The following is a 129,606-nucleotide window of genomic DNA, read 5'->3' as shown; positions in this document are numbered from 1 at the left end:
AATCCTCTCCTGTTCTTAACTTTCCCTGCATCATTGATAGCACCACTATCCTGCCCTTCTCTCAAGCCCACAACCTCGGATTACTTATAATGCCCTTCTCTTTCAGCCCCACCAAATCCTATTAGTTCTTTTTTCAAAGCTTCTCCCGAATCAGCCCCTTTCTCTACATCCAAATTGTCACCAAGAAAGTCCAAGCATTTGACATAGCCCATCTAGACTACTGCTTCAATTTCCTCACAGACCTCCCTGCCTCCAGTCTTTCAGTCTTTCTCTCTCCAGGCCACATTTCATTCTGCTGCCAGAATAATTTTTTCTAAAAAATAAATCTGCACCCATTTCCCCGTTCCTCAAAAACTTCCAATGCTTGCCCAACCCTGTCCACATCAAGTAGAAACTCCTGACCGTTGTCTTTAAAGTAATAATAATAATAACAGTAATGCATAATTATGGTATTTGTTAAGCACTTACTATGTGCCAAGCACTGTTCTAAGCACTGGGGTAGATATAAGGTAATCAGGTTGTCCCATATGGGGCTCACAGTCTTAATCCCCATTTTACAGATGAGGTAACTGAGGCATGGAGAAGCAGACAAGTGACAGAGCTGGGATTAGAACCCCTGTCCTCTGACTCCCAAGCCCATGGTCTTTCCACTAAGCCAAGCTGCTTCTCAACTCAACCATCTCTCTCTCTACTACTTATCCTCATTCCTCTCCCACTACAACCCAGCTCACATGCTTTGTTCCTCTCAAGCCAACCTACTCACCTTTTTAATGGTATTTATTAAGAACTTACTATGTGCCAGGCACTGTTCTAAGCGCTGGGTTAGATACAAGATAATCAGGTTGCACATAGTCCATGTCCTTCATGGGGCTCAGAGTCTTAATCTCAATTTTACAGAGGAGGCAACTGAGGCACAGAGAAGTGAAATGACCTGCCCAAGTGGCAGAGCTGGGATTAGAACCCAGGTCTTTCTGACTTCCAGGCTTGTGCTCTATCCACTAGGCATGCTGCTTCCATATGCCACATTCTCGTCTCTCTCACCGCCCATCTCCTTGCTCACACTTCCCCTGGAACTTCTTCCCCCTTCACATCTAGCAGACCACAGCTCTTCCCATCTTCAAGCCCTTCTGAAATCACAAGCCCTCCAGGATGCTTTCCCTGATTAGTCTCTCCTCTGAGAAGCAGATGAGAGAATCAGGTTGGTCACAGTTCCTATCCCATTTCCAAGAGCAGCGTCGGTAGCAGTAGCAGTCTCCTTCTTAGATGCCATCAAGTTGTTTCCAAATCAGAGCGACCCTATGGATTTTTTTTCCACAGAGTTTTCTTGGTAAGAATACAGAAGTGGTATACCAGTGCCTTTTTCTGCGCAGTAAAAACTTAAGTCTCTGCCACTGTCTTTGATCAACATTTTGATCACTTGACCAACCATCTTCGACTCCTTCACATGCCGCTGCTTCCCAGCACAAGTGAATCAACTTTGATGCTTTGGTTTAGACAATTCCATTATGGGTAGCCCTGGTGAGAGAGCATCTATCAGTGGCATAGCTCTAAGCTTCAGTAGCATATGCAAACTCTCCTGCCAAGATAAGGTGTTGATTCATAGTCGAGAGCAATAGCGGTACCATTTCCAAAATCAGTATCAATATCGGTACCAGGACCGTTTTCAGAATCAGTGTCAACAAAAGTATCAGTACCATTTCCAGAAGCAGTGTCAGTAGCAGTAGTGGCACCGTTTCCAAAATCAGTATTAATATTGGTCCCAGATACCATTTCCAGATGCAGTGTCAAGATCTGCCTCCATATCAGAGCGAGTTTTAGTACCTGTAGCAGTAGCAGATTAGATTGAGGTCTGTTAACCCCCCTCTAGACGGTGAGCTCATTGTGGCCAGGGAATGTCACTGTTTACTGTCATATTGTACTTTCCCAAGCACTTAGTACAGTGCTCTGCACACAGCAAGCGCTCAGTAAATATGATTGAATGAATGAATCAGAACACGTACTTGGGGGGATAAAAATTGTGAGCACCTTAAGAGAAGGGATCACATCTTCCACTTCTGTCCTACTTTCCTGAATACTTTTTTTAAATCAGTGCTCAGGGACTCGGTAAATAATTGTAATTGATTGATTGATTTATTGACACAGAAGTAGAAGTTTGGCTCCCTGTCCTTGAAGAAGGAACAGTCCAATGGGGGTGACAGAAGACATGAATTGACAAACGTACCATAGATAAGAATAAGGGAGTAGATGGCAATAATAAACCCAATGGCTAATTGAATCAGTAACCAGTGAATAAACAGATATGTCCATGAGAGGGGCTGGAGGCTGAAAGGATGGATACTGATGGGAAGATGAAGGGTCATTCTGTTCTGTCCTTGGGTCCCCTTCACTCTTCCCAGTCCGGGCTGGGTGATTCCTCTGTCCTGACCCCTGGGGTGGGGGGGCCTTCCAGGAAGGATGCAAATTTGTTAAACTAAAGAATAACCAAAAGCAGGCAAGAGTGGCAGCCATGTGAATTTGCATGTCTCCGGGGGCTCAGGGCCTCAGGGAAATCAGCCATCTGGACAGGAGAAAGAACAGTGATCCCTGATTCTCCAGAGCACCTAGTGAGGGTCCCCTGGGAACTCTCCCACCCAAGGCTGGACTGGAGGTTTCTGGCTCCAGTTCACTGTGACCTTGGGGAGGGGGCAGGGAAGGGAGGTGCTGATGGTCCTCCTTAGTCCCCCTACTTGCATTGAGCCATCCTGCCCTGGCCCAGCCTGCCCCTCCCTGGTGTTTTTCCGCACCCTGCTGCTCTGCTGGATGGCAGGACAGAGTGGAGGGTTTCTACTCCCTGAGGCTTCTGGCGCTGAAGGTGAAGACCCTATCCCGAATATGACTTCCAAGTCAGAGGCCCTCCTGGGGTTCCCCCCAGCTGTGGGGGGCTATCCCTTGGGTTTTAAGGTCTTTTCTGCAGGCAGCAGGTAGGCACTGGTAGTCTCCTACTCTGGAAGGAAAGGGGGCCCCAAGGAGACAGGAAATGTGGATGAGACAATGGAGTTGGGAAGAGGAGGTAGGGCAGGACATTCTTGGAAGTCACCTGCAGGTCAGGGAAAGACCCTTCCCTCGCCCGGTGGTCACATTGAGAGATCAGTCTAAGACTGCAGGGGAAACAGGCAGTGGGGTTATCTCCTTTCCTTCGGCTGCCTTCACCCCAGTCTTGGATCTCCCTGCCTCCTCCCCATCATTACCATCAACAAGAACTGGATGCAAATTGCTGTGCTAGACACTGGGGGAACCCACAGCAGCATAAGCCCTCTCCTCTCCAGTGTCATCAGTGCTACCACACTTCTAGACTGTGAGCCCGTTGTTGGGTAGGGACCATCTCTATATGTCGCCAACTTGTACTTCCCAAGCGCTTACTACAGTGCTCTGCACACAGTAAGCGCTCAATAAATATGATTGAATGAATGAATGAATGAATGATCAAAACACCTATTCCTTCCCACCGCCTGTCTCTTCCAACTCTAGGCCATATTTCACTCTGCTGCTTGGATCATTTTCTAAAAAAGCTCAGTCCTTGTCTCCCCAGTCCTCAAGAACCTCCTCATCAAATAGAAACTCCTAGTGGGCAGGGAATGGGTCTGTTTATTGTACTCTCCCAAGCATTTAGTACTGTGCACTACACACAGTAAGCTCTCACTACATACGATTCACTGACTGACTGACTTACCATTGGCTTTAAAGCCCTCAATCACCTTGCCCTCTCCTCTCTTACCTCACTGCAACCTAGCCTGCTCATTTTATTCCTCTTGCTCCAGGTTGCTAACTGTGTGATCCGATCTCATCTATCTAGCTGCTGACCCATTTCCTGGATCCTCCCCCTAGCCTGGAACTCCCTCCCCCTAAATATATGCCAGACCACCACTTTCCCCACCTTCAAAGCACTGTCAGGATCATGTCTCCTCCAAGAGGCCTTCCGGATTAAGTCCTCTTTTCCTCGGCTCCCTCTCCTTTCAGTGTCATCTGTACACTTGAATCTATGACCTTTGGGCATTTGATAGTCACCCCATCTTCAACCCCACAGCACTTAGGTACATATCAGTATTATATAGTACAAATGATTTATTTATATCAATGTCCGACTCCCCCTCTAGCCTATTCAGCACTTAGAACAGTGCTTCGTACATAGTAAGCACTTAACAAATTCCATCATTATTATAAACTCACTGTGGGCGGGGATTGTGTTAACTGACTCTGTTGTATGGTACTCTCCCAAGTGCTTAGTTCAGTTCTCTGCACATAATAAGTGCTCAGTAAATACAACTGTTGATGATGATGATAAGATGCGATGCCTGCCCTGGAGGAGCTGAACTCCAAACTCCAGCAAAGTTCCCCCTCTTAAAAGGAAAGAATGAAAACAACTTGGCTGATACCTTCCACCAGCAGAGCCCCTTTTCATTTCCCCCAAATGCTCCCATATCAGTGATCTCATTTTATTATCACAAAGTCCCAGTGAGGTTGGGAGTGGCGGGGGTTATTATCCCATTTTGCAGATAAGAAAACTGAGGCTCAGAGAGGTGCAACAACTTGCCCAAGGTCAGCCAGCAGGCTATAAGCTGAGCCAAAACTTGAGTTCAGGCCTCCTGACTCCCCACATTTCGGCTCTGCCCGGGATGGCCAAAGCCAAGATGGTTCAAGGAAAATCTAGGAAGGTAAAGAGGCTTAAATGGGGCAAGAATGGGAAAAATGATGATGTGGGGAGAGGAAGAGGGAAGAGTCTTCCAGGTGTGGTAGGCAGGTTGGTGAAAAGCTCAGGTGTGAGAAAGGAAGCCTCAAATGTGGATAATGGGAAACAGGTTTGCCTGGCTGAAGTAGAGGGTGTGGGTAGGAGAGGAGAGCGAGAGGGCAGGTAGAGAGGGAGGGCCAGGTGGCCAAGAGCCTTTAAGCCTATGGATAAGAGCTTGTGCTTAATCCAGGAAGTGATGAGAGGTCTTTGAGGAAGAGTGATCCCTAATAGGTGACTTTCTGTCCCTGCCTGTACCACACATGTGTAGGCAGAGAAGGAAGCCAAAGGGTAGGGGGATGGGAGCAGGGGGAGAAGCATAGACCAGCCCGGACTAGGGCAGGGCTTGGGGCTGGGGTAGGCCAAGGGGTGGGGCCCTCTCATCCCTTCACCATCAACCCTTTGCTCAGAGCTTCCCTCCTGCTGGAACTCCCTCCTCCTTCATAGCCAAAAGACCATCACTCTCCCATTTTCAGAGTGCTACTAAAATCACACCTCCTCCAGGAAGCCTTCCCTGAATACCCTCTCATCTCCCCACCTTATTTCCACCCCACTAAATCACTTATGAACTTTAGTTCATACTCCTTAGGTACTCATTTCACCTCCCTCCCAATAATATGTATATACATCAATCAATGTATTAATTGAGGACTTACCATGTGCAGAGCATGGTACTAAACACTTAGGAGAGTACAACATGTTGCTAAACACATTCCCTGCCTACAAGGAGCTCAGTTGGTTGCTTCCCACACCTGTAATTAATTTTAATGTCCTAACTGCTACTATACTGATTGAAGCACTTATATTCCAATTTGACTACCGCATTAACTGACTTCCTTGCCTCCCCCCCGGCCTCATTCCACTCCATACTTGGTTCTGCTTCCCAGATCATTTTTCTTTAAAAAGTTCAGTCCAGGTTTCCTCACTTCTCATGAAGCTCCAGTGGTTGCCCATCCACCTCTGCATCAAACAGAAACACTTTACCATAGACTTGAGAGCACTCAATCACTGTACCCCCTCCTACCTCATCTCGCTGATAATACTAATAATGGTACTCATTAAGTGCTTACTATATGTCAAGCACTGTTTTAAGTGCTGAGGGTGATACAAGCTAATTAGGTTGGACACAGTTCCTGCCCCACATGAGGCTCACAGTATTAATACCCATTTTACCCAGATCATCTCTGTGCAGAAACACTCTGGGCATGTTACTCCCTTCCTCAAAAATCTCCAATGGCTGCCAGTCAACCTATGCATCAAGCAAAAACTCCTCACTCTCGGCTTCAAGGCTCCCGATCACCTCACCCCCTTCTACCTCACCTCCCTTCTCTCCTTCTACAGCCCAGCCTGCACCCTCTGCTCCTCTGCCGCTAACCTCCTCACTGTACCTCGTTCTCACCTGTCTCACCATCAACCCCCGGCCCACATCCTCCCCCTGGCCTGGAATGCCCTCCCTCTGCACATCCGTCAAGCTAGCTCTCTTCCTCCCTTCAAAGCCCTACTGAGAGTTCACCTCCTCCAGGAGGCCTTCCCAGACTGAGCCCCCTTTTTCCTCTCCTCCTCCACATCCCCCCCACCCTACCTTCTTCCCCTCCCCACAGCACCTGTATATATGCTTGTACAGATTTATTACTCTATTTATTTTACTTGTACATATTTACTATTCTATTTATTTTGTTAATGATGGGCATCTGGTTTTACTCCTATTTATTCTGTTGACTTGACACCTGTCCACATGTTTTGTTTTGTTCTCTGTCTCCCCCTTCTAGACTGTAAGCCCGTTGTTGGGTAGGGACTGTCTCTATATGTTGCCCACTTGTACTTTCCAAGTGCTTAGTACAGTGCTCTGCACGCAGTAAGCACTCAATAAATATGATTGAATGAATGAATTTTACAGATGAGGTAACTGAGATACAGAGAAGTGAAGTGACTTGCCCAAGGTCACACGGGAGAGAAGGGAGGGAAGACTGGGTGTTCGGGTCCCAGAACGCAGCAATCTGAGTTGAAATGGAGACTGTGAAGTGGGCACCGGACAGGTATGGTGGGAGCCAACTGGTGACAAAAATAGTCATCAGCAGCATTTATTGAGTGCCAACTATGTGCAGAGCAACCAATGTTTGGCCGCTTAAGGATTAATCCTACCACAACCCAGCCCACACAGTTTGCTCCTCTAATACCAAACTATTCATGGTACTTCAGACTCTTCTCTCTCCCCACCAACCCCTTGCCCACACCCCTCCTGACCTGTAACTTCCTCCCTCTTCAAAACTGACAGACCACCACTCTCCCCATCTTCAAAGCCTTATTAAAATCACATCTCCCCCAAGAAATCTTCCAGACTAAGCCCTCATTTCCCCTGCTCTCTTCTGTATCCCCTATTCTTTTGGATCTGTACCCTTTAAATACTTGATATGCATTTTACTTTCAGCCCCACAGCTCTTATTTTTTAATAGCATTTTTTAATGGCATCTGTTAAGTACTTACTATGTGCCTGGCCCTGTACTAAGCTCTGGAGTAAATACATAATATAAAGTGACCTAGTAGACAGAGTACAGGACTGGGAAACAGAAGGCCCTGAGTTTTAATCCTGGCTCTGCCACTATGCTGTATGACCTTCTGAAAGTCACTTAACTTCTCTGTACCTCAGTTAACCTCATCTGTAAAATAGATATCAATACTGTGAGCCCCATGTGCGATATGGTCTGTGCCAACCTGATTATTCTGTGTCTATCCCAGCGCTTAGTACAGTGCCTGGCACAAAGATGTATTTATTTTAATGCCTGTCTCACCTTCTAGACTGTAAGCTGCTTGTGAGCAGGGAATGTCTACCAATTGTCTATATGATACTCTCCCAAGTACTAAATACAGTGCTCTGCATACAGTAAGCACTCAATAAATACCATTTATTGATTTAAAATAAAGGTAAGTCTTCAGGGAACCTATTTCTCTTCTTCCTCCCCCCTGATATTCTACCCTCACTCCTCTCTGCTAGGGCTTTGGATCCTGCTCTTGGCTTCACTGCCCTGCCCTGCCTTGCCACACTCTCCCTCTCCCCCACCATTGGTTCCCGGAAGGATTATCTGTATCAATCCCTTCAACTGGGCGAGGTGCCATCAGAGAAGGGTGCCCAGTGATGCCCGTAATCCAATGAAACATATCTTCACCAAAGCACACCTGTAGGGTGTGCTGGGAAATAGGGTCAGGGCTAGAGATGGCTTTCGGTGTCAGAGGGAGAAGGTTTGGAGGAGAATGAGAGAGTGGAGGGAACAGGAGGGACCCATACGTGCTCAGAAGAGGATAGGGGAGTGGGAGAAGAGGGGAGGTGGGGGTGGGGAGAGAGAAAGGGTCAAGCAGAATGACCAGAATCTTAGGGAGTGAAGAAAACAAAAATCTCATTAATTTACCCTGGTCTCAGCTGGTCTGTTCTGTTTCTGTTTCTGAAGCCCTTTCAAGGAACAACCTCTGCAGCCACAGACTGCAATATTTGACTCCCCAGCAGCAAACAACGTTTCTGGACTGAGTGCCAAAAAAATCCCATAAAAACACTTTATATCTTGGAGTGCCAATCTCTGGGGGAGGGGAGGAATGCGAGGGTTGATTCCTGGGTCTCCTTCCAGTCCAAAACCACATGGCTCACTCAGGGATGTGGTTCTGGGTTCTGTGGCTCTTTCCTATCCGAGTTGGTTCAATGGGTACTTGCATCCCCAAGTCATTCATTCATTCACTCATTCATTCATTCATTCAATCATATTTATTGAGTGCTTACTGTGTGCAGAGCACTGTACTAAGCGCTTGGGAAGTACAAGTTGGCAACATATAGAAATGGTCCCTACCCAACAGTGGGCTCACAGTCTAGAAGGGGGAGACAGAGAAAAAAACAAAACATATTAACAAAATAAAATAAATAGAATAAATATGTACAAATAAAATAAATAAATAAATAGAGTAATAAATACATACAAACATATATACATATATACAGGTGCTGTGGGGAGGGGAAGGACGTAAGGTGGGGGGGATGGGGAGGAGGAGGAGGGGTAAATGGGGCTCAGTCTGGGAAGGCCTCCTGGGGGAGGTGAGCTCTCAGTAGGGCCTTGAAGGGAGGAAGAGAGCTAGCTTGGCGGATGTGCGGAGGGAGGGCATTCCAGGCCAGGGGGATGACGTGGGCTGGGGGTCGACGGCGGGACAGGCGAGAACAAGGCATGGTGAGGAGATTAGCGGCAGAGGAGCAGAGGATGTGGGCTGGGCTGTAGAAGGAGAGAAGGGAGGTGAGGTAGGAGGGGGCGAGGTGTTGGAGAGCCTTGAGGCCGAGGGTGAGGAGTTTTTGCCTGATGCGTAGGTTGATTGGTAGCCACTGGAGATTTTTGAGGAGGGGAGTATCATGCCCAGAGCATTTCTGGACAAAGACAATCCGGGCAGTGGTGTGAAGTATGGATTGAAGTGGGGAGAGACAGGAGGATGGGAGATCAGAAAGGAGGCTGATACAGTAATCCAGATGGGATAGGATGTGAGCTTGAACGAGCAGGGTAGCTGTTTGGATGGAGAGGAAAGGGTGGATCTTGGCAATGTTGCGGAGCTGAGACCGGCAGGTTTTGGTGATGGGTTGGATGTGAGGGGTGAATGAGAGAGTGGAGTCGAGGATGACACCAAGGTTGCGGACTTGTGAGACGGGAAGGATGGTAGTGCCATCAACAGTGATGGGAAAGTCCGGGAGAGGGCAGGGTTTGGGAGGGAAGATAAGGAGTTCAGTCTTGGACATGTTGAGTTTTTGGTGGCGGGCAGACATCCAGATGGAGATGTTCTGAAGGCAGGAGGGGATGCGAGCCCAGAGGGAGGGAGAGAGAGCAGGGGCAGAGATGTAGATTTGGGTGTCATCAGCGTAGAGATGATAGTTGAAGCCATGGGAGCGAATGAGGTCACCAAGGGAGTGAGTGTAGATCGAGAACAGAAGGCGACCAAGAACTGAACCTTGAGGAACCCCTACAGTAAGGGGATGGGAGGGGGAGGAAGAGCCCGCAAAAGAGACTGAGAATGAATGGCCGGAGAGATAAGAGGAGAACCAGGAGAGGACAGAGTCTCTGAAGCCAAGGTTGGATAGCGTGTTGAGGAGAAGGGGGTGGTCCACAGTGTCAAAGGCAGCTGAGAGGTCGAGGAGGATCAGGATAGAGTATGAGCTGTTGGATTTGGCAAGTAGGAGGTCACTGGTGACTTTTGAGAGGGCAGTTTCCGTGGAATGTAGGGGACGGAAGCCAGACTGGAGGGGGTCGAGGAGAGAGTTGTCGTTGAGGAATTTGAGGCAGCGCGTGTAGACGATTCGTTCAAGGAGTTTGGAAAGGAATGGTAGGAGGGAGATAGGGCGATAACTAAAAGGTGAGGTGGGGTCAAGAGAGGGTTTTTTTAGGATGGGAGAGATGTGGGCATGTTTGAAGGCAGAGGGGAAGGAACCAGTGGAGAGTGGAAGATGGAAGTTAAGGAGGGGAGAAGGGGTGGAGCGAGAGATTTCATAAGATGAGAGTGCTGAATGTGTGCAGAGCACTGTACTAAGCGCTTGGGAGAGTACAATATAACAATCAACAGGCACATTCCCAGCCCACAATGAGTTCATTCAGAACAGTCTTACATGGGATTTGTAGAGAGTCAGAGAGCACCTCTGAAGGCTGGATTTGATTAGGGAATGATTCCGGGGTTGGCTGAGTCATGTCTGGAACCTCATCTGTAACAGGAATGAGCTCACTCCCCCCTCTGAGGAAACCCTACTCACCCCTTCTCTTTCTAATGGGGGAACCCCCCTAGCCAACCCGCCACAACTCCCATCATGATCCTTACTACAAACTAAGTCTCTGTCCCTCATCTCTGTTCTGCCTCTCTGTCGGTCTGCCTCTAGGGAAGCTGCGTGGCCTAGTGCAAAGACCTGGGGCAAGTCACTTCACTTTTCTCTGCATTAGATACCTCATTGGAAAATTGGGGATTGAAACTGTGAACCCCACATGGGACAGGGACTGTGTCCAGCCTGATTTGCTTGTATCCACCCCAGAGCTTAGTACAGTGCCTGGTACTTAGTAAGCACTTAACAAATACCATTATTATTAATATTATTATTATTAGGAAGCTGAGGCAAGAGAATTGAAGTGACATGCCCAAATTCCCTCAGCAGGTAAGTGGCGGAGCTGGAATTAGAACTCTGGTCCTCTGACTCCCAGGCCTGGCTAATAATAATAATAATAATAATAATAATAATAATAATAATAATAATAATGGCATTTGTTAAGTTATTACTATGTGTCAAGCACTGGAGTGTATACAAGCTATTCAGGATGGACACAGTCCCTGTCCCTCATGGAACTCACAGTCTTAATCCCCATTTTACACATGAGGTAACTGAAGCACAGAGAAGTGAAGTGACTTGCCCATGGTCACACAGCAGACAAGTGACAGAGAACCCTGGTTCTCCTGACTCCTAGGCCCGTGTTCTATCTACTAGGCCAGTACGGTGCTCGACCCAGGGTGTGGGTGCAAGATGCAAGCCACATAGCAAAGTACCCGAACCCCAGTGGATGCGAGATGTAAGGCACATAGACCCAGACTGGGTTCTACAGGGATGTGGGGAGACAATAAATTGCTCAAAACCCCACAGAGAGGCTTGCCCATGGCTGCACCGCCTTCCTTTGGGTGTGAGCAGGTTGAGGTGGCAAGGGTTGAGGGTGGCACCCTGTCTGTCCATCAGTGGTCATGCGGACATCTGGGTCCTCGGATGAGGCTCGGAGGGTGCGACTGGTTATAGGATCGGTAAATGATTTATTTATATTAATATCTGTCTCTCCCTCTGGAATGTAAGCTTGTTGCGGGCAGGGATCATCTCTGCCAAATGTTACTGCACACACTGAGCACTAAGTAAATACTACTGATTGATTGTACGAGACCACAAACATGAATCCTGTCTTTATATGACAATCTACTACCATGAGGATGGCTCTTTAGACTGTAAATTCCTGTGGACAGGGAAAGTATCTACCAACTCTCTTGCATTGTACTTTTCCAACTGTTTAGTACGGTGTTCTGTATACAGTAAGTGATCAATAAATACCATTGATTGATTAATGAAAAATAGCCCTCCTGGAAAATTCCTCTCATTCAATCAACTGATGGTATTTATTGAGCATTCGCTGTGTGCAGAGCACTGTCCTAAGCATTTGGGCAGCCCCAAGCAAATACGACCATTTTCTGGCTCCCAGTCTGTTCTTTCTGGGGAGGACTAGAAAAAGAGAATCTCCCACCCCGCCCCACCCGATCCAGCCAGTCCCTGCTCTAGGTGAAACCAACTGACCTTTCCAAAGAGAAAACACACAGCAGGAGAAAACCAGATGAGTTCAATCAACTGGCATGTCCCACCCCAAACAAAAACATATTTCCTGAGACAGCAGGAGATAGAAGGAATAACATTTGGGTGCTGTTAAGCCATTTATCACTCTCGACCAGTGGGATTGTGCTCCAGGATGGGAAGAGTGAGGAGGCATTGGGCCACTACCAGATCTCAGGGAACAGAAGGTCAAGGTGGATGACCCCAGTTAGCCGGTCCAGAGGTGGATTTTGGGTGGCTGACCTAAGCGATTATTAAAAAATGTGCCATCATCCCGAACTTGGACTTTTTTGGCAAAACTTCTCAATCAAGCAGTAGCATTTTTGAGCTCTTACTCTGTGCTAAGCACGGTAATAATAATAACTGTGGCATTTGTTAAGTGCCTACTATGTGCCAAAGCACTGCACTAAGTACTGGGAAGACAATATCATCAAGTTCCACAGGGGCTCACAGTCTAAGTAGGAGGGAAAAAGGGTATTAAATTCCCATTTTGCAGATGAGAACTGAGCCACAGAGAAGTGAAGTGACTTGCTCAAGGTCACACAGCAGGCAAGTGGTGGAGCCAGGATTAGAACCCAAGTCCTCTTGACTCCCAGGTCTGTGCTTTTCCCACTAGGTCATGCTATTTCTCTAAGTACTAAACTTTGAACTAAGTACTTAGCACAGTACTAAATACTAAGCACTAAGCACTGTACAAAGTACAGTACTAAGTGCTTGGGAGTGTACTATTGAGTTAATAGATGCAAGCCCTAGACCACAAGAAGTTTGCTCTATGGCAGGGAAGAGAAACACTATTTAAAGATCTATAGGTAAGTGTTGCCAGGGCCGGGGGTAGTACCTAAGTGCTTAAGGATTGAGTACCCTAGTGTGTAGGTGACACAGAAGAATTGTGGTATTTGTTAAAGTGCTTACTACATGCCAAGCACTGTACTAAGTGCTATGGTAGGTATAAGATAACCACGTCCCACCTGGGGCTCACAATCCAAGTAGGAGGGATTACAGGTATTGAATCCAAATTTTACAGAAGAGGGCCCTGAGACCAAAAAGTGAAGTGACTTGCTCAAGGTCACACAATAGGCAAGTGGTGGAGCCGGAATTAGAACCCAATTCCTCTGACTCTCAGGTGCATGCTCTTTCCACTAGGCCAGAAGTGCCAAAGTGGCAGTAGGGAGTGGAGAAATGGAGTTAAATAAGGAAGGTCTCTTGGAGGAAATAATTTTAGAAGTGCTTGGAAATGGTGAGATGTTCAATCTACATTGTTCAGTGTACCTTACACTGACTCTTGTTCACTTGAAATGCTCAGACATCTTTGTCTGGGCTGGAGCATGTTCAGTGTGTGGCCAGCGCATGTTCCCAAACACTTTGGGATTGGTAGTAGAGATATCCTAGGGAATTTCAGTAGAAGTCTGCTAGACTGTGAGCTCCTTGAGAGCAGGTATCATGTCTACCGACTGTATTATACCTCAGAGTTCTTAGTACAGTGCTCTGCACAGAGTAAGCACTCAATAAATACCATTACTTGATTGACTGATAGGAAGTGCTTAGTACAGTGCTCTGCACACAGTAAGCGCTCAGTAAATACGATTGAATGAATGAATAGCAGTAAGATTCATTGAGCATCCACTGGAGGTTAGACCAAACTTCCTCCCTTTCCTCACTCAAGTCCAGGGAAGCTATGGACAGTGTCCTGAGGTTCCAATTTCCAATGAAAAAATATGTTTCTCTAATCCAGAGGCAACTTCAAATGCAATGATTGGACATCCAGGAAAGTAACCATGGAAATGGTTCTACCAAGCAGGTCACCAGGCTGACTGGATCACAGGTCTGACCCAAAGATAGTATCCCAGAGGAAGAATGTTTTGCCCAATCCTTTTCCAATCCCAAGATCAGGTAATAACAACCTCATTTTTATTTTTTTATGGCATTTGTTAGTTGCTTACTATATGCCAGGAACTGTAGGTTGATACTACTGGGGTAGATGCAAGATATGGGACAGTTTCTGTCCCATAAAGGGCTCACAGCCTTAATCCCCATTTTACAGAAGTGGTAACTGAGGCACAGAGAAGTTAAGTGAGTTGCTCAAGGTCACACAACAGACAAGTTGCAGAGCAGGGAACCCAGGTCCTCTGACTCCCAGACCTGTATTCTTTCCAATAGGCCATATTGCTTCTCTTATTGATGCCTAAACTGTAAGCTCATTGAGGGCAGAGAACATGTATACCAACAAGCGCTTAGTACAGTGCTCTGCACACAGTAAGTGCTCAATAAATACGATTGAATGAATGAACTCTGTTGCACTGAACTCTCCCAAGCACTTAGTATAGTGCTCTGCATACAGCAAGTGCTCAGTAAATGCCACCGATCAATCTAGGGCAACTCTCCAGATTCTGATTTCAATCTTAAAACCCCTTAAGGGTGCTTATGGGACACAGATCTCAAATTCCAAAGTCTTAATTTTCACAGGGAGTCTTGAAAAGATCGTTCTGCTCTTTTGCACTAGGGGCGGTGGTTAACTAAACATCAATATATTGAAGTGTAGATTTCTCTGAAGGGAGGATGACCTCTGGCTCATAGAAATCAGGAACCAAGATGGTCCGGGAAGCAGAGACACACATAGGGGGATACATGATATCCCAAGGAACTGATTCCAGGCAAGAATGGCAAAGCACCATCACAATGCATCTCTTGGTGGAAATTCCCTCTCAAGGAGGAAGCCCAGCTAGGGGCAGTGACCAGCTGGTGAAAAACCAATGAGGCTGCCTTGAGCCAGGGAAAAGGAAGGAAGAATTCATTTCACAAAGAGCTCAGACAGTTCCAACTCATTCTCCCCTGCCTTTTTCTCCTCCCCATCCCTGGATCAACTGAGAATCAGCTCTGAATATCAGACTGAGGAATCAAGGCTTTAGGGCTTCTTTTCTCAAAACCCTCCAGTGGTTCTTCAGTCTCTTTTAGAGAAGCAGCATGGCCTAGTGGAAAGAGTACTGGCCTGGGAGTCAGAGGACCTGGGTTCAAATGCCAGTTCTTGTGGACAAGTTACTACAATTTTTTGTGGCTCAGTTCCTTGTTTTGCAAAATGGGGAATAAATACCTGTTGTCCCTCCTACTTAGACTGTAAGCCCCACGTGGGACCTGATTATCTGGTATCCACCGCAGTGCTTAATACAGTGATTGGCACATAGTACATGCTTTAACCATTGTTATTATTATTCAAATGAAACAAAACCCCTTGATCACCTGCTTTAAGACTTTCCATCACCAATCTTCCTCTTACCTATCCACTACCTTCTCCCACCATGCTCTACCTCGCACTCTACACTCCTCACCATGCTAATCTTCTAACTGTTCATCACCATCCACTGACCTTTAGTCACACCTTGACTCACAGTCTCTCCCCTCGCCAAACCTCCAAACCCCTCTAATTTTCAAAGCCCTCTTCAAAAGTTAATGTCCGTCTCCCCCTCTAGACTGTAAGCTCATTGTGGGCAGGGAATGTGTCTGTTACATTGTTATATTGTATCTTCCAAGTGCTTAGTACGGTGCTCTGCACACAGTAAGCACTCAATAAATATGATTGATTGATTGATTGATGAAGTTAAAGCCTCCCCTGATTAATTCACCCATGGCCTAGTGGAAATCCAAGCAGTTGTCAAATCCTGACTCTATTACTGCATCAGCCTCCCTGCTGACCTCCCTGCATCCAGTCTTTCTTCTGCTCGTTGTTGGGTAGGGACCATCTCTATATATTGCTGATTTGTACTTCCCAAGTGCTTAGTATAGTGCTCTGCACACAGTAAGTGCTCAATAAATACGATTGAATGAATGAATGCTCAGATCATTTTCCTAAAATGCAGTATTGCTCACATTTCCCCACTCCTCCAAACTTTCTCTGCATCAAGCAGAAACTGTGGCTTCGAGGTACTTAATCAGCTCTTTCCCTGCTGCTTATCCTTATTCCTCTCCTACTTACAACCCAGTCAGCACAATTGGTTCATCTAACGCACACTGTGCCTCAATCTTGTCACTCTGGCCCGCTCATGCCTGCCCTTCTGACTAGAACTCCCTCCCTACTCACACTCAGCAGACTTGTCTGCCAAATCCACTCCTCTTCCCATCTTCAAGGCCCTACCACAATCATACCTCCTCAAGGAGGCCTTCCCTGATTCATTTTTCATCTCCCCAACCTATATAACACCCTCTCAACTGCCACTTTGGCATTTCCAAGTCCCCCAAGCCCCCTCCGCCCCTGATGTGCTTGCCCACAGGTAGACACACACACACACACACACACACACACACACACACACACACATGCCCACAGACACACAAGCCCACACACTCGTTCTCTCCTTATACTCTTTTCCTTCCTCCTCCCTGTCATTTATTTTAGTATGTATCACTCCCACTAGATTGTAAGCTTCTGGAGAGCAAGGATAATGTCTACTAACTCTATTGTACTCTCCCAAGCACATTATAGAGTGTGCTGAAAAAAAAATTGCTCAATGATTGATCGTTTGATTGGAAAAAGCCTGGGATTGGGAGTCAGGAGACTGCTCTGAAACCCTAGGCAAGACACTTAATTGCTCTGTGCTAACCCTGTGTGGGGGGCAGAGTCTGTTTCTAATCTTATTATCTCTGATCTAGCATAATGTTTTGGCATGTAGAAATATCGTAATTATGATCATTATCATTACTTCCTTGGTCGTTTCACCCCTTAGTCCTTAGTTTAGCTTACTCAGCTTTTTTCACTTCTATCTATGCTCTTTCTCTTTTACCCATCATACATTTAGCAATGTGGGGTCACCAGGCACAGAGACTGCCTCCTACTTCTGGTCTAGGTTTCCAACTACCCAATATAGTGCTCTAAACCCAACTGGCTCAAAAAATGTGATGATGGCAATGGGCCTGCTGATGTCTCCTCTCAGCTGGAAGATTTGGTGACAGAAGAATGATCTTGTAAAATTTACAGAAAAGAGAAGTGGCATGGCTTAGTGTACAGATCATGGGCCTTGGTATCAGAAGGACCTGGGTTCTAATCCAGGCTCTGCCACTTGCCTGCTACGTGACCTTGAGAAAGTCACTTCACTTCTCTGCACCTCAGTAACCTCATCTGTAAAATGGGGATTAAGTCTGTGAGCCCCCACGTGGGACATGGACTGTGTACAAATTGATTAGCTTGTATCTACCCCAGTACTAAGAATAGTGACCCGGCACATAGTAAGTGCTTAACAAATACCATTTTTTTTAAGAAAAAAGGAAAGGAAGGGGAAGTACTTGATTACCACATCAGCCACTCAATCACCTTGCTTATCTTACCTCTCTGCTCTACTACAACAACTCAGCCCTCACACTCAACTCTTCTTATGCCAACCTACTCACTGTACCTCGATCTTGTCCATCTCACCGCTGACCTTTTGCCCACATCTTTCCTCTGGCCTGGAACTCCCTCCCTCTTCATATACGATGAACCACCACCCTCCCCACCTTCAAAGCTTGATTAAAATGATACCTCCTCCAAGAGGCTTTCCCCAACTAAGCCCTCATTTCTTCCACTCCTTCTCCTTTCTTGTCACCCTTACACTTAGATTTGAACACTTTAACCACTTGACATTTGCCTCATCCTCAGGCACTCAGAATTTAGATGGAACTATGGAATAAACATCCATAGTTTATTTTAATGTCTGTCTCCCCCCTAGACTGTAAGCTTTCCGGGGGCAGAGAACTTGTCTATCATCTCTATGGTACTGTACTTTCCCACGAGGTTAGTACAGTGCTCTGCACACAGTAAACACTTAATAAATACCATTGATTGATTAAAAGAGAAAGAAAAGGGACAGAATGGAAGAGAGTGGAGTAGAGTGGGAGAGAAGAGGAGGGGAGAGCAGGAAGGGAATGAAAGAAAGGAGAGAGGCAGGAGAGAAAGGAGAAAGGAGAGGGAAAAGGGAGAAAAGCGGACAAGAGAAAGGATATTGGCATTCCATTTACTCCTCAAGACCTCTTGCAGAAGGAAGACTCGTCAATTACTAACCTGATGAAATCAGCTGGAGCCCAGCAACTCTGGGAGAAATTGAGGTGGAAACTAGAAAAGTTAATAAAAACCCTGGGGCCACTGAAGTAAGACCCAGTTCCTTCAAGGCTTGCAGTGCGGGAGGACACGTGTGTAACTGGTGTTCTCCAGGAGAGCTGAGTTTCAGCCAGGGAACTTCCAAGGAATAATGTCTAGCTGATATGCCCACAGGGGAACTGCTAAGGGAAGAATAACAGTAGGAAAAGTATTCCAGTGGAATCGAAAACCTCTGGATTTAGGCTAAGGACAAGCTGAACGTCAGGGTTAGTACATTTAATCCTCTACGTGTTGTACAATGACTGTTCCTGTTGAAATCTTCTAAGTAAATGCTGGCTCTCTGTTTATAACCAAGGAAGTATCTGACTTGCTCATATGGGGTGAACACCCGAATTCAGAGAGACTTACTATAATGGAGAGGGGGCTGGGAGTGCGGTATAATCCTCTCCAATTGCAGCCACATGCCCTCCCAAACCCCAAATGTTTCCTGGGCCTTTCATGGAGGGGGCAGGGTGGGGTGGGTACAATGTGAGAGTTGCAAAATGGAGGTACCAAAGTATGAAGGTAATCTCAGGGTACATTAGCATAGAACCCCCATCTCCACCCGTACAAGAGTGTCTCTACCATGAGAAGCAATGCATCCTGGGAGACAGGAGCCCTGCTTTCTAGTCTTGACTGCCTCCAGCTTGCCATGTGACCTGAGAAAGTCACTTCACTTCTATATGCCTCAGTGCCCTGATCTGTAAAATGGGATAAAATACCTGTGCTCCCTCCCCCTTAGAGAGTGAGTTCCATGTGGGACGGGGCTGTGTCTGATCTGCTAGCACTGGGCCTACCCAAGCGCTTAGCACATAGTAAGTGCTTAACAACTACCACAGTTGTTATTACTGTCACAAGCCATGGGCACTAGGATCCTGGTTTTATTATCCTGTTGTATTGTACTTTCCCAAGGGCTTAGTAAAGTGCTCTGCACACACTAAACCCTCAATAAATACCATTGATGATGATGATGATGATGATGATGATGATGATGATGATAAAACTGGACTTCTGCACTTAGAAAGGGACATCACTGGTCTTCTACTTACCTCACTGATCTACTTACCTCACAGATCTCTCACTACCCAGTCCATATTTCACTCTTCTAGCACCAGCCCCACCGTGCCTCAATCTCATCTATCTCACCACTAACCCCTTCCTCATGTCCTCCCTCTGGCCTGGAACTCCCTCCCTATATATGCCAGACTTCATTCATTCAGTCGTATTTATTGAGCACTTACTGTGTGCACAGCACTAAGCACTTGGGAGAGTACATTATAGTAATAAACAGATGCATTTCCTGCTCACAGTGAGCTTACAGTCTGGAGAGGGAGACGGACACTAATATAAATAAATAAATTACAGATATATACAGAAGTGCTGTGGGGCTGGGAGGGGGGATGAATAAAGGGATTGGGAGAAGAGAAACTACCACTCTCCCCACCTTCAAAGCCTTATGAAGGTCACATCTCCTCCAAGAGGCCTTCCCTGATTATGCTTTCTTTTCCCCGATTCCCTTCCCCTTGGCATATTGTCTATGCACTTGGATCTGTACCCTTTGGGAACTTGGTATTCACTCAACTCTCAGCTCCACAACACATAATATCTGTAATGTATTTATTTATATTAACGTCTGTCTCCCCCTCTAGACTGTAAACTCCTTGTGGGCCGGGAATGTGTCTACCAACTCTGTTGTTATTTATATTTATGCCTGTCTCCCCCTCTAGACTGTAAGCTCTTTGTGGGCAGAGACCATGTCTGCCAACTCTATTATATTGTACTCTCCCAAGCGCTTAGTGCAGTGCTCTGCACATAATAAATAATAAATACCATAGATGATGATGACAATGATGATATTGTTGTTGTACTCTCCAAGGTAAAAAAAAATAATAATAATGGCATTTATTAAGTGCTTACTATGTGCAAAGCACTGTTCTAAGCGCTGGGGACGGTACAAGGTGATCAGGTCGTCCCACGGGAGGGCTCACAGTCTTCATCCCCATTTTACAGATGAGATAACTGAGGCACAGAGAAGTTCAGTGACTTGCCCAAAGTCACATAGCTGACAGTTGGTGGAGCCGGGATTTGAACCCATGACCTCTGACTCCAGAGCCCGTGCTCTTTCCATTGAGCCACACTGCTTCTGTAAGTGCTCTGCACAGAGTAAATAAATCCTGAACCCTCTCTCTGCCAACGGCGCCAACCCCCTCTCTCTAGGGCTCCTTTCTGTGAAGAATGTGGGGCAGGTCGTTCAGCCTGGGCTGACACTTGGTTCAAAGGTCGTGGAGTCCCTTACCTGGCTGCAGGCCAGGAGGATGAGGGAGCTGGGGCAGAGGGGCAACTGCCCCTGGTCCCAAGCCACAGGGGGCTTGGCTGTAATTGAGGCCCCTCCCCTAATCCCACCACTCCAAGTCTAGTGAGGATTCCTACCAGCCCCTATCAGAGAGAGGCCCCATCACCTCTCTACTCTGGCTGGGATTTATCAATAATAATAATGACGATGATGCTGCTGATGATAACATTTATGGTGGTGTTTGATAGGCACTTACTTTGCGCCAAGCACTGGGTGGAGCACCCATGTCCTGCTTCTGGCCTGGAATGTCCTCCCTTCTCAAATCTGACAGACAATCACTCTCACCCTCTTCAAAGCCTGGCACATAGTAGGCACTTAACAAATACCACAATTTTTATTTTTAATATTCAAGCACCATGCATGGCAGGTGCCAGTGGCCTGGAGCCAAGGACTGGAGCCCCCCTGCTCCACAATCCCGGGGACCCTGGAGGCCCCTTCACAGCCAACTTGACTGGGTGGCTCTCTTGCTGATCCCCTTCCCCGCTGGGGCCCAGAATGGCAGTGAAAAGGTGAGTCTGAGCAGGCTCAAGGAAGGAGACTAGAGAAAGACTACAGGCTGCTTCAACCAGGTTGGCTCCTCGCCACAGTTGGTTCTTTGAGCCTCTCCACTTCATGTCGAAGAGCTCTTATCACTTCCTGGAATAACCCAAGCAAATCCAGGGGCAGGCTGACCTGAGCCAGAGTCCTCCAGTCCTGCTCCCTGCTGCAAGCCAGAAACCCCACACCTGGAGTCAGGCCTCGCCCAGCTGCAGAAAGGTGGTGTCTCTGCAGGCCGCTCCCATGGGAAGGTGAGAAACTGCATCTCCCTTCTCTTCAGATCAAAGATCTCCATCCCCCTACTTCAACCCACGAGGACAAATGAACGGAAGCATCTATCAGCCCCCTTCCGCCCTGGAGGCACTTGGGGTGAGCCAAGTGAAATCGGCATCCTTGGCCCCCCGCCCAGGAAAAATTGCCACTTTTCTTCGGCCAGTGGGCGAAAGGGTCCATTTGCCAGACCGACCTGGGCCACTGGAGACAGATAGAAATCTATTCCATTTTTCAAAGCCTCCTCAGAGGGTTAATATCAACAGAGAGTTAATATAAGGAGAATGCTGCATGGGGCATATTTCACGGCCTGGCCCTGCCCTGCCCCGGAGAGCTGTTGGAGACAATACCCACCCGCTTCCATGATTAACACAGTCTGTGGCTTCTCTTTGTTATTCTCCAGTGATGTAGGTTCCACCTGGATGTGGGTTGCTGATGGGCACGTTGCCTGCTCTGAGACGTCTCAGCGTGTTCCCCTGGCACCCTGATGCCCACATGGGCTGCTGGTGACTCTGCATTAGATAACTTCCTCCTCAGAGGTTAAGGATGGTTCACTTAAGGGTCAGGGAGGCAGATTAGGGGGGATGGCTGCTCCCTGCTACTCATGTGCCCAAGAGGCTGCCAACAGGTCCCATTCTCTTCCTCAGGAAAAAAGTCAGTTCCACGCTGCGTGGGACCTTTCCGAGCATGCTGATCAGCGGACCCTTCTGCAGGTCACCCTCAAGTTTGGTGCCAACCCCAATGGCAGAATCGACTGAGCTTGGACCCTGGGGAGCCCAGCTTCAGAGTGACGAGTACAGACTGGACTGTGTAGGACCACATTGGGCCAGGCTGGATAATAATACTAATAATTATGGTATTTGTTCAGCGCCTTCTATGTGCCAGGCATGGTACTAAGCGCTGGAGTGGATACAAGCAAATCGGGTCGGACACAGTCCCTGTCCCACGTGGAGCTCACAATCTCGATCTCTATTTTACAGATGTGGTAACTGAGGCACAGATGAGTTAAGTGACTTGCCCAAGGTCACACAGCAGACAAGTGGTGGATCTAGGATTAGAACCCATGACCTTCTGACTCCCTGGCCTGTGCTCTATCCACTATGCCTTGCTGTTTCTAGGATAATTCCAAACGGGGCTGGTTACTGTGGAAAGAGTTCAGGGATGGGCTGGATAGGACAATACGGAGGCCTGGTTACTGTGAGGCAGTGAGGGGCTGAGCTGGATAGGATCAAGTATTCATTCAATTATATTTATTGAGTGCTTACTGTGTGCAGAGCATCGTACTAAGCACTTGGGAGAGTACAATACAACAATAAACAGACAGGGTCCCCACCCACAATAAGCTCACAGGCTAGAAGCCAGGGAGATAGACAGCAATACAAATAAATAAATGACAGATACATACATAAGTGCTGTGGGGTTGGAGAGGGGAGAACGAAGGAAGCGAGTCAGGATGATGCAGAAGGGAATGGGCGAAGAGGAAAGGGGGGCTTAGTTAGGGAAGGCCTCTTGGAGGAGATGTGCCTTCGACAAGGCTTTGAAGGAGGGGAGAGTTACTGCCTTGTTGGGCAGAGCAGGGCCGAGCTGGAAAAGACCACATAATAATAAGGATGGCATTTGTTAAGCGCTTACTATGTGTCAAGCACTGTTCTAAGTGCTGGATAATTGTGGTACTTGTTTAGTGCTTACTATGTGCCAGGCATGCAAGGATACAAGTTCATCTGGTTGGATAGAGTCCCTGTTCCACATGGGGCTCACAGCTTCAACCCCCCATTTTACAGAGGATGTAAGCGAGGCCCAGAGGAGTGAAGTGACTTGCCCAAGGTCACACAGCAGAAAAGTGGCAGAGCCGGCATTAGAACCCATGACCTTCTGACTCCAAGGCCTGTGCTGTAGCCACTACACCATGGAGGCCTGGTTACTGTAGGACAGTCTACTTGTAGTTACTGTGCCTGACTACTTGTTTTGCTTTGTTATCTTTTCTGTCTCCCCACTTCTAGGTCTTGAGCCCGTTGTTGGGTAAGGATTGTCTCTGTTACCAAATTGTACTTGCCAAGTGCTTAGCACAGTGCTCTGCACACAGTAAGCGCTCAATAAATATGATTGATTGAATGAATGAATGACAGGGTGGGGCCGGGCTGGATAGGACCAGATGGAGATGGGTTATTGAGGGGTCAGGGAACGTGTCTACCAACGCTGTGGTATTAAGAGAAGCAGAGTGGCTCAGTGGAAAGAGCATGGGCTTTGGAGTCGGAGGTCATGGGTTCAAATCTCAGCTCCGCCAACTGTCAGCTGTTTGACTTTGGGCAAGTCACTTCACTTCTCTGGGCCTCAGTTCCTTCATCTGTAAAATGGGGATTAAAACTGTGAGCCCCCCGTGGGACAACCTGATCACCTTGTAACCTCCCCAGTGCTTAGAACAGTGCTTTGCACATAGTAAGCGCTTATCAAATACCATCATTATTATTATTAAACTCTCACAAGCACTTAGTACAGTACTCTACACACAGTAAGTGCTCAATAAATACCAGGGATGATAAGCGCTTAATTAATGCCATCATTATTATTATTATTATTATGACAGTGCGGGGCTGAGCTGCTACAGAACAATGCAGGGCCAAGCTGTGCAGGACAGGGTGGGGCGGGTTGTTATGAGGAACTTTGGGGTCAAACTGCCAAAGGACAGTGATAATGACATTTGCGGGATTTTTAAAGTGCTTACCAAGCATTGTTCTAAATGCTGGGTAGATACAAGGTAATCGGATCAGACACAGTACCACAGAGAGCTCATAGTCGAAGAGGGAGAGAGAGTATTAAAATTTATTTTAATGTCTGTCCCTCTCTCTAGTCTGTAAGCTTCTCATGGGCAGTAATGACAGCAATCTGTTATATTGTTCTCTCCCAAGTGTTTAGTACAGTGCCTTGCACACAGTAAACGCTTAATAAATACCATCGATTGATTGAAAAGCTATTTAATCTCCATTTTCCAGAGGAGGTAACTGAGGCACAGAGAAGTGAAGGGGTTTGCCCATGGTCACATAGCAGGCAGAGCCAAGGTCTCTTGACTTCTGGTCCTGTGCGATTTCCACTGGCCCACCCTAAGGGTGAGAGGCCAGGAGGATGTGGGCCAGTGCGGGGCCTGGCTGCTGTAGGACAGCCCTCAGACATTTGGTTCTGCTTGCTCCCCATGCCTGACCGGAAGCAGAATACAGAGCCACGGCCATCACTCTCTTGCTGGTTACCATCTCTGGGTTTGGGCTGAGAACAGTCAGGCCTGGGACTCCCCTGGTACCCCCACCGCCTCCCCGCCCCTGCTTTGTCCCAGGGGGTCTCCTCATCTGAGAGGCCCCCGAAAACATAGGCTCCGTCCGTCTGCCCCCCGTCCCCTTTGCCAACATCACTTTCCTGTACACTATGTTGTGCACACTATAAGTGTTCAGTATCACCAATGACGATGGGGATGACCGGGACCCTTGCATCAATCAATCAGTTGTATTTACTGCATGCCTACAGTGTGCAGAGCACTGTACTAATCACTTGTGTGAACACAATATAACAGAGTTGGTAGGCATGTTCCCTGCCTACAAGGAGCTCACAGTTTAGAGGGGGAGACAGACATTAATAGAAATAAATAACTTAGTTGTTCGTTCAATCGTATTTATTGAGAGCTTACTGTGGGCAGAGCACTATACTAAGCACTTGGAGGAATACAATACAACAATAAACAGACACATTCCCTGTCCACAATGAGCTCACAGTCTAGAGACCAGCTTACGGCCTAGAGGTGAGCTTAAGACCTGGAGAGGAGCTTACATGTGGGGATGAATATTTTATGGAATGGGTCAGACCCAATCTAACCAGGACCCTTGGGCCAGGGCTGACCCTGGGAGTGAGAAAAGACTGTCCCGAGGCATCAGGAATCCTCTGGCCCAACCAGCCATGTGTCTCATCAAACCGGTGCGATTGAGCACCGAGCATCAAAAAATCAGCTCTTCCTCAAGGCTGCAGGGAACCGGGAAGTGACTGAAACTTCTGGTCTTTTTTTTTAAAATGGCTTTTGTTAAGTGCTTACTATGTGACGGGCACTGTACTAAGCACTGGAGTAGATACAAGATAATCAGGTTGGACACAGTCCATGAAGGGGCTCATGGTCTGAATCCCCATTCTTTACAGATGAGGTAACTGAGAGACAGAGAAGTGACGTGATTTGCCCATGGTCCCACAGGGGACAAGTGACAGAGCCAGGATTAGAACCCAGGTCCTTCTGACTCCCAGGCCCTTGCTCTGTCTACTAGGCAACACTGCTTCTTCTCCTGCTTCTTCTGCTTGTACATGGTGTTCCTTGACTCATGTAGCCCCATCTTGAGCTCCAGGGCCTGCCCCATCAGCCCGCCCTCAGAGAGGCACTGATAAGCACAAAATGAGTTAAACACTGATGATTGTCACTCTTATTACTGTCTTTATTTTTTAATCGTGTTAATAGCAGTAATGACAGTAATCAAAGAGGGATGGGGAGATGGAAGGATGAAGACAGCTTGGGCCTGGGGGAATGACCAAGGCATTGCCGCTCAGGGGATTGAGCATCTTGTGAACCCCTGGTCAACCCAGCTGTCCCTTCCCCTACCCCCAGGCGGGCACCTGGAAAATGCACAGGTACCATCCTAGCACAGGGCCAGGCCCCAGTTCCTGCCAATGCTGGCGAGGCCGCTCGGGGCGGACTGGGGCTGCTGTCTTGTGTTTCCGCCCCGGTTGACTGTGTCCATAGGAGCTGAGGGACAAGGTTTGGGAGGGGGCTTCTGGCCCACTGGGAGCCTCTCAAGCGCCCTCGGTTGGGCCTACGAAACTTCATTCAAGGTCATGGGTTCTAATCTTGGCTCTGCCACTTGTCTGCTGTGTGACGATGGGCAAACAACTTAATTTATCTGGGCCTCAGTTCCCTCATCTGTAAAATAGGGACTAAGACTGTGAGCCCTATGTGGGACAGGGCCTATGTACAACCCATCTTGTATCTACCCCAGAGCTTAGAACAGTGCCTGGCATATAGTAAGTGCTTAATAAATACCATAATAATAATACTTATTATTATTATTAATAGTAATAGCAGTAATAGTAGGGAAGCAGCATGGCGTAGTGGATAGAGGACAGGCCTGGGAGTCAGAAGGTCATGGATTCTAATCCTGGCTCCGCCACTTGTCTGCTGTGTAACCTTGAGCAACTCACTTCACTTCTCTGTGCCTCAGTTACCTCATCTGTAAAATGGGAATTGATACTGTGAGCACCACGTGGGACAGGAACTGTGTCCAGCCCAGTTTGCTTGTAACCACCCAACGCTTAGTACAGTGCCTGGTAAATAGTAAGCACTTAACAAATACCATGATTATTATTATCAGTAGTAGTAGTAATAGTATTAGTGGCCTAGTGGATAGAGCATGGGCCTAGGAGTCAGAAGGACCTGGGTTCTAGTCCCGGCTCTTCCACTTGCCTGCTGTGTGACCTTAGGCAAGTGACTAAATTTCTCTATGCTGTAGTTACCTCATCTGTAAAATTGATATGAAGACTTTGAGCCCCATATGAGACATGGACTGAGTCCAACCTTGTATGTACCCCAGAGCTTAGTACAGTACCTGGCACATATTAAGGGCTTAAGAAATACCATAAAAAAACTATCTTGTGTTAATATCTTTGATGACAGCCCCTACGATATAGCAATGTTTTATGAGAAGCAGCGTGGCTCAGGGGAAAGAGCACAGGCTTTGGGGTCAGAGGTCATGGGTGGAAGTCCCAGCTCCGCCAATTGTCAGCTGTGTGACTTTGGGCAAGTCACTTAACTTCTCTGTGCCTCAGTTACCTCATCTCAGTTACCTAATCCTCAGTAAAATGGGGATTACAACTGTGAGCCCCCCGTGGGACAACCTGATCACCTTGTAACCTCCCCAGTGCTTAGAACAGTGCTTTGCACATAGTAAGCACTTAATAAATGCCATTATTATTATTACAAAACAACAATAAGCAGACATATTTCCTGCCCACAGTGAGCTTATAGTCTAGAAGGGGAGACACATTAATATAAGTAAATAAATAAATTCTGGATCTCTAAATCAGTGATGAAGGGTGGGAGAGGGATGAAGGAATGAAGGGAGCATGTCAGGGGGATGCAGAAGGGTGTGGGAGAAGAGAAAAGGAGGGCTTAGTCAAGGAAGGCCTCGTGGAGGAGATGTGATTTCAGTTAAGCTTTGAAGTGGGCGGAGAGTCATGGTCTGTAGGATTTGAGGAGGGAGAGCATTCCATGCCAGAGGCAGGATGGAAAACAAACAAGAGGCCCTCTACAACCCTGGTCTGCCTGAACCTGGGATTCTGAGGGCAGTTCTGGTTGCTGCAGCTCAGAACGGAGCATGTGGAGCTGGTCCAGAGCAGGCCCTCTGAGATAGGCCAGAAAAGGTAGCCACTTCTTTGTAAGGGAAAAGGGAAGGGGTCTGGCCTGGGGGTCAGAAGGACCCAAGTTCTAATCCCAGCTTTGTCACTTGTTTGCTGTGTGATCTTGTGGCAAGTCACTTCATTTCTCTGGGCCTCAGTTCCCTCATCTGTAAAATGGGATTGAGACTGTGAGGCCCACATGGGACAGGGACTATGTCCAACCCGATTTGCTTGTACCTACCCCAGTGCTTAGAACATTGTCTGGCACGTAGAAAGTACTTAACAAAAAACCATAAAAATGGTGGGGGTGGCGGGGTGGGGGGGAGGGGAGGGCAGAACTCCACATTGTGAATGCGAGCCAGGGTGAAGTGTAGACTTGAGGGAGAAGTAGGAGGAAGGCAGTTCAAAGAAGAGAGTGAAAGCCTGTTGTGGGGTGGAAATGTGCCTACCAACTGTATTGCATTGTACTTCCCCAGGTGCTCTGTATACAGCAAGTGCTCAATAAATAACATTGAGAAAGTATCCAAGTGGGGCTGTGACATTGGCTTTAAAGCACTCAATCAGTTTGGCCCCTCCTACCTCACCTCACTGATCTCCTACTAAAGCCCAGCCTGCACATTTCTCTCCTCTCATGTTTACTGTGCCCTGATCTTATCTATCTCATCACCACCTCTTTTCCCACATCTGCCCCTGCTCAATATACGCCAGACCACCACTGTCTCCACCGTCAGAGCATTATTAAGGTAACATCTCCTCCAAGAGGCCTTCCCCAATTAAGTCCCCTTTTCCCTGGCTTCCTCTCCCTTCTGCGTTGTCTATGCACTTGTATCTGTGATCTTTGGGCATTTGATATTTGCCCCACCTTCAACCCTGTAGCACTTACGTACCTATTTATATATTATATCATTCATTCAATCAATCAATCAATCGTATTTATTGAGCGCTTACTGTGTGCAGAGCACTGTACTAAGCACTTGGAAAGTACAAATTGGCAACATATAGAGACAGTCCCTTCCCAACAACAGGCTCACCAACTGCCAATGGCTGCCAATGGGCTGCCAACTCTGTTGTATTGCACTCTCCTAAATGCTTAGTACAGTGCTCTGCATACCGTAAGCACTCATTCATTCATTCATTCGATCGTATTTATTCAATTGTATTTATTGAGCGCTTACTGTGCGCAAAGCATTCAATGAATACTTTAAACGGTAATGCTTGATGGTATGACTGATTGGTGGCAGTTTGGATGGAGAGGAAGGAACAGGAAATGTTTTGGAATTGTGTTTAGGTTGGATGTGAAAGCTAAATGAGAGCAACGAGTTGAGGACAATGCCAAAGTCCCTCCACCTCAGACTTTGAGCCCCAGGTGGGACAGGGATTCTGTCCAACCTTTGCTGACTTGTACTTCCCAAGCACTTAGTACAGTGCTCTGCACACAGTAAGCACTCAATAAATACGATTGAATGAGTGAATGAATCTTGTATCTACCCCAGTGTTTAGTACAGTGCTCAGAGTAAGAACTTAATAAATGCCCCAATTATTATTAAGGACTCCTCAAAAATCTCCAGTGGCTACCAATCAATCTGCGCATCAGGCAGAAACTCCTCACCCTCGGCTTCCAGGCTGTCCATCACCTCGCCCCCTCCTACCTCACCCCCCTTCTCTCCTTCCCTCCGCTCTTCTGCCGCTAATCTCCTCACCGTGCCTCGTTCTTGCCTGTCCCGCCGTTGACCCCCGGCCCACGTCATCCCCCGGGCCTGGAATGCCCTCCCTGCCCATCCGCCAAGCTAGCTCTCTTCCTCCCTTCAAGGCCCTACTGAGAGCTCACCTCCTCCAGGAGGCCTTCCCAGACTGAGCCCCTTCCTTCCTCTCCCCCTCGTCCCCCTCTCCATCCCCTGTCTTACCTCCTTCCCTTCCTCACAGCACCTGTATATATGTATATATGTTTGTACATATTTATTACTCTATTTATTTATTTATTTATTTATTTTACTTGTACATATCTATTCTATTTATTTTATTTTGTTAGTATGTTTGGTTTTGTTCTCTGTCTCCCCCTTCTAGACTGTGAGCCCACTGTTGGGTAGGGACTGTCTCTATATGTTGCCAACTTGTACTTCCCAAGCGTTTAGTACGTTGCTCTGCACACAGTAAGCGCTCAATAAATATGATTGATTGATTGATTGATTGGAGACTATTGTAATGGGACAGTTAGGTGAAGAAAGGAATTTGGAAGGAAAAATAAGTTACTCAATTTGGGATATATTGCGTTTCAGGGGCCCACTGGAAAGGAGGAGGAGCATGGTCTGTTGGAAAGAGCACAGGCCTGGGAGTCAGAGGAACTGACTTTTAATCCTAGTTCCACCGCCTGCCTCCTGCGTTACCCTGGTAAGTCATTTAGCATCTCTGTGCCTCAGTTACCACATCTGTAAAATGGGGATTCAATACCTCTTCTCCATCCTACTTAGATTGGGAGCTCTGTTTCTGATCTGAGTAGCTAGCATCTTCCCCAGTGCTTAGAACAGTTGCTTGGCACATAATAAGTGCTTAACAGACACCCCAATTATTATTATTATCCTATGGGAAGGAAACCTGAGGTTGCACAGAGGTGAGTGTATCCCGATCCAGGTTCAGCTGTACCTCGAGGGAGCACGGAAGTCTTTGGCACATCAAAGCAACCTCATTGTGACTTCACGGTAATGCCACTCTCCCAAGCACTTAGTACCGTGCTCAGTACAGAGTAAGCGCTCAGTAAATACCATTGATGGTGATGATGCTATCACTTCTCTGGTATTCAATTACCTCATCAGTAAAATAGGGATCAAGAGTAAAATAGCGATCAAAATAGTGATCAATAGTGATCAAGTGATCAGTGAGCCCCGTGTACTCTCCCAGGTGCTTAGTATAGTGCTGTGCATGCAGTAAGCACTCAATGAATACGATAGACTGACTGATTGACAAGGAGTGTGTCCAACTTGAGTGCTCAATAAGTACAACTGAATGAATGAATTGACGGATCTCAGCAAAGCACTCTGCACATAGTAAGCACTTAACAAATACCATAAATAATAATAATTTTTGTATTTGTTAAGCGCTTACTATGTGCAAAGCACTGTTCTAAGCGCTGGGGAGGATACAAGGTGATTAGGTTGTCCCCATGTGGGGCTCACAATCTTAATCCCCATTTTACAGATGAGGTAACTGAGGCAGAGAAGTTGTGACTTGCCCAAAGTCACACAGCTGACAAGTGGCAGAGCTGGGATTTGAACCCATGACCTTTGACTCCAAAGCCCGGGCTCTTTCCACTGAGCCACTCTGCTTCTCTATAAAGAGAGAGAAGAGCATGAGAGCATGAGCCTGGGAGTCAGAGGACCTGGGTCCTAATCCTGGCTCCTCCTCCTCTTGTCTGCTGCGTGACCTTGGGTGGGTCACTTAACTTCTCCGGGAAGCAGCATGGCGTACTGGACAGAGCACGGGCCTGGGAATCAGAAAGTCATGGGTTCTCATCCCAGCTCTGCCGCTTGTCTGCTGTGTGGCCTTGGGCAAGTCACTTCACTTCTCTGGACCTCGGCGACCTAATCTGTAAAATGGGGGTTAGGACTGTGAGCCCTATGTAGGACAGGGACTGAGTACAACCTGATTTCCTTGTACCCAACCCACCTCTCAGTACAGTGCCTGGCACATAGTAAACGTTTAATAAATACCAGAATTCTTCTTCTTCTTCTCTGTGCCCCTCATCCACGACCGAGGCTGCATGCCCCCTGTGGGACACGGACGGTGTCCAACCTGGTTATCTTGTATTTATCCCAGCGCTTAGTATGGTGCCTGGCGCCTAATAAGTACTTAGCCAATGCCATAGATATATTTGAAACGATATAGTATAGATTTATTTTTAAAGCGTGTGGGTGCATGTGTGTTGGAGGGGGCGGGGGGAGGTCCAGACAGTGCCAACTTGTACTTCCCAAGCGCTTAGTACAGTGCTCTGCACACAGTAAGCGCTCAATAAATACAACTGAATGAATGAATGAATGCCCCGAGGCTTGCGTGGCTCAGTGGAAAGAGCCCGGGCTTGGGAGTCAAAGGTCTCGGGTTCTAATCCCATCAATGTCGTTTGTCAGCTGTGTGACTTTGGGCCAGTCACTTAACTTCTCCGTGCCTCAGTTACCTCATTTGTAAAATGGGGATGAAGAGACGCAGCGTGGCTTAGTGGAAAGAGCCCGGGCTTGGGAGTCAGAGAACGTGGGTTCTAATCCCACCTCCGCCACTTGTTTGCTGTGTGACCTTGGGCAAATCACTTAACTTCTCTGGGCCTCAGTTACCTCATCTGTAAAAGGTGAAAAAGTGTGAGCCCCACATGGGACAATCTGATATTACCTGTATCTACCCCAGTGCTTAGAACAGTGTTTACCACATAGTAAACACTTAGCAAATACCATAATAATAATAATAATAACAACAACAATTATTATTATTAAGACCGTGAGCCCCACCTGGGACAATCTGATCACCTTGTATCCACCCCAGTGCTTAGAACAGTGCTTGGTACATAGTAAGCGCTTAACAACTACTACAATTATTATTAAGACTGTGAGCCCCACGTGAGACAACCTGACCACCTTGTATCCACCCCAAGCGCTTAGAACAGTGCTTCGAACATAGTAAGCACTTAATACAATTATTATTATTATTATTTATTATTGTTATTATTGTTATTATGACTGTAGGCCCCACGTGGGACAACATATTTGTATTCAACCCAGCGCTTAAAACGGTGCTTGGCACATAGTAAGTGCTTAACAAATACGATAATAATAATAATTATTAAGACTGTGAGCCCCACGTGGGACAACCTGTTCACCTCTGTATCCACCACAGCGCTTAAAACAGTGCTTGGCACCTAATAATAATACTGATGGCATTTATTAAGCGTGCAAAGCACTGTTCTGAGCGCTGGGGAGGTTACAAGGTGGTCAGGTTGTCCTACGGGGTGCTCACAATCTCAATCCCCATTTTACAGATGAGGTAACTGAGGCGCAGAGAAGTTAAATGACTTGCCCAAAGTCACACAGCTGACACTTGGCGGAGTCGGCATTTGAACCCGTGACCTGACTCTGACTCCAAAGCCCGGGCTGTTTCAACTGGGCCACGCTGCTTCTCCAAGCACATGGTAAGCGCTTGATAAATACCGTTATTATTATTAGTAATAATGAAATCGAAAACCAGGGCCGGGAGGGCGGAGCGTCGACGGAGCGGCCCCGCCCCTCCGGGCGCGTCCTCGCTCTCCCTGCCCGCCCCCCTTGCGCCCCGCCGCCCAATCGGCTCTCGTCTCCGTCAGGCCGAGCCAATGAGCCGCGAGGACGCGCGGCGCGATGACGTCGGGGGCCGGGGCTGGCGCCAATGGGCGCCGTCCGTGCGGAGCGCGGGAGCGGTTTGAGCGGAGCGGCGGACTGCGGTCCGGCGGGCCGGAGAGGCGGTTGTCTCTCTCTCGCGCGCGCGCGCGGACGGTGTCCCCGAGGGGCGGCGGGGGCTGGTTGTGAGGAGGCCGGCCCGGCTGCCCCCCCACCGGAAGTGACGCCATGTCGGGCGGCAGCCCCCAGGCGCTGCTGCTGCTGCTGCTGGACGCGGCGGGGCCGGGGGTCGGTCCCGCGGGGCGGCGGGCCGCCCTGCGCCTCCTCAGCGGGCTGGGCTGCCGGCTGGGCCCCGCCCGGCTCCGCTGGGCCTTCAAGCTGTTCGACTCCCGGGGGTCCCGGGGCCGCCCGCCCCGCCGCGCGCCCGACTTCCGGGAGCTGGGCCCGCGCGCCTGGGCCGCGCTGGACGACGAGCTGTCCGGGGAGCGGGCCGGGGAGAGGGGCCCGCCCGGCCGCCCGGCCCCCGGGGCCGCCGCCGCCGCCGCCGCCGCCGCCGCCGTCACCCGCCGAGCCCTCACCGAGGCCCTGCTGGACTACCACTGGGACCGGCCCGACCTCGCGTCCCCCGCTAAGCCGGGCCCCGGGCCCGCCTCCCCGCCGCGGCCCGGACCCCGGGCCTTCGCCAACGCCCTCTTCCTCTTCGCCCCCTGTCCCCGCTCCCAGGCGGAGCTGCTCCGCTTCGTGGCGGGCGGCGACGGCCCGGCCGGGCCCGGCCTGCCCACCCCGCGGCAGGTGATGGACAGCCTCCTGCCCGCCAGCGTCCGGGACCTCATGGCCGCGCGGACCGTCACCCTCTATTGGGTCGACACCGCCCGGGGGGACCAGGTGAGCCCGCCCCGACGACCTAAGGGACCGGCTTTGGGCCGCGCTGCCGACGGGCCGTGCACCGTCATTGGAGCAATTACCGTTATTTGCGCAGGGCCGACGAGGGCCCACGCACCGTCCTTATAGTGATTACGGTACTTGTCAAGCGCGGGCTACGGGCCGCGCACCGCGCACCGGTACCCGCTAAGCGCTCGCTCTGGGCCGCGCACCGTCGTTAGAATCATTACGGTATCTGTTAAGCGCTTACTCCGGCCTGCTCACCGTAATTAGAATAATTGCCGTCATTTGTTAAGCGACTACTACGTGCCTTGTACCGTAATAATAATCATGACGGTATTCAAGCGCATACTATTGGGTCACCCACCGTAATAGTAATCATGACGGTATTTGTTAAGTGCTTACTACGTGCCACGTACCGTAATCATAATAATTATGGTTTTTGCTAAGCTCTTACTATGGGCAACGCACCGTAATTATAATAATTACGGTATTTGTTAAGCGCCTACTGTGGGTCGTGCACCCTAATAATAATCACGACGGTGTTTGTTAAGCACTTACTGTGGGCCGCGTACCGTAATAATAATCATGGCGCTTCCTATGGGCCGCGCGCCATAATAATAATAATTACGGTATTTGTTAAGCGCTTAATATGTGCCACGCGCCATAATAATAATCATGAGGGTATTTGTTAAGCGCGTACTATGGGCCGCACATCATAATCATAATAATTACGGTATTTGTTAAGCGCTTAGTATGTGACACACACCGTAATTATAATAATTACGGTATCTGTTAAGCACCTGCTATGGGCTGCGTACCATAATAATAATCATGACGGTATTTGTTAAGCGCTTACTACGGGCCACATACCATAATAACAATAATTACGGTGTTTGTTAAGCGCTTACGATGTGGCAAGCACTGTTTGAAGCACTGGGGGTGATACAAGGTCATCAGGTTGTCCCCTGTGAGGCTCACAGTCTTCATCCCCATTGTACAGGTGAGGTCACTGAGGCACAGAGAAGTTAAGTGGCTGGCCTAAGGTCACGCAGCAGACAGGGGGCCGTGCCGGGATTACAACCCTCGTCCTCTGACTCCCAAGCTCGGACTCTTTCCACTGAGCCACGCTGCACTGGAGTAGGGATAAGATAATCGGGTGGGACACCTGGAGTAGGGATAAATAGGGACACAGTCCCTGTCCCACGTGGGACTCATAGTCTCAATCCCCGTTTTACAGGACAGGGACTGCATCCCACCTGATTTGCTTGTATCCACCCCAGTGCTTAGTATAATGCCTGGTACATAGTAAATGCTTAACAAATACTATAATAATTATTATTGTTATAGGTCACTGAGGCACAGAGAAGTGATGTGACTTGCCCCAAGCGAGAAGCAGCGTGGCCTATTGGGAAGAGCAAGGGCTTGGGAGTCAGAGGATGTGGTTCTAATCCCAGCTCTGCACTCATTTGCTTGTGTGACCTTGGGCAAATCACTTCACTTTTTTGTGCCGCAGTGACCTCATCTGTCAAAGAAGGATTAAGACTGAGGCCCACGTGGGACAACCTGATTACCTTCTATCTATCCCAGAGCTTAGAGCAGTGCTTGGCACATAGTAGGTGCTTAACAAATACAATAATAATAATAATAATAACGGCAGAGCGAGGAGTAGAACCCATGACCTTTTGATTCCCAGGCCCATGCTCTGTCCACTATGCTGTGCTGCTTCTCTAACTCTCCAGGTTCTCAGGGATTCGGGCATTGAGTTTGGGGATTTAGGTGCAACCCTGTACTTGTTCACCAGGGCAGATGTGGTGTTCTGTGCTCATTCTGGGTTATTCAGTCAGTCATGTTTATTGAGCATTTACTGTTTGCAGAGCACTGTCCTAAGCGCTGGGATAGTTGCAAGTTCATCAGGCCAGATACAGTCCCTGTCCCACATGGGGCTTGCAGGATCCCCATTTTGCAGTTGAGGAAATTGAGGCACAGGAGAGTGAAGTGATTTGCCCAGGGACACACGGCAGGCAAAGGGCAATTGCCCATGTCTTCCCTTTGGAAGGAAATGTCCAGTTACAGAGTGACAGAGGCATGTGGACTCTCTGGGCCAGAGGCCCACGATCAAACCCAAATAGAACTTGGAGGGGTGGCAGTATTAAATGTGATGACCTGTGGGGGCCTCATTTTCCCCAGCTTTCTGTCTGATTCTCTCACTCTACCAATGGTATCTACGGAGCGCTTACTATGTGCAGAGCACCATACTAAACACTTGGGAGAGTCTAATACAACAGAGTTGGTGGACATGTTCCCTGCCCACTTAACCTATAACCAACTAATGTGGGAACCCTCTCTACTGGGAGTGGACACTGAGGACGTTAATTGGAGTCTACATTCTTAGTTCTTTACTTGTGTTGGTGGGGGTAAAAAGGTTCATTTCATAAGGAAATTCAACTTTCCTTGACAGTTCTACAGAGAAGCAGTGCTGGAATATTCTGCACAACTACATTTGGAGACAGACTTGAATAGAAAAGTATCTTAGTCCAGTGCCGAACAGATTTTTAAAAAAAAGATTAAAGAGCCATTGGGAAATTGGGACGCGGTGGGGGCAGGGGGGGGGGGGGGGGGGGGAGTGGGGGGAGGAGATCACCAAAAGAAAAGAATGGGAATCGAAAACAGACTTGAAGAAGTTGGAATCATCGTAAGTAAAATTAATCCTGCTCAGCAAGGCATTCTTTTTTATTTTTTTTGTTTCTTTTAATTTCTTAAATAATATTTGCTAAACACTATGTACCAGGCATTACTGAGCACCGGGGTAAATACAAGGTTATCATGTCAGACACAGTCTCCCTGTTCCATATAGGGCTCACAGCCTCAGTCTTTACAGATGAAGTAATTGAGGCACAGAGAAGTGAAGTGGCTTGACCAAGGTCACAGGTGGCAGAGTCAGGATTAGAACCCGGGTCCTCTGACTCCTGGGCCTGTGCTTTCTCCCCTAGGCCATGCTGCTTCGCTTACGCTTTCAACGCACGTCTCAGTATTGTTGGTATGCTGGTGACCTTTGACTCTTTATGCTTTAATTTCAGGTTTGGGAATCACCAGATCACCTAGGGTACTGGATGCTGTATGAGCTTCTTCGTCTTGTAGGAGGCACCATCGTGCCCTCGGAACTTGTGAGTCAATTTTGGAGTCACGATGGAGGAAAACCGCGGGATTTTGGAAAGGAGAGTACAGCCGAGCCTCAGTTCTCTCCGTGGACGTCAATCTTGCCATTCGAATCCACTCTGAACTGCTTGCTGAACAGTGCATCTGAGTATCAGGCATCTTTTCCTCATCTCGAAGGAACCTTATTCCTTCCTCAGGAAGGTAAGAGAATAAGGGAGGAGAGCCTCTGACCAGGGTTTTGAGCCTGAGAAGTCTGACCGCAAGTCTGACTGCATGAGCAAAATGCTCATGTTTTAATACTGAGAAGCAGCGTGGCCTAATGGAAAGAGCATGGGCTTGGGAGTCAGAGGACCTGGGTTCTAACCCCAACTCTGCCAGTTGCTTTCTCTGTGACGTTGGGCAAGTTAAGACTGAACTTCTCTGTGCTTCAGTTCCCTCAATGGTAAAATAAGGATTCAATCCCTGTTCTCCCTCCCATTTAGACTTGGAGCCCCAGGCGGGACAGGGACTGTGCCTGATCTAATTAACGTGTACCCAGCGCTTTGAACAGTGTCTGATACTTAGAAAGTGCTTAAGAAATACCATAAAAAATGATTGTCATGTTAAAAGAAGGAAGCAATGCCAGAGAGGCCAAGGAAGACTTTTTCAAGCGTCCTTGAGAAAAACCGATGGCTGCCTGGATTTGGGAGCCATTCATTCATTCGTTCAATCGTATTTATTGAGCGCTTACTGTGTGCAGAGCACTGTACTAAGCACTTGGGAAGTACAAGTTGGCAACATATAGAGACGGTCCCTACCCAACAACGGGCTCACAGTCTGGATGGGGGAGACAGACAACAAAACAAAACATGTGGACAGGTGTCAAGCCATCAGAACAAATAGAACATGTGTGGAGGGAGGACATTCCAGGCAATGGGGAGGACGTGGGCCAGGGGTCGACGGCGGGACAGGCGAGAACGAGGTACAGTGAGGAGGTTAGCGGCAGAGGAGCGGAGGGTGCGGGCTGGGCTGTAGAAGGAGAGAAGTGAGGTGAGGAGGGGGTGAGGTGATGGAGAGCTTTGAAGCCGAGAATGAGGAGTTTTTGCTTGATGCATAGGTTGACAGGCAGCCACTGGAGATTTTTGAGGAGGGGAGTAACATGCCAAGAGCGTTTCTGCACAGAGATGATCCAGGCAGCAGCGTGAAGTATCGACTGAAGTAGGGAGAGACCAGAGGATGGAAGATCAGAGAGGGGGCTGATGCAGTAATCCAGTAGGGATAGGATGAGAGATTGAACAGCAAGGTAGCGGTTTGGATGGAGAGGAAAGGGTGGATCTTGGCAAATGTTGCGGAGGTGAGACCGGCAGGTTTTGGTGACGGATTGGATGTGAGGGGTGAACGAGAGAGTGGAGTCGAGAATGACACCAAGGTTGCGGGCTTGTGAGACGGGAAGGGTGGTAGTGTTGTCTACAGTGACGGGAAAGGCAGGGAAATGGCAGGGTTTGGGAGGGAAGATAAGGAGTTCAGTCTTGGACGTATTGACTTTTAGATGGCGGGCAGACATCCAGGTAGAGATGTCCTGAAGGCAGGAGGAGACCCGAGCCTGAAGGGAGGGAGAGGGGGCAGAGATGTAGATTTGGTTGTCATCAGCGTAGAGATGATAGTTGAAGCCGTGAGAGTGAATGAGTTCACCAAGGTGTAGAGTGTAGATAGAGTGTAGATAGAGAACAGAAGGGGACCAAGAATTGACCCTTAAGGAACCCCTACAGTAAGGGGATGGGTTTGGGGGCGGGAAGGGGGGGGAGCCCGCAAAGGAGACTGAGAATGAATGGCCGGAGAGATAAGAGGAGAACCAGAAGAGGGCAGAGTCTGTGAAGCCAAGGTTGGAGAGTGTGCTGAGGAGAAGGGGGTGGTCCACAGTGTCGAAGGCAGCTGAGAGGTCGAGGAGGATTAGGATAGAGTAGGAGCTGTTGGATTTGGCAAGAAGGAGGTCATTGGTGACCTTTGAGAGGGCAGTTTCGGTGGAGTGTAGGGGGCTGAAGCCAGATTGGAGGGGGTCAAGGAGGGAGTTGGTGTTGAGGAATTCAAGGCAGCGGGTATAGATGACTCGTTCTAGGAGTTTGGAAAGGAAGAGTAGGAGGGAGATAGGGTGATAACTAGAAGGGGAGGTGGGGTCAAGAGAGGGGTTTTTTTGAGGGATGGGGAGATGTGGGCATGTTTGAAGGCAGAGGGGAAGGAACCAGTGGAGAGTGAGCGGTTAAAGATGGAAGTTAAGGAGGGGAGGAGGGAAGGGGCGAGAGATTTCATAAGATGAGAGGGAATGGGGTCTGAAGCATAGGTGGATGGAGTAGCACTTGAGAGGAGGGAGGAGATCTCATCTGAAGATACTGCTGGGAAGGATGGGAGAGTAGCAGAGAGGGTTAAGAGCAGGGGTGTTGGAGAAGCGGGAGGAGTGACTTTGGGGATGTAAGGAGTTCCCTGTCAGGACTAATTAAATCCTTACAATGTGGGGAGAAATCATTCTCCTCTCCTCAAACGCTTTCCGTTTGGGTGTAAACTTCAAGAGCCCTTGGCCAAATTGTATTCTTTGAAGCCGTACCACCTGGAGAAGAGAGGTTTTAGGGGAAGTTTCTGGTAGGGCATGAGGGTGGAGAGTTCAACCAGTCAACGACTGTATTGTGCACTTACCATGTCCAACGCACCTGGGAGAGTGCAGTATTTATTCGTTCATTGTTGTCTTTATTGAGCGCTTACTGTGTGCAGAGCACTGTACCAAGCGCTTGGAAAGTACAACTCATCCAGCAACGGGCTCACAGTCTAGAAGCGGGGAAGAGTTAGCTCTGCCTCAGCTGCTTCCAATTGGTCTGGTTGCTAGGGGATTCTGGGTCAGATCCAGAACAGATTACTAATAGTGGAGCCACTATCCATCAGGGGTATTTATTGAGCGCTTACTGTGTGTGGAGCACTAGACTAAGCGCTTGGGAGAGGACAACATAGAAGCAGCAGGGCCTAGCGGATAGAGCCCGGGCCTTGGAGCCAGAAGGACCTGGGTTCTAATCCCGGCTCTGCCACTTGTCTGCTCTGTGACCTTGGGCTAGTCACTTCACTTCTCTGTCTCTGTTACCACATCTGTAAAATGGGGATTAAAACTGTGAGCTCCACGTGGGATACGGACTGTGTCCAAGCTGATTATTTTGTATCTACCCCAGCACTTAAAACATAGACCCTAGTAAGCGCTTAGCAAATACTAGAAAGGAAAGAAAAAACAAAAGTAAGGTAGACCCATTCCCTGCCAATAACAAGCTTACTGTCTGGAATGGGAGACAGACGTTAATCCTCAAAAATCTCCAGTGGCTACCAATCAATCTGCGCATCAGGCAGAAACTCCTCACCCTGGGCTTCAAGGCTCTCCATCACCTCGCCCCCTCCTACCTCACCTCCCTTCTCTCCTTCTACAGCCCACCCCGCACCCTCCGCTCCTCCGCCGCTAATCTCCTCACCATACCTCGTTCTCGCCTGTCCCGCCATCGACCCCCGGCCCACGTCATCCCCCGGGCCTGGAATGCCCTCCCTCTGCCCATCCGCCAAGCTAGCTCTCTTCCTCCCTTCAAGGCCCTACTGAGAGCTCACCTCCTCCAGGAGGCCTTCCCAGACTGAGCCCCTTCCTTCCTCTCCCCCTCGTCCCCCTCTCCATCCCCCCATCTTACCTCCTTCCCTTCCCCACAGCACCTGTATATATGTATATATGTTTGTACATATTTATTACTCTATTTATTTATTTATTTTACTTGTACATATCTATTCTATTTATTTTATTTTGTTAGTATGTTTGGTTTTGTTCTCTGCCTCCCCCTTTTAGACTGTGAGCCCACTGTTGGGTAGGGACTGTCTCTACATGTTGACAATTTGTACTTCCCAAGCGCTTAGTACAGTGCTTTGCACATAGTAAGCGCTCAATATAATACGATTGATGATGATGATGATGATAATACAAATAAATAAATTGCAGAGAGGTGCATAAAGTCTGTTCTCCTGCTCTAGACTGGCAGTTTGTGGGCATGGAGCATATCTACCCACTCTGCTACATTATACTCTCCCAAGCACTTAGTACAGTGCGCTGCCCGCAGTAAGTGCTCAATACATATGATAGATTGAATGTGTAAGACTTTGAAGTAGGGGAGAGTGATTGTCTATTGGTTATGAAGAGAGAGGGTGTTCCAGGCCAGAGGCAGGATGTGGGTGAGAGGTCGGCGGTGAGATAGACGAGATTACTGTACAGCAAGTAGGTTGGCATTAGAGGAGCAAAGTATGCAGGCCAGATTGTAATAGGAAATCAGCTGGCAAACTGGCATTTTTTTCTCCTGCTGAAGCTTTCATAAATTTAATTATTCATATTAATGTTGGTCTTCCCTGTAGAGTGTAACTCACTGTGGGCAGGGAATGTATCTGTTTATTATTATATTGTACTCTTCCAAGCGCTTAGTCCAGTCTTTGCACACAGTGAGCACTCAATAAGTACAGTTGAATGAATGAAGCTTCTGTTTGTTCCTCCCTTTTAAATACGTGGTTATTTCTTTTTTAGGTCCACCAGGGGTGACTCTCCAGGGACCATGGGCAGTCACCCTGGAGCCTCTGACCATGCACCAGAGCCCCTTTCCGGGTCCCGTTTCCATCTTCCTGAAAGGCACTGTGACCCACTGGACTTGGCCAGTGGGCAGCGGCTTTGGCACCGAGAGTTGGGTGTTGAGGAGTTCCGAGGGCGACAGTTCGTCAGAGCAAGGGATTTTATTTCAGCATCTTGTTAGAAGGCTAACTGCTGAAGAAGTGCAACTGGTAAATAATCTCCACATGAAATAAGAGACTCTTCTGGGACAGTGACTTGTGATAGACAGAGAGGCTTACGTTTTTTTTTTTTTGTCAACGTCGGGCAATCCATTTTTACTTGGGCCTGTTAGATTTGTTCCATAAATGGTGGTGTAGGGTGATGTTTTTGCAAAACCGCCTGCCAATTTTTGTAACAGTTTCGAAGGCAAGTTGGGTCTGGAAAGTCCAAAAATTTCCCAGGGTTCAAGGTTCTCCTGTGTCTGCCCGTTTAATGAAGAGTGCATTGGTGTAAGCTAAATTGTGCTTCTGAGCTGTTTCCTTTGCCTTGTGTGGACTGAAGAGATTTTTGGGTCTTCCCACCCAGTACTGAGACATTCAACTGAGTGATGGTGGTATTTGATATATTTGCATACTAGATAGACTTTACCAATTAATTAATGAAAATAATACTAATTGTGACACGTGTTAAGTACTTATTAGGTGCCAAGCACTGAACTATGCCCCGGAGTGGCTACCGTATAGTAAATAATAATAATTAGGGTACTTGTTAAGCACTTACTGTGTGCCAAGCACTGTTCTAAAAGCTGGGGTAGGTACAAGTTAATCCCATGGGGCTCACACTCTTTAATTCCCATTTTACAGGTGAAGTAACTGAGGTCCAGAGGAAGGAAGGGAAGTGACTTGCCCGACGTCACGCAGCAGACGTGGCGAAGCTGGGCTTAGAACCCAGATCCTTCTGACTCCCAAGCCTGTGCTCCATCCACTAAGTCACACCGGTTCTCCACAATCAGATCAGATCCGGTCTCTGTCCCTCCCAGGGCTCACCTTCTAAGGCAGAGGGAGAGCGGGCAATTTGATCCCCATTTTGAGGCCCAGGGAAATGAAGTGACTTGCCCAGGGTTACACAGCAGGTAGTTGGCAGAGGCGGGATGAGGACCCAAGTCCTCTGATTCCCAGGCCTAATGCTCTTTCCATTAGCCTGTGCTGCTTTTCCTTAAAAACCATCATCAAGCTTTCCATTCCTCCCTAAGTGTCTTGTTCCCGGTTTGGACCTAAAAAAATCAGCTTCCCCAAGCTAATCTGGATCTCCTGTGTCATGGTAGGTTGCCGACGTTTGTCCAGGTGAAGGCTGGCCTCCAAGCACTGGGCTCATCTCCCCTCTGTCCCCCAGTGCTGCCATTCTCACCGTGCTGGGCCCTGAGGAGGCTGCAGAGCTCCCGAGAAACCTCCTGCAGGGGGCTGTGGCTGAGAACTCCCCGGATCCATCCCTCCTCCGGGATGTTGTGAGCAGAGCCCTGAGTCAGGTTCAAAATTTCCTCGAAGAAGAGCCTGCCCCTTCTGGTAAGCAAGTGAGGCTGGGATCCAGTGAAGGATGAAGAGGGCAAACTTGGCTACTGGGAATGCTTTCCAGGGGCAGTTTTTGAGCAGAGAACTGCATTGCCTTTCCCTTCTGTTGCCCTTGAACCACGGGTGCTCAGAGTGCTCAGGCATCAGGTGTTCAGTCTTGTCTGGGCCCTGAGCTTTGGGCCAAACCTTGCCATTGTTAGAAACCAAGCTTTGTTGCAAATGCTCATTTAAACACAAAGGGACTTTTCCATTTTTCATGATCCTGTAATACTGACTCCCAGAGAACTTTAATCGAGTTTCTGAGATTCTCCCCGAGAGTTGAACACCTTGATTAATAAAAGCCTGTGGTATTTGTTAAGCGCTGACTGTGTACCAAGCACTGTACTAAGCGTTGGAATAGGCACAAGATAATCAGGTCCCATATGGGGCTCAGTCTTTAAGTAGGAGGCAGAACAGGAATTGAATCCCCATTATGCAGGTGAGGCAGCTGAGGCTCAGAGAAGTGAAGTGATTTGCCCCAGGTCACACAGCAGACAAGTGGCGGAGCTGGGATTAGAGTCCTCTTACTCCCAGGCCTGGGTTCTGTCCACTAGGCCATGCTGGCTGATCAGACCTACACGCCCGAGTGACTTCAGTCTACTGTAAATTCACATTGACTGAAGACAATTTTACATCTAGAGAGGGAAACTTTTTTTTTTTTAAGTACGAAAGCAGTATTAGGTGTGCTAGGCACAGGTTACACCAGTGTTCCACTCTCTTCATCGGCCTGCAGTTTATTCAAACGCGTTCAAGGAGCTTACTGGCGTCCAATCTTGCAGAAAACTCCTCGCCGTTAGCAGATTAAACCGGGTCAGAAAGAGTTCCAATTTTTCTAGATTTTAGTCAATCAATTGTATTTATTGAGTGCTTATTAATGTTCGGAGCACTGTACTAAGCACTTGTGAGAGCACAATACGACAGTATTAGCGGACACGTTCCCTGCCCATGAAGAGTTTACGGTCCAGAGGGCGAGACAAACATTAATATAAATTCTGGGTATGTACATAAGTGCTGTGGGGTTGCAGGGTGAATAAAGGGTGCAAATCCAAGTGCAGGGATGATACAGAAGGGAGTTGTAAAAGAGGAAATGAGGGCCTAGTTGGGGAAGGCCTCTTGGAAGAGATGTGCTTTTAATAAGGTTTTGAAGATGGGGAGTGTGATTGTTGGTTAAGAAGGGGGAGGGCATTCCAGGCCAGAGGCAGGATGTGGGTGAAAGATTGGCAGCGAGATAGATGAGACTGAGGTACAGAGGTACAGCGAGTAGGTCGGCATTAGGGGAGCAAAGTGTACCGGCAGGGTTGTAGTAGGAAACCAGGGAGGGAAGGTAGGGGCAGGCAAAGGACTTGTCCCGCAGTTGACCCCCGGCCCACATCATCGCCCTGGCCTGGAATGCCCTCCCTCCCCACATCCTCCAAGCTAGCTCTCTTCCTCCCTTCAAGGCCCTACTGAGAGCTCACCTCCTCCAGGAGACCTTCCCAGACTGAGCCCCCTCCTTCCTCTCCCCCCCCATTCCCCCCCCGCCTTACCTCCTTCTTTTCCCCACAGCACCTGTATATATGTATATATGTTTGTATGTATTTATTACTCTATTTTATTTGTACATATTCTATTTATTTTATTTTGTTAATATGTTTTGTTTTGTTCTCTGTCTCCCCCTTCTGGACTGTGAGCCCAGTGTTGGGTAGGGACCATCACTGTATGTTGCCAACCTGTATTTCCCAAGCGCTTAGTACAGTGCTCTGCACACAGTAAGTGCTCAATAAATACGATTGAATGAATGAATGCGGAGGTGGATGGGCAACGACTGGAGATTCTTGTGGATTGGGGAAGTATGGCCTGAAAGATTTTGTAGAAAAGTGATCCAGACAGCAGAATGAAGTATAGACTGGAGTGGGGAGAGACAGGCGGCCAGGAGGTCAGCCGGGAGGCAGATGCAGTATTCGGGATAGGATAAATGCTTGGTTTAATGTGGTAGTAGTTTGGAGAGGCAATTGTGGATTTTAACCATGTTATGGAGGTTGAACGGACAGGATTTAGTGACAGATTTGAATATGTGAGTTGAGTGAGAGGGATGAGTCGAGGACAGTGCCATGGTTATGGGCTTGTGAGACAGGAAGAATGATGGTGCTTTCTACAATGACCGGAAAGTAGGGGGAAGGACAGGGTTTGGTTGAGAAGGTGAGTTGTGTTTTGGACATTGAGGTGTTGGTGGGCCATCCAAGTAGAGATGTTCTAAAGCATGAGGAAATGTGAGATTGTGGAGAAGGAGACACATTAAGGCTGGAGATATTCCACACTCTGGCAAGGGCAGGATAATTAAAAAAAAGTTTGTATCTTGATCCACTTTTCAATTCTTTTAAATTATTACTATTTATTAATTTTTTTTTGGTACTTGTTAAGGACTTACTGTGTCGAGCACTATTTTAAGCACTGGGGTGGATACAAGGTAATCAGGTAGGACACAATCCGTGTCCTTCATGGGGTTCCCAATCTTAGTTTCCACTTTACAGATGTAGTAACTGAGGCACAGAGAAGTGAAGAGACTTGCCTAAGATCACAGAGCAAACTAGTGGCAGAGCTGGGATTAGAACCCAAGTCCTCTGACTTCCAGCCCTGGGCTCTTTCCACGAGGCCACACTGCCTCATTATTTGCAAGTTTTCTTTATCTCATCATCAATGCTATTGTGCCTTTACTGTGTGCAGGGCACTGTACTAAACGCTCGGGAGAGTACTATAGTTTTTAGACACATTCCCTGAGCTTACGAGGGGGGGGGTTCCTCCCCCTCCCTCACCCCCAACGATCTGGCCTCCTACTTCATTAACAAAATTAAATCCATCAGGTCTGACCTCCCCAAAGTCACCTCCCCCCCTTCTCCAACCCCCCGGCTCTCAACACTCTCTGCTACTCTCCCATCCTTCCCAGCAGTATCCTCAGAGGAGCTCTCCTCCCTCCTCTCAAGTGCTACTCTGGCCACCTGTGCTTCTGACCCCATTCCATCTCATCTCATGAAATCTCTTGCTCTGTCCCTTCTCCCCTCCTTAACTTCCATCTTCAACCGCTCACTCTCCACTGGTTCCTTCCCCTCTGCCTTCAAACATGCCCATGTCTCTCCCATCCTAAAAAAACCCTCTCTTGACCCCACCTCACCTTCTAGTTATCGCCCCATATCCCTCCTACCATTCCTTTCCAAACTCCTTGAACGAGTTGTCTACACGCGCTGCCTCGAATTCCTCAACACCAACTCTCTCCTCGACCCCCTCCAGTCTGGCTTCCGTCCCCTACATTCCACGGAAACTGCCCTCTCAAAGGTCACCAATGACCTCCTGCTTGCCAAATCCAACGGCTCATACTCTGTCCTAATCCTCCTCGACCTCTCAGCTGCCTTCGACACTGTGGACCACCCCCTTCTCCTCAACACGCTATCTGACCTTGGCTTCACAGACTCCGTCCTCTCCTGGTTCTCCTCTTACCTCTCCGGTCGTTCATTCTCAGTCTCTTTTGCAGGCTTCTCCTCCCCCTCCCATCCTCTTACTGTGGGGGTTCCCCAAGGTTCAGTGCTTGGTCCCCTTCTGTTCTCAATCTACACGCACTCCCTTGGTGACCTCATTCGCTCCCACGGCTTCAACTATCATCTCTATGCTGATGACACCCAGATCTACATCTCCGCCCCTGCTCTCTCCCCCTCTCTCCAGGCTCGCGTCTCCTCCTGGCTTCAGGACATCTCCATCTGGATGTCTGCCCGCCACCTAAAGCTTAACATGTCGAAGACTGAACTCCTTGTCTCCCCTCCCAAACCTTGCCCTCTCCCTGACTTTCCCATCACTGATGATGGCACTACCATCGTTCCTGTCTCACAAGCCCGCAACCTTGGTGTCATCCTCGACTCCGCTCTCTCATTCACCCCTCACATCCAAGCCATCACCAAAACCTGCCGGTCTCAGCTCCACAACATTGCCAAGATCCGCCCTTTCCTATCTATCCATACTGCTACCCTGCTCATTCAAGCTCTCATCCTATCCCGTCTGGACTACTGCATCAGCCTTCTCTCTGATCTCCCGTCCTCGTGTCTCTCTCCACTTCAATCCATACTTCATGCTGCTGCCCGGATTATCTTTGTCCAGAAACGCTCTGGGCGTATTACTCCCCTCCTCAAAAATCTCCAGTGGCTACCAATCAATCTGCGCATCAGGCAGAAACTCCTCACCCTGAGCTTCAAGGCTCTCCATCACCTCGCCCCCTCCTACCTCACCTCCCTTCTCTCCTTCTACAGCCCAGCCCGCACCCTCCGCTCCTCTGCCGCTAATCTCCTCACTGTACCTCGTTCTCACCTGTCCCGCCATTGACCCCCGGCCCACGTCATCCCCCGGGCCTGGAATGCCCTCCCTCTGCCCATCCGCCAAGCTAGCTCTCTTCCTCCCTTCAAGGCCCTACTGAGAGCTCACCTCCTCCAGGAGGCCTTCCCAGACTGAGCCACTTCCTTCCTCTCCCCCTCATCCCCCTCTCCATCCCCCCATCTTACCTCCTTCCCTTCCCCACAGCACCTGTATATATGTATGTATGTTTGTACATATTTATTACTCTATTTATTTTACTTGTACATATCTATTCTATTTATTTTATTTTGTTAGTATGTTTGGTTTTGTTCTGTATCTCCCCCTTTTAGACTGTGAGCCCACTGTTGGGTAGGGACTGTCTCTATATGTTGCCAACTTGTACTTCCCAAGCGCTTAGTACAGTGCTCTGCACACAGTAAGCGCTCAATAAATACGATTGATGATGATCTTGTAAAATCTTTGATGAGCTTACACTTTATCTCATAAAATCTTTCATGTACTGAGACCTGGAGATTTTGTTTTGTTGTTTGTTTGTCTGCACTTGTGATAAGCCACTCACTCAATTAGTTGTGTCAAACTCCCAGCTATCAGGAGTTTTGTTTTGAGTGTAGTGGTGAGGAAACTCGTCCCCTAGACTTTAACCCCTCTGTGGGAAGGGAATGTGTCTTGTACTCTCCCAAGTGCTTAGGTACAGTGCTCTCCACACAATAAATACCATTAATGATGATGATGGGACAAGGATTTTGAGGGGTCAGTCAATGGTATTTGCTGAGCACTTACTGTGTGCAGACCACTGTACTAAAAACATGGGAGAGCACAATAAGCAATCTAACAGACACATTTCCTGCCCACAGCAAGCTTACAGTCTATAGAGGGGGAGCCAGGTATTAATCATGGCTCAGTGGAAAGAGCACAGGCTTGGGAGTCAGGGGTCATGGGTTCTAATCCCAGCTCCGCCAACTGTCAGCTGTGTGACTTTGGGCAAGTCACTTAACTTCTCTGTGCCTCTCTGTAACTTCTCTGTAACAAATGCCATCATTATTATTATTATTATATAAATAAATTATGGCTAAGTGCATTAAGTGCTGCAGGGTTGGGAGCAATAAAATAAAGGGAGCAAGTCAGGGTGACACAGAAGGGAGTGGAAGAAAAGGAAAAGCAGGCTTAGTCAGCGATGTGCCTTCAATATGGTTTCGAAGAAGGGGAGAGTAATTGTCAGATATGAAGAAGGAGGGTGTTCCAGGCCAGAGGCAGGATTTACGTGAGAGGTTGGCAGCAAGATAAGACGAGATTGAGGTACAGTGAGAAGGTTTAGATTAGGAGAGCAAAGTGTGCCGACTGGGTTTGTAGCGAGGTGAGATAGAAGGGGGCAAGGTGATGATTGCTTTAAAGCCGAGGGGGTGGGGAAGATGAGGGACAGTCTTCAGAAAACTACCTTTTGGGGATGTCTGTAGCCCCAATCAGAAATTCTCAGGCCTTGACACGACCCCGTGATGAGTCAAACTTTCAGACCTTGACAGGAGGACCTTGTAATGATTTAGGCTGAGAATCAAGTTCTCCTTGACAGCAGGGATTATTATTGTTTTCTTCCAAGCACGTACTCCAGTGCTCAGCATAAATACTATTGATTTTTTTTTAAGTGGTATTCGTTAAGTGCTTAGTGTGTCCCAGTCACTGTACTAAGCACTGGGGTAGATACAGGATAATCAGGTTGGACACAGTCCCTGTCCCACACAGAGCTCCCAGACTTAATCCCCATTTGAGAGTTGAGGTAACTGAGACACGGAGAAGGGGACTTGCCCAAGGTCACACAGCAGACAAGTGGCAGAGCCGGGATTAGTTGATGGGAAACAACTATTCGGGTGATCCCTGTAGGGTTTTGGCATCTTTGTTCACTGCCCATATGGGGTTTCTGTCTGGTAATTAGAACAGTGAGGTCAGCTCTTCATATCTGTGGAGTTTGAGAAGGGTTAGGGAGTCCTTTCTGAGCCACCACTTCTCTCTCAACCAAACAGTGGTATTTATTGAGCGCTTGCAGTGTGCAGAGCACTTGGGAAAATACAATGCAAGGCATGGGTAGATGAGATCCATGGCCACAAGGAGCTGAAATTAGCCCACTCATTTTTTCCTTAGAAATATGCCTCACTGGTAAATTTGAGAGCTTCTGTTAGTGATCCGCAGATTTATGGGGCAATGAACCTGAGGTGAAATTTAAATCTAACAAGGCTTTGGAATTCCTGATCATCTACAGTAACAGATCTCCAAAGGGTGGTACAAGTGTTTGGAATGGTCACTTTCAACCTCCTCTACTGGTAAAGATAGTGAGTTCTAGACTGAAAACTCTCCAGATCTTAAAGCTCGTTGTGGGAAAGGAATGTGTTTATCAACTCTGTTGGACTGTACTCTCCCAAGTGCTTAGTACAGTAAACCCTTAGTAAATACCATTGATTCAGTTTGAGGCTGCAGCTTTTATATTGCTTTTGTCAGCGTTTCTATTGACTCTGCCCGTTGTCGACTACTTTTGCCCTTATGCTAAAATGTGCAATTTTTAAACAACATAACCAGTAAAATTTTCATTTATGCCTCTAGAGGCCCACTTCAGAAACAAGCCATGGGGAAGGGCTGCTACACTCTTAAAAGGAGGGTTAAGTTGTCTTTAGGTTAAAGCCAATTGACTTGAATTGTAGTTTTGGGTCACACCTCTGGGATGGGTCTTTTTGGGAGTCTTGCTAGAGATAGTGGGTGGGGATGCAACTTTATCAAACTCTTCCTTGAATCCGTCAATGGTATCTATTGAGCACAAACTGGGTGCAGAGCATTGGAATGCCCTCCCTCCACACATCTGCCAAACTAGCTCTCTTCCTCCCTTCAAAGCCCTACTTGGAGCCCACCTCCTCCAGGAGGCCTTCCTAGACTGAGCCCTCACTTTTTCCTTTCCTCCTCCTACCCTCCCCATCGCCCCCCCGGCCCTACCCCCTTCCCCTCTCCACAGCACTTGTGTATATTTGTACATATTTATTACTCTATTTTATTAATGATGTGTGTATAGCTATACTTCTATTTATTCTGATGGTATTGACACCTGTTATTTGTTTTGTTTTGTTGTCTGTCTCCCCCTTTTAGACCCCAAGCCCGTTGTTGAGTAGGAACTGTCTCTGTGTGTTGCCGATTTGTACTTCCCAAGTGCTTAGTACAGTGCTCTGCACACAGTAAGCGCTCAATAAATACGATTGAATGAATGAATGTACTAAGCTCTTGGTAGAGTACAATGTAGTTGAGTTGGTAGACACGATTCCCATCCACAAGGAGTGTGGACATTCTTTGGAGTCTTGGTCTGGGGCTTGATCCTGAATGCTGATGGGCTTTAGGGCTGGGAGCAGGAAAAGAATGCAGAAGGAAGGAATGAGGACCAGGGGAGATTTTTGGAACGGTTTGGTTTTTGTTCTCAGCAGGGTGTGTTTTCTCTCCGCTGTCTTTCCCTAGCTGCTGCTCTGGTCCCAGAATGGGCTCAGCAAGAACACAGCCACACCAGTCCCTGGAGCCCTGCAGTAGTGGAGAGCTGGTTCCCTTTCTCTAATCTCAGCGGTGCAAATTCAAATTTGATGGAGTCATTTTGGTAAGAAGCTCCTGGTCTGGAATTTCACGCTTCCATAGAGCTGAGTGTAGAAGTGAAGTCTTGCTGTTTTGTAAGACACTCAATTTTATTGTGGGGAGGAGGGGTAGATGACAGAAACTGTCTCCTCTTATTTTCCCAGTAGGCTAACGAATCCTGGTTTTAACTTTGTCTTGGAACTACCTGTTGATTGATGCTTAATGTGCAGTTTACTGCAGGCCATCTCAGAAGAGACCTCCAAGCCCGAAACAGAGCTAACTGACCGTCTCTCCGAGTTCTACCAGAAGACAGCCCGGGATGAGTCTGCCACAGCTGGGCAGGAGGACCACAGAAAAAAACGTATGCATATGCTTGGAACAGAAAGTCACTGTACTCTGGCCCAGACTTCCTTTCGGTGACGTACTATTATTATCGTTATTATTATTGTTATGGTACTTGTTAAGCACTTACTATGTGCCAAGCACTGTTCTAAGCACTGATTTAGATAGAATTTAATCAGATTGGACACAGGCCCTGTCCCCACATCAATCAGTCGTATTTATTGAGCGCTTACTGTGTGCAGAGCACTGTACTAAGCGCTTGGGAAGTACAAGTTGGCAACATATAGAGACGGTCCCTACCCAACAGTGGGCTCACAGTCTAGAAGGGGGAGATAGAGAACAAAACAAAACATATTAACAAAATAAAATAAATAGAATAGATATGTACAAGTAAAATAAATAAATAGAGTAATAAATATGTACAAACATACATACATATATACAGGTGCTGTGGGGAAGGGAAGGAGGTAAGGCGGGGGGATGGAGAGGGAGGAGGGGGAGAGGAAGGAGGGGGCTCAGTCTGGGAAGGCCTCCTGGAGGAGGTGAGCTCTCAGTAGGGCCTTGGAGGGAGGGCATCCCAGGCCAGGGGGAGGATGCGGGACGGGGGTCGACGGCGGGACGGGCGAGAATGAGGTACGGTGAGGAGATTAGCGGCAGAGGAGTGGAGGGCGCGGGCTGGGCTGTAGAAGGAGAGAAGGGAGGTGAGGTAGGAGGGGGCGAGGTGATGGAGAGCCTTGAAGCCGAGGGTGAGGAGTTTCTGCCTGATGCGTAGGTTGATTGGTAGCCACTGGAGATTTTTGAGGAGGGGAGTAACATGCCCAGAACGTTTCTGGACAAAGACAATCCGGGCAGCAGCGTGAAGTATGGATTGAAGTGGGGAGAGACAGGAGGATGGGAGATCGGAGAGAAGGCTGATACAGTAATCCAGACGGTGATAGGATGAGAGCTTGAACAAGCAGGGTAGCGGTTTGGATGGAGAGGAAAAGGCGGATCTTGGCAATGTTGCGGAGGTGAGACCGGCATGACTTGCCCAAAGTCACACAGCTGACAAGTGCGTCCACCAAGTACCCACATCAGAGCAGAAGGGCCTGCTTTCTGGGGCCCACTGAAGTGCCCAGAGATGGCTTCGCAGGCCAGCCACTCACTTGGATCCCGGAGGAGTTGGGCCGTGATGGACACACGACGCCTTTCGCCATTAGAAATGCCTCCGGTCGCACGTCTCCCGATCAGCGTGTCCGCCACGTGGCTGAGGCTCAGCTCCACCATCCCCGATTCTGCCTTCCTGCACATGGGGCTCAGACTCTTAATCCCCATTTTACAAATGAGGTAACTGAGCCCCAGAGAAGTTAAGTGACTTGCTCAAGGTCACACACCAGACATTTAGTGAAGCTGGGATTAGAACCCAGGTCTTTCTGACTCCCAGGCCCACGCTCTATCCATTAAGCCATGCTGCTTCTCCATATTTGGTGGACGATGGCCTTTTGAGTTGCAGACATCTCCTCAAGCAGCGCTGGGTGGAACGACAAGGCATTGTGAGGGGAAATGCTCTGTCAGCCTCCCAGAAAGCTGGAAATAGCACTGCCACCTCCTTTTGCCTTTTAGCTTCATGGTAGGATCAGTGATAATTGCCTCATTAGTAATGATTGTGGTATTTGTTAAGTGTTTAGTATGTATCCAGCACTGTGCTAGCTAAGTACTGAGGTAGAATGGAGATCATCAGGTCCCACATGAGGCTCACAGTCTAAGTAGGAAGGAGAACAAGTACTGAATCCCCATTTTGCAGATGTGGGGAAACTGAGGCTCAGAGAAGTAAAGTGACTAGCCCAAGGTCACACAACAGGTAAGTGGTGGAGCCAGGATTAGAATTTAGGTCCTGATTCCCAGTCCCATGCTCTTTCCTCCAGGCCACGCTGTGTCTCAGTGCTAAGTGAGCTATTGTACGATATAACTTGAAGGCCAGGAGTTAAAGATGGAGTTGGGGGGAGAGGGCCGTGGTTGAAATGGCCTTTCTAGAAATGTCTTCTCCATGATGTGCTGCCATAAAATAATGACGATTTAGGTTCATGGGGAACATCTCAATTTGTGTCTAATATTGTAAACTTTCCATTGAAAGCCAATCTCTCTCTCTGCCTTGCCGTTGAAGATTTATGCCCAGTTTGGTGAAGGAGTTGGTGTTAATAGGCGGTCGGATATTTAATTCGGCCAAAGTAGGTTGAGAAGTCGGCTTCCCCAGTCCCTCCGTACCATGGATTTGTTTTGCTTAACTGCTGCTGAAACAGTTCAGCCGAGTGCCGATTCTGGGAAATGCATCATTATTTTTCTTCAGGTGGAGTCCCCCGCACTCCTGTCAGGCAAAAGATGAAGACCATGAGCCGCTCCCTGAAGATGTTGAATGTTGCAAGACTGAACGTGAAAGCTCAGAAGTCTCAGCCAGACGGGACCTCGGCCACTGTCGTCCGGGGGAAAGGGACTCACAAGGCCTCTCTCAGAAGAAAAGGGGAGAAACTGGAAGACGAAGGGAGAATTCTGAGGAGTTCTATATCTAAAGGTTTGTATCCGGTTTTCTCAAGTGGGCCAAGGAGTGCATACTGCAGGCGGTCATTTCAGGGGCCTCCCGCCACCCCCTGAAGCCAGGGTTTGGCCAATTATTTTCCTTCTGGATTTTCTTTGACTGTTCTAACAGCCGAGTCCCTTATTGCTGGGAACACGGGTTGTCAAGGAAAATTCCAGACCTTCAATTTGTGCCTTCATTCATGCAGTCATATGTATTGAGCACTTACTGTGTGCAGAGCACAGCTTAGCCGGGGGTTTTTATGACTTCTAATCTTAAGCATGTCCTTAAACCTTTTGAAAATTACTGAAGCCTGAAAAGGTTCTTGCTTTCTCTTGTTTTCCCCAGACCTTTCCTTTATGTGAAAGTCAGGAAAAGTTGGATTGGGGAAAATGTTCACATTTGGAGAAGAGATAGAGAAAGGGTGGAGGGGCTTCCCAGACTGAGCCCCTTCCTTCCTCTCCCCCTCGTCCCCCTCACCATCCCCCCCCATCTTACCTCCTTCCCTTCCCCACTGCACCTGTATATATGTATATATGTTTGTACATATTTGTTACTCTATTTATTTATTTTACTTGTACATATCTATTCTATTTATTTTATTTTGTTAGTATGTTTGGTTTTGTTCTCTGTCTCCCCCTTTTAGACTGTGAGCCCACTGTTGGGTAGGGACTGTCTGTATATGTTGCCAACTTGTACTTCCCAAGCGCTTAGTACCGTGCTCTGCACACAGTAAGCGCTCAATAAATACGATTGATGATGATGATGATGATGGAGAGAGAGAGAGAGAGAGAGAGTGTGTGTGTGTGTGTGTGTGTGTGTATTTTGAGGCAATTTATGTTCAGAACTTTTTTTTAATGGTATTTAAGCGCTTATTATGTGCCAGGCACTATATACTAAGTGCTGGGTTAGATACAGGCTAATCAGATTGGACACAGACCATGTTCCCCATGGGGCTCACAGGCTTAATCCCTATTTTAAAGATGAGTTAACTGAGGCTGAGTGAAATGACTTGCCACAAGGTCACACAGCAGACAAGTGGCAGAGCTAGAATTAGAACCCAGGTACTCCCGACTCCCAGGCCCATGCTCTGTCCACTAGGTACCACGCTGCTTAAACTTCTTCTAAATCAGTTTTTTGCTTAGTTCAGTATCCAGTTCTCTTAAGATTTATTTGGTGAGCAAGTGAAGGAGTGGAAAGGGTGTGGTTCTTGAAATTTAAGGAGATCAGAGACACGGCTTTGGTGATTGGATGTGATTGGAGGTACACAGAGAAAATGTACAGGCCTGCATGATCTGTTGCTCTGCTCAGACATGCCCTAACTTCTTAACTGTCAGTCATGAGTCTTCATTTTCTTAATGCCGGTCTCCGTGACTTCTTGGAAAAGCATCTAATTAACAGTGTCCTCCCAAGCACAATAGGAAGTAGTCAGACAGCCCTCAGACATAAATTTGGCACAAAGAATGGAACATCTAAATTTAGGCAACTCTGTTGGATTGAAGAAAACTATATCCATGCTTTCCCCCACCCCTCCCACACACACTAGATTTTTTTTTTCCCCAGGAGATTTTAAACATCCTAACTGCCTGGGTTTTGCAGAGGGGTGGGAGGGGTCTCAGTTCAGAAGTCATCCAGTCCACTTAAAATGCCAAGATTGTGGTCTTGAAAAATCACAAGTTCAGAACAACTCACACCGTAGTACCCATCGTGCCTGACATCTTGCGGCTGCCGCACAAGGAATTTCTCCTGACACCCCTGTAGCCACCAGGCTTGCATCACGGGATGAAAGTTCTCTAACAACATTGCAGGAGTGAACATTTGTGTTCCTAGCAGAATGAGGCATAAATCAGACCTCCACAAGGAAAGTTTGACGCTCTAATCAGCGCACCCCTTTATGTTGGGAATGTATCAGAGGCAAGACTCTGGGGTAATACCCAGAACACACTTCCCTCCGAGGCTGGCATGTTACTCTAGCCATCTGGCAAGGGTGAGACAGCTGTAGGGCAAGAAACCATCTGTAGGGTCAAGGTCTAATCTCATGTGTGGTTAGAGTGATGGGCCAGCAGTTCAGGGGTGAGAGGTGGTAAAGATGTATGGGGGAAAAACAAAGGTACTGGGGAGAGGGCAGGGAGTGCATCATTTCACCTTTCAAATGTAAGACTTTTTATGTGCTGTAGGCAGAGTGATCAGAGTCTCTCTGCTCTTAGAATCTTCACTGGACGAGTCTTTTATGAGCGGGGAAACTATTATTGGTTGTTGTAGTATTCACTTTGATTTTTTAAAATATATATATAGATTTTAAAAGCAAAGAAGAACTTCTGTCCCACTTGAATGAAAGCTACCAGAAAGCTGTGGCCACCGGAGATGGTTTGATAAGCGAGTGGGCGCAGAACATGGTCTCAGCCGTGAGAATGTTCCTGAAATCTAGAGGCATCCAAGAATTGGAGGTGAGAAAGACTTCACACATCACTTTCCTGCGGTTCATTGTTAGTGGTATTTGTCGGCTGCAGATCACTGTACTAAGCGCTTAGCAGAGGACAATATAACAGAATTGGCAGACACATTCCCTACCCACACCAGGTTTTCAGTCCTGCTGTTCAGTCATGCAGGGTCAAGGCAGGGTCGGGGCTAGGGCGAGGTGGGTGGGGCCGCCCAGAAACAGAAGCCAAGCTGCAAATATCCAGCTGCTTTTTCTGAAGAGTGTGGGGAAGAGGACTAGGAGGTGATTGTATCCTCGCCGGACAACTCACTGGCTCCACTTGGCCCTTTTGGAGTTCAGTTTTAGCAACTGGCATCGTCAGACGAGCGTACGTGCTCCAAAACCAAAAGGAGTGAGTATCCACAAGGAGCAAGGGTGCAATCAATCAATCAGTCGTATTTATTGAGTGCTTACTGTGTGCAGAGCGCTGTACTAAGCGCTTGGGAAGTACAAGTTGGCAACATATAGAGACAGTCCCTACCCAGCAGTGGGCTCACAGTCTAAAAGGGGGAGACAGAGAACAAAACCAAACATACTAACAAAATAAAATAAATAGAATAGATATGTACAAGTAAAATACATAAATAAATAAAGTAATAAATATGTACAAACATATATGCATATATACAGGTGCTGTGGGGAAGGGAAGGAGGTAAGATGGGGGGATGGAGAGGGGGACGAGGGGGAGAGGAAGGAAGGGGCTCAGTCTGGGAAGGCCTCCTGGAGGAGGTGAGCTCTCAGTAGGGCCTTGAAGGGAGAAGGGAGGTGAGGTAGGAGGGGGCGAGGTGATGGAGAGCCTTGAAGCTCAGGGTGAGGAGTTTCTGCCTGATGCGCAGATTGATTAGTAGCCACTGGAGATTTCTGAGGAGGGGAGTAACATGCCCAGAGCGTTTCTGGACAAAGACAATCTGGGCAGCAGCATGAAGTATGGATTGAAGTGGGGAGAGACACGAGTATGGGAGATCAGAGAGAAGGCTGATGCAGTAGTCCAGACGGTATAGGATGAGAGCTTGAACGAGCAGAGTAGCGGTATGGATGCAGAGGAAAGGGCGGATCTTGGCAATGTTGTGGAGCTGAGACCGGCAGGTTTTGGTGACGGCTTGGATGTGAGGGGTGAATGAGAGAGCGGAGTCGAGGATGACACCAAGGTTGCGGGCTTGCGAATGGGCAACCACTGGAGGTTCTTGAAGAGTGGGGAAACATGGACTGAATGTTTTCATAGATAAATGATCTGGGCAGCAGAATGAAGTATGAACTGAAGTGGGGAGAGACAGGAGGTAGGAAGATCAGTAAGGAGGCTGATAATCAAGGCAGAATAGGATAAGTGCTTGGATTAGCGTGGTAGTTTGGATGGAGAGAAAAGGGCGGATTTTAGTAATGTTGTGAAGGTTAAACTGACAGGATTTAGTGAGAGATTGAATATGAGGGTTGAATGAAAATGCGTGTTACCAAGGTTACAGGCTTTTGACATAGGAAGAAGGGTGGTGCCGTCTACAGTGATGGGAAAGTCGGGAAAGACAGGGTTTGGGTGGGAAGATAAGGAGTTCTGGTCAGTGTTCTGCTTCCCCAGTGTTGAGTACAGTGCCTAGCACATAGTAAATGCTTAACAAATATCATTAAACAAAAAGGGAGCGGAGAGAGCACTGAAGTGAAGAGGGTGCTTGTTGCCCTTATTTGAAGTCTCCCTTCCCTCTCTCTAGAATCCCATCCTCTCCAGTCAGTGGTATTTATTGAACACTTATTGTTCATGCATTTGCCTGCAGTAAGGGAAGAGCTCCCCTTTCTAGACTGTGAGCCTGCTGTTGGATAGGGACCGTCTCTATATGTTGCCAACTTGTACTTCCCAAGCACTTAGTACAGTGCTCTGCACACAGTAAGCACCCAATAAATACGATTGAATTTGTATTTATTGAGTGCTTACTTTCATTGTCGTATTTATTGAGCACTTACTGTGTGCAGAGCACTGAACTAAGCACTTGGTTCAGCAATAGAGACAGTCCCTGTCCACACCGGGCTTACAATCTAGAAGGGGGAAGACAGACAGCAAAACAAGTAAACAGGTATCAATGTAAATAAATAGAATTAAAGGTACATACACATCAAAACAAGTAAACAGGCACCAATATAAATAGAAGTCTATATAAATAGAAGTCTTCTAGACTGTGAGCCCACTGTTGGGTAGGGACCATCTCTATATGTTGACGACTTGTACTTCCCAAGCACTTAGTACAGTGTTCTGCACACAGTAAGCACTCAATAATTACAATTGATTGAAGTACTGATATATACGTATATGCATAAGTGCTGTGGGGCTGGGAGAGCGATTCGAGGTGATGCGGAAGGGAGGGGGAGCTGAGGATAAGGGGAGACTTAGTCTGGGAAGGCCTCTTGGAGGAGTTGAGCCTTCACCAGGGCTTTGAAGGTTGAGGGGGAAGAGTGATTGTTTAGCGGATGTGAGGAGGGTGGGCATTCCAGGCCAGAGGTAGGATGTGGGCCAGGGGTCAATGGCGGGAGAAGCAAGATTGAGGCACAGTGAGAAGGTTAGCACCAGAGGAGCAGTGTGTGGGCTGGGATGTAGGAGAGAAGGGAGGTGAGGTAAGAAGGGGCAAGGTGATGGAGAGCTCTGAAGCCTTTAGTGAGGAGTTTTTGTTTGATACGGAGGTTTATAGGCAGCCACTGGAAATTTTTGAAGAGTGAGGGGACATGCCCAGAATGTTTCCTTAGAAAGATAAAGAGATGGGGCGATAATTGGAGAGGGCTGTGGGGTCAAGGGAAGGTTTTATTTTAGAATGGCGGAGACATGGGCATGTTCGAAGGCAGTGGGGAAGAAGCCATTGGGGAATGAACAGTTGAAGATGGTAGTGAAGGAGGGAAGGGGTGAGAGCTTTTATAAGATGGGAAGGCTGATGTACATGTGGGAGGAGGGCCGCACTTGAGAGGAGGCAGGAGATCTCTGCTAAAGATGCTGCTGCTTACTGTATGCAGAGCACTGTACTAAGCACTTGGGAGAGTACAATGCGTGTAGCACTGAATTAAGTGCTTGGGAGGGTACAGTAGAGCTGGTAGACCCAATCCATGCCCTCAAGAAGTTTATGGTCTCGTGAAGGACATACACTGGGGTTGAAGGGCTTTTTTAATGGTATTTAAGTGCTTACTATGTGCCAGGGAGTACTCTAAGCGCCGTGGTAGACACAAGCTAATCAGGCTGGACCTAGTCATTGTCCCACATGGGTCTAACAGTCTTAATCCCCATTTTACAAATGAGGTAACTGAGGCCCAGAGAAGTGAAGTCACTTGCATAAGGTCACACAGCAGGCACATTGCGGAGCCCGGATTAGAACCCAGGTCCTTCTAGCTCCAAGGCCCTTGACCTATCCACTAGGCCCCCCTGCTTCTCTGAACCTTGCCCCAGGGAAAGAGTTCAGGACTCCTTTATTTTTCTCTGCTCCATCATCATCATCATCAATCGTATTTATTGAGCGCTTACTATGTGCAGAGCATTGTACTAAGCGCTTGGGAAGTACAAATTGGCAACATATAGAGACAGTCCCTACCCAACAGTGGGCTCACAGTCTAAAAGGGGGAGACAGAGAACAAAACCAAACATACTAACAAAATAAAATAAATAGAATAGATATGTACAAATAAAATAAATAGAGTAACAAATATGTACAAACATATATACATATATACAGGTGCAGTGGGGAAGGGAAGGAGGTAAGATGGGGGGGATGGAGAGGGGGACGAGGGGGAGAGGAAGGAAGGGGCTCAGTCTGGGAAGGCCTCCTGGAAATGACCACTTGGGTTATGCAATACTTAGAGTACTTAGAGCCCCATAGTGAAAAGGTAATGAGTACACTTTGTATCTAAAAGTTTATCTACAAGTTGATAGGGTCAGTTTGGAAAGCATAAGTCAAAGCAACTTAGTTACCAAATTATATCTGCTTAAACACGCTACTTCACAAGGTGTTTTTCATCTTTTGTCATACAACTTTTTGTAGAATTGTGTCCGTGTTAGGGTAGCCTCTTTTTTTTTTTTTTTTTAGTGCAGGCGTTTCACCTACCCACAGTAAGCAGTTGCAGTACCACAAACCCCTGTTATTGATCATTATTTAGTAGGAAATAAGGGCTGTAGGGAAAATGGTTTGAAAACAACTGAGCGTCTGTCATGGCTTCCGACGCACAGGGTGAAATTCAAAAGGTGGAAAACAAAAGAAGTTGGCATCGAGCAGACTGCATTATGCAGAAACAGCGTGGCTCAGTGGAAAGAGTTCGGGCTTTGGAGTCAGAGGTCATGGGTTCAAATCCTGGCTCCGCCAATTGTCAGCTGTGTGACTTTGGGCAAGTCACTTAACTTCTCTGGGCCTCACTTCCCTCATCTGTAAAATGGGGATTAAGACTGTGAGCCCCCCGTGGGACAACCTGATCAGCTTGTAACCTCCCCAGCAGTTAGAACAGTGCTTTGCACATAGTAAGCGCTTAATAAATGCCATCATTATTATTATCTGACATTTTATAGTTGTGCAGTAGCTAAAGATCAGTCCTTCGGTTCTAAGACTATATCCTGTGCATCAGTAGGGTTGAACAAGACTCTTGACATTCATGCTCTATCCATGAAAATGCACTAGTCACCTTTTCTGGCCCCATGTGATCCAGGGTGAACGTTGCTCAGCCACTAGTGGCCCAGGAGAAGTGCTCAAGTGGTTTTTGCAGTTTTAGTAACTGATTAGTACTGGGCCATCCATGTCCCTATGGACCATGCGGCAGGCAGCCCAAGATGGCAGGTAGAGAGAACAGGGGCAGTCTGATGTAGGAGAATATCTCTGAAATCTCATAAGTACCAGACAGCACTGTACCCTCACTCACTTCCTAGCCATTGTAGAGTAGGATACTCAGAGTGGCTTAATAAGGAATTAAGGTAGGGAGTGATCTTTTTCCACAAAAGATCACCACCCACTAGACCAACAAAAATATACAGTTGTCTTTTACACAACTAAACAGACCAGAAAATAGCCAGAGCATCAAGGCAGGGCATATGTCATCATCAGTGGTATTTATTGAGCACTTACTCTGTGTAGAGCACTGTACTAAGCACTTGAGAGTACACTTCAACAAACTTTTGTTTTGTTTTCTTAATGATATTTATTAAGTGGCTCCTATGTGTCAGGCATTGTACTAAGCACTGGGATAGATACAAGCTAATCAGGTTGGACACCATCCAAGTCTCACGCGGAGTTCAGTCTTAATCTCCATTTTAATAATAATAATAATTGTGGTATTTGTTAAGCACTTATGTGCCAGGCACTGTATTAAGTGTTGGGGCGGATACAAGGGAATTGGGTTGGATATAGTGCCCCGTCTCACATAGGGCTCACAGTCTTAATCCCCATTTTGCAGATGAGGTAACTGAGGGCCAGAGAAGTGAAGTGATGAACCCAAGGTCATGCAGCAGACGAGTAGCGGAGCTGGGATTTGAACCCAAGTTCTTTGACTCCCAGGCCTTTACTCTATCCACTAGCCCATACTGCTTCTCCAGGAATCGTCAGATATGTTCCCTACCTTAAAACAAATTTACAGTCTAGAGGATGCAGGCAAGGGTGTTTGTTCGAAAGAGCCACGCCCCAGACAGTCACTGTGACCTCTGGGAACTGTAGCACAAGCCCCCATCAGTCACCACTCCAGTTAGCAGAGACCTCATTAAAACGAGGGCTATCCTGCTCGTTTTTTCCGCGAGCCATCTTTCACTAGGCTCTGGAACCTCACCCAGTACTGGGAAATTGATTTGACACCCGACCAGCCAATGTGTCACAAACATTGCCACTCCAATCGCTGGTCTCCTCTTGCAATTAATCAATCAGTAAATGGTAGTGCTCCAACCTAAAGGGGTTTGAGGTGGGAGTGACATTTGTCAATAGGTGGGAAGTGGGGTTTAAAACCCCAAAGGGCCCCACGCCTGCCAAGAAAGCAGAAAAGGGGACCCATGTTTTCCCAGAAATCCCTTTTCTGGGCTAGGCCAGGGGACAACCCCCCCCACCAGAAGACATGGCTTACCCTGTTTACTGCTCTTCTACTGCCTGAATCCTGCCTGCCCATTCCTTTTTTTTTTTTTTTTTTTTACAGTAGTTACAGGAGAGATACAAGTTAATCAGGTCAGACACTGTCCATGTCCCATGTGGGGCTCACAGTCAAACCCCCATATTTTGCAGATGAGGTAACTGAGGCACAGAGCAGTGAAATTATTTGCCCAAGATCATACAGCACACAAGTGGCGGAGCAGGGATTAGGACCCAAGTCTGTGGTCTTTTCATTAAGCCACCCTGCTTCCTGATGCTTCACTTCTTGTTGAGTGATCCTCTCACTTCCTGTGTGGAGAAAATTGGTAATTAGAAGGGATTCAGTAATGGAAAAGAGCAGGAAAGAATAAACATGAAGAAAAGAAGCCCCCATTTTCCTGGGCTAAACCAGTGGGCACTGGAAATTGGGGCATAAAAAGCAAACATAAAGAGTTGAGTTGCTTAACTGGCTTTCTTTATTCAATCATATTTATTGAGTGCTTACTGTGTGCAGAGCAATGTACTAAGCACTCGGAAGAGTGCAATACAACAATAGACACTTTCCCTGCTGTTTGGTCCTGAGTCTCATTAGTCGCACACACGTAATCACTTTCACCAATTTGCAGCTTCCTAAAGTTCAGTTTCCAGTAAAATTAGCGGATAAAGCACAGACCAGGGAGTCAGAGGACCTGGGCTCTAGTTCCCAGTCCGTCACCTGTCTACCTTGTACCTTGCCTTCTGTGTGTCTTCTGTACATATCCATAACTTGTTTACATTAATGTCTGTCTCCCCGTCTAGACTATGTTTGTTGTGGACAGGGAATGTGTCTACCAAGTCTGTTTTATTGTCCTGTCCCAAGGACTCAGTACAGTGATCTGCACAGAGTAAGCACTCAGTAAATATGATTGACTTGGGCAAATCACTTCACCTTTCTGTGCCTGTTACCTCATTTGTAAAAATTAGGGATTAAGGCTATGAGATGAGACATGGACTCTGTCCAACCTGATAAGCTTGTATCTCCCCCAGCACTCAGTACAGTGCCTGGCATATAGTAAGCACTTAACAAATGCCTTATTTAAAAAAAACCCAAAACAATGGAATGAACTTTAAAACAATTGTCAATCGGTTCCCTGTGCAATGAACTACTAAAACAGTGGTGCGATAGGAGCCTGTGATCTTGGCTTCAATTAGCAGAGCTACATTGTTAGGGTCATTTCACAGCCACATTAAGGTACGTGTATTTCCCTAATTTTCCATTGCTTTCTATCCAGTTTGTACTCTGAAACATTACATGCTGGCAAAAAGCTCTGTGTTGTACCACTGACAATTCATAAATTGAACAAAAAGAAGTTAGATTTTTGGTCTAGCTCATTCATTCATTCAATCATATTTATTGAGAGCTTACTGGGTGCAGAGCACTGTACCTAGAGCTTGGGAAGTACAAGTTGGCAACATATAGAGACGGTCCCTACCCAACAATGGGCTCACCATCTAGAAGGGGTAGACAGACAACAAAACAAAATAAGTAGACAGGTGTCAAAACCGCCAGAATAAATAGAATTATAGCTATATGCACATCATTGCATTTGAGAAGCAGCGAGGCACAGTGGAAAGAGCATGGGCTTGGGAATCAGAGGTCATGGGTTCAAATTCTGACTCTGCCAATTGTCAGCTGTGTGACTGGGCAAGTCACTTAACTTCTCTGTGCCTCAGTTACCTCATCTGTAAAATGGGGATTGAGACTGTGAGCCCCCCGTGGACAACCTGATCATCTTGTATCCCTCTCAGTGCTTAGAACAGTGCTTTGCACATAGTAAGTGCTTAACAAATGCCATCATTATCATTATTATTATTATTATCATTAATAAAATAGAGTAGTAAATATGTACAAGTAAAATAAAAGTTCATCCTTCCCTGCTCCTCTAATAAAGTAGGTGTCGTAGTCCTTTTAAGAGGTGTATGTGAAATGTTTTACGTGTTCTTGTATTCCAGGAGTAAGGGAAAACGAGTAAATACCATAGGCTATTCCTCCTAGGGTTTACCTCCGCATTGGGCTGAGTGGTGTAAGAAGGAAGAAACAGCTCAGCCACCTCTCTAACACGGTACTTGTGTCTTTCTGCAGGTGGCCTGTGTAGATCACGTGACAAGTCATCTTCTGAAGACCAGCAAAGGTCTTCGACTGCATCTGGGGGAAAATCTGGACAAGGAAGCCAAAGTCAGAGAGTAAGTTAGAATCCCAGAAATGGAAATGCCTCTGAGCTTCTGTTGTAGTCATTGCAATTAGGACTACATTTTTGTGAATCTTGGGTGATTCAATTTATGGGCCCCAGAAATTGCATCCTTGTCCATCCGGTGATCACATCAGCTCATTCATGACAGTGGTGATGGAATGTCTTTTTTAAAATTTTTAATGCTATTTCAGCAATGTACTTAGTGCTGGGGCAGATACAAGGTTGGGCATAGTCCATATCCCACGTGGGGCTCACGATCTTTTTACAGATAAAGGTAATTGAGGCCCAGAAAAATAGTGACCTGCCCAAGTTCAGACAAGTGGTGGAGCTAGGATAAGAACCCAGGTCATTCATTCATTCAATCCTATTTATAGAGCACTGTACTAAGTGCTTGGGAAGTACAATTGACTCCCAGGTCTGTGTTCTTTCCAGTGGGCCTTGCTGCTGCTTGTGTCTGGAGAACAATGGTTAAATCTTGGTCCTGAGACTGAAGGTCCTTTTTGGGCAGGAAATGTGTTTCATGAACACGAATCTCTCCCCGAATACCTTGGTTCAGTGCTACACTCGTAAATACTACTACAAGACCGAGAAACTGCACGAGGAATTGATTGTGGCGATAGTTGCTTGTGCAGTGACCCATAAAACTGTTTTGTCCCTGCCAGTCATCTTACCTCTGGGACCAGGGTGCTACTCACTTGTTTTTGCATTCTGGGCCTTGAATCAGATCCTACTTTGATTACTGCATCAGTCTCCTCGCTGGCTGCCTGCCTCCTGTCTCTCCCCATTCCAGTCCACATTCCACTCTGCTGCCCAGATCATTTTTCTAAAAAGCTGTTCAGTCCTCATCTGAGCACTGTGTTAAGCACTTGGGAGAGTGCAGTACAGTCACTTTTCGTGCCCACAATGAAATTGCAGTCTAGAGGGGGAGGCAGACATTAAAAGTCATCACATAGTAATTATATTGAAAAAAATTATGGATGTGAACATAAGTGCTGAGGGTGGGGTGAATATTAAGTGCTCTAAGGGAACAGTTGCAAGTGCATAGGTAATGTGGAAGAGAGAGGGTCAGAGAGAGAGAGAGATAAATTGGGGAAGGCCTCTTGGAGGAGATGTGGCCTCGAATAGGCTTTGAAGGTGAGGAAAATGGTGGTCTGGTGTATATGGAGGGAGTGGAAGTTCCACCCACTGATTTCATACTACAACCCAGCCCACGTACTTCTCTCCTAACACCAACCTACTCATTGTGCCTCGATCTCTTCTAACTACCACCTGCTTCTTGTCCACATCCTCCCTCTGGCCTGGAAGTGGTGAAAAGAGCCCGGGTATGGGATTCAGAGGATCTGGGTTCTAATCCATGCTCTGTCACATCTGCTGTGTGACCAAGTCACCTAACTTCTCTGGGCCTCAGGTCCCTCATGTGCAACATAGGGATTCAGTGGCTCTTCTCCTTCCTATTTGGACTGTGATCTTGTATCTAACGCAGCGCTTAGTACCAGTGTGCAACAAATGCCGCTATTATTACTGATGTTAATAAGTAGGGATATTAGTGTTTTTACTATTATTTGGGCATCCGTCAAGCACCAATCAAAGCGCCCGACCATTGTTTGTGTGTAGGTGCCAGCTCCAGGTGTTTCTGCGCCTGGAGATGTGTCTGCAGTGCCCCTCGTTACAGAAGAGTGCCGATGAGATGGAGCAACTGGTGGAGGAGGCAAGTCCCCGCACCCGCTTTTCCCCCACACTCCTTGGGAACCCTGAGTCATGCTCCTAAACGTCTCTCAAGATGCCCTCGGTTAATCTCCCTTCCCTGCCTTTCTTCAGGTGACCAACCTGCTGCGTATCATCTGCCTGACCGAGGATCCTTCGTACCTGGCCCGGTTCCTGGAAGACATTTTAGCATTGTAAGTGTTAAGGGTGATGGTTAGGTCTTAGTTCGTTGTGGGCAGGGAATTCATCTGCAGTACAGTAGAGAAGCAGTGTGGCTTCGTGGAAAGAGCACGGGCTTGGGAGTCAGAGGTCGTGGGTTCTAATCCCGGCTCTGCCACTTGTCAGCTGTGTGACTTTGGGCAAGTCACTTAACTTCTCTGGGCCTGTTACGTCATCTGGAAAATGGGGATTAAGACTGTAAGCCCCACGTGGGACAAACTGATAAACGAAATTTCAGTCTAGAGGAGGAGGCAGACATTAATAATCATCTTAATAATAATGATAAAAAAATTATGGTTGTGAACATAAGTGCTGAGGGGCTGAGGGTGGCGTGAATATTAAGTACTCAAAGGGAACAGATGCAAGTGCATAGATGATGCAGAATAATAATGACGGCATTTGTTAAGTACTGTGTGCCAAGCACTGTTCTAAGCGCTGGAGAGGAGGGAGTTAGAGAGAGCACTTAATTGGGGACGGCCTCTTAGACTCTTCAAATTTGTATCTACCTCAGTGCTTAGAGCAGTGCTTGGCACATAGTAAGTGCTTAACAAATAACATTATTGTTATTATTACTATTATTTTACAGTGCCATGCACACCGTAAGCACTCAATAAATACAATTTAATGAATGAATAAATGAATGAACAAATGACAATGAGTTAACCAAGGGTTGGCCCTGCAAGGAATTATGAGAACCGAGGAAGAGGCATTCGGCTCAGACCTAGTGGTGACTGGAGCAGAGGGCATTGTTTTGACTGCTCCTCTTCACTTCACTCACCTATTCTACAGGTATATCAATTCTATTCCGAAGACCCTCGGGGACTTATACCACAGTTTTGGGTTTGCGCTGCCCCAGAAGCTGGCTGCCGTCCTGCCTGTGGACTTTTTCAGCGACGACTCCGTGAGCCAAGAGGGCAGATTGCCCCCTCTGTCTGTGCCTCTGCTGTCCCGGGCTGCCAGCGCCACGCCTCTTACCACGGAAGCTGACCAGCTGGAGGAGCTGCGGACCCGATCAGCCAAGAAAAGAAGGTAAAGGTCAACGCTGCAGGGGAGCAGAATGGGTGGCTTCTGGTTTGCGGGGGGCCCTGTCTGACCTAGAAGTCCCTGGTGATGATGGTGGTATTTAAGGGCTTACTGTGTGTCAAGCACCGTACTAAGCACTGGGGTAGAGACAGGATAATCAGTTGGGACAAAAGTCCCTGTCCCACATGGGACTCCCGGTCTATAATTCGTGCATCTAAATCTCCAGCCCTGACCTCTCTCCTTCCCTGCAATTTCACATTTCCTTCTGCCTTCAAGACATCTCCACTTGAATGTCCCACTGACACCACAAAATGAACAAGCCCAAAACTGAACTCCTTATCTAACCACCGAAACCCTATCCTCCCCCTGCATTTCCCATCACTGGTCCCATCAACACCTTTAGCCTCCCTATCTCACAAGTCCATAATCTTGATGTTATCCTCTACTCTCCTCTCTCATTCTGCCCACATATTCAATCTGCCAACAAATCCTGTCAGTTTTACCTCACAACATTGTTAAAATCTGCCCTTTCTTCGTCATCTAAACTGCTACCATGCTGATCCAACTCTTACCCTATTCCCCCTTGACTGCTGCATATGCCTCCTTGCTGACCTCCTGGCCTTCTGTCCCTCCCCACTCCAATTCATACTTCACTCTCCTGCAAAAAAACATTCATCGACAGAAACATTCAATTCACGTCTCCCCTCTCCTCACGAACCTCCAGTGTCTACCGATCCACTGCCGCATCAAACAAACTCCTTACCATTGGCTTTAAAGCAGTCAAATCAGCTCGCCCCATCCTACCTCACCTCACTAATCTCCTACTGCAGCCCAGCCCATACACTCCTCTTCTCTAGTTCCACCTTACTTATTTGTGCCCCAGCCTCGTCTGTCTCGCTATCCACCCCTTTCCCTCGTCCTTCCTCCAGCTGAACTCCCTCCTGCTCTATATACGACAGACCACCACTCTCTCCTCTTTGCAAACATTATTAAGGTCACATCTTCTCCGAGGCCTTCCCTCATTAAGCCGTCTTTTCCCCCAGCTTGCTCTCCCTTCTGCATCATCTAGGCACTTCGATATGTGACCTTTGGACATTTGATATTTTCCCACCCTGAATGCCACAGCACTTACATATCTTTAAATTATATATTTTAAATTAATTATTTGATCATATTAATGCCTGTCTCCCCCTCTAGACTATAAGCTCATTATGGGCAGGGAACATTTCTGCTAATTCTGTTGTATTGTACTCTCCCAAGTGCTTAATACAGAAATCAATCAGTGGTATTTATTGAGTGCTTACCATGTGCAGAGCAGTGTATTAAGCACTTAGGGGAGAGTACCAGTACAACAGAATTAGCAGATGTGTTCCCAAGTAGGAGGGAGATTGGGCATCGAATCCCCTGGGGAAAACTGAGGCCCAGAGAAGTGAAATGACTTGCCCAGAGTCACACAACCAGCAAGTGGCAGAACCGGGATTAGGACCTTGGTCTGCTGACTCAGAGGCCCAGGCTCTTTCTGCTAGGCCAAAGTGGACCTACTTTCTCAGGTGCAGGTGACTTTGTCAGAATCAGTGCCTAATTAACCTTGAATAGTGGGAACAGCTTTTGTTTACTGCCCACCAAGTGCAGAGAGAAAGAAGGCTGAGGGGGCTATGTGACTTGGGAAACAATGTTGGGTTTGGTAAGGAAGAGGGAAGGGGGTCTGTTGGATTTGTAAGGAGCTCCAAGCTGGGGGAATGGACTAAGGCAGGAGAGTCGAGCGAGGTGTGGTCAGAGGTCTAATCTGGGAAGAAAAAAGAGAGCATGTTGGAGAGGTTCGGGTGAAGAGAAAAGCTGTAAGGTGGTGAGCTGAGCCTGGAAGCCAGTTGTGAGGTAGCTGGGGCTTGATGAGGAGGGGTCACAGGGAACCAGTGGAGAGTTTTGAGGATTCGAGTGACATCTAAGGAAAGGCGGTCCATGCAGCAGCCAGATAGAAGGGATTGGAGAAAGGAGGTAGACACCAGTGAAGAGGTTGATACAGAGGTCAGAATGCCTGTGTGACAATCACTCAATCAGTGCTATTTATTTAGCATTTACTATATGCAGAACAGTGTGCTAAGTGCTTGAGAGAGTAAGTAAAACAGTGGTGGAAAGAGTTGATCTGGGAGATGTTCTGACCTAGATAGAACGCATCATCCCACCCAAACCATCTCCTTCCCTCAGTTTCCCCATCACTGTTGACAACACCTCCAGCGTAGTGGACAGAGCACACGCCTGGGAGTCAGAAGGTCATAGGTTCTGATCCCGGCTCCACCTTGTCTGCTGTGTGAACTCGGGCAAGTCGCTTCACTTCTCTGTGCTTCAGTTACTGCATCTGTAAAATGGGGATTGAGATTGTGAGCCCCTCATTGAACAAGGACTGTGTGTCCAGCTCTATTTTCTTGTTTCCACCCCAGTGCTTAGTACAGTGCTTGGTGCATAGTAAGCACTTATTATTGTTATTATTACTATTACTATTATCACAAACCTGCAGCCTTGCCATTGTCCTCAATCTTTCATATTCAGTCCACATATTCAGTCACCAAATCCTGTTAGTTTGTAGTTTCACAACATCTCTAGATTCCAGTCAATCGTATTTATTGAGCGCTTACTGTGTGCAGAGCACTGTACTAAGCGCTTCCACCCCTTTCTTTTGATCTGTACTGTCACCCGACAATTTGATTCAGAGTTTCAAATAGTATTTAAATGCTTATTATGTGCCAGGCACTGTCCTGAATGCTGGGGTAATTACAGGCTAATCAGGTTGGACCCAGTCCATGTTCTACATGGGGCTTACAGTTTTAGTTCCCATTTTGCAGATGAGGTAACTGAGCACAGAGAAATGAAGCGCATTGCCCAAAGTCATATAGCAGACAGGTGGCGGAGCCGGGATTAGAACCCAGGTCATGCATTTCCTTTCTTTTTCCCCGCTGGGTCATTGTGGGCCCGCACTCAGGATTGGTTGTTTGTACAGGGGGGCCTTTGGAGACTCTGCTTTAGTTTACTATTTACATGGATTTTCATGAAAATCCAGAGAGCCATGAAAGAGGCAGGGACTGCTACTGTTCATACTTGTGGATATCATATTCTCGAGTCAGATTCTATTGTGATTTGATCTCGGTTGAACTATATTGACATTGATTAGCTTGTGGTGGTAAACAAAGTCTCTCTCTCTCTCTCTCTCTCTCTCTCTCTCTCTCTCTCTCTCTCCAATGAAGGAAAAATCTATTAACAAGACACAGAAGTGTAACAGAAGCTTCTCAGGGCCTGCGGCAAATAGAAATTCCCAAAGTGTCCAAGAGGACAACCAGAAATGTAAGGATTGAGGGGGTAAAGGGTGGGGAGGGGGAATTATGTTGGTGAAAACAGTTCAGACTGGTTGGGTGAGAGCTCTCTTTTAAATTGAGAACAGGCAAAAGAGTATAATAAATCCATCAATCCTATTGATTGAGTGCTTACTGTGTTCAGGGCACTGTACTAAGCGCTTGGGAGAGTACTATAATAGAGTTGGTATACACATCCCCTGCCCATGCTGAGAAGCAGCGTTGCCTAGTGGAAAGAGCAAGGGCCTGGGAGTTGAGGACCTGGGTTATAATCCCAGCTCTGTCACTGTCTGCTGTGTGACCTTGGGCAAGCCATTTAATTTATCTGCCTCACTTAATTTATCTGCCTTAGTTATCTCATCTGTAAAATGGGGATTAAGATCATGAGCCCCTTGTCCAAGTGGGGAGGGCTAGGGAGGAGCAAGTTCCGGGAGCAAATGTGCAGCAAGCTTGGAGTAAGAGGTTTGGCTCAGAATTTTACAAAACAGATCTATCGAGATAAAATGCAGCCAACCTAGTGAGATGGAAAAATTAAAAAAAAGGATCTTCAGTGGGCAGGAGAAATTTGGAAAGGAGTGAAGGCTGAAGGCGACAGTTGGATGGTCTAAGTTCCAATTAAAATTCCAGCGGCAATATTCGAAGCTGACAAAGGGAGGGGTGACTGGTTGGAACTGCTTACAGAGCAATTGTCCTGAGCACTGTCCTAGTCTCTCTCCTTCGTGTGGCTACCCCCTCCCCCGAGAATTCAAGTGCTAGGTACCAAGCTTGGGAAGAAATCCAGAGAAGCACCAAAATGCTGAGGGGACTGAAAATCAGCTTAGGAGGTAATGTGTCAAAGCCAAATATTTTCCTATCGGTTCTCCCACCTCTTTAGGCTGGGTCCAAACTGATTATCTTAAACTACCCCAGCGCTTAGTTCAGTGCTTAATAAATAAAAGTACTATGCCTACTATTCTATTTGAGAGCACTTTTGAACTGGCCGAGTCCCAATTTAGGAAGGCTGAAAAGTACCTTTGGTAAAGAAAAAATTACTCCCTAAGGCCATTGTCCAGGCAGAGTAAACCATTAAACTGGTTGGCCCTGTCTTTGTAGATAAGAAAATTATTGCCTTTCTGAAGTGAGAGTGAGATTTCTTTGAGATTCATCTAGCTCAATATAGATTCTTAAGTGGCAGGTATTTTTTAATTGGGAGTCCCATGATTAATTCATCATTTCTGAGCCTCTTGATTCCCAGTCCTTACCAGTTTTGACTGTGGAGTCCAGAGTTGGGTGGCCTAAACATGGGGTGTTTCCTGGTTTCTCATTAGATTTTACCATCCAGCTATGACTTGAAAACAATCACTCCCCTGGGAAATTTTCTGAGGGAGTCATAAAAAGAAGTCAGGAGGCCAGGATTTGGCTTTTGTGTAAATATAGAACACCTTCTGGTCAGATCACTAAAGAAAGAGGAAAAAAAACCACACAGTTATTCGAAGTTGATAGTCCTTAATGCAGGGGCAGGGTTTTCTGTCAGAGTTCCATAAACACTAGAGAGTTATTGTAGAACTTGAGTCCTTCAGGAGCCCCGTGTAATTAACCAGCATAATTAGCTCAGGGAAATTATGGCCTGGGGGAGCTGGAATAGTTCTAACACTAATTACATTTTGGGAATTAAAGAGCTCAGGATCTTTAATCCACATAGCAGGGGACAGAGAAGCAGTATGGCCTAGTGGAAAGAGCCCAGGCCTGGGTGTCAGAGAACCTGGGTTCTTATCCTGGCTCCACCACTTATGTGCTGTGTGACTTTGGGCAAATTACTTAACTTTTCTGGGACTCAATTCCCTCATCTGCAAAATAGGAATTCAGTACCTGTGCTCCCTCCTACTTAGACTGTGAGCCCCATGGGGGACGTGATTACCCTGTATCTATTCCAGCACATGATACAGTGCTGAGCACAGAGTACGTGCTGAAAAGATGTCAGAGTTACTGTCTTAATGGAATCATGTATCAATTTTGGAGTTACTTTAGACTGTTTCTTGAACTTTCAGGAAAATTGCCACCCTGGTCTACAGCAGCAGCTACCCCTCGCTCAGAAGGAAGGGGTGCAAGGTATGACCTCTCTGCTTTCTCCCGGGTAGCACGCACTTAAGTGAGCCGGCCAAGCCAGCTTAGCACCCCCAGGTCGAAGGCCCCGAAACCAGTCGCGGGCTGAGAGAGCGTGCCAACAAACCCTCATGGTTGTCGGTTCATAATTGTGTTCACTGTGCCAAGACCCGTGAGTCTGTGAACAGACAATAATCAGTTGTGTAATTAAACTAAGGTTTAAAACTCATGAAACCTCCCTAATTGGCAGAATAAGCCAAGGTACTTAAGGTAGTTTTAATTGCTCAGCACAGCTCTCTCACCACATGGCTGTTTGTGATGCTTACCGTTTTTAGCCTCTGAAAATTGCTTCCATTTCCTTGCTCTGTTGCAAATATTTATGTTCATCCCAGTGTGTTTTGGAGTGAGGACTTTTAATATCTTTCCAATTCTGGTATGTATTTTTTTGTATGTGTTCTTGTTCATGGAGCGTCTTTCTGGTTTAGAGTTATCGAGGGGCTTCAACTTTATGGTGTGTGGGGGGACCCCATGCCTCCCCTCTCAAACAGTGACTAAGACCACTTCGGAGTTGAATCTGTCCCATGTTGATGCAAAGGACATAAATAAAAAAAAACATTGGTGTTTAAGCAGGCAAGAAAAAGGGCTTATTGAGAGTATGACCTTCCAGCCTGTTTCAACTGCTGCTCAAGCATTTGAAGTTCAAAATTGTCCCCAAGAGAACCATCATATCTAGTGGAATGATCATGGGCCTGGGAATCAGAGGACTTGAGTTCTACCCAGTGGAAAGAATATGGGCTTTGGAGTCAAAGGTCATGGGTTCAAAATCCCGGCTCCGCCAATGTCAGCTGTGTGACTTTGAGCAAGTCATTTCACTTCTCTGGGCCTCAGTTACCTCATCTGTAAAATGGGGATGAAAACTGTGAGCCCCACATGGAACAATCTGATCACCTTGTAACCTCCCCAGCACTTAGGACAGTGTTTTGCACATAGTAAGCGCTTAATAAATGCCATCATTATTATCTGCTGTGTGACTTTGGGCAAGTCAGTTAACTTCCCTGTGCCTCAGTTACCTCATCTGTAAAATGGGGATCAAATCCTCCCTCCTAAATAGACTGGGAGTCTCATGTGGGCAGGGACCATGTCCAACTTGATGACCCTGTATCCCTTTCCTGGCACTTTGAATGGTGCCTAGCACATAGTAAGCTCTTATCAAGTGTCATTTTTTTTTAAAAAGGAGAGAAAAATGTTTCCTTTCAAGTGGGAGAGAAGCACATCCTGTGCCAGGATGAGGCTGCCTTTTGAGGAGAAAAAAATCAGTCAGTGACACTTACTGAGTGCTATACTAAGCACTTGGGGGAGTTACAGCAGAATTAGCAGATGCATTCCCTGCCTATAAAGAGCTTCCAATCTAGAGGGTGAGCTCAGCAACAATTGATAATGGATTAGATTTAGGAGGCAGGTGAAGGAGAGGTATCAAAGATGACTGCTGCACTAAATAAGCATTCATAGGAAAAGGGCTTTATAAAACTAGCCCTTCTAAATATAAAATTCAATCAATTAATGGTATTTATTGATCGCTCACTGTGTGCAGAGCCCAGCACCAAACTCTTGGGAGAGTACGTGCCAGCAACTTGGTGTTGTGTCGTGATGTGAATGAGTGATTGAGGGCTGTTCTAACCAGCGATGCAGCCAACTTGGAGGGTCTCGCTGGTGAGAGGGTTGGCAGCATTTCAGGTGGGCCTGGAGAATTTGTGCCCTTCTACACAAGAAATGTGATCATACTGAGTCTAGACGAGCAGTATGGTCTAGGAGTCCAAGGACCTGGGTTTTCATCCCAGCTCTGCCACTTGCCTGCTGTGTGACCTTGGGCAAGTCACTTCACTTCTGTGCTTGAGTTACCTCACCTGTAAAATGGGGATTAAGACCGAGCCTCATGTGGGACAGGGACTATGTCATGTGGGACAGGGAGAGGGACCAATTACCATCTATCTATCCCCATTGCTTAGTATGGTGCCTGCACATAATATTCATTCAATCGTTCATTCATTCATATTGAGTTCTTACTGTGTGCAGAGCACTGTACTAAGTGCTTGGGAGAGTACATTACAACAATAGTCACATTTTTTGCCCACAACGAGCTTACATTCTAGAGAGGGGGAGACATCAATAAAAATAAATAAAATACAATTACAGCTATGTACATAAATGCTGTGGGGCTGTGAGGGGGGAAGAACAAATGGAGCAAGTCAAGGTGACGCAGAATTGAGTTGGAGATGAGGAAAAGTGGGAAGGCCTCTTTTAGGGGATGTGTCTTCAATAAGGCTTTGAAGAGGGGGAGACTAATTGTCTGTTGGATTTGAAGAGGGAGGGCATTCCAGGCTAGAGGTAGAGTTGTCTACACGCGCTGCCTAGAATTCCTCGACAACAACTCTCTCCTCGACCCCCTCCAGTCTGGCTTCCGTCCCCTACATTCCACGGAAACTGCCCTCTCAAAGGTCACCAGTGACCTCCTGCTTGCCAAGTCCAACGGCTCATACTCTGTCCTAATCCTCCTCGACCTCTCAGCTGCCTTTGACACTGTGGACCACCCCCTTCTCCTCAACACGCTATCTGACCTTGGCTTCACAGACTCCGTCCTCTCCTGGTTCTCCTCTTATCTCTCCGGTCGTTCTTTCTCAGTCTCTTTTGCAGGCTCCTCCTCCCCCTCCCATCCTCTTACTGTGGGGGTTCCCCAAGGTTCAGTGCTTGGTCCCCTTCTGTTCTCAATCCACACGCACTCCCTTAGTGACCTCATTCACTCCCACGGCTTCAACTATCATCTCTACGCTGATGACACCCAGATCTACATCTCTGCCCCTGCTCTCTCCCCCTCTCTCCAGGCTTGCATCTCTTCCTGCCTTCAGGACATCTCCATCTGGATGTCTGCCCGCCACCTAAAGCTCAACATGTCGAAGACTGAACTCCTTGTCTTCCCTCCCAAACCTTGTCCTCTCCCTGACTTTCCCATCTCTGTTGACGGCACTACCATCCTTCCCGTCTCACAAGCCCGCAACCTTGGTGTCATCCTCGACTCCGCTCTCTCATTCACCCCTCACATCCAAGCCATCACCAAAACCTGCCGGTCTCAGCTGCACAACATTGCCAAGATCCTCCCTTTCCTCTCCACCCAAACCGCTACCCTGATCGTTCAAGCTCTCATCCTATCCCGTCTGGACTACTGCATCAGCCTTCTCTCTGATCTCCCATCCTCGTGTCTCTCTCCACTTCAATCCATACTTCATGCTGCTGCCCGGATTATCTTTGTCCAGAAACGCTCTGGGCATATTACTCCCCTCCTCAAAAATCTCCAGTGGCTACCAATCAATCTGCGCATTAGGCAGAAACTCCTCACCCTGAGCTTCAAGGCTCTCCATCACCTCGCCCCCTCCTACCTCACCTCCCTTCTCTCCTTCTACAGCCCACCCCGCACCCTCCGCTCCTCCGCCGCTAATCTCCTCACCGTACCTCGTTCTCGCCTGTCCCGCCATCGACCCCCGGCCCACATCATCCCCCGGGCCTGGAATGTCCTCCCTCTGCCCATCCGCCAAGCTAGCTCTCTTCCTCCCTTCAAGGCCCTACTGAGAGCTCACCTCCTCCAAGAGGGCTTCCCAGACTGAGCCCCTTCCTTCCTCTCCCCCTCGTCCCCCTCTCCATTCCCCCCATCTTACCTCCTTCCCTTCCCCACAGCACCTGTATATATGTATATATGTTTGTACATATTTATTACTCTATTTTACTTGTACATATCTATTCTATTTATTTTATTTTGTTAGTATGTTTGGTTTTGTTCTCTGTCTCCCCCTTTTAGACTGTGAGCCCACTGTTGGGTAGGGACTGTCTCTATATGTTGCCAATTTGTACTTCCCAAGCGCTTAGTACAAGGCTCTGCACATAGTAAGCGCTCAATAAATACGATTGATTGATTGATTAGAGGTAGGTTGTGGACTAGGGGTTGGCAGCGAGATTGAGGCTTAGTGAGAAGGTTAGCACTAGAGGAGCGACGTGTGCTGGCTGGGTTGTAGGAGAGAAGTGGTGGTGAGATAGGAGAGGGACAAAGTAGTGGAGTGGTGAAGCCAATGGTGAGGAGTTTTTGTTCTATGTGGAGGTGGATGGGCAACACCTGGAGTTTTTTGAAGAGCACAGTGAATGTCTTGAACATTTCTGTAGAAAAATCATCCGGGCAGCAAAGTGAAGTATAGACGCAAGTGGGGAGAGACAAGAGGCTGGAAAGTCCGCAAGGAGGCTGATGCAGTAATCCAGGCAGGATTGGATGAGTGATTGTATTAATATGTTAGCAGTTTGGATGGAGAGGAAAGGGCGGATTTTCGTGATGCTGTGAAGGTGGCACCGACACGATTTAATGATGGATTGAATATGTGGGTAGAATGACAGAGGGGAATCAAGGATAACGCCAAGGTTATGGGCTTGTGAGACAGGAAGGATTGTCGTGCCCTCTACAGCGAGGGAAAATCAGAGAGAGGACGGGGCTTGGATGGGAAGATTAGGAGCTCTGTTTTGGACATGTTAAGTTTGAGGTACAGCAGGATATCCAAGTAGAGATGTCTTGAAGGCAAGGAGGAGTTGAGAGACTGGAAAGAGGGAGAGAGATCAAGGCTGGAGATGTAGATTTGGGTATCATCTGCATGAAGGTGGGAGTTGAAGCCATGGGAACAAATGAGTTCTCCAAGGGAGTGGATGTAGTTGGAGAATAGAAGGGGGCCCACAACTGAACCTTGAGGGACCCCCACATTTAGGGGATGTGAAGCAGAGGAGGAACCCACAAAGGAGACTAGAATGAATGGCCAGAGAGGTATGAGGAGAACCCAGAGAGGACAGTCAGTGAACCATGGTTGGATAACATTTCCATGAGAAGGGGGTGATCCACAGTGTTGAAGGCAGCTGAGAGGTTGAGGAGGATTAGGATGAAGTAAAGGCCATTGGATTTGGCAAGAAGGAGATCATTGGTGACCTTTGAGAGGGTGGTTTCTGTGGAGTGAAGGGGATAGAATTCATTCATTCATTCAATCATATTTATTGAGTGCTTACTGTGTGCAGAGCACTGTACCAAGTTAGATTGGAGGACATTGAGGAGAGAATTGTAGGAGAGGTTTGAGACAGCGGGTGTAGACAACTTGCTCAAGGAGTTTGCAGAGGAAGGGTAGGAGGGAGATAGGGCTATAACTGGAGGGAGCCATGGGGTCAAGGGAGGGTTGTTTTTTTTTAGGTTAGGGGAGACATGGGCATGTTCGAAAGCAGTGGAGAAGAACCCATTGGAGAGCGAACAGTTGAAGCTGACTGTTAGGGAGGAAGGGAGGGGGTGAAAGTTTTGTTAAGGTGGAAAGGAATGGGGTCAGATGCGCAGGTAGAGGGGGTGGATTTGGAGAGGAGGCAGGCGCTCTCCTCTAGAGATACTGCTGGGAAGGATGGGAGAGTTGAAGAGGGGGGCGGAAGTGGGAGGGACTGAGGAGGGGTAAGGGAGATTTTAGGGAGCTCACACCTGATGGTGGTAACTTTCTTAGTAAAGTAGGTGGTCAGGTCATTGAGAACAAGGGATGGAGGAAGCGGTGTGGCAGGGGGCCTGAGAAGGGAGTTAAATATCTAGAAGAACTGGCGAGTACAATGGGCATGGGTGTCAATAAAGGTGGAGAAATAGTTTTGCCAGGCAGAGGAGAAGGCAGAATTAAGCATGCAAGGATAAATTTGAAGTGGATGAAATCAGCCTATCTAGATTTCCTCCAGCAGAGTTCTCCAACTTGAGCACAAGAGTGAAGGGGGCAGACTGTGCAGGTGATCCGAGCCTGTGGGTTAGCGGTACGAGGTCGACGAAGGGATGGGGGAGTGAATTCATTGATTCATTCATTCAGTCGTATTTATTGAGCCCTTACTGTGTGCAGAGCACTGTACTGAGTGTTTGGAAAGTACAGTTTGGCAACATATAGAGTCTCTACCCAACAACGGCCTCACAGTCTAGAAGGAGGAGACACACCCCAAAACAGAACAAGTAGACAGATGAGTTCAGTAGAGAGGGTGGTGTTGAGTACATCTGGTCATCTAGGTAGGGTAGTTTGGGTATGGAGGCTAAGTGAGGCATGATGAGTTGAGAAAATTGGATGAGATCCAGGGATCAGAGGTCTCTATGGGGGAATAGTGCAGATTTATGGGAGGAGGTGTGTAGTAAGTGCTTAACAAGTAGGATTTAGAAAAAAAGTCCTACAGGGGTCTCAGGGCTCTCACTGATCCTACAAGCAATGCTGCCTTCATCATTTAGAGTGGCCAAGCCCAGGGTGAGATGTGTGACGTAATTATTTTCCCAATATGAAGGCTGTTCAAGTGATTTTTTTTTTAGTGGTAGTTCATTCATTCATTCAATCATTTATTGAGCACTTACTGTGTGCAGAGCACTATACTAAGCGCTTGGGAAGTACAAGTTGGCAACATATAGAGATGGTCCCTACCAAACAACAGTCTCACAGTCTAGAAGGGGGAGACAGACAACAAAGCAAAACATGGACAGGTGTCAAGTTGTCAGAACAAATAGAAATAAAGCAAGATGCACATCATTAACAAAATAAATAGAATAGTAAATATGTGCAAATAAAATAGAGTAATAAATCTATACAAACATATACAGGTGCTTTGGGGAGGGGAAGGAGGTAGGACGGGGGATGGGGAGGAGGAGAGGAAAAGGGGGGCTCAGTCGGGGAAGGCCTCTTGGAGGAGGTGAGCTCTCAGTAGTGCTTTGAAGGGAGGAAGAGAGCTAGCTTGGCGGATGTGCGGAGGGAGGGCATTCCAGGCCAGGGGAGGGACGTGGGTCAGGGGTCGACAGCGGGACAGGTGAGAACGAGTGAGGAGGTTAGTGGCAGAAGAGCGGAGGGTGCGGGCTGGGCTGGAGAAGGAGAGAAGGGAGGTGAGGTAGGAGGGGGGGCGTGGTGATGGAGAGCCTTGAAGCCGAGAGTGAGGAGTTTTTCCTTGATGCGTGGGTTGACTGGCAGACATTGGAGATTTTTAAGGAGGGGAGTAACATGCCCAGAGCGTTTCTGCACAAAGATGATCCAGGCAGCAGTGTGAAGTATAGACTGAATTGGGAAGAGACAGAAGGATGGGAGATCAGAGAGAAGGCTGATGCAGTAATCCAGTCGGTATAGGATGAGAGATTGAACCAGCAACGTAGCGGTTTGGATGGAGGGGAAAGGGTGGATCTTGGCAATGTTGTGCAGGTGAGACCGGCAGGTTTTGGTGACGGTTGTTTATGTGGAGTGCAGTGGAAGGGGTGGGGGAGATTATGGACAGTCAGTTTGGCTGAGGGAGGCTTCCTGGTCAGGCACTGGATCAAAAGTTGGCAGAAGAAAGCTGGGCAGGACCCTGAGCGGGCCAGCCCTAGGCTTGGCCTGAGTCAGCATGCCCGCATGGGACAGATCACGGCCCAGTGACCGGCTAGTCCTGATGTGACTCCACAGAGTTGGGGAGAAGGTTGCAGTTGTTTGTCAAAAAAGCCTATACTACTCCTCTCCAAAGTCCTTTCCATCAGCTTTAAAGCATTCAATCACCTTGCCCCCTCCTACCTCACCTCCCTGATTTTCTACGACAACCAAGTCTGCTCACCTTGCTCCTCTAATGCCAATTTATTCACTATTACCTCAATCTCATCTTATCTCACCGCTGACCTCTTGCCCACATCCTGCCTCTGGCCTGGAATGCCCTCCCCCTTCATATCTGACAGGTGACCATTGTTAGGGACCGTCTCTATACGTTGCCAACTTGTACTTCCCAATCGCTTAGTGCAGTGCCCCACACACAGTAAGCGCTCAATAAATACGATTGAATGAATGATTACTCCCCCCACCTTCAAAGCCTTATTAAAAGCACATCTTCAAGAGGCCTTCCCCGACTAAACCCTCCTTTCCTCTTCTACTCCCTTCTGTGTTGTTCTTGCACTTGGATGTGCATTCTTTGTTCACGCCCCAGCCCCACAGCCCTTATGTACATATCCGTAATTTATTTATTTATATTAACGTTTGTATCTGCCTCCAGAGAAGCTCATTGTGGGCAGGTAACGTTTCTGCCAACTCTGCTATATTGTACTCTCCCAAGTGTCTAGTACAGTGCTCTGCACAAAGTAAGCGTTCAATAAATGCGATTGATTGATAGCTGCCCCACAGTGCCTTCCTGGCCCCAACCTGCCGGCACAGGCCCCAAGAAGTCCTATTGGGTGTCAGAGGAGGGGAGCACCGCACCCAACAAAAGCTAACCAAGGTGCACTGGGCATTGATTACTTGACACCTTGAGAAGCAGTGTGGTCCAATGGGAAAAGCACAGAGCTAGGAGTCAAAGGACCTGGGGTATAATCCCAGCTCCGCCACTAGCCTGCCTCTTACTACAACCCAGTCCGCACACTTCACTTCTCTAATGCCAGTCTACTCACTCTACCTCTAACTCATCTAACTCTCCATCGACTTCTCACCCATGACCTGGTCCTGGCCAGGGACACCCTCCCTCCTTGTATCTGACTGGGAAGGCCTCCTGGAGGAGGTGAGCTCTCAGTAGGGCCTTGAAGGGAGGAAGAGAGCTAGCTTGGCGGATGGGCAGAGGGAGGGCATTCCAGGCCCGGGGGATGACGTGGGCCCGGGGTTGACGGCGGGACAGGCAAGAATGAGGCACAGTGAGGAGATTAGCAGCAGAGGAGCGGAGGGTGCGGGCTGGGCTGTAGAAGGAGAGAAAGGAGGTGAGGTAGGAGGGGGCGAGGTGATGGAGAGCCTTGAAGCCAAGGGTGAGGAGTTTCTGCCTGATGCGCAGATTGATTTGTAGCCACTGGAGATTTTTTGAGGAGGGGAGTAACATGCCCAGAGCGTTTCTGGACAAAGACAATCCGGGCAGCAGCATGAAGTATGGATTGAAGTGGGGAGAGACACGAGGATGGGAGATCAGAGAGAAGGCTGATGCAGTAGTCCAGACGGGATAGGATGAGAGCTTGAACGATCAGGGTAGCGGTTTGGGTGGAGAGGAAAGGGCGGATCTTGGCAATGTTGCGGAGCTGAGACCGGCAGGTTTTGGTGACGGCTTGGATGTGAGGGGTGAATGAGAGAGCGGAGTCGAGGATGACACCAAGGTTGCGGGCTTGTGAGACGGGAAGGATGGTAGTGCCGTCAACAGAGATGGGAGAGTTAGGGAGAGGGCAGGGTTTGGGAGGGAAGACAAGTAGTTCAGTGTTGGATATGTTGAGTTTTAGGTGGCGGGCAGACATCCAGATGGAGATGTCCTGAAGGCAGGAGGAGAAGCGAGCCTGGGGAGAGAGCAGGGGCAGAGATGTAGATCTGGGTGTCATCAGCGTAGAGGTGATAGTTGAAGCCGTGGGAGCGAATGAGGTCACCAAGGGAGTGCGTGTAGATTGAGAACAGAAGGGGACCAAGCACTGAACCTTGGGGAACCCCCACAGTAAGGGGATGGGAGGGGGAGGAGGAGCCTGCAAAAGAGAGTGAGAAAGAACGACCGGAGAGATAAGAGGAGAACCAGGAGAGGACGGAGTCTGTGAAGCCAAGGTCAGATAGCGTGTTGAGGAGAAGGGGGTGGTCCACAGTGTCGAAGGCAGCTGAGAGGTCGAGGAGGATTAGGATAGAGTATGAGCCGTTGGATTTGGCAAGCAGGAGGTCATTGGTGACCTTTGAGAGGGCAGTTTCCGTGGCATGTAGGGGACGGACGCCAGACTGGAGGGGGTAGAGGAGAGAGTTGGTGTTGAGGCAGCATGAGGCAGCGTGTGTAGACAACTCGTTCAAGGAGTTTGGAAAGGAATGGTAGGAGGGATATGGGATTAGAGCCCCTTCCTTCCTCTCCCCCTCGTCCCCCTCTCCATCCCCCCAATCTAACCTCCTTCCCTTCCCCACAGCACCTGTATATATGTATATATGTTTGTACATATTTATTACTCTATTTATTTTACTTGTACATATGTATTCTATTTATTTTATTTTGTTAGTATGTTTGGTTTTGTTTTCTGTCTCCCCCTTCTAGACTGTGAGCCCACTGTTGGGTAGGGACTGTCTCTATATGTTGCCTACTTGTACTCCCCAAGCGCTTAGTACAGTGCTCTGCACACAGTAAGCGCTCAATAAATATGATTGATTGATTGATCAATCTGACAATTACTCTCCCCAACTTCAAAGCTCTATTGAAGGCACATCTCTTCCAAGAGGCCTTCCCTAACTAAGCCCCCATTTCTTCTTTTCTCACTCCCTTCTGCTTCACCCTGACTAGCTTCCTTTATTCACCAGCCCACAAACCCACAGCACTTACATACATATCTGTAATTTATTCATTTAGGTTAATGTCTGTCTCCTCCTCTAGACTGCAAGCTTTTTTGGGCAGGGAATGTGTTTTATATTTTTGTTGTCCTCTCCCAAGTGCTTAGAACAAGCTCTGTACACTGTCCATGCTCAGTAAATACAATTGATTGATTGGGTGATCTTGAGCAAGTCACTTAACTTCTTTCTGCCTCAGTTTCCTCATCTGTAAAATGGGAACTCAGCATCTGTTCTCTCTCCCACTTAGACTGCCTGCCTCATTTTGGAGAGAGACTGTGTGCAATCCGGTAATATTGTATTTAGCACAGTGCTTGGCATGTAGCACTTAACATACCATAATTATCATTATTATTATCTTATAAAATGTGAAGGAGCCTACAAGTCACTGCTCCCATTAAGCATCAAAGCTCTTGGCCTCAAAAGATCCTCAGGCTGACAACATTATGCATGTTCCCTGAGGCAAGAGTCCCTCCACAGAAAAGGATGGGTTAAGTTTTTTCTTTCCGTTGTTTTGTTCCTTATTATATTTTGCGTTGTATTCATTCCATGGTATTTATTGAGTGTTTACTTGGTGCAAACTCTGTACCAAGCACTGAGGGAGAATTCCTTTATCCAGTGGTATTTATCCAGTACTTACTGTGTGCAAACTCTGTTCCAAGCACTGTGGAAGAATTCAGTAAAGGATAAACAAGTTGACTCACAAACTGAAAGTGAGACTGCGAGGTTAATGATGTACACAAGAGATCTAGAATTGGAGGCGACCAAGAGCACAAGAATGGTGGCTGAAGGGGCTCTCTATAGACTTTCTGCTGCTACCCACATTTTCCCGAGTGTAACAGTCAATCAATGGTATCTATTGATCATTTACTGTGTGCAGAGCACTGTACTAAGCACTTGGAGGAGTACAGTATAGTAGTCTTTCATTCATTCATAGTTATTGAGCGCTTATTGTGTGCGGAGCACTGTACTAAGCAAGTGGGAGAGTACAGTAGAACAATAAACAAACACATTCCCTGTCCACAGCGAGCTTACAGTCTAGAGTGGAGGAGACAGAAATTAATGTAAATAGATAAATTACAGACATGTACATAAGTGTTGTGAGGCTAGGAGGGGGGATGAATAAAGGGAGCAATTCAGGGCGATGCAGAGAGTGGGAGAAGAGGAAAGGGGGACTTAGGGAAGGCCTGTTGCAGGAGATGTGCCTTCGATAAGACTTTGAAGCTGGGGAGAGTAATCGTCTGTTAGATTTGAGGAGGGAGGATGTTCCAGGCCAGAGACAGGACGTGGGCGAGGGGTTGGCGGGAAGATAGATGAGACTGAGGCATAGTGAGAAAGTTAGCATTAGTACAGTGCCTAGCACATAGTAAGCACTTAACAAATACCATCATTATTTATTGCTATTATTATTAGAGGAGCATAGTGTCAGTAATAATAATGATGACATTTATTAAGCGCTTACTATATGCAAAGCACTGTTCTAAGCGCTGGGGAGGTTACAAGGTGATCAGGTTGTCCTAGGGGGAGCTCATAATCTTAATCCTCATTTTACAGATGAGGTAACTGAGGCACAGAAAAGTTAAGTGTCTTGCCCAAAGTCACACAAGTGGCTGACAAGTGTCGGAGCCAGAATTTGAACCGATGACCTGACTCCAAAGCCCGGGCTCTTTCCACTGAGCCATATTCCCTGCCCACAGTGACTTTACACTCAGTCAATCATTGGTAAAACTCAGTATGTCCAAGACTGAACTCCTTATGTTCCCTCCCAAACCCTGCCCTCTCCCTGACTTTCCTGTCACTGTAGACGGCACTACCATCCTTCCCATCTCTCAAGCCCACAACCTTGTTTCACCCCTCTCATCCAATCCGTCACTAAACCTGCTGGTCTCTCCTCCGCAACATTGCCAAGATCCGTCCTTTCCTCTCCATCCAAACTGCTACCTTGCTGGTTCAAGCTCTCATCCTATCCCGACTGGATTACTGCATCAGCCTCCTCTCTGACCTCACATCCTCCTGTCTCTCCCAACTTCAGTCTATACTTCACGCTGCTGCCTAGATCATCTTTGTGCAGAAATGCTCTGAGCATGTTACTCCCCTCCTCAAAAATCTCCAGTGGCTGCCTGTCAACCTACACATCAAACAAAAACTCCTCACCCTTGTCTTCAAGGCTCTCCATCACCTCGCCCCCTCCTACCTCACCTCTCTTCTCTCCTTCTGCAGCCCAGCCCGCACCCTCCACTCCTCTGCCGCTAACCTCCTCCCTGTACCTCGTTCTCTCCTGTCCCGCCATCAACCCCCGGCCCACGTCCTTTCCCTTGCCAGGAACGCCCTCCCTCCGCACATCCGCCAAGCTAGCTCTCTTCCTCCCTTCAAAGCCCTACTGAGAGCTCACCTCCTCCAAGAGGCCTTCCCAGACTGGGCCCCCTTTTTCCTCTCCTCCTCCTCATCCCCCCAACCCTACCTCCTTCCCCTCCCCACAACACCCGTATATATGTATGTACAGATTTATTACTCTGTGTATTTTACTTGTACATATTTACTATTCTATTTATTTTGTTAATGGTGTGCGTTTAGCTTTAATTCTATCTATTCTGACGACTTGACACCTGTCCACATGTTTTGTTTTGTTGCCTGTCTCCCCCTTCTAGACTGTGAGCCCATTGTTGGGTAGGGACCGTCTCTATACGTCGCCAACTTGTACTTCCCAAGTGCTTAATCCAGTGCTCTGCACACAGTAAGCGCACAATAAATACGATTGAATGAATGAATGAATGGTATTTCTTGAGGGCTTACTATGTGCTTGGGAGAGTACAATATAACAGAGTTTATAGATACGTTCCCTACCCACAATGAGCATACAGTCAGTAATCATAACAGCTTTCCCGGTGTCTGTAATTTGAGGAGATCTCTCGCTGTCACAGCTTTACATCATTCCCAGCTCTGCCGGCACAGAGCAGGCTGGGAGCAGGGGCTGCTGGTGATTTTGCTGGCCTGTCCAGTGGGGTGAGAGGCCAGGATTGCAGCCTAGTACTTCCCCTCGGTGTCCCTTGGTTTTGGGCATATCCTTTTGGTCATATCCCCTCTTTGTCCAAGGGATAGTGCTGGGGTGGTGATTTGGTAGTGATTTGTCTTTCAGAAGTGACCAACGTGCGAAGAAATCTCTTTAACCAGGACATGCTTTCTCCCTCGAAGAGATCCTTGAAGAAGCTACCTCGAAGCCAATCGGTGTCTGCTGTAGAAGGCCTGAAAACTAAGCACCCCAGCTCCAAGGAGGCCAGAGGTACTGTGGGAGGCTGTCCGGCCAGGAGCAGCTGAAAGCAGCATGGCCTAGTGGATAAAGCACGGACATGGGAGGCGGAAGGACACATGTTTTCCGTTTTCCTGTTGTGTGACCTTGAGCAGGTCACTTCACTTCTCTGTGCCTCAGTTGTCTCATCTGTAAAATGGAGATTAAGACTGTGAGCCACATGTGGGCATGGACAATATTCATCCTGATTAGCTTGTATCTACCCTAGTGCTTTAGAACAATGTCTGGCACATAGTAAACGCTTAACAAATACCATTAAAGGAAAAAAAAAACTCTGGGGAAATCTGTCTGTCCAAACAAAATCTTTGTTGACTAGGGTTTTAGCTAGTTATCTTCAGATGAAGTGGAATGCCCTCCCCTTGATCGTGAAGGCAAGAGTTACACACTCATCATCATGAAAGGTGAATTTAGAATTGTGGTTCATCAAATCCCACAAGGCTGGGCCAGGGTCTTAAAGGCGATTGGGTCAAAACAAACAAAAAGAGAAACTATGCCAATTTAGCCTAATGAAGTTTCGCAACTGAAAATATTATTGGACTTCAGGAAACTTAGATTGAACTAATGGATGAGAAGCCCAGAATTCTCCCTTGGGGGAGAATTAGTATGAAAGAGGGAAAATAGGGGAGGGACTAGGAAAGCATTGTTTCCCAGTGGAAAGAGGTAGGGCTTGGGAGGCAGAGGACCTGTGTTGTAGTCCCCGTTCCGCCACCTGCATGCTGTAAGACCTTGGGCAAGTCACTTCCCTTCCTCAATGCCTCGGTTTCCTCATGAGTTAAATGTGGATTAAATCCTACTCCCTAATTTAGGCTGTGAGCCCCTTGTGGGACAGGGACAGCGTCCAACCTAATTAATGTGTATCTATTCCAGCATTCAGTGTTTGATATCAGTGTTTGATACCTAGTAAGCATTTAACGAATGCCATTAAAAAAAAGTTAGGGACTTTTGAGGAAATATAGGAGCGATTAGGATGAATATCAAGGAAGGCAACTATTTTCTGATTCCTCTGAGCTTCCTTTGGTGTTGTCATTGTTGGAGTTAGACTACGGGGCTGGATGATCCAGTATGACATCCTTCTGTTTTTACCGGTGAAGGGGGAAGAGAGCAGCATAGACTAGTAGATAAAGCACAGGCCTGGGAGCCAGAGGACCTGGGTAGTAATCCTGGCTCCACCACTTGCCTGCTGTATAACCTTGGGCAAGACACTTCACTTCTCTGCGGTTCACTTTCTTCAACTGCAAAATGGAGATTTGATACCTGGTCTCCCTCCTACTCAGACTATGCACCCCATGTGGTCCAGGGACTGTATCCATCCTGACTAACTTGTATCTGCCCCAGCGCCTAGAACAATGATTGAAACATAGTAAGTGCTTAATAAATTCCATTTTAAAAAAGTGGGGAACATAGAGGATCAAATACCTAACAGCTCTTCTGAGGAAAACAGTCATATAAATTAAAAGTTTTAATAATAGGTAGCTCAGCTCAGTGGATAATTTCTCAACAAGAAGTATGAAATGACTTCCAGCCCCCAGCTTTTTAACATGGCCTCTCTGGTTTTCATTTTTGGTTTTGTTGTTAAGTGAAAGTCCCTAATCTGACTTTTTTGTTATAAAGGTATTTAAGCACTTACTATGTGCCAGGCGCGGAACAAAGCTCTGGGGTTGATATAAGCTAATCAGATTGGACACATACCATGTCCCACATTGGGCTTATTAGTCTTAATCATCATTTTGCAGATGAGGTAACTGAGGCACAGAAAAGTGAAATGACTTACCCGAGGTCACACAGCAGACAAGTGGCAAAGCCAGGAGTAGAACTCAGACTCCCAGACCTGTGCTCTTTCCACTGGGCCACGTTGTTTCCCAAGTGTTCTGTCTTTTTGAGTTTTCAGTCATTAAATAGTATTTATTGAGCAGAGCACTGTACACTAAGCCCATGTTTCTACAATAGAATTAGTAGAAACACTTCTTCCTGCAAGGAGTTTATGTCAGAAAGGCTCTTTCCCTTTGGAACACTTTGATGTGGGTTGCCTTGATTTGTCTGCTGTGTCTGTGCATTCTGTTGGGCCCACACCCCTCAAACACAAACTAACCCTGTCGCGTGGTGGCTAAATTGGAGACTACTGTCTTATCATTATCCGCCAAGTTCTTCAAACAGGGCTATGCACACAGTAAACCCTCTATAAATTCCCTTGTTGATAATCCCATATCTCATCCCATTACCCCGTTTTATTCCTTACAGGGATTCCATCAGCCATTGCCATCCAACTCCATGCCGGAAACTTGGATGCTGCTTTTGGCTTGCTCCCAGTTCTCGCTTCCGCTTGTCATTTCTATTTTATTTGCCTTTGCAGAGCGTCACAAGTTGCTGACGAAACGAGTGGCAGAGACGCCACTGCACAAGCAAATCTCTAAAAGGCTGCTTCACCGACAGATTAAGGGCAGGTGAGTTGCGTATTTTCGGAGAGCCGCTTTTTGGTGTCGCCCTTATTGGTGTATATTCTTCAAATGCTATCGAATCTTTTCCGATCCAGAGGGACTCCGTGGACACACCCTCTCCAGAACATCCCACTTCTACCCCAAAATTGTTCTGGTATGTGTATCCTTCAGAGTTTTCTTGGTAAAGATATGGAAGTGGTTTACCATTGCCTTCTTCCACCCAGTATAAGCTTGAATCTCTGCCGTTATCTCTGATCAATGTATTGATCACTTGATCAAAACCGCCTCTGACTCTTTCCAGTGCCACTGCTGCCTAGCACAGGTGAATCAACTTTTACGCTGCAGATTAGACCTTTCCATTATGGGTAACCTATATGGCATAGCTCTAAGCTTCATCAGCATACTCAAACTCTCCTGCGACAATAAGTCGTCGATTTGGAGGAGAGATTGGTGTGTCTTAGTGTGTTTTAAATATTTATATATTTCATTTAATTTAAAAGGGTGGGGGGGGGGGGGCGGGGGTAGAGACAGAGGGGCAGGTGGGGTCAGGTAGAGCCTGCCTGAAGAAACTTTGTTTTGGTTCGTATTAGTGGTTTGGGCAACACCACTCACGCTCCGTCCGCTGCCAGTTGTGGTGCCGTTGGGCCACAGAGCATGTGTCCAGTCAGTACCCCGGCCAGGATGCAGCCCATCGCCATGGACTTGCAGGGATGGTTTTTCAGGCAGGACCCGTTTCCAACCACATCGACCGCAACACGGCTACTGTGCTGTAGAGCCATGGCCCAGGGAGGAGGAGGCGGCAGCCACCCCCTGTGCCACCCACATTTGCCAGCTCTTTCAGGGCTCGTGCTGGGCTCGTCCCCCTCCCAGAGAATTCTGGTACCACCTAACTGTGCATCTGGGGCTCTTCCATCGGTTGTGTAGGTTTAGATAAATAATAATTATAGTACTTGTTAAGCACTTACTATACATAGTAAGAGTGTGAGCCTGGGCCTTAACAAGTATTATTATTATTAGCAGTATGTGCCAAGCGCTGGCGTAAATAGAAGTTATTCAGGTTGGACACAGTCCCTAGCCCACATGGGGCTCACACTCTTATCCCCGTTTTACAGATGAGGTAACTGAGGTACAGAGAAGTTAAGTGACTTGTCCAAAATCACACAGCAGACTTGTGGCAGAGCAGAGATTAGAACCCAAGTCCATCGGACTCCCAGGCCCGTGCCCTATCCACTAAGCCATGCTGCTTCTCATTCTGATTCCCAGAGCAGTCAAGCAGTGGTGTTCATTGAGCACTTAAAATGTGCAATGCACTGTATTCAGTGCTTTGGGAGAGTACAGTACAACAGAGTTGATAGATAAAAGTTTAGCAATTCCCCAGAACCAGTTGCAGGGCCTTGTATTGGAGCGGGTGGTGGTGTTTTTTATATGCCAGGAAGTTACAACTGATGGTGAATTTCATCTATAGGTACATGATTAGAAAAGCAGTGTTGCGTAGTGGGTAGAGTACGGGCCTGTGAGTCAGAAGGTCATGGGTCGTAATCCTGGTTATGCCACCTGTCTGCAGTGTGACCTTGGGCAAGTCACTTCACTTCTCTGGGCCTCAGTTACCTCATCTGTAAAATGGGGATTAAGACTGTGAGCCCCATGTGGGACCGGGACTGTGTCCAACTGATTATCTCATATCTACCCCAGCGCTTAGGAAAGTGTCTGGCACATAGTAAGCGCTTAACAGATACCATCATCATCATTATCATTATTATTATTATGAATTGAACATACAGCTTACTCCTTTAATTCTGAGGTCCACATCGTCACACTCCTGTTCCTAACCAGGATGCTTCTCCTTTGTTGGAGGGTACAAACTAAACTGAAATAGTGTAGTGCGATGCATCCATTGGGTAATCAATAAATACCATCGTGTCTGCAACTCAGGACTTGTTGATCAAGCAATTTATTGAGCACCTCCTTTGTGCAGAGCACTGTACTGAACACTTGGGAGAGTACAATAGAATTAGCATAAATGTTCCCTATGCCCAAGGAGCTTACAATCTAGTCAGGGAGGCAGACACCAAAATAAATTAAATATCCTTAGGAGGAAATAATAGACTAAAGAGATATGCCCCTGAGTGCTCTGGGGGATTGTGGGTATTTAAGTGCTTTAAGGGGTAAGGAAGTGCTGAAGTGGCAGCTGGGATGGGGTTGGGGGAGTATAAGGTAGGAGGATGAGGAATGAATTGGGGAAGGATTTCCAAAGGGCTCTGAAAATGGAGAGAGCAGTGGTCTGCCAGATCTGAATGGGGAGAGAGCTCCAGACAGAGGGAGGATATGAGTAAGAGGTCGGCATTGGGAGTTAAGAATGAGGTCCAGGGAGCAAGTTTGTTAGAGAGGAATGAAGAATGTGAGCTGGGGTATAGTGGGAGAAGAGAGTGAATAAGGAAATCAGAAGGAGAGCACTGATACGTCTCCAAACTGGTAGTGGCAAGTGTCTACCTGATTGCAGTGGGGAATGGGAGTCTCATCTGCCTGGGTGGAAAGGACTATGATGTAGGTCCCAAGGGATGGGTAATGGGTTAGGCACAAGACGGGTGATCAACCCTGCCTTTTGGGGCCAGTTACCTTGATTGGCAGGCTTAGTACAGTGCTCTGCACAAAGTGCTCACTAAATGCCATTGATTCACTAAAACCTAGCTGGAGAATTAGCCAAGTGTTAAAAAGTGAGAATAAATCGCAATACCTGGTTGATTTTCTTTCCCTAGGTCCTCCGATCCTGGCCCTGAGGTTGACGTTGTGGAAGAGTCTCCAGAGAAAGTGGACAGTGGTGGGTATTTTGGAAGTCGGCTGCCTTTTCCTTTTCAACCTAGCTTCTATCCGCTGTGATTTGGCACTTCTGTTGCATCCCGAAACACTGTTCAGACATTGCCTCCCACCCCCACCCCAGAAAGGCTTCCAAATGCAGCGTGACTATTGCATAATAGGATCAATGGGTTATTGGCTGGGGAGGGCTAAGAGGCAGAGAATATTTATTTCAGACAAAAGTTGAAGCGGTGGATGTGTGGAGAAAGGATGTGCTCATCCAAACAGAAAGACAATCCGTCAGTGGTATTTGCTGAGCACTGTATTACACTTTTGGGAGAGAATGGTAATAATAATAATTGTGGTATTTGTTAAGCTCTTACTCTGTGCCAGGCACTGTACTAAACACTGGGGTAGATACAAGGTAATCAGATTAGATACAGTCCCTGTCCCACATAGGGCTCACAGTCTAAATCCCCGTTTTACAGATGAGGGAACTGAGGCACAGAGAAGTGAAGTGACTTGCCCAAGGACACACAGCAGGCCAATTTGCAGAGCCAGGATTAGAACCCAGGTATTTCTGACTCCCAGGCCCATGCTCTATTCACTGGACCACGCTACTCAGTACAACAGAGTTGATAGGTTCCCTGCCCTCAAGCAGCTTACAGCCCAAAGGGGGAGACGTGGACACATCTGGAATTTATTATACTAAGTGTTTGGGGGCTGAGGGTGGGGTGAATATCAAGTGTTTCAAGTGTACATATCCAAGTGCAAGGGCGATGCAGAAGGAAAAGGGGTTGTGCAAATGAGGGCTTAGTCGGGGAAGGCAGAATTGAGACCTTACGTTTGGATGATTCCTTTGCCCTTGAAATACGGCATTTTGCTTTCACTCGTAGATTGACCGGTGGGCAGGGTGGGGGTTGAGGGATGTCTTCCAAAGTGGAGGGCTGTATCATGGTGGTGGGATACTGATAGATTGTACTGTGCTTTCCCAAGTGCTCTGTGCAGTGCTCTGCGCATAGTAGGCGCTCAGTAGACGCCGATGATGGTGGTGGGGTTGGAGGGCAGGACCTCGGAATTGGACAATCCTAATCCAGCAGTCGCTCCAATTTTGCCCTCCCCTACCTGGAAGGTGAGCAGCCTGGCTAACAAGCCCCGGGTCTTCTTTTCCAGGAGCGGGTCTGAGACGAAGCCCCCGCATCAAGCAGCTGGCCCCATCTGGCGGGACCCACTTGGGCTCCTTCTACTCCGTCTCCCAGCCCCAGTCACGTCACCTGTCAAGGGTGCACCCGGCCCAGCAGGAGCCCACAAGTACCGGGCTGGGACCCCAAGAAAGACCACTTGGTGAGGGACGGGCAAAGGAGAGGCGGTCCAGAAAGAGGCACGGCAGGGGCGGGTGGGGAGAGAACCTGAGGGGTTCAGGTGTTTCTGGTGGACAGCGAGATTTGTGCGCAGGCCGGTGCGCCACTCTTCTTGTCGGAACATAAGCCTGTCTTTTTGGGCCGGTGCCAGATGTGAGCAGGAAATGTTGGAGTCGTTTCACAAGCTGACTAGCTTAGATTTTTATCTAGTCTCAACATTGGCATTTGCGGCAATACCACCCTGAGCTCCCCAGATCCCCTCTGATCTCAGAAGCTAAGCAGGGTCGGGACTGGTTAGTACTTGGATGGTAGACCACTTGGGAATACCTGGTGCTGTAGGCTTAGTGAAGTGGCATGGCATAGTAAATAGAGTATGGGCCATGAGTTCTAACTCTGGCTTGATAACTTGTCTGCTCTGTGACTTGGGCAAGTCACTTCATTTCGCCGTGCCTCAGTGACGTCATCTGAAAAATGGGGATCGAGACTGTGAGCCTCACGTGGGACTGTCCAACCTGATCTACCTGTCTCCTCCCCAGTGCTTAGAACAGTGTCTGGCACATAGTAAGCGCTTAACAAGTGCCATAATTATTAACTGCTAAGCTGGCCATTCGTGGAGGTCAAAACACAGGACAGGTAAGGTTAATTGGTGTGATCTTCATGTTGTGATGGCAACCTAGGCTGTCCATTCTAGCTGACTGGTTTTCCTGGGGCTCAGTGGGCAGTCCTCACCCCTGCCCCACGTGGTCTGGCTGTTGAAAGAACTTGGAATCCTCAATTGGCACTGTGTGTGTGTTGTAGACAGCAGAGGCTCTCTGGACCCCCAGGTCATCCAGTCTCCAAAGAGGCTGTTCTTTGGGGCCGTCTTTGAGCTGGGCAACCCCAGACTGCAGGATTCATCGCAGGCGAAAAGGTTGCTAAGAAACTCCTTGGGTTCTGAGAACCCCACTGCCCAGCAGGTAAGTTAAACCAGCGCTTAGAACAGTGCTTGGCACATAATAAGCACTTAACAAATACCATAATAATAATAATTATTATTATTATTAGTAGTAGTAGTAGTAGACATTTCCTCCTCTTGTACCACTCCCAATTTGAGAGCCTCCGGATCTTCTAAAGTGGGGGCTTTCTCCCTCTTGGGCGAACCGTACCGAAGCACAAATGACATGAGTTGCACCCCCACATGTACACATCTCCTCTTGCATACACTTGTCATAGTAGTGGTTGTAGTCACGCTTATTGAACGCTCATTCATTCATTCAGTTTATTGAGCTCTTGCATGCACAGCACTGTACTAAGTACAGTATAGTGATAAACAGTCACATTCTCTGCTTTGTTATTCTGTATTTCACAGGTGCCTAGTACATTGCACCGCCAAAGTGATACACTCCTTGCCTACAAGCAGGTTACACTCTGACAAAGGCTTAAAAATATTTACAACTGGAGTGGTCAGAATAAAAAATGCAGGTGTATACACAAGTGCAGAAGAGACTAAGCTCATTGTGGATAAGGAAAGTAAATGCTCAGTAAATTCCATTGCATGACTGATAAAATAGTTTCTAGGAGCTAGACAGCTAAATAACTTTTTATTGGTGGTTGTTTTTTAATGGTATTAGTACAGTGCCTGGAATAGAGAAGCAGCGTGGCTCAGTGGAAAGAGCACGGTCTTTGGAGTCAGAGGTCATGGGTTCAAATCCTGGCTCTGCTAATTGTCAGCTATGTGACTTTGGTCAAGTCACTTAACTTCTCTGTGCCTCAGTTCCCTCCTCTGTAAACTGGGGATTAAGATTGTGAGCCCCACGTGGGACAGCCTGATCACCTTGTATCCCCCCAGCGCTTAGAACAGTGCTTTGTACATAGCGCTTAACAAGTACCATCATTATTATTATTATTATATATTAAGCACTATGAATGAACTGAAGTCTGACCCTCCTGGAAACAAGTGGTATTTATTGAATGCTTACTGTGTGCAGAGCACTGTACTAAGCATTTGGGAGAGTGCAGTAGAACAAACTTGGTAGACCCATTCCCTACTCGCGACAAGCTCAAGATGCTAGTTGGTGAACCAGCAGCGGAGCCTTGTGAAAAGAACATGGGCTTGGGAGTCAGAGGACTTGGGTTCTAATCCCAGCTCTGTCACATGTTTACTGTGTGACCTTGGGCAAGTCACTTAACTTCTCTGGTCCTCAGTCAATCTCATTTATTGAGCACTTACTGTGTCCAGAGCACTGTACTGAGTGCTTAGGAGAGTACAATATAACTACAAAAGACACATTCCCTGCCCTCGAGCCTCCAGTCAGTTACTTCATCTGTAAAATGGAGATTAAAGCTGTGAATCCCATGTGGGACATGGACTGTGTCCAATCTGATGATCTTATATCTACCCCAGAGCTTAGTACAAGTGCTTAATAAGTGCTTAACAAATACTACTAAAAAAAGCCATGAAAAGACTTTCCATTAGACTATTCAAGTTATATTCAGGATTATCCCTTCCTTCCCAGACACCTAGGAAAAAATGCTGGAAATCCCCAAGTCCTGCTAACAGAATGCCAAGGAGGTCACCTCGCACGCCGAGGAGGTCGCCCCGCATGCTGAGGAGGTCGCCCCGCACGCCGAGGAGGTCTCCCCGCACGCCGAGGAGGTCTCCCCGCACGCCGAGGAGGTCTCCCCGCACGCCGAGGAGGTCGCCCCGCTCGCCGAGGAGGTCGCCCCACACACCGAGGACGTCACCCAGCTCTCTGAGGAGGTCACCCCGCACGCAGAAGAGATTGCCCCGCACGCTGAGGCGGTCTCCACCCCCCTCCCAGGCCCCACCCCAAACTCCAGGGAAGCTGGGGCAAACCCCTGCAAAAGATACACCTGCCAAGCAGAAAGCAGCTAAGAGGTGCAGGAGAGGATCCTCACCACCTACCTGGGATGCTTTGCCCTCCAAGCCAGAGGTCACTCCTCAGAAAGACAGCTTGCCAGCGGAAGATCTTCCCTTCCCCCCGGGGGAGTTGGAGTCAAGAACTCCAGGAAAGCAAGGAGGTCAGGCTCTTAAGCTCCTGGAGAATTCCAGTCGAGACACAGCTTTGACCCCGGGAGTCCCGGCATCTAGTGGTCAGGAAAGAACCACCTCTCTGAGGCAGGCGCCTTCCCGGCACTTCCAACGCTCCTGGCAAACCATCCAGGAAGCAGCGGCAGCCTCTGTGGCTCTTGGGGCAGAGAGCCCCCGGGAAGGCCCGGAAGCAACTCAGATGCAGAAAAGCCTTGTGGAGGCAGTGCCTCAACCCCTGGAAGCAACTCCCCAGAAATCTCAGGAGACAATTCCACAGACACCCAGGGGAGCAGGGAATGGGCCTCCTGCCTCCACCCCACCGACTTTTTCCTGGAAGCCGTCTCCCTTCAGCTCCTTGCCCCACGAGGCTTCCTTGCAGGCTTCAGTTGGAGCATCTTCTGTGGACTCTTCCCCTCTGGTTGGGACAGGTGAGCGGGGTGTGAGGGGGCCCCAGAAATCACCAGAGGCGGCAGTGGCCACTCCTCTCACCATCTGGTCCCTGATCACTACTCCTAGGAAGGGGCCAGCTGCCACCAACCCTAGTGGCAGTCCTCCTCCGCCTCCTTCCAAAGCCAGGAAACCCGAGCAGGGGGCAACACCCTGCCCACCCCCTGAGAGAAGCATTCAGCGGTGCCCTCCCCAGCCCTCTGCCGACCTCCCCTCAGGGGACCTGACTGAAAAGGAGGACCTTGCTCTCCCAGAGTCATCCTTGAAGCAGCAGCAGGAGAAAACAACTCCGTCCTTGCCAGGTTCCCTCACAGATGCTGGGTCTCCATTGACTGATGTGGGGCCAGAATGTCTCTTCATCATCCACCCTCCCCCAGGGCCCCAGGGCAGCGAGAGCTCAGAAGCGAGCATTTTTCCCACAGAACAAAATGAAGGGTCAATGACAGTGGCGTCGGCTGGTCCTGAGAGCGCCTCTTCAGCCCCTGATCAGCCCTCTGAGCCCGCATCCCCTCCCAAGTCGTCATACATCCTGCGCCGGACCGCCGACCGGAGGCAGCGGCAGGCCGCGGCCCGGCTAGGAAATCCGGAAGCCTTCCCTCCGTTTTCCAGGGGCCCCCTCAAAGTGGCTTCCACCTGCCCCCCGTCCTATGAAGTTGAGCTGGAGATGCAAGCTTCTGGCCTCCCTAAGCTTCGCATTAAAAGGGTCGACTCCAGCCCGCCAGCGGGAGCGGAAAACAACATGAAGACCAGCAGGCCTTTGGGGGAGCAGAGCTCCTTCCCTGAGCTTCCTGGGCCCTGGTGCAGCAAGCACCCTGGCAAGCTGGAGGCTTCCTACGTGTCCCCCCCCTGCCTCCGCTCATCCCACAGCACCCCGGGCAAGAGTGGGGGGCAGACCTACATCTGCCAGAGTTGCACCCCAACTCGCTGCCCCTCCAGCACCACCTCTCCCTCCCAGTCAGACGGTGGGATTCCCTGGACCCCTTCCCCCAAGCCCAAGGGGAAGACAACCCCTGACACGATCAAGGACTGGCCCAGGAGAAAGAAGGCTGGAGGCACCCCAGCCAGCGGAAAAAACGAACGTGGGGTGGACCTCCCGGGGAGCGCGGCCGTCCTCGAGGAAGAGGGCGAGGCGCGCGTCTCTGAGCTCTGTGGGGGTGGCGGCAGCAGCCAGGTTCCTTTCCTGGGGGACTTTGAACTGGAAGGGATAGGGCAGCTCCTAGACCTGTCCCCTCCCAGCGACTGCGAGCCGCAATCGGAGGGTAGCTTTCCTGGGGCCGGGTTTGGACTGGGCACTGGGAAGCGGCCCCTTGGCCTCGAGTGGGAGCCCGGTCCCCGAGCTAAAAGGACCCGTGGGACCCGGATGGAAGAGCCTGACCCGGCCCCAGGCCTCGATGGGGAGCAGAGACGATCCCCCAACAGGTGTTCCCTCCGAAGCTCGAGGCAGCCGGGCTCCCTGGGCGACGACGAGGTCTTTGTTTCAGGTAACTGGGTTCAGCGTGACCTTGGCCCAGTCGGCTCGCGGACGGTGGGTAGGGCTTGGGGGTGGGGGGCTCGCGTACCGGGTCGGTTCCGGAGCCCTGCCGGAGGGGAACTGGCTCCCAGGGGATCCTCACCGTGTAGCCGTCTCCTTAGGCTCTACACCGCCGAGTTGTCCTGTGAAAAGCTGCCTCTCTGCTAGCGGCCTCCGGGCCCTCACCCAGTCGCCGCTGCTCTACCAAGGACTGACCCCTTCCTCCCGGCGGACTGGTGTCAGAGGTAACTTACCCCTGAATCACTCTGGGCGAGGGGCTAGACTCGGCCACCCTGAGCCGGGCCAGTCTCTGGGAGTGGCCTGTGGTTGTCAGATAGGGCCTTGTTATCTATCCCTGTGCTCTGGCTTCCCTTCACAACTTTGCTAAAATCTGTCCTTTCCTCTCCATCCGAACTGCCACCACCGTAATCCAAGCATTTATCTTCTCCTGCCTCGATTACTCTATCAGCCTCCTTGCTGACCTCCTTGCCTCTTATCTCTCCCCACTCCAGTACCTCACGTGGGACAACCTGATCACCTTGTATCCCCCCCCCCCAGTGCTTAGAACAGTGCTTCGCACAGAATAAGTGCTTAACAAATGCCATTATTATTATTATTATTATTACTACTTCACTCTGCTGCCTGGGTCATTTTCCTACAAAAACGTTCAGGCCATGTTTCCCCTCTACTCAAGAACCTCCAGTGGCTGCCCATCCACCTCCACATCAAATAGAAACGCCTCACCATTGGCGTGAACACACTCAATCACGTTGCCCCCTCCTACCCCACCTCGCTCCTCTCCTCTACAACCCAGCCCGCACACTTTGCTTCTCTAATGCTAACCTTCTCACTGTACCTCCATCTGATCTACCTCTCCGCCAACCTCTCACCCACGTCCTCCCTCGTATCTGACAATTACTCTCCCCTTTTTCAAAGCCTTATTGAAGGCACATCTCCTCCAAGAGACCTTCCCTGACTAAAGCCCTCCTTTCATCTTCTCCCACTGCCTTCTGTGTGGCCCCAACTTGCTGTCTTTATTCACCCCCCCTCCCAGCCCCACAGCACTATGCACATATCCGTAATTTGGATGCACTTTGGGCCAAAGCATGAGCTGCTCAGATGAGGTGCAGTCCCTGTCCCCTTGTGGATTTATAGTCTAAAAGAGAGGGGGTCAGTCAGGCATTTTATCCTCATCTGACAGAGATATCTGCTGCAGGCACAGCACACTGTCACCCCCGTCAGTAGACAAAGAGAAATTTAACTATCTAAACCTATCTGTTTAGCTAGGCTACCTGACAAATAGGACTAGCCTCCTTGCAACGCTGTAGACTGGAAGTATGTTGTGGACAGGGAATGTCTTTATATTGTTATAAAGTCCTCTCCCAAGTGATTAGTACAGTGCTTTGCACACAGTAAGGGCTCAATAAATATGAATGAAGTCCAGTGCCCTGTAACCTGGACTGGGCATCCTCTGTCCCATCAGAGGGGCTGATGATTTCTGGCCCCCCAAGGAAGACACCATCTCCCAGGGAGTGACCTCACTAACCAATCATCCCTGCTCCCTCCTGTAGATGAGGAAAGTGAGCCACTGCCCAGTTCTGCAGAACTCGAGGAATCTCCTTTCAGCAGAGTCATCAGCCGGAGACGCTCCATCAGCAGAACCTACTCCCGCAAGAGGCTGCTCAGCTAGGCCAGCCTCAGTCCTGTCGTGCTCCCAGCGGGGGAGAATGGCTCCGCTGCAGCTGGGTAGTTCCCACAGAGGCAAACCTGAGAACTCCCAGCGTGCCGCCCAAAAGACTGAGCCAAAGGACTTTAGCAGGAGAGCAAGAGTGAAGTGCACTTTCCCCTAGGGCCTTGGAAGTTGCAGTTCTGCTGCTCAGATACCAAGGGCCTCAACCTTTTTAACTGAGGACCAGGCACCTGACCTGGGGCCACTTCTGCTCGGCCCCTGCTGTGGTTCAAACACAGACAATACCTACACTGGTAGGTTGATTTTTCTATGGTTCCTGTGTAAAACAATAAAGTGACCGTCACTTGATGAAGCGTGGTGCCTATGGCTTAGAGCAAGTGCTTAAATACCATAATTACTCTGGCAAATTTAACTCTGTCAAGCACAGAGGTAAGGTTGGACACAGATCCAAGTTAATCAGTCCCTGTCTCTCACGGGGCTCACGATCTAAGGCCTGTAGCCTAGTATAAGCCTTGCTCTTAGGCCAAGCAGGAGCTGCTAAATGGCTTAAGTGTGAGAACAGGACTCTTCTCTGGCCTCAAAATGTATCGTTCAGGGGTTTCTGGGAAGAGGGCTATTGCACACCCTGGAGTGGACCTCTGGAAAAGTTACATTTGCTCTGTGGCAGCAGTCCCGCTTCTCAGCTCGGAGGCAGCTGTTCTATTTATGTGGGCCCTCCCCACAGCACAGTTGTCACCACAAAACTCTTGAGAGGTGGGATGGGAAACGGGAAAAACCCTTCTGCCCACATCCCTGCAAAAAAGCGGTTTGGGGTGTGAATCATTACTAGTAACTGACTGCCCCCACCATACAAATCACAGCTCTGTTACTCCCCCCAACCCCCGCAGACACATACGGAGACCTATTGATATTTTTAATGAAGTTTTTCTACCATTTTTATAGTAAAGTTACATTTCCATGCTCTCTGAGCTTACAGGTCTACAGCAGCTCCAAGGCTGGGACTCCCCTGCACCTGGAAGCAACAAGTCAACCAATGGGCAAAGGCCGTGTGTGGGTGTATGTGAGGGAGGCTGGGACCCTAGCACGGACCAAGAGGCGAGACTGGGGCTCAGTTCTCAGGTGTTTGGAAAATGCTAGAAAGTTGAGCCACAGTGCTTGTGGGAGAGACTCAGGCCAGCAGTCTTGTTGGAAGGAAGAGGCACGTTTCACCGGGCAGTCAGTGAGAACCTGGGCCGGTGGCCGCTTCCTCTCCAAAGCTCACTGCGGACCGAGGGGGCGGCTAGAGCGGGTTCTTCTGCACATCAATCATTCCCAGGCTGGGCCGCCGCAGTCCCTCCCATCTCACTTTGGGCAGGGGGCCACGGTTGCGGGGCAGGGAGGCCTCGCCAGGCGGCAGTCCCCTCCTGAACACGGCGTCTCCTGCCAAGTGCTGTCTGGGCTCTTCCGACGGCCCGTGCTCGTCGCTGGGCAGGGATGGGCGTCTCCACATCAGGGGCAGCGGGGCCCGCACCAAGTCCCGCAATGGACCCTCAGAGACCACTGGCTCATCGATGTGGGGCGCTGAGGGCTGGTGGTCTCCGGGGCACAGAGCCCTCTGGTCCCCACCTGTCCCCAAGACCCACACCATCAGACTCAGGCAGGGGCCAGGCACCAGTCACCTCCACCCCCTCAGCCGCTGGAGAAAAGGTCACTACTAGGGGAGCTGTCAAGGGCCCAACTCCAGGCTGGCTGGGAAAGCGGTAGGCAATGGGAAGGGGATTAGGGAGGGAAGTGGGGGGAAGTCTTGGGTGAACACCTGGCCCGATCTCACCTCTGCTCTGGCCTGCGGGGCCCATGCCGTTCAGCTTCTGGGTCAGTTCTTGATTTGCCCACAGGCAGCGGCTCAGGTCCTGCTCCAGGGCCTGGATCCTGGCCTCGTACTGCCGCCTGCTGCCAGCCAGTCCCTCACCCAGGTGCTCTGGAGCAGGGGTTGGGGGGAGAAGTGGGGGTGGTGGGAGCTGCAGTTAAGAGGAACTCAGGGAGGAAGAAGGGAGAAGGAGCATGGCCTAATGGAAAGAGCAGGGGCTTGAGAGTCAGAAGGACCTGGATTTTAACCCTGGCTCTTCCACTTGTCTGCTATGTGACCTTGGGCAAGTCACAACTTGTCTGGGTCTCAGTTACCTCATCTCTAAAATGGGGATTTAAGACTGAGCCCCATGTGGACCACGGAGTGTCCAATCTGATTAGCTTGTACCTACCCCGTGCTTAGTACAGTGTCCTGCTCATGGTAAGCACTTACTACCTTTAAAAAAAGGGGCATTACGGGTAGCAGGTTGAGGTGGGCGGGGGGGCAGGACAGGTCACCAGTGGGCAGGGCCAGCTCTCACCAGGAGGCCAACCAGCGCCCGGAGGGGCCGCTGTGGGAGCCAGATGGGGCCACGGTGGTTGGGAGGAAGGGAGCATACCTCGGCTCTGCTGGAGCAGCAGCCGGATGTTCTGTTGGTGCTCTTTCTGCTGCAGGGTCAGCTGGCGGTCCATCTCCAGCCGCTGCCGCTCGACGGCTGCCTCCAGCCAGCAGGTGAGCCGCTGATGCTCCTCCAGCTGCAGCTCCAGCTCCGAGCAGGCGAGGTGCTGCCGGTGCTGCTCCTCCCTCAGCGTCACCACCTGCCCCGGGGCCACCACACCCGCCACCACCTGCTCAGCGCCCACCAGCCCTCACACCCCAGCCCCCAGCAAATCGTGGGAACACTGCTGTTCTAAGCACTGGGGGAGAGCCAAGTGAAATAGGTTGGACACAGTTCCCGCCCCATATGGGGCTCACAATTCCCCCTTCCCAAACACACACACACACACACACACACACACACACACACACACACACACACACACACACACACACACACACACACACACGGCCTGGGGCAGTGGAACATCTTTAAGTTGGCTGGTGAGTCAGGAGAGAGGCTGGCAAGCGCCAGGTGGTGAGGGGACGGCAGGTGATGCCCTTCCCAGCTCTGTCCTGGCACGCAGGGACGCACACCCACCTTGTCGAAGTACTTGCAGAGCAGGGCGCGGGTCTCAGAGGAGGACAGGTAGCTGAGCTTGGCCATGAGGTTCATCTCACACTGGGAGAGGAGGGTAGCCGAGGCCCGCAGCACCCGCTGCCGGCATGTGATGGACTCGTTCTTGTACTCGATGGCTGCGTCCAGGGCTTCGATGGCCTCGTCCAGCTGGAACAGCGTCCGCTCCTCCTGCGTCCGGGCGGGGAGGGAAAGACACATCCCAAGTGGACACAAGGCCGGAACTACGCCCACGGATCAGTCTTGTGGATCGGTGGCCCCAGGAGGCTGGCGGGGGGAGCTGGCCTGGCCTCACCAATGAGCCAGGCCAGAAGGTAGCTGGTCACAGTAGGGTGCCAGAGTTAGCTGGTCTGCGATGGGCGGCAGGAAGCCTGGGAAGTAACACCATTAGGTGTGAGTTCCCCAAAATCAGCCCTCTCCCTCCTCAATCCCCCTTCCTCCCAGCCCCCTCTTCAACTTTCCCATCCTTCCCAGCACTATCTCCAGGGATCTCCTGCCTCCTCTCAAATGCCACCCCCTCCACATGCGCATTGGAACTCATTCCTTCGCACCTTATAGAAACTCTCACCCCTTCCCTCCTTAACACCCATCTTCAACTGTTCACTCTCCAATGTCTTTGTCCCCACTGCCTTCAAACATGCCATCTCCTCCATCCTAAAAAAACCCTCCCTTGACCCCACAGTTCTCTACAGTTATCGCCCCATCTCCCTCCTACCTTTCCTCTCCAAACTCCTTGAGGGAGTCATCTACATCCACTGCCTCAAATTCTTCCCCTCCAACTCTCTCCTGGCCCCCCTCCAATCTGGCTTCCATCTCCTTCACTCCACTGAAACTGCCCTCTGAAATGTCCCAATGACCTCCTTCTTGCCAAATCCAACAGCTCCTACTCCATCCTAATCCTCCTCGGTCTCTCAGCCGCCTTTGACACTGTAGACAATCCCCACCTCCTGGATAAATTATCCAATCTTGGCTTCACTGAGACTGTCCTCTCCTTTTCTCTTCATCTCTCTGGCAGTTCATTCCCATTCTCCTTCGTGAGCTCCTCCTCCCCTGCCCATCCCGTAACTGTGGGGGCCCCTCAAGCTTTAGTTCTCGATCCTCTTCTATTCTCCATCTTCATTTATTCCCTTAGATAACTCATTCGCTCCCACAGCTTCAACTACATTCTCTACGTGGATGATGCCCAAATCTACATCTCCTCCCCTGATTTCTCTCCCTCTCTCCAGGCTCACATCTCTTCTTGCCATAAGGACATCTCTAATTGGATGTCCTCCTGCTACCTCAAACTTAACATGTCCAAAACAGAGCTCCTTATCTTCCCTCCCAAACCCTGTCCTCTCCCGAACTTTCCCTCACTGTAGATTGCACAACCATCCTTCCAGTCTCACAAGCTCATAACCTTGGTGTCATCCTTGACTCCGCTCTCTCATTCAACCCACATATCCATCACCAAATCCTGTCAGTCTCAACTTCACAACGCCAAGATCCACCCTTTCCTTTCTATCCAAACTGCTACCAAGTTAATACAATCACTTATCCTATCCCACCTAGATTACCGCATTAGCTTCCTTTCTGACCTCCCAACCTCCTGCCTCTCCCCACTCCAGTCCATAAACGTTCAGGGCATATCATCCCCCTCCTCAAAAATCTCCAGTGATTGGCTATCCACCTCTGTATCACATAAAAATTCCTCACTATTGATTTTAAAGCCCTCCATCACCTTGCTCCCTCCTATCTCACCTCCCTTCTCACCTCCAACCCAGCCTGCACACTTCCCTCCTCTGGTGCTAACCTCACTGTGCCTCGATCTTGCCCGTCTCACCACCAACTCCTGGACCACGTCCTACTTCTGGCCTGGAATGCCCTCTCTTTTCAAATCTGCCTAACAGTCAGTCACTCTCCTCCACTTCAAAGCCCTGCTGAGGGCACATCTGCCCTAAGAGGCCTTCCTACTCTGTGTCCCACTTTTCCTCATCTCCCACTCCCTTCCGCATCCCCGCCTCACTCCCTTTGCTCCTCCCCCGCTCCCCGCCCATAGCACTTATTTATATACCTGTAACTTTATTTATATTGACACCTATTTACTTGTATTGATGTCTTGATGCCTGTTTACTTCTATTAATGTCCGTTTCCCCTTCTCTAGACTGTGAGCTTGTTGTGGGCAGGGACTGTCTCTCTCTAGTGCTGTACTGTACTTTCCCAAGTGCTTAATGCACTGCTCTGCACACAGTAAGTGCTCAATAAATACGAATGAACTGTCCACCCATGAATTGTTCTGGGGACAGGTGGGGGGAATCCTGAGTTGGGGAAGCATGGGTTAGCGGTTCTTGGTGCAGGGGGAGAGAAATCTGAGTTAGCTGTTCCAGATATGGGTGGCAATAAACCAAGATGAGCTGTTCTGGGTGCAGGGGATGGGAAGCCTGGATTAGTTGTTCCAAGTGCAGGGGGTGAGAAACCTGGATTAGCTGTTCTGGTGTGGAGGTCAGGAAACCCACATTAGCTGTTCTGGCTGTTGGGGGGACAGGAAGCCTGGGTTAGCTGTTCTGAATACAGGAGACGGGAACCCTGGGTTGGCTGTTCTGGGTGCAGGGGGCCAGGATGCAAGAGGGCTGGGCCGTCAGGGAAAAGGTCAGTGCAAGGTGAGGGGCCAGGAGGGGCGGTGGTGGCTACCTCAGGTGTGAGCAGGTTGCCCTGCCTTAGTTTGCTGTCAATTTCCAGCCTCTGTTTGAGCAGCAGGTCCTTCTCCTGGCGCAGGTTCTCAATCTCCCGGCGGATTTGCTGCTGGCTGTGGGTGCTGCCCTGGCGGAGCTGCCCGCTCTTCTCCGACAGCTCCTTCTCCACGTGCTCCAGCCGGCTTGACACACGCACGATATCCTCTGTCAGGGCCTGGGGGTCGGACGGCCAGGGGTGGGTACAGGCCACTGGAGTCCCGTCCCCCAGGACCCGCAGCCTCCACCCACCCCCCTAGCTCCCCTCGGCCATCAGGCGCCCCCAGGCTCACCTGGCTGGAGCGGAGCCGCTTGCTCTCCAGCCCCGTCTTCTCCTGCATCAGGGCCTCCTTCTTGGCCAGGATGGCCTCCCGTTTGCTCAGCTCCTCCCCAAGCTCCTCGAGCGCCCGCCGCTGCCCCAGGACCTTCTCCATCTCCTGGTCCAGCCACTTTTTCTGCTCCTCAATCTTCTGGGGGAAGCGGTGGAGAAGGACGGGGAGAGGGCTGAGGTCCCAACTTTCCCTGGGTCCCTTGGCCCTGCACCCAACATCCTGGGTGAGAGGGCAGTCAAGATGGGTCCCTTCTGCTCCCCCAGGGCCTGTTAAGGCCCTGCCACCTCAAACCCACCCCGAGACTCCGGCCCAGACTCCTGTGCCCCCGAGGATAAGGGGCTGAGACCCCGTGCCCCCGACTCTCCCCTCAGGACCCAGAGAAGGAAACTTTAGGCCAACCCGGATGCGGCAGACCAGTGCGGGTACCTGCTGCTGCTCCAGGCTGACCACGGAGCCATTGCTGCCACTCCGCCTCTTCCTCTGGAACGCTGCAATCTCCTCTGTCTTGATCTTCAGGATCTTCTGCTGCTGCTCATGCTTCAGTTCCAGCTCCTGGGGGGAGGGCCCAAAGTGCGGGGCTGGGCAAGGTGCAGTTTGGCAGGGAAGGTAGGGTCTGGTGGGCGGCCAGCAAGGGACTGGGGGAGGGCAGGCCCCAGAAGTTTCTCGATCTGTCATTCCCTCAGCCCCTGATCTCCCCGAATCCAATGCAGCTAGATGTACTGCCCTCACCCCTGGCCTCAGCCCAAAGCCTAGCCAGAGGCCACTCTCCTGCCAGTTGCAGCCCCCAGCCCAACCTTGACACGCTGCTGCCGCCTGTGCATCTCTGTCTCCAGCCGCCGCTTCTGATCCATCTCCTCCCGCAAGCGCCGCTGCAGCTGCCCCTGCTGCTGCCGCATGAGCTGCACGTTCCGCTCCAGTTCCGACACCCGCTTCTCGCTCTGGGCCGACAGGGACACGAGGCGCTCGGTCGCCCGCTTCTTCTCCCGCAGCACCTGGGGCAGGGGGATGCCTGTCAGTTCCCTGAGCGGCCCTAGGTCTGGGCCTGCTCTTTAGGGTGGAGGACGGGGGACAGAGGGGCCATGGGGGACCTTAGGAGCCAGTGTCTTTGCAGACAGTAAGAGTCCTCCCCGCCAGCAGACCATCTGTGGGCCATCAATACCCAGATGACAGAAGAACTCATTGGGGAGCTGATCCTCTCTCACCTGGGCTTCTCCTCTCTCTCTGGTTCATTTCCCGGAGCCCCATGGTGGTAGGCGCGAGTCCCGGATGAGACCGGCACCACCCTCTGACAAGCCCACCCACCTCCTCTTTCTCCTCTCGCTCCTCTGCTGGGCCAGGGTCACCGATGGATGCTTCATCCCGGGGAAGAACACTTTCTCAACTCTGGCCCCTCCCCACACCCCGAGACATGGGACCCCACAGATGCCCTCAACCGTGACGAATTCCAGAGCCCCGACGCCTCGGTGATGTAATCTCATTGGGGGCAGGGCACACGTCTGCTAATTCTATTGGACTGTACTCTCCCAAGCACTTAGTACAGTGCTCTGCACATAGTAAGCGCTCAATAACTACCCTCGCTTGATTCGTCAATGCCCATCCTACCCTGGGAGGGCTCCGAGGGAGGAAGGGATCCTCCGGTGTCCCCATGGCAACCCGACCTGCACTTGGCTCTGGCAGGCAGCGACCTTGCGGCGGAACTCCTGCAGGCGGGACCGCTCCCCTGGGTCCTGGGGCTCTCTGCCCTCCAGCTCCCGCAGCTGCTTCTGGCCCTCGCTCAGCTCCAGCCGCACCTGCTGGGCCTCCCGTTCCAGCTCCTCAATCCGCTGGCGGTGCTGGCGGTTCATTGCCTGGGCCGCCTTCCCTGCCCCACACCCCGCCAAGCGCAGGGGGCATCAGGGTCCTGGGGGGGGGGAGGGGGCACCCAGCCACGCCCAAGTGTATGCCCCCCCCAGCCGAGAATCACCTTCCCCAGCCTGCGGCCGCCTCTCTCCTTCTCCCCTAATGAGCAGGGAGGGATTGAAGCTTCTGAGCCACTTTGGGGTGGAGCCCTAGGCGGCAAGCAGCAGGACCGGGCCCGAGCCCGGTGGGTCAGGGGATGGGCTGGGGCCATGGGGGACAGGGAATGGGCCCCCGACTCCCTCAGCCTCCTCACCTGTCCGGATCAGTTCCCCAATGAGCTCTTCTTTCATCCGGATATTGATGGCCAGTTCACGGATCTTCTGCTGGGCCCGAGCCAGCCGCCACTCCGCGGCCTTGGCGCCGGGGCCCTCTGCCTCCTTTCTCCCTCCCACGGCGGCTGGAACACCCCCCCAGTGAGCCCCGTTCAGAGACGCTCTGCTGCTCCCGGAGGGACGTGAGGCGGGAGGGAGGGAAGGGACCTCGGCTTTGTGCCGGGGGCAAAACCTCATTGGCAGGATGGGATGGGGGGTTGTGGGGCAGCTGGGAGAAGAGGGCGAGGTCACAAGGAGAAAGCAGTGGGACACTTTACCATCTCTGTGCCCTTCTGCTTTGGTGGGGGGTGCCCTGGCGAACAGGGGCTGGGCATCTGAACAGTCCTCAACAAGGACAGCAACCCCAGGGCCCCCACCCACTTCAGCTGGAGGGTCTCGTACCCTCTCAGGTGAGACCGAGGGAAGTGATATTTAATGGGGCAGGGAAGAGAACAGAGGGAGAAGGCTGCAGCATAGCTCAACTGCGTGGCTCCTGGCAGATGTGAAGGGAGAGGGCCCCAAAGACGGCCCCTCCAGGAGGCTCCCTGGCGCTCACTGCTCCCCACCTACCTCTCGGCTGCTGACTGTCATGCTGGGGCTCCCCAGGGCTCAGGTCCTGGCTCTCAGTGCCTCCAACCAGCTCCCCATTTGCCCGGCCAACTGGCTCCTTTTTGCTCCAGATCCCGTTCCTGGAGGGAAAGGTCAGAAATACTTTTGGTCCAGTCCTGATGTGGGGGGGTGGGGGGGGAAGGACAAGGAGGGACGTGGTGGGGCCAGAGCAGGTGCAAATTCTCTGAACAGAATGGACCCTTCTGGCCCAGGAAGCTAATGCAAGTGGGAGTGGAGCAGGTGGAGGGGGAAGGGGAGAAAGCCAAGGAAAAGGGGAGAGAGAACAGGGGATAGGGAGAACTGGGGGCGGGGGAGAGGGAATGGGGAAGGGGGACAGGGAAAAGGGGCGGAGGCTCTGAGGAGTTCACGCTTCCCAACCGGGAGAGCTGGAGTGCCCACAAGCCAGGAGTCCATCCTCTTCTCCCCACTCCTCCTGACCCGGAGACCCCATTTTCCCTGCCGATGTTCCAGCAGGACAGTCTCACCTGCGCAGGTATAAGGACCGTTTGGGCTCTTCCTGCTCTCCTTCTTCTTCCTCCTCCTCCTCCAAGGAGGAGCCATCCTCCAGCTCGACACCTTCCGGCCAACTGGATCCCGCAACTCCGTCGTCCCCTTGGCCCTGTCCGCACAGGACAACTGGGCCTCAGCTGCGCCCGGGACCACCCCGCGCTCCCCGCTCAGCCCAGGCCCTGAGCCCATGAGCTGGAATCCAGGACAAGGGGCAGGCAGATGTGAATCCCTTATCCACTGGGCCCCTCCCCAAGGACCCGCCCAATTCACAGCTAGGAAGGCTGAGGCCAGGGCTTGTATACCCCAGCTCCAAGGCCTCAGCAACAGGGGTCTAATTCCAGTGCTGAAGATGAAATCCAGGTGCCCAGATAGTAATAATAATAATAATAATAATGATAGCATTTATTAAGTGCTTACTGTGTGCAAAGCACTGTTCTAAGTGCTGAGGAGGTTACAAGGTGATCAGGTTGTCCCACGGGGGGCTCACAGTCTTAATCCCCATTTTACAGATGAGAGAACTGCGGCACAGAGAAGTTAAGTGACTTGCCCAAAGTCACACAGCTGACAATTGGCAAAGCTGGGATTTGAACCCATGACCTCTGACTCCAAAGCCCATGCTCTTTCCACTGAGCCATGCTGCTTCTCTTAGCCACTCTGCTTCTCTTAAGAGACTCTTCCCAAACGCTAGGGTTCGGACAGCCCCATCCTGCTGCCCCCTGGCTCACCTGCTCTGGAGGGGCCTGGTCTCCTTCCTCCCCCGCAGGTGGCAGGAGGCAGGTGGAAGGGGCCAGGCCCAGGGTGTGGGAGCGAGTGGCCTCCAGGGGGGCGGTGTGGGGCCGGGGGGCAGACTCCCCCAGGGACAGCCCCTGCAGGAGCTCCCCGGAGCCCCAGGCCGGCCTCGCCAGCTCCAGCCGCAGCCGCAGTTCCGTGATCTCATCCTGCTGTCCCCGCAGCTGGTCGCTCTGCGGGCACACAGACACAGGCACGTATGAAATGGCCAGGGCCCTACATAGCCACTTTTGGCACATCTGGGCACTCACCCACATGCAAGTACTCTCAGACTACCCCAGCTTGCCTGCCGCTGGCACCCCAAGGGGCGCAGTCCGGCTTCTCCCAGAATAAAGATCTTTCTCCAGGGTCCCAAAGGGGTCAACGAGGATTGGCCGCTGCTCTCCAGGGAAGGGGTGTGTGTAGGGGGAGGGGGAACCGCGGTGAAGAGCCTGGGGCAGCAGAGTGCGCTATACCTGCCGCTTGTACTGCTCCATGGCATCCTCCAAGGCAGCCAGGAAGTCCCTGTTCTCCTCCTCCAGGCGGGCCACTTGGCTCTGCAGGCTCAACAGCTGTTGGTCCTCCTCACCTTCAGGGCCCTGGGAAGAGAAGGTACTTTGTTTCTGCCCTGGCTGGACCGGCCCTGCCTCTCCGGCCCAGTCAAGGTGGCCGGGCATCTCCTTACCCCACTTTGCCTCCCTCTCCCTTCTAGGGTCACCCTCCAGCTGGTTCTGCCCTCCCAATTACATTCCTCCCCAACCCACTCCCAATCCGCTGCCTCCTCCCGACTCCAGGCCTCTGTGACCCCTGCAGAGCCTCACCAGGGCCTGACCGGCCACCTCAACCCCCTGTGCAGAACAGTCCGGGGTTCCCCGTCATCTCCTGAGGCCCCCGCCCCACCACCAGCCGGACCCAGGCTGGCCGCCCACCCCTCCGCAGAATGGGCCGGGGCTCCCTGTTGTCTCCCGCGGCCTCCGCTCCGCCCACCCGCCGGACCTGGGCTGACCAACCACCCCCACGCCTCCTCATCAAAATGGGCTGGGGCTCCATGTCATCTCCCGCGATCCCCTGCCCACCCACCCACCAGACCTGGGCTGACCGGCCACCCCTCCTCCCCATGTGCAGAACTGATTGGGGTACCCTGTCGTCTCCCGCGGCGCCCGTCTACCCTGCCCACCAGCCGCGCCTGGGCTGAACGGCCACCTCTCCGCCCCCTCCACAGAACGGGCCTGGGCTCCCTGTCATCTTCCACGGCCCTCACCCCGCCCGCCCGCTAGCCGGACCTGGGCTCCGGAAGCATGCTTGAGGCCGGGCTCCCGAGGTCCCAGCTCGTCGGCGGCAGAGGTGCTGTCAATGCCGCTGTCGGGCCGCGAGGCCGAGCTCAGGGGACTCCGCTGGTCCTCCACAGCGCCCAGCCACTCCCGTACCCTGCGGGCGGGCTCCCCCGCCAGCCGGGCCTCGCCCTGCAGCTCCAGCAGCAGGCGATATGCGGCATCCGTGCAGGCCCGGTAGCGGGCGCACTCGGCCAGCGCTCGGCGGGCGCTGGGGTCGGGGGGGCCACGGCGGCGACTGTGGCGGGGGTCGGGGGGCCCAGCGGGCTCAGGCCGGTGGATGATGCGGGTCTCGGAGCGGTGCCGCCGGTCCGGGGCCCGCTGGAGGGTGCGGGTCGGCAGCTGTGGCTCCTCCCCCGGCTCAGGGATGCGCCTGCTGTTGACCGTGGCCCGGTTGCGGATATTCTGGGCGCGGCTGGCATAGTTGAGGGTGTTGAGCGTCTCGTCGAAGTCGGAGGAGGAGGGGCTGACGCAGGCGATCATCACTGTCTTGGCGTTCCCACCCAGGGAGTCCTTCAGGATCCTATCGGGAGCAGATCGACGAGACCGGCTGAGCGCCTTCTGGCCACAGGGCTCTCTACTAAGTGTCTACTGGTCACCGGGCATCATACTGGGCACGACGCTTATGGTAATCATGGCATTTATTAAGTGCTTCCTATATGCCAAGCACTGTTCTAAGCCCTAGGGCAGATACAAGCTAATCAGTGTGGACACAGTCCCTGCCCAACAAGGGATTTACAACTCTACGTAGCAGGGGGAACAAGGACTGAATCCCTGTTTTACAGCTGAGGAAACTGAGGCCCAGAGAAGTGAAATGATTTGCTCAAGGTCACCCAGCGGGTAAGTGTCGGAACCAGGATCAGAACCCAAGTTCTCCGAATTTCAGGCCCGTGGTCTATTCACTAGGCAACGCTGCTCGAACGCCATACTGAGCAACCATCAGATTTCAACGACAATACTGTACATGGAGCACTAACCTGGGTTAGCAGGCACTATCCCTGCCCCCAGGGAGCTTAAAGTCTAGCAGAAGAAACAGAAAGTCCATTACAGATAGGTGCCCACTCCACCTGTTCGGCACTTAGGGCAAGCAACCGAGTACAAGGTTCTGTAGCTACGTGCTTCAGTACAATCCCACCACGTTGTAAGCTTCTTGAGGGCAGGGAACGGGTCTACCAACTCTGTACTCTCCCAAGAGCTTAGTTCAGGGCTCTGCATATAGTAAGCACTCAAATACCACTGATTAATTACTGCTACAGAGGGAAGGCATGCATACAGGGCAAGGCCAGAAGCAGCTTGGCCTACTGGATAGAACCCGGGCCTGGGAGTCAAAAGGACCTGGGTTCTAATCCCACTCTGCTACTTGTCTGTTGTGGGACCTTGTCACTTGAATCCTCATTTTACAAATGAGGGAACTGAGGCCCAGGGAAGTAAATATCATTCTCCCTCCTACTTAGACTGTGAGATTCAGCGGGGGACACAATTAGCTTGTATCTACCCCAGCATTTGGAAAAGTACTTGACACATAGTAAGTGCGTAACAAATACCACTCTTATTATTATTTAATATTATTACTATTATTATTATTACAATTTTTATTAGGGCCAGCTCAGACAGAGAAGAGCCCAGTGCCCCCTGGTCATGAGCCAACTGGGCCCTCTGGGGCAGAGTTCTCCAGACCCTTCCATCCCTACCCAACCCCAGGCCGGGTACCCCATTTTTTTTTAAAGGTATGTGTTAAGGGCTCATTATGTGCCAGGCCCCTCACTGAGCACTGAGGTAAATAGAAGGTAATCAGGTTGGACAGTCCACGTCCCACATGGGGCTCACAGTCTTAGTCAACTCATCTGTAAAATGGTGACAAGCGAAGTGTTTTGCTCAAGCTCACGCAGCACGGGCAGGTGGCGGACCCAGGATCAGAACACAGGTCCTCCGACTCCCAGAGCCCGTGCTCTTTCCTCTAGGCCATGCCGCTGCTCCCCATGTGTCAGTCTTCCTTCACACCTGGCACAACAGGAAAGGGAGGGCAAAAGGAGAGGGGAGGACACCGACCTCGTGATTTTGGAGTCGCGATAGGGGATGTGACTGCCCTTGCGCCGGGGGTCGCCTAAGGCACTAATGACGTTGCCCAGAGCCAGCAGGCTGCTGTTGATCTGGATGCTCTCCTTCAGCCGCTCCCCAGTGTTGCCTGTCTTCACCACGCGCTCCGAGCCCGCCAGGTCCACGAAGCGGAACTTGGAGGACAGCAGCTGGCAGGCGCTGGGCCCCGAGGGGGCGAGGCGGGGGAGGCGGCTGGGCCCGCACCGCTGCTCCAGGGCCACGGTGAACACCGTGTGGGAGCGGCTCGAAAGCCGGTTGGCCTGGGTGGCTCCTGTGTGCCGGGCCGCGTTGCCCATCTCCAGCAGGCTCAGGACCTCGTCCAGGCCCTCCACCGCCACCTCCTTCACCCCGCACAGCACTGCAACGAGAACCGGACGCCCTCCACAACCCACTGCCCCTAACCCCAACCCCCAACCAACATTCCCGGGGGCTCCCCAGGTGATTCCCTCGCTGTCCCAGCCATCCCGCTGGCTCTGAAAAGTGGCGTCTTTCTTTTCCTTTTCGAAATGGTATTTGTTAAGTGCTGACTATGTGCGAGGCCCTCTGCTAAGCACTGGGGTCGATACACGGTACTCACAGTCTTAATCTCCATCTTACAGATGAGGTAAACTGAGGCACAGAAAAGCGACGTGACTTGCCCAAGGTCACACAGCAGACAAGTGGTGAAGCCGGGATTAGAACTCAGGTCCTCTGACTCCCAGGCCCGGGCTCTTTCCACTAGGCCACGCTGCTGCAGTCTTGATCAGGGCTGGTAGGGGGTAGGGTCAGGAGATCCAGCCTTGGGGAGGGGAGGGCGGGGAGGAGGGGTGGTTGCTCCAGGCTCCCCCCGCCCCCCCACGACAAGAGGGGAGGGGGAGGGATCCTCACCGAGGCTGCCCTTGTCATCCTCCCGCAGCTGGATGTCCTTGCTGGCTGTCCCCACCTCCAGGAGATCCTGGAACTCCTCCTTGTACACCTCCAGGTAAGACACCCGCACCGTGAAGTCCAGCAGGCCATTCTCGTCCATGACCTTGAAGGCCTCCGCCATGGCGCGTGGGATGATGCCTTGCTCGTCCTCGTGGAGGGAGGCTGGGGCGGGGCAGGGCACACCATGAATGAGGGCACCCCGGGAGCGGTCTACCCAGGGGCCCGAGACCCGCAGCTCTCCCTTCTCCAGGAGAGTGGGCTGGGAAATGAGGAACCCCAGCCAGGAGCCCAATCCCCCGTCAGCCCGTTCCGGCCCAGGGAAGGACTCGGCCGGAGGTGGCCGGAGGTGGCAGGAGGCCTGTTCAACTTTCGGAACATTGAGAAGGCCACCGCCAGGACTTCTGGGCCTGTGAGGAGTGAAATCCTGCCACTCTTTTTGTGTTTATCGTTGTCTTTGTTTGCTTGCCTTTCTGTACTCTGCCTCATTCTCGGTCCGTGAGCTGCCAGGGGGTCAGGGAACACCTCCACCACGTCTTTCTTTCCCAGTGCTCAGTCACACGCAGTAAGCACTTGATAAAGATTACCACTACTACCACCACTACTGCTCTTCTTCCTCACAGGCCCCTGGGAGGTCGGGCTACAGTCGTTCCCCATGCACTTAGAACAGTGCTCCCCACACAGCAAGCGCTCAATAAATACGACTGACTGACGGAATGAATGAATGCACGCCCTCCCGCATTCCAACCCCCTCCCACCGTCTTCCCGCGGGAAGCGGAATAACCAGGGCTATAGTCCTCACCCTCAATAAGCAGCCCCTGGGGGCACTGGTTCAGGGCCCGCCCTATCCGCTTGGCTCTGCCTTGTGGCCCTCAGGGCCCCGGGACTCGGTGTCAGACTGGGGAGTGGGTGAGGGTTACAAGTTAGACTGTGAATTTGTTGTGGACAGGGATTATCACTGTTTATTGCTGTATTGTACTTTCCCGGGCACTTAGTACGGTGCTCTGCGCACAGTAAGCACTTAATTCGACTGAATGAATGAATATATGAATGAAAAGCTGGTATTGTGAGGGGAGCCAGAATCCACGTTGGGCAGGCCAGTAGTACCAGCGCTGCACCGGCGACCCGCAGGGGAGGGACGGGGGCATCCGGAGGCCCGACACTCACCAACACTGGCCTCTCCGATGGTGTAAGTCTTGCCCGAACCGGTCTGGCCATAGGCAAACACGGTGGCATTGAAGCCCTCAAAGAAAGCTTCCAGCAGGGGCTGCACACAGGCCTCGTACACCGCCTCCTGGTCCGCGGCCTCGGCGAACACCTCGTCGAAGCGGAAGCATCGGTCCCGACCCAGGGTGACCCGGCGGGGCTCCGTTTCCACCCGCAGACATCTCTGGTGCCCGTGTAGCCGCTCCTTGGGCAGCAGGGGCCGGACCCGCAGGGCAACTTTCACGGGCGTCTCCTCGGCCCGGGGCTGGGCCTGGGCTTGGGCTTGGGCTTTCAGCACCATGGCCGCTGCCCGGCGGGGCCGGTTCCGGGCTGGCGGGGTTGGCCAGCACAGAAGGGAAGAGAGGAGGAGGAGGAGGAGGAGGGGCAGACGGGGGAGAGAGAAGAGAAACTCTGTCAAGCGGTCCACTCCAGCAGCCGGGCACCTGTTACCGCTGGACTGTGAGCCCGTTGTCGGGTAGGGCCCGTCTCTATATGTTGCCAACTTGTACTTCCCAAGCGCTTGGTAGAGTGCTCTGCACACAGTAGGCGCTCATTAAATACGATTGAATGAATGAATGAATCCCAGAGCCGGCTGGCCAGAAGTACTCCGCCCCACACCCACAGAGGTGCACCGACCCCCAAAAGGGGCAGCCCCCTGCTCCCCGCCCCGGGTGCCGCAGCAGGGTGAGGTCCGGACAGGCAGAGGGAGGGAGGGAGGGACGGAGGGACGGACGGCCGGACGGACGGCCGGAGTCCTCCCTGCTAGCTGAGCTGCTGTTCTTTCCCACCATAGTTAGAACCGAGCGCCTCCTCGGTGAAGCACAGTGAGGGGGACACGGCCGAGGCTAGGGGGCCTCCGTCCTGGCCGATGGAGGAAAGGGAAAGGGAAAAAGGGAAAGGGGGACCCTGCCCGGGATGGGGGGTAGGGGGCCTCCAATCCCGGCCGACGGAGGGGAGGGAAATGGGTGCACCGGCCGAGGTGGGGGATGGAGGGGAGGGAAAGGGGGGCGGGGTGGGGGGGGCCTTCGTCTTGGCCGGTGGAGGGCAGGGGCAGGGGGGTCACCGGCCGGGCTGGGCGTCCGGAGCAGGCTGCGGGGAGGGGAGTCCGACCGGCGTGGCTGGGGCGCCGCCCCGGGTCCCCCCCCTCCCCCTCCCCCTCCCCCTCCCCCCTCGCACTCACGGGCTCCGACACGCCGAAAACCGGAGGAGGGGCGCCCGACCCCCGCCCTCCCGAGCGCCGCCGCGGCGCCCGATGATGACGTCACCGCCGGCTAGGCCCCGACGCCTCAGCCCCCCTTCACCGCCCTCAACGCCCCGGAACGGACCACCCCTTCCTCCCTCCCTCCCTCCCTTCCCTTCTTCCCTCCCTCCCTTCCTTTCTTCCCTCCTTCCCTCCCGTCCTTCTTCTTTCCTCCCTTTCCTTTTTTCCTCCCTTTCCCCTTCCTTCCTCCCTCATTTTCCTCCCTTTCTTCCTTCCTTTCCTCCCTTTTCACCCTTCCTTTCCTCCCATCCCTCCCTTCTTTCCTCCCTTTTTTCTCCTTTTTCCTCCATTTTCTCCCTTCCTTCCAGTTTTTTCTCCCTTCTTTCCTCCCTACCTTCCTCCCTTTCCTCTCTGTTTTCCCTCCTTTCCTCCCTTCCTTCCTCCCTTTCCTCTTTCCTCCCTGCCTTCCTCCCTTTCCTCTCCTCCTTCCTCCCCTTCCTCTCTTCTTTCCTCCATTTCCTCCCTGCCTTCCTTTCCTTCCTCACTTCCCTCCCCCCTGTTTGTTGAGCACTTACCATGTGCAGAGCACTGTAATAATAATAATGGCATTTATTAAGTGCTTGCTATGTGTAAAGCACCGTTCTAAGCGCTGGGGAGGTTACAAGGTGATCGGGTCGTCCCACAGGGGGCTCACGGTCTTAATCCCCATTTTACAGATGAGGTAACTGAGGCACAGAGAAGTTAAGTGACTTGCCCAAAGTCACACAGCTGACAATTGGCAGTGTAGGGATTTGAACCCATGACCTCTGACTCCAAAACCTGTGCTTTTTCCACTGAGCCATGCTGCTTCTCTACTAAACACTTGAGAGAGGACACTACAACAGTCTTTTAGACTGTGAGCCCACTGTTGGGTAGGGACTGTCTCTATATGTTGCCAACTTGTACTTCCCAAGCGCTTAGTACAGTGCTCTGCACACAGTAAGCGCTCAATAAATACGATTGATGATGGTGAACAATAAGCAGACACATTCCCTGCCCATAACGAGCTTACAGTCCTGGAGTGGGGAGGGGGGAGACAGACATCAATTTTAATAAATAAATGACAGATATGTACATAAGTGCAGTGGAGCTGGGGAGGGGGTTGAACAAAGGGAGCAGGTCAGGGTGACACAGAAGGGAGTGGGAGAAGATGAAAGGAGGGCTTATTCAGGGAAGGCCTCTTGGAGGAGATGTGCCCTCAAGAAGGCGTTGAAATGGGGGAGAGGAATTTTCTGCCAGATTTGAGAAGGGAGGGTGTTCCAGGCCAGAGACAGGATGTGGACCGGGATCAGCGGCAAGATAGGAGAGATGGAGATAGAGTGAGAAGGTTGGTGTTAGAGGAGTGAAGTGTGTGTGTTGGGTTGTAGTGGGAAAGCAGCAAAGTGAGGTAGGAGAGGGCAAGGCGGTCGAGTGCTTCAAAGCCAATAGTGAGGAGTTTCTGTTTGATGCGGTAGTGGATAATAACAAGAATGATGGCATGTTAAGTGCTTACTATGTGCCAGGCACTGTACTAAGCACTGGAGTGGGTACAAACAAATCAAGTTGGACACAGTCCCTGTCCCATGTGGGGCTCACAGTCTCAATCCCCATTTTACAGATGAGGTAATAGGCACAGAGAAGTGAAGTAACTTGCCCAAGGTCACACAGAAGATAAATGGTGGAGCCGGAATTAGAACCCATGACCTTCTGACTCCCAGGCCCATGCTCTATCCACTATGCCATTCTGCTTCTCAGAACCAGAGAGAACCACTGGAGTTTCTTGAGGTGTGGGGAACTCCCTCTGCCCCATCCCCTCACCACCTCTGCTCCCTCAGGCACTTGGCCCCTCGGCCCTGCCCTCCACTGACTAAGAGTGGCTGGGCGGGGAGGTGGAGGGGAGACTAGGGGATTGTCGGGTGCTGGGGGAGACTCTGCCTGCAGGGACAGCGGGGGCTCTGGGTCAGGCCAGGATGAGGCCTCGGGGCAGATCGGGGAGTCTGCGCAGCCCAGAAGGGCCCTGGACTGGCTTGTAGATTATACAGATGCTTGCAGATAATGTGTAAATAGTCATATAGAGCATGGGGCTGGGAGTCAAAAGGACTTGGGTTCTAATCCCAACTCTGCCACTTGTCTACTGTGTGACCTTGGGCAACTCACTTCACTTCCCTATGCCTGTTACCTCATATGTCAAATGGGGATTTAGACTGTGAGCCCTGTGTGGGACAGGGACTGTGTCCAATTCGATTTGCTTATATCACCCCAGCTGTCAGTACAGTGCCTGGCACATTCTAAAAGCTTAATAAATACCATTATTATTATTATTATCATTATTATTATATGTGTACAGGAGTGATATTTAGACCAGGGTCTCCCCAGTTAGTTCTCTTATTGGGTTCCCTGAAAATAGACTGTTTGGCTGAACAGTGATAAATGAGGTATAATTTCCCATAAGAAATCACATAAAAGTCATAATTGTGTAGCCCAAATCCAAAAAATGGCCCAAGACAATATAAATACTGTGTATTGAAAGGGGATAACCAAACAGTAGATTAACACTATTCACGTCCATGTTCAAATTACAGTGTAAATGTGTATCGAGCAAAAATTATGAATTTAGACCTTTGCAGGCTATGTACAAATAAAAAAAATCCTAATTATCCTCATGGTTGACCCACCCATCCAGACCAAAAGCTCTGAATGCTCATCTGAGTTCTGACAGTTTAGCACATCTAATTAAACTGTCGGTGTTAATCTCTTCCGATGCTCACTAATTGCCACATCTGATGCTGGTTTCAATTCTACCTGTTGTTGTATCCTTCCTTCCTCAAAGTCTCCATTCAGAGAGCAGCCTGTCCCTGTTGGTTTCTGGCAGGCTGCTGCTATATTGCATTATTGGAATTTGTTTGCAGTCCTGTGCCGTTCTGTGTCTATCTAAGGGGTAACAAGTGCAAAACCACTTGAGAAGCAGCATGGCCGTGTGGCTAGAGCACTGTTCTGAAAGTCAGAAGGACTTGGGTTCTAATACAGACTCCACCACTTGTCTGCTGTGTGATCTTGGACAAGTCACTTCATTTTTCTGTGCCTCAGTTGCCTCATCTGCATATTAAATAGTGAATCTGGGGTTAAATCTTGTAGGGTCTTTCTCCCCAATAGAACTTGAAACCCACACTGTGGCTACTACCCCGATCCAAGCTTTTATCACCTCCCACCTAAACTAACATTGCCCTCTGTGGGCTGTATTCTGTGTCCCTGAACCTCATTTTAAAAACATCATCTTTCTTTTAATGTTACTTGTGAAGTACTTCCTTTGTGTCAAACACTGTTCTAAGCACTGGGTTAGGTGCAAATTAATTAGGTTGGGACACAGTCCCTGTTTGGCATGGGGCTCTCAGTCTAAGTAGAAGGGAGAACAGGTATTTAATCCCCACTTTACAGTTGAGGAAACTGAGGCACAGCAAACTAAAGTGACTTGCCCATGGTCACCCAGCAAGCAATTGGCAGAGCCAGGATTTGAAACCAGGTCCTTTGACTCCCAGGCCTGTGCTCATTCCACAAAGTCATGCTGCTTCTCACACAAGTTTCTCTGCTCCTCAAAAACTTCCACTAGCTACCCATTTTTTTAAAAAAAATATTATTTGTCAAGCACTCACTATGTGCCAGGACTCTACTAAACACTGGGTCAGATATGAGATAATCAGGTGAGACACAGTCTGTCCCACTTGGGGCTCAAGTCTTAATCCCCATTTTACAGATGAGGTAAGTGGGCACAGAGAAGTTGAGTGATTTTCTCTAGGTCACACAGCAGACAAGTTGCAGAGTCAGGGTTAGAACCCAGGTCCTTCTGACTCCCAGGCCTGTGCTCTATTGATTAGGCCTTGATGCTTCTCAATTTCCCTCCTTATCAAGTGAAAACTCCTAATCACCGGCTTCAAGCCTTTCTTATATATCTGCTCTTTTCACCCTTTTCATCCCAGCTCCTGGTTTTTGCTCCTCCCAAGCAAATCTACCCATAATCCCTCACTCTTTCCTCTACTGCCTCTCACCTTTTGTATCCATCTGACTCCCTATTAGATTGTAAGCTCCTTGAGGGCAGATCTTTTATCTTCATTTACTCTCTCAATATCATAGCATGGACTTATGTCCTTAGTAAGTGGCCCATACTTTAAATTTATTGATTAATGTCTGCCTGTCTCCGTCATTAGACTGTAAAGTCTTCGAGGACAGGGACCATGCCTTTTATTTTCATTTTATCTCACGAGTTTCTGCTATAGTGAATCTATCAATCAAGAGTATTTATTGAATGCTTACTGAGTGAAGAGCCTTGGACTAAGCAGTTTTTATGATTACTATCAAATGTCATCAAGTCATTTCCAATTCATAGTGATTCTATGGATATATTTTCTCCAGAACGTCCTGTCTTCTGCCATAATCCGTAACCTTGCTAATGGTTCTTTCATTATCGTTGTTATGGTTTCTATCCATCTAGCTGCTGGTTGCCTCTTCCACGTTTCCCCAGGACTTTTCCTAGCATTAATGTCTTCTCCAGGGAATTAGTCCTCCTAATGACGTGTCCAAAATATGCTAATCTAAGTTGAATCATTTGACCTTCCAATCCTAGCATTAATGTCTTCTCCAAGGAATTAGTCCTCCTGATGATGTGTCCAAAATATGCTAATCTAAATCGAGTCATTTGACCTTCCAAAGTCACATTGGCTCCCAAATCCATTTGTTTGTTTTTCTGGAGGTCCATGGTATTCACAAAAGCCTTCTCCAACACCACTTTTGAAAAGAATCGATGTTCTACCCTATTTTTTCACTGTTTAGTTTTCATATCCGTACATTGTCACGAACTACCATAGAATTGACAATTTGACAACTTGACTAAGCACTTAGGGGAGTCCAAAAGAGTTAGAAGACATGAGCTCTGCCCTTAAGGAGGTCACAATCTAGTAGGGGCTACAGATTTTCAGTACCCTCTTCTCCATTTTATCAGCCCTGGGGACAATGCTCTGAACAGAACAGGTGCTCAGTGAATACTAGTAACTGCTTGAAAGTCTCATCAAATGCCACATCCCCCCTATGCACAATGCAAACCCAGATGTCACCAAACTGGTCTCTCCTTTCCTCCATCCCCTTGTGGGCCAGCTCAGCTGGCTTTCCAATCTCAGGGAATCCTGCTTGGTGAGGGACAACCCTGATGGTCCTGTCCTAAGCCAACCTCTGGAGGATCCCCCACCACACACACCACCACCCACACAAAGAGGCTACACCCCAGGGCACAAGATGGTCACAGAGCCCTATGCGAGAAACGTTTTCTCTACCAACCCAGGAGGCAACAGAGAGTATTTGTTTAACACCACAATGAAGCAGCAGGGCCTAGGGGAAAGAGCTCCGATTTGGGAGTCAAGGGGACCTGGTTTCTAATTCCGGCTCTTCCGTTTACCTGCTGTGTGACTTTGGGCAACTCATGACAACTCTGTGCCTCAGTTCCCTCATCCGTAAAATAGGGATTCAATACTGTTCTCCCTCCTACTTAGACTGTGGAACCTGACTATCTTATATCTACCCAGTACTTAGTACAGTGCTTGGTAAATAGTTAACAAATGCCACAATTATTATTCTTTTTAGCAAGCTTAGAATGAGCAGGTGGGGAATAGATTTAAGTGCTAACAAATACAACAATGATGATGATGATGATGATAGTTATTAATATAATGATAATAATAATGTTTGCTAAGCACTTACTATGTTCCAAACACTGTACTAAACACAGGGAAAGATACAAGATAATCAGGTTGGGGCTCACAGTGGGAGGGAGAACAGGTACCGAATCCCCATTTTACAGATGAAATGGCAGTGAGGACTACCACCCTCTAGTTGGATTCATGTCATTTTGGCCTCATTTTCTCCAACAGCTTTCTTTACGCACCCATTTCCTTGACCCCCGTGCATGCCCCAAGTCCCTCAGCTGACCAGTAAGTCTGCCTCACCCCTGCCAGTTCCCAGCAAGGGGGACACTATGTTATGCCCAGAGAGCTCTGAATTTAGTAAGCTCTTTATGGGCAGGGAACATGTCCATCAACTCTTGTATTGCATGCATTTTCCCAAGAATTTAGTACAGTGCTCAGCAATCAATCAATCAATGGTATTTATTGAGCACTTACTGTGTGCAGAGTCCTGTACAAAGTGCTTGGGAGAGAACAATATAGCAGAATTGGTGACACATTCCCTGTCCACAATAAGCTTGCAGCCAAGAAGAGCTTCCCACTGATTGACTGATTGAGAAGAATTGTTATTAAAAGTAAACAATGCTGGCCATCCCATTGTTCATAGTTGCTGGCCGGCCAAGGCAAAATGAAATCAGGCTGCGGGCAAGGCAGACGTCCCCAAGACCGTCAGAACTCCCAGCTCCCACTTGCCTCACCATAAGATAGCGGGGAATGAAGGAGCCTTGGCAGGCCCTGGTGGAGGCAGGTGAAAGGTTGGAGGGGGCGGATGGATAAGTCAGGACTCTACATCAGGGTCTTGTGATTGGCAGCCTCTGCAGGCATCAGGAAACATGGGCACAGTGGCGAGGGATAGGCCTAGATGAGAATTAGGAGCCATCGTGTTGCCCTATTGATCCTGCCCCCTGCTCCCTCCTTCCTGCTCAAGCTGCTGAGAAGCAGCATGGCTCAGTGGAAAGAGCATGGGCTTTGGAGTCAGAAGTCATGGGTTTAAATCCCAGCTCCACCAATTGTCAGCTATGTGACTTTGGGCAAGTCACTTAATTTCTCTGCGCCTCAATTACCTCATCTGTAAAATGGAGATTGAGATTGTGAGCCCTCGCGTGGGACAACCTGATCACCTTGTAACCTTCCCAGTGCTTAGAACAGTACACATTGTAAGCACTTAATAAATGCTATCATTATTATTATTATCTCTCTCTCCCTCCCTTTCCCACTCCCTCCCTCTCTCACTGTAAACTGATTGCTGTGTGGGTGAGCACTTGGCACATGGGCTGAGTGTGTGCCCGCTCTGGAAATGCATGGTCTCTGGAGGGTTCCACATGCCTTCTCCATCCCTCCACCCGACCCCCACCTCCGGCCCTGTCCTCTCCAGCCTCCCCCAGCCTTTGAAATGGTTTGGCCCTGACGGATTACCTCTGGTGGGCTCTCAGTCTCTCCCCAGCCAGCAGCCAGAGCAGAAGGGCCAGGCTGGCTCTACCGATGGTGCTCAGGTGCCCCCTGCGCAGGAGTGCCAGCTTTGCCTCAGAGTCCAGGCTGCTCCAAGGTGAGGCGTCCAGCTCCAGCGATCTTACCATGGAAGCCAAGGTGTTGGTGATGGGAGCAGCAGGTGTCGGGAAGTCAGGTGAGTCAGACCCTGCCCCATGCTTGACCATGCTCCTCTGGCCACAAGAGAAGTGCAGAGATGGCCACTCTAATTTTCTGGAGGCCCTTCTGGGCCCTTGGCATCCGGTGTGATTCCCTCAGTTGGCACACCCTCCCTCCATCCCCAGTGTGCCCAGTCCTGCCCTTGCCCCCTCCTCCCCACCCCCAGTGGCCTACCCCTTTGGGAAGACACAGATCTGCAGCCCCCGGAGGCCTAGGGGAGGCCACCGGGTTCGCCTACTGGGAGGCCAACTGCCCCTTGACTAGCAAGTCCCCCACCCCAGGCATCCTCCCTCTTCCTTACAGCCCTGACCGTGCGCTTCCTGACCGGCCGCTTCATCGGGGAGTACGGGGATCTGGGTAAGTACCGGTCCAGCCTGGCTGCTGGCAGGTATATGCAGAGGCCAGACAGCTGCCTGGCTGGCTCTCTCAGTGGTGGAGGTGGCGGCTTAATTGGCGTGGGGTGGGGAAATGGTGAGAGGTGGTAATTGGCTCTTTCTGTAGCATCCGGCCCTAATCCTACCCAACGATACCCTCTCCCGCATCCCTCAGGGTCAGCCACTAATGAGTCCAACGTCCAGCCCAGTTTACTTCCTTCTCTTCCATCCCTGCCCCACCCCACATCGGGCCCACCAGCCCCTCCCTCTCTCCCTCTCATTCATTCATTCAATTGTATTTATTGAGTGCTTACTGTATGCAGAGCACTGTACCAAGCGGTTGGAAAGTACAATTCAGCAACAAAGACAATCCCTGTCTGCAAAGGACTCACAGTCTAATAATGATTAGTTGCAGCATGGCACTGTGGATAGAGCATTGGCCTGGGAGTCAGAAGGTCATGGATTCTAATCCCGGCTCTACCATGTCTGCTGTGTGACCTTGAGCAAGTCACTTCACTTCTCTGTACCTCAGTTCCCTCATCTGTAAAATGGGGATTGAGACCATGAGCCCCTTGTGGGACAGGGACTGAATCAATCAATCAATCATATTTATTGAGCACTTACTGTGTGCAGAGCACTGTACTAAGCACTTGGGAAGTACAAGTTGGCAACATATAGAGACGGTCCCTACCCAACAGTGGGCTCACAGTCTAGAAGGGGGAGACAGAGAACAAAACAAAACATATTAACAAAATAAAATAAGTAGAATAAAAATGTACAAGTAAAATAAATAAATAAATAGAGTAATAAATACATACAAACATATGTACATATATACAGGTGCTGTGGGGAAGGGATAGAGGTAAGGCGGGGGGGATGGAGAGGGAGAGGAGGGGGAGAGGAAGGAGGGAGCTCAGTCTGGGAAGGCCTCCTGGAGGAGGTGAGCTCTCAGTAGGGCCTTGAAGGGATGAAGAGAGCTAGCTTGGCAGATGTGGGGAGGGAGGGCATTCCAGGCCAGCGGGAGGACGTGGGCCGGGGGCCGAAGGCGGGACTGGTGAGAACGAGGCATGGTGAGGAGATTAGCAGCAGAGGAGCGGAGGGTGCGGGCTGGGCTGTGGAAGGAGAGAAGGGAGGTGAGGTAGGAGTGGGCAAGGTGATGGAGAGCCTTGAAGCCGAGGGTGAGGAGTTTCTGCAACCAGATTGGCTTTCATCCACCCCAGTGCTTAGTACAGTGCTTGACACATAGTAAGCACTTAATAAATACCATTATTATTATTATCAGTTAAGCACTGGAGTAGTTACAAGATAATCATGTCAGACATAGTCACCCTGACAGTCTGGCGGGGAGGAATCTCCAGGTATAGTTGAGGAAACCAAGCCCAGAGAAGTGATTCGCCCAAGGTCACAAAGCAGGCAAGTGGCAGAGCCGGAATTAGACCTCAGGTCTTCTAATTCTCAGGCCAGTGCTCTTTTCAGGAGGCCACCGCTGAGTCTCGTTTATAGCTCCGCTTCCTGCCCCTCCCCACTTGCTCTGCCCTCACTCTTGCATTCCCTCCCCTCACCTTCTGAGCCAGGCCTGGCCCACCAGGTACTAGGCCCCTCCCTGCCCCTACTCTTTGCTTGACCTGCCCCTCCATAGTCTGATCTTTCTGTTTGGGCCAAGTCACGTCACATCTTTTCCCACACTTCCTCATCCTAATCGCAGTCAAATCCCCCCAGTTCTCATTGTATAGATGGGATAACCGAGCCTACTTTGGCCTGGTCTTTGCCCGGGGTTCCCTGGGACCATCCTGGCCTTGCTCTTTGTGTGCATGGAGGATCTTTGTACTCCCACCCCCAGGGAGCTAAGGAGTGTATAGAGTTGGGGGCATAAGGGAAGAGATGAGGATATGGTGGAGGGGTGGGGTGGGGTGGGGAGAAAGGATGGGGGCTCATTAATAAAATTGTTTTTCTTCCCTCTGTCCCCTGGCCCAGAATCAGTCTATAGCCACAGCGTGGCCATGGAGGGCAGAGAGGTCCTCTTCCACATCTGGGATGTTCCAGGCAATCAGGTGAGGGGGGCTGCCCTGGTGAGATCTGGAAGAGAAGGTTGGGAGGAGCCCCTGAGGACAGAGGGCCTCCTGCCTCCAGTGCCTGGGGTCCAGACCATTTGACAGCAGCTTACTGTAGACAGGGAATATATCTCCTAACACTGTTGGATTGTACTTTCCCAAGTGTTCAGTACAGTGCTCTACACACAATAAGTGCTCAGTAAATCCCAATGATTGATTGATTGATCAGACAGGACAGTCTCAGGCTAAGAGTAGGTGATTCCTCTGAGCAGGTGTTCACCAGGTGGATCATACTCCATCCAAGTCCCTTAGCTTCCCCAAGGTGGATAGTAAGCATAATTATTTATTCTTTTTTTATAGTTATGAAGATATTTATTAAGCACTTACTATTTGTAAAACACTGTTCTAAGTGCTGGGGTAGATATTCATTCATTCAATCATATTTATTGAGCACTTACTGTGTACAGAGCACTTCAGTAAGTGCTTGGGAAAGTACGATACAGCAATACAGAGTGACAGTCCCTTTTCAAAGTTAATCAGGATGGACACAGTTACTGTCCCACACGGGGCTCGCACTTTAGGAATGTGTCCAGCAACTCTGTCATATTGTACTCTCCTAAGTGCTTAGTACAGTACTTAGCACACAGTAAGCGTTCAATAAATTGATTGAATGATGGATAAGTAGGAGGGAGAACAGGTACTGAATCCCCATTTTACAGATGCAGTAATGGAGGTCCAGAGAAGTTTAAGTGACCTGCCCAAGGTTACGCAGCAGACAACTGGGAGAGCTGGGATTAGAACCCAGGTCCTCTGACTCCCAGGTCTGTACTCTTTCCACTAGGCCACGCTGCTTCTCAATAATTCTTCTTTTTCTTATCAATAATAGTAATTGCATTTGTTAAGTACTTACTATGTGCTTAACACTTTACTAAGTGCTAGGGTAAATGCAAGATAATCAGGTCCCACATGGGGCTCACAATCTAAGTTGGAGGAAGGACAGGTTTTTGAATTCCCGTTTTGTAGAGGAGGTAACTGAAACACAGAAAAATGAAGTCAGTACCCCAAGGTCACACAACAGGTGTGTAGCGAAGCCAGGATTAAAACCCAGGTCCTCTGACTCCCAGGCCTGTGCTCTTTCCACTTACGCCACACAATGCTTCCTTCTCTTGAACATAATGATATCTGATTTATGGCTTCCTGGAGAACTAAATGAAAATGCTTGCCACCCCCTGGCAGAAGAGTTATCTTGTTTTTGGTATGAACTTGCCTGCTTCAAGTTTCACCTTTTGTCCTGGTGCTGAGGGACTCGGGTCTTTTTTTTTTTAGTATTTGTTAAGTGCTTACTATGTGCCAGGCACAGTACTAAGCGCTGGGGTGGATACAAGCAAATCGGGTTAGACATAGTCCCTGTTCCGCATAGTGCTCACAGTCCTCATCCCCATTTTACAGATTCATTCATTCAATCATATTTATTGAGTGCTTACTGTGTGCACAGCACTGTACTAAGCGCTTGGGAAGTACAAGTCGGCAACATATAGAGACGGTCCCTACCCAACAGTGGGCTCACAGTCTAGAAGGGGAAGACAGAGAACAAAACAAAACATATTAACAAAATAAAATAAGTAGAATAAAAATGTACAAGTAAAATAAATAAAGAGTAATAAATACATACAAACATATATACATATATACAGGTGCTGTGGGGAAGGGAAGGAGGTAAGGCATGGGGGATGGAGAGGGGGAGGAGGGGGAGAGGAAGGAGGGGGCTCAGTCTGGGAAGGCCTCCTGGAGGAGGTGAGCTCTCAGTAGGGCCTTGAAGGGAGGAAGAGAGCTAGCTTACAGATGAGGTAATGGAGGCCCAGAGAAGTGAAGTGACTTGCCCGAGGCCACACAGCAGACAGGTGGTGGAGCTGGGATTAGAACCCATGACCTTCTGACTCCCATGTACATGTTCTATCCACTATGCCATGCTGCTTCCCGTAATGCCGATCAGGTCCGTCCCAAATTGGAATCAATCAATCAATCAATCGATGGTATTTATTGAATGTTCACTATATGCAGAGCACTGTATTAAGCACCTGGGAGAGTACAATACAACAGAGTTGGCAGACCCATGAGTCCTTACTGGCCCTGAGCTACAGTAGCTGAGAGGTGGATGGGTAAGGGAAGTGGCCCTGCCCCACTGCCCTTGTTCCATGCCCGTAGGTGGCAGGTGGACTTACCCTCTGACTGACCCTCTTCGGGGTCCAGCAGTCCATACGGAGCTCCTGAGAGGAAAATTGGTGAGTGTCAGGTCATCCCTAACCACGAGGGTGGGTGACCAGGAGGCAACCATCTCACGCTTCCTCTGAGTGTCCTGGGAGCCAGACCCAGAGACCAGATGGTCTGTGACCCTGTAATTGCCTCTCTGCACCCCTATTCCTTCCCCAGGTCCAGGAGCACAGGAGCCCCTCCGAAGAGAAGCAGGTCCAATGGGCGGATGGTTTTATCTTGGTCTACAGCATCTGTGACCGGGCCAGCTTCCTCCTCCTGCCTGCCAAGGTGCAGCTCATCAAGGATGCCAAGGAGGCCCTGGGCCCCAAGAAGGTGCCCATCGTCCTCGTGGGCAACAAACGGGACCTCGGTC

The 129,606-nt window shown here is 49.6% G+C and overlaps 3 protein-coding genes and 1 pseudogene across 5 annotated transcripts in view; 3 read left to right on the top strand and 1 right to left on the bottom strand.

Moving 5' to 3' along the window:
• The first annotated feature begins 33,369 nt into the window (after positions 1-33,369).
• TICRR (TOPBP1 interacting checkpoint and replication regulator) lies at positions 33,370-100,578 on the top strand. The gene is made up of 22 exons (XM_038747356.1): positions 33,370-34,026; positions 37,104-37,383; positions 41,744-41,994; positions 43,089-43,326; positions 51,190-51,322; positions 51,528-51,658; positions 53,966-54,187; positions 56,486-56,637; positions 64,845-64,945; positions 66,568-66,661; positions 66,772-66,851; positions 67,666-67,905; positions 71,139-71,235; positions 73,271-73,331; positions 86,793-86,936; positions 89,314-89,404; positions 92,155-92,216; positions 93,365-93,535; positions 94,351-94,508; positions 96,048-98,511; positions 98,663-98,785; positions 100,112-100,578. Exons 1-22 carry the CDS (start codon positions 33,370-33,372, stop codon positions 100,228-100,230), a joined length of 6,069 nt encoding a protein of 2,022 aa, XP_038603284.1. The 3' UTR covers positions 100,231-100,578.
• On the top strand, positions 93,776-93,894 carry LOC119928968 (annotated as a pseudogene).
• Positions 100,579-101,134: 556 nt separating the features above from the next.
• On the bottom strand, positions 101,135-116,460 carry KIF7 (kinesin family member 7). 3 transcript variants are annotated; one of them, XM_038746600.1, is made up of 18 exons: positions 115,925-116,460; positions 114,722-114,922; positions 113,807-114,212; positions 111,710-112,280; positions 110,903-111,025; positions 110,384-110,620; positions 109,634-109,767; positions 109,110-109,228; positions 108,482-108,625; positions 107,988-108,190; positions 107,124-107,321; positions 106,756-106,881; positions 106,291-106,467; positions 105,960-106,175; positions 103,254-103,460; positions 102,675-102,873; positions 102,041-102,187; positions 101,135-101,835 (listed from the first exon to the last, which is right to left on the bottom strand). In XM_038746600.1, exons 1-18 carry the CDS (start codon positions 116,262-116,264, stop codon positions 101,510-101,512), a joined length of 4,074 nt encoding a protein of 1,357 aa, XP_038602528.1. In that variant the 5' UTR covers positions 116,265-116,460; the 3' UTR covers positions 101,135-101,509. The 3 variants fall into 3 exon arrangements, with proteins under 3 accessions (XP_038602528.1, XP_038602530.1, XP_038602531.1); XM_038746602.1 differs by having other exon boundaries at positions 106,291-106,464; XM_038746603.1 differs by having other exon boundaries at positions 108,015-108,190.
• A 7,930-nt stretch (positions 116,461-124,390) lies between these two features.
• Positions 124,391-129,606, top strand: part of LOC119928697 (ras-related and estrogen-regulated growth inhibitor-like protein) — a 5,744-nt gene continuing 528 nt past the window's right edge. Inside the window, exons 1-4 of the mRNA XM_038747188.1 lie at positions 124,391-124,532; positions 124,859-124,912; positions 126,904-126,980; positions 129,411-129,606. The exon at positions 129,411-129,606 is cut by the window's right edge and continues 528 nt beyond it. Of these exons, the coding sequence (XP_038603116.1) occupies positions 124,391-124,532; positions 124,859-124,912; positions 126,904-126,980; positions 129,411-129,606 (469 nt within the window). The remainder of the gene's footprint in view (positions 124,533-124,858; positions 124,913-126,903; positions 126,981-129,410) is intronic.

The sequence above is a fragment of the Tachyglossus aculeatus genome, chromosome 5 (assembly GCF_015852505.1).
Source record: "Tachyglossus aculeatus isolate mTacAcu1 chromosome 5, mTacAcu1.pri, whole genome shotgun sequence".
Lineage (NCBI taxonomy): Eukaryota > Metazoa > Chordata > Mammalia > Monotremata > Tachyglossidae > Tachyglossus > Tachyglossus aculeatus.
This window is presented reverse-complemented; position numbering and strand designations above follow the sequence as displayed.

Excerpts from the sequence above, each read along its gene's own strand:
- TICRR (XM_038747356.1), top strand. The coding sequence starts at position 33,370 with ATGTCGGGCGGCAGCCCCCAGGCGCTGCTGCTGCTGCTGCTGGACGCG. Across the intron at positions 64,946-66,567 it reads AAGGAAGCCAAAGTCAGAGA|GTGCCAGCTCCAGGTGTTTC; the intron begins GTAAGTTAGAAT and ends GTTTGTGTGTAG. Across the intron at positions 66,662-66,771 it reads TGGAGCAACTGGTGGAGGAG|GTGACCAACCTGCTGCGTAT; the intron begins GCAAGTCCCCGC and ends GCCTTTCTTCAG.
- KIF7 (XM_038746600.1), bottom strand. The coding sequence starts at position 116,264 with ATGGTGCTGAAAGCCCAAGCCCAAGCCCAGGCCCAGCCCCGGGCCGAG. Across the intron at positions 114,923-115,924 it reads CATCGGAGAGGCCAGTGTTG|CCTCCCTCCACGAGGACGAG; the intron begins GTGAGTGTCGGG and ends GCCCCGCCCCAG. Across the intron at positions 101,836-102,040 it reads CCCCGCAGGCCAGAGCAGAG|GTGGGGACCAGAGGGCTCTG; the intron begins GTGAGATCGGGC and ends TCTTGGGGACAG.